At 30.6% G+C, this 144179-nt stretch overlaps 1 protein-coding gene across 4 annotated transcripts; it reads left to right on the forward strand.

Annotated features, from left to right (window-relative positions):
• Positions 1–23473: 23473 nt before the first annotated feature.
• Positions 23474–105790, forward strand: LOC132930789 (zinc finger protein basonuclin-2-like). Of its 4 annotated transcripts, none has more exons than XM_060996840.1 (6): positions 23474–24251; positions 33758–33849; positions 47764–47913; positions 64811–64913; positions 100273–100511; positions 101292–105790. In XM_060996840.1, exons 1-6 carry the CDS (start codon positions 24176–24178, stop codon positions 104349–104351), a joined length of 3720 nt encoding a protein of 1239 aa, XP_060852823.1. In that variant the 5' UTR covers positions 23474–24175; the 3' UTR covers positions 104352–105790. The 4 variants fall into 4 exon arrangements, with proteins under 4 accessions (XP_060852823.1, XP_060852824.1, XP_060852821.1 ...); XM_060996841.1 differs by having other exon boundaries at positions 33758–33846; XM_060996838.1 differs by lacking the exon at positions 23474–24251 and adding an exon at positions 27075–27636.
• Positions 105791–144179: the final 38389 nt, after the last annotated feature.

Genomic DNA, 144179 nt, shown 5'->3' on the forward strand with positions numbered 1-144179 from the left:
TTATAATTAATTTCACAACGTCATTCAATAACGCTTAATGAAAGGTATATTATATTTTGTTAATTTTAACAACTTTTTATACTTATTTTTTAGATTTTGAGTGGATTAACGAATGTATTAATTTTGTATAATGATATGTATGTGTGTGTGTTTTTTTTTTTGTATATCTGTTCGCTTTTAAAGTGGAAAGAATGCTTAGATTTTAAATTTTAAATCAGTTTTGGTAATAAAGTGAATCTATTTATAGTATTTTAGAAGGTCAAAGTAAAAAATTCTCAATAATTGTTATTAATAATTAAAATAACAATAAAAAAAATTATGCAAATTGGTACCGCTCTTTGGTACAGTATAGGGCCAGTAGGGGTCGAGTGTGTCACTGTGATGAATGAGTTAAATATAAATTCAACGATTTATAATTGTATACGAAAAAAGATTCTAAGAATATACAGACTGTCAGAACCTAACATAACCTGATAACCTATATATCATCAAGTATAATTTAAATTATATTTTTTGATATTGCTATAGGTAAAGAAATGTATTTTATTATTATAGTATTTAATACAGTAGTTTGAATTATTTTTTGCCGAAAACGTTGCATTTGAAAATATCATTGTATGTATAAAATATAATAATAATATGATATATAAAAGTTTTATGTCCCCATAAATAATGTTTTTGAACTAAAACATAATAAAGTAATGAATATAATATTGTTATTTATATTTAAAAGATGTAATTTCGTACAATTTTAACATAAAATACCTATAGAAAAAATGATGCATAAATTTATTAAAGATTTTTTGCTTTCAATATGAAGTACTAAATATACCAAAAATAAGGAATTTTATGTATTGAATTATTTTCAAACCTTAGTTATATAAATTATATATTTGATATATTATCTTTAACATTTTAACTGCAACAATATATTAATTTTAATAATTTTGACGAATTTCATAAAAGTTTAACTTAAAATATATAATAAAAATAAAACTGTGCCTATGTGCCTATGTAGTTTTAATAATTTCATATGCAGATACTCGTACAAGAAAAATGTATTTGGGATCTTGTATTAAATTTTCAAGGATTTTGATCTATAATTTTAAGAAATAAAACAAAACAAATTAAAATTAAAAATCATTTTATAATAGATTATAAATGATCATTATAAACATTTGGTGAGAATTAAAAGTATTTACAATTATTCGTTTTATAATTACATCAACACATCAAAAATGAAATAGGATAAATAGTTTTTTCATGATTTAATGATGAAATGTCGTAAAAATTTGAAAAATTTTAGTAAAAATTTTTTGTATAACGAGTTTTCAGGCGATTCAAAAAAAAAATATTTTTTATTATCGTATTTTGATTAAAATAATATCTCTAAGCCTAACGCTCAATACTAATAAATTAGTAGTTATGTGTATACACAGAATATATCAGCTTATTATGTATTTATTTATGCAGTTTTATAGTCATACATGTTTATACATTGTAAATAGTTTTCGGTTTCAGAGAAAAAAAACATTTTTCATTTTTAAAATAAATAAACATGTAAACACAATAACATTGGTGGTATACTTGTATACCGTACCTACATGATCAGAAACAGATATTTACACAGTTTTGTATTAATTTAATACACATTATACTACATATTATATTATACTTGAAGTCGTTTTGTTTCAATGCATTATGAAAGCACAAGCTGCACGGTTAAAAAATAATAATAACCCAATACTGAATTCAAATTACTCAGAATAACTTTGTTTCGTAACTTTTTCAAAACTATTATTAATTTCTAAAATATTTTTATAATTGACAGTTTTATATAGAATGGCATATTAAATTATATAATAAATTAGCAACGTAATATAATGAAAATATAAACACGTGAATCAATATTACTAACTCAAAAATAAGTAAAATATATCATAATCTTTACCTAATAATAATAATATAAGCAAAGATTGGCCGTCAATTTGTACTCTTTATATTGTACAGTAGTATGTTAAATTAAAACATGAAACAAAAAATTATGAATTATAACAAAAGAAATTTCTTTAAAATCATATAATTTTAATTTTATATAAATATTTCATACATTTTAGTAACATGGTATGCATTTCTAAAATACATTAATATTTTATTTTCTATAAATATCCCCACAAAACTAATTATGATTTTTAATGAATTAATAGTATTGGTAGCTTACAAAATAATAGTGAAAAATGATTAGGCTTCCTAAACTGGGAAGTATGGTATGATTTTAATATGTACCTTGTACTGTTAAAATTGACACACATAATTAATTATAAGGAACACTCAATGATGATTCTCAATTTGTACATTTGTATATTTTTTTGAAACATTTATACAAATATATATTTTATATATATATAAAACCTTAATGACAGGTATCATTGTATACTAAAACGATTCTGAACGGAGATGATTTGTCAGTCTAGGATAATTAGTAGGATATATTATTATTATATTATTGCATTATTGTAATATATCGTTATTTTACTCGATTTCGTAGAAGAATAAATTTCATAGGCTCGTAAATTTTTTTCTATATTGACGCTGGAGTGTTTTTTTACAGTTATTTGGAAAAAAAGTTATGGAGAACCTTTTTTGGGGTTTTTAACCTTACAGATAAATTATAAAAATGTTGTGAATTTTCAACTTCAAAATTCCTTTCAAATTTTCGCGATTTTGACATATTTTGTAAACATTTGAACTTTTAATGCTTATAAACAAAAATTGTTACTAACGAATTTTGATTTTTTTTTACTACAAAAAGAACAACTTATAATTCACCTTGTATTAAATTTAAAAAAAATTTTTTATCGGCATTTCAAGAAAAAAAATTTAGAAAAATCAAAAATTTCAATGGTCTAAATTCTAAATATTTTGAAAATTTAATCGTAAATAGATAACGCTAATATAAACATTTTGTAAAAATTTCAAGTATTTACAATGATTCGTTTTTGAGTTACAACAAAATAAAAAAATCGATTTTGTCGAAAAGTGGTTATGCGTAAAAATTCCCGTTTTTCCGTTATGTTTTCAGGGTTTTCCCTGACGCTTTTGAAAACTACTGGAAATTTTTTACTTTTGACCCCCCAAAGTACCAACTAGATTTAATTTCCTTTTCAAAGAAGGGCTGAAGTCAAAAATCAAAGTATTATTATTACTCCAAAACGTGATGACAGACAAAAAAAAATTTCCAAAGTATTACATTCTGAAAATGAATCGGGCCGACAGAAGTGTCCGCTGCTACTACAATCACATGGATGACAACGCCCAGTACATGATATTCTATTGTTCACAATTAGAATTTCATCGCGAGAAGATAATACCCTTCCTCAATGAGCAGGTAACCTCACCTGATGAAGTTTTGGACCTCCTCTGCGGTCTGTTTGGCTAGGTTAGGGTAGGTAATCTAAGATGATAGATATAATCTGGGATGTCTTCATCTGGGCAAGGATCACATATTCAAAGCCATGATAAATCAAATTTTTAAACAGAAGGAGTAGGTCACAAAACAGATAGGCAAATTGACAAAATATGAGTACTACTGCTATAAAACCCTTCATAGAGTTAAAAGATGAAGAACGTACGACACACGTTGTTATCGATATCGCAACACGTTGGAGGTGTCACCGACCCCACATTTTTTATCTCAATAATTTATAACATCAAGAGCGGGATGACAATCACAGCACTGTAGGACATGAACGAGATTCATAGGTTATGAACTTAGATCAGACCGCGAAAATGAGATGAACATGAACACACACGAGATTTTTATTTATTATAATAATCATAATAACTGTAAAGAGGCAAGGCGAGACATGTTCTCTGTATCTGTTTAAGGGTGCAACGTTGTATTATGTAAATACTTTAACTTACAATAAAAAATGACAGCGTTGTAGATTCAAAAAGAACAAAAGGTAAATTAATATTATCATATCAACCTAACCTAATATTCTATATAAACATTTTCCGAGTATGATACTAATTAGACTACTAATTAGATTTAATATAACATAAATTCTATATTTTGTACGTTCACTTTAAGGACTATTACCTTTAGATTATATATATTTTAATTACTAAGAAACTACTTATTTAAATTTTGATTTAAATACATCAACATTTTTAACAAAATTATCTATTGAATAACTTCGCTTAAGTGTATACAACGAATCTCAATTATTCCAAAAAAAAATTCAAAAATTCAAAAATTGAATAACTATATTATTTAAGGAAAAAAGGGCGGGTGAGCCTGGTGAATCACTCTATAATATAAGACCAAATAGCAGTAATATAGTATACGTTTATTTTTAATTTTAGCAAGTATCGTACAACTACCGCTGAAGAGTCAACGCGAAATAGTGTATGTTTGATCGGCGTCTCCTACAGCAGAATAAAACCAAACAATAAGTAGTATCGTTGATGTTGCTGCATCTCTACATAATGTTTTAAAAGAAAAAAATGTGATTTACTATAATTTCAAATGTTTATGTAACAGTTGAAATAATGTGCATAACATTAGTACTATTAATATTAGGTGCGTGTTATAAATTACAACGAAATTAGGACATCTGATGTTAAATAAAAAAATCTATAAATGCATAAAATAATGGCAAACAGAGGCCAATTATTTTATGCGTTGTCACTTCATATACCTATTTACTCTGTTACATTAATCAAACAATCAGTCAGTTTAATTATTATAAATACGAAATGGAAAAAAACCTATAAGCCATAGTAGCTATACTACTATATACTGCAACTGTAACGCGCTGTATATACTAGGTTATTTCATTAAACCAAAAATCACAATAATTCTTTATTCAATATGTCATCTGTAGAATGTATAAGTAATAAGTGTAATCAACGACTTGCATTTGATAAGTACATTTTCATAAAAAAAATCTACTACTTTCACCCATTACAACATGATCAAAAATATTAAATTATTCATGTGTTTGTGTTGCGGGTAATTATTTCTCTTTTCCATAAAATTTAATTTAAAAAAAAAACTCCAGTGTTAACTATTTATAAATTCCTCATAAATTTCGTATAGAAGTCAAGCAATATCATTTAAAATGTTACAAGAAATATGAGCTGTATCAATAATAAGAATATGTCGATTAAAACGATTCTATACGGATCGCGGCACACTAATAATTGAAAATATAAAGCATTCACATGTATTTTAGTATTCATATGGTACCCTGTCATTTTATTAACACTAAGAGTACCGTAAAAAAAAATTGGTTGAAAATCACAATTAAATCTAAATTATAGTTTAAACAGAGCAAAATTAAAAATGTCTACTCATTTTTTTATTATCAGAAAAAAAATAAAATAAACGAGAATTTTTACAAAAACCCAGTATTATTATTCAAATAATTGCTTTATTACCATCGTTACTACATAGTAAAACTTATTAAATTTAATTTTTACCTAATTCAATGCAGTTCGTAATAGCCAAAGTTTTTGAAGCATAAAAACAGCTATAGAGTAAGTCATGTATAGACATTAGGCGTATTTACAACCGTTTTACTCAATATACCTACTTTGCAACACATGCATGAGTATCGCATTAATTTAATATTTAAAAAGTGTGAAGATGCCAACAACTTTCTAATAATTGTTTTATCCTAAATTTTATTATTATTCATAGAAAACTATTAAATATTTTAATTAATTACTAACGAACTAATAAGTTACACCAAAAAAATCATATTATGAAATATACACAGTGATGCAGGCTGATAGACCATGTTTTCGTTCAGAATTATTTTCGTATACACTATACAATGATATATCATTGAATTTAAATTAAAAACACCCACAACAGTGAACTACTCGATACTTAATATAAACAACTTATTAGGAACCTTGTATTAAATGTACAAGCATTTGTATCCATTTTTAATTTTTTAACGGCACTTATAAAAGAAAATTGCTTATGCGTATAAAAAGCATAAATTCAGTCAACATATTTTGAAAACTATATCATATATTATATGGAAAATATAATATAAAAATTTGGTGAAAATTTCAGGTATCTACGGTTATTCGTTTTCAAGTTACATCAAAAGAATAAAATCGATTTTATAAAAAATTGTATTTGTGTAAAAATCCCAGTTTTTTCTTCAATTTATTTTGTTTTTCATGATTATTTAAAAAAAATACAAGACATTTTTAATTTTGACTTCTTTAAACCTCTAAAACTAGATATAATTTTTTGTCCAAAACTACCCTGAAAGTTTCAAATCAAAATATTTTATCGACCACTTATCTTGTACACAAACACACACAAAAAAAAAAACCATTCATCATTGTAAAATCAATACATAGGTACCTATACTATATTACCTATACCTATATTATACATGTATAATGACGTATATATTATATTTGCGGTGTGAGCACGATGAAATTCCATATTCCGCAGAGAAACGAATTCGAAATACTGACTTAGCATAATCAGCGGTCAATCGACCGGGACCGAACTATAGGTACCTCCTTACGCGAACAAATGCATGAATACACACACGCACCGGGATTTACCGATAATGAGTGTATGGACCGTGGACAAACGGCATGCCTATTGCCGATTCATACGTGCGTTACACTTGTGTGCTGATCGCAGTTACACGTGCAATGTACGAACATATTATTATATATAAATATAGCATACATAACCTAAACATAATAAATATAAATATATACATTTAGGTAATATATATACATAGGTAGGTATGGTGTTTATCCTATAAATCGTTTACAACGTACCTAAATATAATATATTATAAGCATTTTTTTTTTCACACGAAAACTGTTGCGGTACTATATTGTATATACTTATATACTTTGTAGCATCATACATTTTTTTAATTCAAATATTATATGCAACCTACTCGCATCCAAAAAATTGTTCGTATGCATTGAAAAAAGTCTGTAACCAGCATCATGTACCTACGTATTATATTATTATGTATAATCAGTGGGGCGACAGTCAAAAACGTACTACTTCATACCATAACGTACCAACATTTCAGTTGTTCATAAATACTGAAAAAACGATTCTGAATAAGATGTATAAAAGCGTGTATTCTATCTTTTAAAGTAAAAAAATATAATTTTTGAGTTTAAAATTTCAAAGATTTATATTGTCCTTCGAATTTGATGTAAAATGCAATATTACCTGGAATTTTCACATGTTGACATAAACAAAAAATAAAAATAAATATTACCTATACGTAAATTATATCATAACATACTATTTCTTATTAACTGTATCACAGGAGTAATTTTTACACTTTATATATGTCTTTATTCTTCAAATATCAACATTATTTTTTTTAATATCTCATAAACGTAGAATAAATGATAATAATACATCTTCCATATATTATTATTTATTTAATTTTATACATATATTTTATATTTAATTTTGATCAAAGATCACCAAGGAAATATAATGTTTTGAAAAAGCTGTTGCTCGACTTTTCATATATAATTTTTGATTGGTACAGGTACTGTGATTCTGTGATATTTATTTAAATATCGCATTCCTTTTAAAATATAATATATTCATATTGTACACTTGTATTATTGAAGTACGCTAAAGAGGCTATACAATATCTATACATATATATGTTATATTATGTATTTATGTCTATGACTTAAGTTTATTAAGGCATGACTATTCAAAATTTCGAATGACATTAATTCTATAATAATATTATGATAAGTTAACATTAATTTAATTAGTGTAAATCAAATGCCTATATCAAAATCTGTAAGAATAATATCTATAAACATCATTCCTTGAATGTTAATTATTACCAAATATTGATACAAGTATATTTTAATAGAGCATGATGTAGTTTTAATTTATCATGCTATTCTATCCGACTTCACAGTTAAAACAATTTCTTATCAAGAAATATTATTATAATACAGGTACAGATACGTCATGCTTATATTTATGAAAGAAACGACTAATTATTAATTTTATACTTTTTATTTTTAAACCATAAACCTTTTTTTTCCATTTTTATTTTTTATTTATTTTTTTTTTTTTGTAAAATGCTTGAAAATGTAATATTTACTTAACCTCATAAGTTTTTTATATATAAATTAAAAATATATATATATACCTAGTCACAATATTTTTTTATAAACGTTTAAATTTGAAAATTATTTTCCAGTATATAATGTCACATTCTAAGGGGATCAATGAATTGATTTTACAATGATGTATATTTATAATTTTTATTTTTGGATGTTTCTAGTTAAATTTTATAGTCACAATATTATTTAACAAGCATAATTCAAATCTTAAAAATTACAAATTATTTTTTGTTAGAAATGCATAAAACAATTTTGATTATAGAGTTATACCTAAGATTTGAAAATGTAATATAATAAAGTTCTTATAAGTTTTTAAACTTCTATTAAAAAGAAAATTTTACGTGAAAGTCAAATTAATTATTTATGAACGTTTATTTAAGGTTAAGCTTTTTACAGCAATGGATATTCTCCCATATAATAATTATTTTTTCATAAACGTTTTTTGTTTTTTGTTATAATTCAAAAATGACTAACCATAATAAAATATTTCAACTTTTTTTTAAATATATGAGAAATAGTTTACGTTTTATTCTATAAATGTCGATAAAATATAAAACCTAACTCAACCCGATGAAAATTCAAAAATTGTAATACAAGATTCCATATAGAAGTTGTTTTCATATGTCTCTATAAAATTATTAAAAATACGTTTAGGTACTATTTTATTTTGTAAGAATTTGAAGTTAAAATTTTTACAAAATTCGTCGTAATTACGAAAATGTATAAACTACAAATATTTTGTACAGTAAACAATTAATAAAACCTTAAATTTGTATGATTGAGTAACAATGTAATAAAAAGTTTTTTATAGGACATAGATAGTTTTTACTGGAACTAAAAATCTAAAAAATATACAAACACAATTATTTTTTTTCTATTTATTTGTGTTTTAATTTTGAACGAAATTACGCATTTTAACGATAAATATTGATCTTAATTATTTTTTTATAATTTATAATTTTTATGTACCTATATTTTATTGTGAATTTTATTATAGATATCATAATAGAATAAAAGTAATGTATGTATGTTATTAAAAGTAATCATAGATACTTGAAACATTTTATTGATTTATAAATAATTATAGTTTTCTGTACTCAATAAAATCTCAAAATATTTATATTACATTAAATTTATTTCATTTAAAAATTTGTATTTGTTTTAGTTTTTATTATAAAAAATGTGTTTATAAAAATTATTCGATTCAATGTTCAGTCAAAGATCTTGAATATCTAATATTTTATATATTTTGTATTTATTTAGTATTTCACATAAGTTGTTCTGATTCCAATTGAAAAATATTAAAAATAAATTGACACAATGTTTGTATTTTGTTTTAAACACACAATGACATTTTTTAAATATTTAGATAAATTTTCAACTATTAACTAATAATTACACAATAAACCTATTTACAGCACCGGTCTGTTATAAGTCAATGTTTACTTAAAAGTCAATATCAATAATCTATATACTTTATACATAGTATATACTATATATAAATATATAATATATTATATAATGTGACGACTATAGGAGTCCAGTGGTAGTGGCAGATATTTTTTATTTGGCAATACCGGGCGAAAATGTTTTCTGATGGTGCATTTATGTACCTATAGGCTATAGCTACTCGATCACCCATTAATTTGTTTATACCACATTTTCAGGGAAGTATTGCTAAAAATGTTTTGGGTATACTAAATACATTTTTTCTAAATAAATAATCAAAAAATATACCTAGTTTATTATTATCACAAATGTACTACAGTAAAACTTCAAATTTCCTCAGTTTTTTTTATTTATATGTAACAATACACAACGTGTTTTAACGTATGTAATTTTAGAAAGTGTGCCGTTAGTATTAACTCTATTAAGTATATTTATTTCTAAATGTGCAAAAAAGCATATTTAATTTGAATATAACAGTCAAACTTAAAATAATATAACTTAAGTCTAAAAACTCTTTAAAGTAATCAATACTATTTTATATATTAACAATGATTTACAATTTCTTTATTTACTTACATATTTTTTAAATTAAATTATAGTGGGGCACTTGCCCACCCTAGCCCCCGTTTAGCGCCCTAGGACCGATTGACTTCACTTTTTTAAATGTTTATAATAATGTGGTCGGTATGATGTGTTTAGTGGTTACGGAAAGAAACATTAGAAAATTTGTCCAAAAAATTAAAAAAATTGTGAAAAACTGAAACAACGTTTGTCTTGTTAACGAGTATAATATGATATAAACATTAAAGATACCTACAATACTATAATAATTAAACATTAATAAATAATAATATAATAAATACAATGTTTATATCTTTTGGTTTCATTAGTACATTTTTTTAGTTTTTTTTAGAATCATTTATCATTGAATTCAAATTTAACACTTCTATTACAGTGACCTAGTCAATAACGAAGTACACTTAACACCTATTATACATCAGACCGGTTGTAATGTTTTGACCACTTTTTAATTTTTAATTATTGTGTATTGCACGCATTATGTTTTCATTATGGAATACATGTACCTACAACCCTATAGATTTTATAATACTACAGGAAATTAAAACTTCAAATTCGTTGTTTGAAATATGTTTGGGAATGTATCAATGGTTATATCTTTATAATATTAGACACCCTATATCATGAACTATAATTATTATTTTAATTTCCAAGATGACGCAGTTATGATTTTTTGTTGTGACTTTATTATGATTGATAAGATCAATCCTTGACTGCCCAAGGTTATGTAATACGTTCACATTATATTCATATATATATATATATATATAGAGAGAGAGAGAGAGAGAGAGAGAGAGAGAGAGAAATAAATAAACAACATATTTTTAGTTAATAACCACATACTTTGGACTTTTTTTTTAATTTATAACTTTTAGAACATGATCATATTCGAGAAATGTATATATTTGCTGACTGGTACAATATTGTGAGCGATCAATCGATGCAAGATTAAATAGTTATTACTTATTATATGATATTGTACTTGAGTACTTCTACTCTATAATTCTGTCGAACCAATAAAGGTATTTGCTAAAAAGCTAGTATTTACGGTTTTTACCTAAGCTTAGCCTTAAATTTAAAAATAGCAATATAACAATATAACTATAGCACATTATTAATAATATACATAATAAGACTGAGAAATTCACTAGAATTAAAAACGGTTTTATGAATCACCGCATGACAATAGTTTATCGATAGACGATAATAACCTTATTATTTATTTACTTAATTTTTCAAAATGGATTATGATATAATAAATTATGATCATTAAAATAAAAATTTAACAAAATCCGAGCTACTGTATTTATAATGTATAAGTATTAATAATTAACGTTCCTATATATATATATATATATATATATATAAAAACATTTTTAACATATGATATTAATATACCTGTGACTTAAAATATAACGATTATATATTTTACACCATTTTATCAAATCATTTCATATAAAAAGAAAAAAAATGTACCTATTATTATTTTTAACAAAATTATTAAAAAATTGGAATCTATTTTTAGTTAGAAATTTACAAAAAAATTTCGTTTTATATCCACATTTTGAAAATGTGAAACAAAATTCCTTATAAGTATTTCATACTGAAACCATAAAATCTAAAAAAATATTAAGACAATTAATTATAGATATTTTAGATTCTAATTTGGACGAAATTACTTATTTTAACGACGAATAACAATATTAATTATTTTGTTATAAATCGAAAAAATTATTCGTAGGGATTTAGAACTTTTACATATATTATAAATTTTACTATACGAAATGACATTTTTGATTTATGAAAATAATATTATCTATTTATATTTATATTTTTACAGTTTTGTGGTATTTACAGAAAGGTTTTATTATTGAGTTATATAATTTGATATAATATAAATAATATAAAATAAATGCAATACATATTATTATAATAATTAAATACTAATAATATAATAAATAATGTAATATTTTCGAAAAAAACTATATCAACCTATACCTTAATACTTAAAGTAAAACAAATAACAAACTTTAATATAGCTATTAAAAAGTATGTCATAAAATATATTTAGTGATATAAGCTGACGAGCTGTCTCCGCTTAGAATCGATATCTGTGTAGGTACAATGATGTATCATTGAATTCAAATTTATAGCACCCATAATAGAAACCCACTCGAAACCTAATGTAGAGCAAAACTGTATCCACTAACCTACCGTCCTTTTAAATCTAAATGTTTTATTGCTACTCTTTTTTACTAAATTATTCTTTAGATTCTTAAGTCTAAATATAGTCAACTGATAGTATGAAATTCGGTTTTTGTGTATCAACATTTTTAGAAAAATATTCTGCTTCAGGATATGAAATTAAAAATTTATAATATGTAATGTCAAAAGAGAAAAAAAATATTTTCAAAACTAATAATTTTCGAGATAATAGCAACGAATTTTCTCTGTTAAAATAATCACTCTATATAATATATGTAAGTATATACTAATTCGTTACATTCTATGTATATGAGACATATATACGAAATATTTATATAGTTATATCACCTCACAACTAATATGTGAAGTCCAATGTACATTTAACTATTTTATAACTTCTCTATAAAAACGATAATAAGATGTCAGTCTTCAATTGTATTTTCATTAAAAACTAATCAGTAAGTGTATATAATTTAGGTTAACAGTATAACATATAATATTTTAATAAATGATTTGATTTAAATTACATTATTACTGTCTATATATCATGGAGGTCACAATAAAAAATGACTTAAAACAATTTTTCGATTTTAACTACCTATTTAAGATAATTTAAATTATATTATTCCAATATTAAATTTATATAATATATTTATTTAGTTATAGTTGTAATTGTATAGTAACAATATAAATTTTAATGCGTAAACGGTTTACGGTAAACCTTATATTATAATACATACAATATCAACATGAAACTCTTTTCGTCACAACTCGTAAAATATAATTATAACTTTGTCCTGGCATCACATTTCAGTTATGATAGATATAAATGCATATAACAAATAACATACACATACTATTAAATATATGTAATCGAAACAATGTTAAAATTGTTTCCTTTTTATAAATATAGTTATTTATTGTTTTCTGAAAAGCATAAATAATTATTAATTATATGAGTTTTTAAAATAATTTAGTGATTTTCTCAAAAACAAAATGTACCTACTTATCTACACTTACAAAATTAGTATAAACACTAGGTAGGTACATAATAGATTTACATATTATTTTATTTGAATTTAAATTGAAAATATATTTAATTTATGGTTTCAAAAACAACTATACTTTTGTATTTATTGTATTATATATTTAATACATCTCATTATAATATAACACAATAAATAAATGTTTACCTAAAAAATGTATTGTATAATAGTATAATAATATTAATATTGGTTTATTATTTTACTTTGATGATAAAAACAGAAAATATTTTTTTTTTTTAAAGTCGATAATATATAATCATAGATATAAAATATTAAAACTATGATGCAGGTCATGAAAGAAGCATAACAATATAATTTCAACGCTACCACATAAGGATCGGCAATGATGATTCTTATACAATAATTTAAAAATGTTAATACTAACCATTTTTTAAATCAACTTAAATAGGTTATCGTTATATTATATAATATCAACATAAGAATAACTTTAGAATATATATTTTTTTGTACATGCGTAACAGTTTATAACTTTCAATTATTTTTATATAGGTAAAGCTATTATATGTATATTATATTCATGTACGAAAATCTTAATAAAATGATGTAACATTATTATTTTTAAAATTTAATTATAAGTAATTAGATTTAATTTAAAATAGACATATGTTTATTCATTATAATTAATATTAATCGGTGATTAATTGTCTATATATTATTTAATCAAAATATTATAGTTATATATTATATCGACTATCATTGGTAAAAATCAACAATTCTAATAAACACTGTACCTACCTATATAACTTAGGTATATACAACGACAAATCAGTTTTTGCAGTTATATAAATTAAACAATTAAAAAAATAATTTTAATTTTAATTTAATTTAAACATTATAAAATTGTAATAGAGGATTATAAGATACGTAACATTAAAGTTTGTATTTAATTGTATTGTTGATTTGTACAGTAATATAATTTAAGAATAATGTTTTATTATTATTTATTTTGTAATTAATCAAAATAAATACATAATTATAAAAGAAAATACTAATATACATTTTAAATATAACAATAGTCAACAAATTACAGGTTAGGTGAAGTTCCGACAAGTAGTGCGTTTAACATATATAATTTTAATGATAAATTGTTAATTGATTATATTATTATACATAGCACATTTCTATAGTTAGGTACTACTAATACTAACTACTTAGTAATACTACTATATAATGCATCTATATTTATACACATTTATTATTGTAAACCTGTATATATATATATATTATGTTAATACTCGTAACACAAAATAATTCTTCTGAAAATAAACATTTAATATTTTAAAGTATATTTTTAATATAAGTATTATTATATATTTTTTTAAATTAAATAAAAGGTAGGTAAATAGATGTAAACGACTGCATACATTGAAATTTCCAACTAAATATACTTCAGCAATTTGGCATGCCGCAGAAATTGGTCAATTTAATAAAAACAAGTATTTTGCACACAGAAATTAAAATTAAAGTAGACAACTTTTTATCCAATGGTACACAGGTAACAACTGGCTTAAGGCAGGAGGACACGCTATAATCTCTTATCCTATTTGATCTATAGTTTTTGAAAAAGCTTTTTGATATCATTATACCTATGTGGATGATTTAGTGCTTCTAGCGGAAAGTTATGAGAATATATTATCATTGAGCAAACTATAGTTATTATTAAGGACAGCACAGGAAATAAGACTAGAAGTAAACGAAAAAAAACAGATAATATACGATTATCCGAAGAAGAGAACTAATAGGTGTTCACACTCATCTATCCATATTATATGAATGAATTTATATTAAATTAAAAAGAGTAGGTTAGGTTAGGTTATAGAGGATTAGATAAGAGTACCTATAGAGGATTTAATTTACCTGGTGTCACACATCACGCATGAGAACGAGATTTAAGACGAAATAAGAGCCAGGATATAAACAGGAAAAAGATGATTTTATGATTTGAATAAGGTATAAGTTCAGAATATTATCCATAGATTTGAAAAATGAAAATACAACTTTATCATTATAAGACCTGTATTAATTGTAGTGATTTATGGAAGCGATACGTGGGAAATGCACAAAATACAGTCAATACAGATAAATAACCTTATAGTTTTTAAGAAAAATGTCTTAAAAAAAATATTCGGCCTTTGAATGTACATCAGTGCCAGAGAAAGGAGAATTCGAAACAACGAAGAAATGAAGGAATTCTATTGATACCCTGTAGGGCATAGGCTATATAGTATAGTATAAAGTCAAATAAAAAAAAATAAGATTAAGGTGGCCCACCTTGCCCCCAACCCTGACATGTTTGGCGCATAGAAGAATATTTTATACATTTGGTACTACTCAATAATCTAAAGATATTATTTAGATTTATCTGTAAAAAATTGTATCCAAAATGTACACACTTGAAATGACTTACTTTTCAAATTTCAAACTTCGAACCACCGCGCGTAATTTTTAAAATAAAATAAATATTATATGTTTAAAATATTTACGAATAATTGAGGTAATTGGGAACTTTTTAATGGATAGTTATGCATTCTGTGTAGTATCGCACTATTTTTGTGAGCACTGTTAGGTTATATAGGTACACTGTGTATGTGCTATTGGGTCATGTTTGTGCGTTAACAGAAAGCGCCACGCCATTAATTAAAATTAAAATAATGATTAAATTCAATATGTGCTAGGCCCCTGCTAATTCGTATGATATAGGTCGTGGACAAATTCCTACAATGTTCTTGCGTAAATAGGGCCTGTACTGGGTAATATATTTTAGATTCTGAGTAATCTGAGTGGGGCAATTTAATGTATTAAATTTAAAATGATGTAGTGTTTATTTTAATTTTTTAATTTTTTGTCAATATACATGATAAGTAGTCGATAAAATACTTCGATTTTCAACTTTGAAAGTGCACTTTCATTGTTTTAGATAGAAAATTGTGTCTACTTTGAACTATAAAGAGGAAGAAATTAGGTTATGTTATATAAGCTATGAATATAGGTATAACTAATATACTTATAACCTAAAGTAGTTATCAATTACATACGAGGTATGATGGATTTACATATAAATATAATATATAAACATCTTTAAGGTTTAATTAACGATTTATCCACGAAAATGTCCTATACCTACATAATATAATAGATGAGTCATGAGCCGGTATAAACAGGTAGAACACGATTGCGTTTGTTTATAAATAGATTAACAATAATACCTTTAACTTTTAAGAAAAAAAAATAAACATGTTGCGCATGAAATATTATGAAATTTTATACAACGTTGTCAAATTTATTAATTTTACCATATATGTATACCTAATAAATATCCAGTACAATATGTACACTTCTATAAGAATCGATATAAAATAATAAAATATACCTAATGAGAATAACTAATTAATATTAAAATAATTAGTAAATAAATAAAATCGTGAGTTTTTAATGTATTATAGTAATATAATTAATAACTAAATAGTAATAAAATAATTTATAAATAAATAAAATCGTCAATAAATTATTTTAAAATACCTAAATTTGAATTCACTCTGACATCTATAACCTATATACTACTTTCAAATATTATATTACATTTTTATGGATTTTATATACTCACCATAATATTTTGAATTCTATTAGTCTTTTTTTTTGCCAATTTTTTTATTTTAATTTGGTTCATGTTTATGTTCACCAATAATACTTACAAAGTTACAACTGAAGTTTTATGAGCGTCATCAGTAACTATGCTTACGTAACACGTTTTTATTGTATAAAGCCATTTATGCATTCCGTCTTTAAGTGTTCTTACATGCCTATATTTATTATTATTTAAAAGAACTAAAAGTTTCCCTTTTTCGGATTCGATAAGTTTTATTTTATTTTTCCATATTACTATGCATTACACACATGTAAAGATCAACGATGAACTGAAAGTCAGAAATACCCTATATATCGAAAATAACGAGATGTTGTTATGTCTAATATATTTGAAATCGTACATCTGATATCATCAACAATAAGCGTAGGTAATAAAATGTAAATGATTATAAAAAAACGCAGTGCCTATAAATTATTTTTAGTTCACTCGTGTAGTCGTATGGTGTATATAGTATATACTGATATGAAAATTGGCAACAACGCTTAATACTTCATACACAGTTGTGCAGTAGTTAAAAATTAGGTAAAATCGTACGCGATAGACAATATAGTGTAGCTTAAATAAGTATCACCGATAACGAACGTACGTAATCGTGTTTTAACCGTATAATATATATACGTATATACATTATACACGTATATATTATACAGTATATATAATATATATATACTGTACCTTTTTAACTAGAATTTTGCATTGATAATACTTAAATTAATTGTAAAAATCTAACTTTTAATACTTAGATTTTAGAATTAGGAAGTTTAATTGATATTTTAATTACGTTCACTTTTGAATGTCTTTTAAATCGCAGTATACAAACGATATGTTTGGCCACGTGTTACATATTTATATGTGTATCTATTTACTATAATTTCTATAATATTGGTGGGGCCAAGTTATTATTTATTATATAATAATTAATTATTTATAATACATTTATATTATATAATAGTTTAAAATGTTTTAATATAAAATAAAGGTTGCTGTCGTCACTGCAGCCACTACCTGTACACTGCTAGTTCCACAGCCGTTTTTTTCTCACTCTTATGCCTATTCAGTGCGGATAGTAGACAGCGGGGGCATGTAGAACACCATCACTCTGTTCTCTCTGTTCGTCAACGGCTTAGGCGTATTTATATATATATATATATGATATGTCTCATAACAGTGACGTATAATATATGTTATATTTACGTGTGTGATGTGTGTTAGAGTGTATAGCGATGATGCTCCAGATGAATTCATCTCGCGAGCCGCGTCCTTCACGACGTTACTACCTATACATCCGAGGGTTGTGCATTGTTGTCGGATTTAGACGCGCATAATAAGTGTTGGATTGAAATGTTCTTCTTATGTTATGTATAATAGAGTTGTGTGTTTTGTTCGGATCCCGTGCGTAGGAGTTTCGTCTATACTTATACATCAAAACATAGATACACGTTATAATAATAATGTGAAAACAGATTTATACAATATATACACATAAATATATGTTTGTATATTGTATATATATATGTTTATATCTCATGTTAAATGTGTATCTAACTACTATATATATATAAATATATATAATATATTTTACACAAGGTAACGTATTCCTTCTATAGCTGTTTCCATTTTGATAAAATCTCGGGCCTAGGTAAATTGAGTCCACGATAATTTGTGTACATTTTGTAAGTGGTAAGTTGAATCCCGGCTATAAACCCACACTTACCTACCTAGCTGTTCGGCTCACATAAAAGTTTAAACACAGCAAAAAGCAGTTTTTTAAAATATTTTTTTTATTTGCCATTTTTAAGACTTGAAGAAGTTGACGAATGTTTTGTAGAAAATAGTATGGTCATACAGCCAAATTACAAGAAAATACAGTTATTTCACAATTATATACTTGTCACTTATATCTCACCTAAAACTATATTTCCCCCAAATATTTGGTCTAAACTTGGAGCTACCACCGTGCGTACATCATATAGTTATGATTTTATAAATTATATATTCTGTATTAAACCGACGCATAAATCCTCGTGGGACACCCTGTATTGTATAACTGATGGATAATCATTTTGATGTGTTATTATTTATTCATTAAAATCGATATATAAATAAAAATATAAATATAATATATATAATATACATAATAACAATTATAATAATATAAATTATATTATTATATTATATACAGAGTGTAACAGGACTATTTAACAAATATAGTAACATTTGTAATGGAAGTTTGTCTAATAGTCTTATTGTTACACCTTATATATATATAATATAACTTAGGTACTTATAGTGCCTAGCTACATGTAACCTGCTATCTATGTATAATGTTTGCGCCGGATATAATCGTTTAAAAATCAATTATTTAATTGTAGGTATACATTCCTATTTATACTTCATTATTCTTTCTTCAAACACAAAATAATGATGATTTTTTTTATAATATTATAAGTATACGTACATGTTATTATATTAATATAATTTGTATTTTACATTATGCCTTATTGGTTACAATAGAATATGATATTGTAATATAATCTATACAATGGCGTACCTGTGGGGGGAAGGGCGTATAAACATGTCTACATTGCATTATAAATATACATTATACTATATTTAAATAAATAAAAATTTCTTATTTTATGTATTACAATCTTATATTCTTCAAGTATAAAATAACCCAATTCCCATGTCTATTAATACAATTATTGTAGCTGTGACGCTACTTTTTAAAGTAATTTTCAATTTCAAGAGTGGGTGAAAATATATTTCGCCCCCCCCCCCCCTAAGAAAGACATAGGACATAGGTTATACCTATGCCATTTAATCTATAAACCTGTTATAATGACATAAATGATAAATACGAGTACATCATTATTTAGTATTTACATATTATTATATAATGCTATATATTTAAGAACTCTATAAATATATTAAAAATTAAGCAATAATTAAACATTCCTAGGTATTTATAATATTATAAATTATCTTAAATATATTCAAGGCCGTAACTGAAAAAGAAATTCGGGGGGGCCAAAATTTTTTTCATTTTAAACGTTGAAAATATATAGTCAATAAACTATATTCATCACTAGTATATTTCTACTTTTAAAAATTTCGAGCGGTCAGGGGGGGGACCGGACCCCTGGACTCTCCCCCCAGTTACGGCCTTGAATATACCTATTGTCTATATTAAATATATATATATTAACATTATACATAGGTATATATTATTATAATAATCTTAAATATTGTATACCTATAACTGAAGTATTGAATAAAATTAGTTTATTATTATAATTTAAAATAACTCTATAGATTATAAATAAAACAGTAGCTGCGATGGTTTAGGAGTTTTATAAACTGTATTGCTTATATTATGATGGCTTATTTATTATGCAGTAATAATAATAATAAATATTATAATGATAATGAATCTAAATAGCTATAATTGGTATAGGGCATATAGATATATACTATATATTTTACCTATATGGCTATACGTTATACCTACTATAATAGATGTGATACAGCATTGCATCAAAAATATGATATGTTTAGTATACCTAATAAGTCGTAAAGTAAAGTGAATACTTCTTTAACACGTGTCGAAATTAAATACATATAATATTAAGTTATTAGTCAAAAAACTGTATGGGTTATTATACGACCTAAATAATATACATGACTAAAAGTAGTACTATACGGTATTTCTAAAAATAAAAATATTAAATAATAAAATATACTTTAAGATTTTTATCAATCGACTATTAAAATAGTGTAAAATATTTGCTTGTTGATTCCTATATACATGTATACAAGTTGTATGATACAACATATATTTATATAGGTACATCATAGACCACATAGCTATTGTCTAATAGTGAGAAATATACAAAAATAGTAACTTGAAACAAGTTATTAAAATCAGTTATTAATTTATTATATTATTAGAACTGGACGGAGGTTAAACTCTAAAACTCTTTTTTCATTGTATTATAATAAATATTATAATATATAATATATACCTATAGGTACACACAATACACATATATTATTATATTATATATTATTTCTACTTCCAGCGTGTGTCAGTATGCATATATACCTAATGGCATATGCAATGTTGTGCATCATGATTATTGTTAATTTTAATGAAACACGTGTATATATATTAGTGAGTTAACAACAATATACCTACATTTCGAATCATAATTAATATAATTTAATTTTTTTTCTACAATCTTTGAGGAAGATCAGCTATAACATATAATGCACCGTTGCTTGCCTGCAGTACCGATATTTTAATACACCTAATGTGTTAGTATGTTACTATTATATAGTTATATGGAGTACCTATATATAAGATTGACAATATATATACCCATTACTCATACTTTATTTCATAATTTTAAACCAGTAGGTTAGGTTAGGTAGCTGTTTTCTTTTGAAACGTGAACCGATGTCAGCAATAGTAATATTCTATAACTATTGAACGAGTTTTGCAGGATTTGTAAATATACACTTACTGACTGCATTAGAACACTCACAATACCTATTTTAGCCATAGTATAGCCAATATATAATGTTTTGTATTACTATTATCATATTATTATATTATTATTGTTGTTAATAATATGATTATTATCATTATTAATACCTAACCTAACAATCAGGCGCGTGCTCGTAACGGGATTTCATTTTCACGGAAAAACGGTTTAATGACCGCTGCAGTATGCTGCAGTATAGATACTCGCTAAATTAAAAACGGTTAAATAATAATTATAACTAAAAAAACAATCTATGTTGTTGCTGTATTTACAGTGCAATAGTCCCTTTAATATAGGTCCATTATATATTATTTTCGCAACAAACAAATTGCCAAAACCAGTGAAAAACCTTTTTCATACGAATTGTGTCCCGATAATATTTAACGACTACACTATAATTGCGTCCAATGTAAATTGTAAATATATTATTTTAATTCCCATTTAAGACAGACTTATCCTACTGTGCAATGGGAGTTGCACAACATTGTTGTGATGTTGAATTTATATCATAAAAAACACAACCAATTGAACTTCAATGCGATGTTCTATAATAATTGTTTCATACAGAAGCGATATATTCCATTGTGGCTAAATTACAATGTTTCATTTTTACTATAAAAATACAAAATAGCTAATAATATATATTTATATATATAAGATGTTGCATTATACGACTCGCATTGCAATGTTGAATGTTATATGTTACAATAAAACATCGCTACAACATCGAAGCGTAGATTAATTACACAGTGGGTTAGGAGTGTTATATAGGACTGTCAATAGCAACATTAAAAATTATACTGCTAGTGGTATATAAATCAAAAATATTATTTTCATTGTTAGTTCTTTAAACTAATAGAAAAAATTAAGTAAAGTTAGGTTACTCTATTATTATATTAAAATGTTATTATAATATTATTTGTGGATTGGTGAAAATTTGAATGATACAGTCTTGATATACAATCAAAACGTGTTATTTCATTCACGTCATTAATATTATTTTTTAATTTTTTCTACATTATCTGCATTCAGGGATGCAATTAGTACAAGTCGTACAGGAAACCTGGAATGCATTTATAGTATGTCACTGATCGCACTTGTTATACCGGGAGTCAGCTACTACGCAATTCGTGTATGCAGCCATGGTATATTTTATAATATCGTCCTAGACCGGAGCTGTACACAGTGTTTTAGTATTTTACGTCACTATCAGTGGCGGTTCCAGGATTTTTTCCTGCAGGTAGGGCCAATGGGAGGCCAACAATTATAAGGTAAGCCCAAAAAAAAATTAAAAATGAGTATTCTTATTATGTCTATAAGGTTAGGCCAGTAGTAGGGCCACTGGTAGAGCCATGATCTTACCTTACCCGTTCCTGGCGCCGCCACTGGTCACTAATATGACCCCTCCTAGTTAACAAAGTTAAATTTCAGCGTCCATCCGGTAAAACGCAAGCTCGCCAGCGTCTATATCCTCGCGTATCATTTCTGTCGTGTATGTTGTGTATATTACTTACTTTGGATGAAAAACGCTGTGTATATATTAATAATGCACGGCATACGTAGTAGGTATTAGTATTATAATAATAATATTATATGCTAAAGGTACTACCTCTTACCCATTACTTGACCGACGACGACAATATTATTATTATTATTTCTGGGCGTCGTCGTGAACTGTGTGACGGCGCGGTGACACACGACGCCCCGCCCATCCGGCATCCAGCGACAAATGACATCGGTCGTACGGGGCCGTCCGGCCGCTATGTGGGGACGCCGCCGTCGCAGCAGCAGCAGCGACACCACGGCGGCACTGACACACCGGCCGCCGCCGCCGCATCGCATCGTCTCGTTGCTCTCCGCACGGCCCACACGACGTCACCGCTGCCGTCGTTGTCGTCCGCGTTTCTGTGTGTTCGTTTGCGCGCGCGTCCTTGTGTGTGTGAGTGTCAGCAACTAGCCGCCACTGTGAACCGCGCGCAGCAGTCACACACCGCTTCAGTACGCGGTCCGCCGTCTGTTGTGTTCGGCCGCACGTCGTTACAACGCGTCGTCGTTACCGCCGCCTACGCCGCCACCGCTTGTTTTTCCGTTGTCACGCATTATTTTTCCACTGTGCGTTTCCTCCTCCGTCTTCTCAAAGCAAACAATAATATTCGCGTCCGTCATTGTGTATAATAATATTATATTAATTCGTTATTTATATATCATACGACAGTTATTATTGTGCGAAGAAAATACAATTTTTGAATCTACCTATATAGTTAATTTGTTACGTTAAAAAAAAATTGTTCGTGTTTCGGTCAGAAGTGTGTTTTATTCCGACGCCGTGTCACTTGTTGTATTAATACCTAAGCCCACCTATCCACACTAATGCAAATCGTCCGACATCGACCACCCTCGCTAATGTCGCGAAACGTTTAATAGATAAAAAAAAAAAATTAGGTCCAATTTTGAGTTTTTGCCAGTGATATTCCATTCGAATTCCGCGCGCGTGTTTTGATTTCGACTGTTTGATGGTTATACACGGAGCCGCCACGGGAATCGCTCCAGCCGACATTCATCGGACCACTGAATCGTTATTCAATACCAGTTAGTATAAAATATTTACATAAAAGCCATACCTGATACCTATATTCTATAATACATTTATTAGTGCGAATGATGTGATAAATACGATTATATACTGCAGGTCTGTAAGAACACCTATGTATAACCTAGTGTATAATAGATTAGAATACTAGCTATATATAATATCTATAGTGCATCGTATAGATCTAATGTTATTTATTAGCTGATATAGGTACGCATTTTTATATATTATATTATAAAATTAATTTATTATGATATTATTATTTTGATTTATTAAAATTTTACTATATACCTCGACTATATACGGTGTACCTACTTCATTGTAACAGTATAAGTAGGTATATATGTGTTTATATTTTGACAAAGTACGCCCGTTGGCTAATTGGGCTAATTTTAATACCTGCAGTATATCGGTTTAATACCTATAACTATCGGACACCGGTAATTATTAATTACTTTGTATAATATACCTGCACACGTTTGCAATATATATATTATAAAACAAAGTAATTTATTTATACAATATCAATATTATATGTAGACAGCACGGAATTTCAACTTCTCGCGGTACCTATATAAATACATAATATTAATATAATATTATAATCACTAAAAACTAAATAGTGCCTACATTTCCTTATATTTACTTAAAAGATAAATTTATACAGATTTTTTTTTTCGTGTTTGAACCGACAGATTTATATAGATTTAGGATTTACAATAATAAGTATAATATAATATATTATAATAAGAGATGTATTGACATATTGGTTGTTGACCTGTGTGTTTTTTTTTTTACTTCCTCGTATTTCAAACACTTCTGTTCCCCCTTTATTTATACTTATAATATATAATATATTATACTAAAAGAATTATAGTTGAATCTGTAACAAAAATAAATATATCACTTACAATGTCCAACAAAATTCTCACAAAATTCGCCACACAACATTTTAAACATATTGAAGTAAAATAATATTTATTTTTATTTATTAATAATATTAAGTATCAGCTATATACCAGAAATAATTAATGAAATAAAATATTATGTGTTCTGCACTTATTTACTATATAATATAAATTAATATGTTATATAATTATAATAATTATTAAATATATTATACCCTATTGGCTGTTTATATGTGTAATAATTTTACATATTTTGTATTTGAAATCATTCCCATGATATACACAAAAATGTATTTAAATATTAAATATAATAATCGATAGATTTTTAATGTCAATATATTATTACGTACACTTTTATCAGCAATATAAAGAAGTATACCTATACTGACTAAAATTTATTTTTAAATTAGGATTCGCATTATCATTTTAATTTATCAATTTATTTATAACATCACATTTTGAAATCTATTCAATTTTATGTTTGAAGTTCCTTAATAAGTACCTTATTTCCTTATAGATAGTTAACTATAACTAGAACCAACAAAAAAATTGAATTATATTATATAATGTTTCTATTATAAATACTAATACAATTTAAAGATGGATCTTATAGTTACCTATATAGTTAACAATTTAACATTGTTGTCAAAATATTTATATATATTATATATATGAATATTGTATATAAATTGAATATTATAATATAATATGGTTATTATGTAAATACAAATTTTTTTTTATTATTTTATTTTTAAAAATGTATTGATTACAACATACATAGGTACTATGATAAATATAATAGCTTTATACTAACAGTTAATTCGTTAAAAACATTTTGGTTTAAATTTATCTTTATACCTGTATACTCGTAAATCGTAATGTATGAGTTTAGGTACACCTATAAATGTCTCATATTTACGATATTATTACAATACTCTTTAATGGATTATTATTAATAATTGTACAAAAAAAAAATATTAAATAAGTCACTTATTGTCGGTGCTTATATATTATTGTTATATATAAAATATTGGGTTATTTTGTGTTAGAAATATATGAGTATTGAGTAGTTATCAGGAAAATCTTATTAAATTTTGTAAACGAATATAATATATATATATAAATAAGTTTTTCCAATGATCATCTACCTATATTTTATTTTATAATAAATATTGAGAGATTAAATTCTGATAAAATCATCATAAAATGTTCAAACTTGCAAATTCAAATGGAAATTTCTTACTATACTTTCTATACAATATGAACTTACTATAATAAAATGGAGAAAGACAGTTAGGTTAGGTTAACCTAACCATTCAAGGATAAAAACGGATAATTTGGAAAAAATTTAGAGACCTTTTAAGTAAAGTATATAACAATATATCTACAATTATACATTAATCATAAGATGCGAGTAATTTCATCTTTATCTCATAATAAAAAAACCATTTCTGCTGGCTTAAACATTATCCAAATTCAACGGAGAGCATTTATTTTATAGAAGAATATATAATATCATATATTATCGTTGAATACAAGAATATAAAAAAGGGGAGGCCGGCGTTGTCGCGCGCACAATGACAGCGAGGCCGATGCGCGCGCGTCTCTACCTCCGCCACCGTTGGTGTCGCACAATTGTCACGCGACTATAATACGACTGTGGGCGGATCCCGCCGGCGTGGTCCGGATGCGCCGCATGCGTCCCCCATCAGACGGGCGGGTCCGGTGTCGCGTTGTCGCGGCGTCCGGGGGAGACGTCGAACGAGCGGTCCGGGACGTGACGAGCGCAAGCGGGGGCCGGACGCCTGCAAGCGACGAGAGCGCGCGCGCATGCGAATCGCTCGCGGGGACGCAGCGGCGGCGTCGGAGACATACCTGGCGCGCGCGGACAGTATCCCGGTCGGGCGACACTTCGGTAACCGTCTTGTCGCGTGACGCTCGTGTGCAGGAGAACAGCGCCGCCGTCGCAGCCGACGACAACGAACAAAACGCCGCCACACGCAACGCGCACGCCGCGAACACGAATCGCGCCGCCACCGCTTTCCACGCGCAGCTGCTCCGTGTCGCTCTGTCTTCGCCGCCACTGCGACAACCGCCCTCTACACAATATTATTATATTTGTAAACGCACGCGCGCGCCCGCATATTTATATATAAATATATATATTCACCTATAGCGCGGACCTGTTCTCTATCAACGTTACGCTATAGCGCCGCCGCCCGGGGTTCGATCGATTGACCCACTTTGCCGGACAACGCCTCCGCCGTCGTCGCCGTATTATAGTCGTCACCACCACCATCCCCCTTTTACGGACACACAGCTATCAATCCGGGGGGGCATAACAAGCGGGGGACGGGGGTGGGGCGCACGCCCTGCGCCGCCCGTTTCATGGACCAACTGCAGCAGTGGCACCAGCAGCAGCAGCAGCAGCAGCAGCAGCGGCGGCGGCCACGGCCGTCGTACCACTTTGGTGGTGGTGAGTATGGATTTTTCAACGCCATCATTGCCGTCACGTCATCTCGCTTGCTGCGTGATGGACGGGGATGACAATTAATATTGTCATCCCCCCACCCTACCTATCTCACATAATTTATCAAAACCTACACGTATTATTACTACTATAGCCTGCAGTTCACATCACACATATGTTGTTTATAATATACGTAGGTTAGGGCACCCATAAGTATAGGTACGCATCAGCCACAACCGTAGACGACGAATCCAAAATTTTTGTTTACATTGTTTTTAATTTGATATAATATTTTTTACCCTGGACCCACTAATATAGTTTAGGTATCTATCTGGGGAATGACTACGGGCAACCGGGGCCGGTTATTACAACAATGGTATGTACGTGCATTGTTTACGAAAGACGACAGCTGTCCCGTTGAAATTAAGAGGGTTATATCATAGGTACATACTTAATATGTATTGTTATTACTTATTATATATACTTAAATATATATATAATATATAGGTATGAATTGTATTAGGTATATATGCTTTGAAAACTATAGACATTGTTTAATATTGACACGGTGATTTTTCTATATAGGTATACCTATGAATCCAAATGCGAAGATCGCGTTCGTTTTTAACGTCGTTTTTCATTATTAATTTCGATCATATACTCGTACATATATATATGTATAGATTATACATTATGTATAGGTATATATTTGTATAGATATATGTGCATAAGTATAATATATTTATAGTATTTTTGATACATATGTACCTACCTATAGAAGGAACCTACTATGTGATAACTAATAATCTTAAACGCGCTTCCGAAGTTAAGTATTTAAATATTATTATATATATATAGGGTAATATCCCCTTGCGTCGCATCACCGAAACCCATGTGTATTCATTTATAAAATTAAATACGTGTCGATTATTTGCGTTTATCGTAATTTATAATAAACAAGCGGGACGTGTTATTCAATGGTCGCACACCGTAACGTCCGTAACATATTATTATAATTTATATTATATTTAGGACATGTGGGTAATTAACACTGTTGATACATAAAATACAATTTAAATTTGAAAACAATATTATATTATCAGTTCTTATATTACTATTAATTGCATATATATTTTTAATCATTTATTATATCTCATTTTATTTAATATAAAATATTATTTAAACGAACACATTTATCTATATGACTACATCCTTTATAAGTAGATAACTTCAAATATAAACTACAAGTTATATTATAACTTATATATATATAACATATTTTTAACCTAACCTAACGGTACACACATATGTATATACATAATATGTATTACATATTATATTTTAATTTTGATCTTGTAGGATATATACATAGATAGTATAGCTAGTATATGCCTTGTATAATTAGCATAATATACTTATAAAGCTCATCATAGTTTTATATAAATAAAACAGTAACCATTTATTATAAGTTTTTATCTATATTATATATAACAGTCATAAACCAACTTTATAATATACCTATAATAAATCTAATATGTATAATAACACGTATCTGTTATATAGGTACAATATTAAGTAAGTATACATGAAATATACTTCGTAAATTGATGAATGTTATTGAAAATAGAAGTGAAAAAAAATATTTCAGTGATTATTAACTGCAGCGCACATGCGAATAATGTACTGTTATATTATATTATTTATTACTGTATTTTGAATGACTACAAAATGTTATTATTTCCACGGTTGATTGCACTTACATCTATTACGGATAGATATGACTATACAAGTACGATTTGCAAATCTCATCTGAAATTTTGATTTTCTATACGATATGAAAAAATAACGGATTAAATAAAAATTTATATGAAATATAACATTATTATAAGACCTTATATTTATATGCCAAATACTTTTATATATTTTCGTATATACATGTATATAATCCTTTTTGTATATTTTAATATTATTCATAAAAATTTTTTTTAACTTTTTTGTAATTATATAGAATATGGATAGGTACCTTAAAAGTCATAATTTATAACAAAAAACACAGAAATTTCTTTTCAATATAACATTATATATTTATATAATTATTCATATCTACTCATCAATATAGTTTATATTATACAATATATTATGTACATTAATATATATTGCTAATATTTTTACCTGGACTACATATTTCTTAAATGAAAAATTACGTGATTGATGATCTTTAAGATACATCCTATATAAACTAATTGTAAAGGTAGTTTATATAGGTACTTTATCTTTACTTCCTATTAACTTTATTGTATGTAAGTACATAATAAATACCATATTGTTAAAAATTGTATGTGTATATATTTATATATATCTAATGTTCTAATATGTTGCGTAACATTATATTATAATCAATTAAAATATAGGTTATTTATCACTTCAAGGTGGCTTATTTTTTTTAAAAAAAATTATCAAATATCAGCTACAGCAAATTCAACTTATTGAGTAGGTATATTATAATGTATATAAATATATAACGTATGTTTAATATATCAACAATTATTATGGGCTGATTAGGACGCGAATATTACTTATAGTTATAATTTAACTTTAAATTGCATCTTTATATATTTTTTTTATTTAGAAAGAAATGTATTAATGAATTAACATAATAATATACAAAGTATCTATTAATTAAAAAAACAAAAATTACCTACAACTTTAATCTGAGCTTATGATGTAGGGAGCTATAGTGCACGTAAGATTATACCTATACATATAGTATAAGTATAGATGTAATAATATAGACTTATAGAACTACAAAATTATGAAAATTAACTAATTCACTATAAACAAAACATCATTTATACATTTCTTGATATTATTGTTATCATTAAGAATTTTTTTTACATATACCTAACAGTCGGCAAAGAGTTAAAATTAACAGGACCAAGATAATTTATGGACTTTTGGCTAAAAATGTGTTAGTATAAATCACTTTAATATCAAATAATCTATCTTCACTCAAGGACTTTTCATTCTGTTAAATAAAAAAAAATTAGATTTTTGTGTACAAACATTATAGCTTTTTTTTAACAGCAATTCAAGCGGAAGCTCGTTTAATTCCTTATAGTTTAAATAAGTGGATCTTATGAGATTGTTCTTCTTTAAGCATAAACGAATTATATTATTTTGCAATACTTTTAAAGGTTTTTAGAAGCACCACCCCAAATTACTATACCACATTGCAGTATATATAAGTATAAAGAAAGAAAACTATTCTCAAAGTATGATACGAAATTATATGTTTTAAAATATTAAATTAAAATATTATAGAACGTAATTTAACTATCAGATACTTATATAAATATTCCATTTAATAAGGTTAAAATCAAGTAAAATTCCTAAATATTTAATTCTTTTGACTATATTAATTGTTTAACAGTTACGCAGTTTGATGTGTTTGTTAACGTATATGTAAAGTGATTTCATCAAAAGGTGGGACAATGTTATTTATTGGAAAAAAAACTCAAACATGGTTTTGTTAAAGTTTAAAGATAGCTTTTTAATATTTAACCACTTTATTACTTAATTAAAGTTCAATCCCCCATTAATATATATATAATATATTATTCAATGTAAGTTATATATTTTATTATTTATTGGTCACCGTGCAATATGTGACTAAAAATATATCAAAACTATAATCCAATAGAGTGAACTGCATTTACTGTATAATAAAAAAAATAGGAAAATAAATCGGTGCAGATGTTATACGTGGTCGACCGCCGCGTACGATAATAATAGCGATAATAGAACTGCGCGTGTCGATTAATTGAAAAACGATCTAATTTAAGAAAGACAACAGGCGTTGTAAACAGCAGAACTTACAAATAATAATTATTATAATAATCTGTTTTGCTACAATGGTTCGGTTAAAATAAGCTCGGCGATTTTGTGGATGAGATGATTATGATAAAACTGTATACACATATATATAGCTATAATATGTGTTATACATTTTGATAGGTTTACAAATAAAATATAATATAATGCATCATAAAAATGCCTTTAAAATAAATAATAATAAACGTACCAAGTACCTTTATATTTTAATCATAAATAATACTTATTATAAATTATATATGCCATATATCATTAGTCATTTTTTATATATATTATAAATGTAAAATTAGGTCTATAATATGTAAATTAATTATCATTCATATAGGTACTTTGTATACTTACAAAGATAATATATATATGAATGTTTTATGGGTATTTGAAAGTTATAAGTCATATAGTAGTAGATAATATGCATAATAAGCAACGAGAATTATGTCATCATCGGGATCGCGTCTTTGTATAATTAAAATGATACAAATTATGTTTAATTTAATTAAGTTAATAATTAACTTGTGACTTTCGCGGAACAGTTGTAAAAAAAAATTTAAAAATATAAAGCATATAATGAGGTATAGCTACACAATTAAGTCTATATCTATGTTAAGTAGGTATATATTAGTATAAGTTACACCAATCATCGATCGACGATCGCATTATCTATAGTATTCTATATAATATATATAACAATTATACAACTTAAGTTATCGTCCGATGTCTTTACACATATTTTGTGGTGTATGATCGCGTTTGCCACTGCAGTGTATAATATCATAATATAGTATAATATATTATACTCTGTCATTAAGTTTATTAGATAAGATAAAATATATAATATATATAGAGCTCGTTAATTGAGACGAGACATCAATGCGTGCACAGGTATAATATAAATGTATATTCTATAGGTGCACGTAAATATTAAGTCATTTTTATATCTACCATATTATATCATAATATATATATACATAGCTACTTAAATACCATGTTATATAGTTATATATTAAGTAAGTGGTGTATAAATAATAGCAACTGATGCGACTCCGGGGGTTCTAAAATTCAGGTTATTTCGGTATAGTGGTGGATCGAATGGAGCACTGAAAGCAGTGAAAGCTTTGGAAATTCCTTTATAATTTCATCTTCATATATTTAATAATATCTATAAAAGATTTATTTCACTAACTGCAGCTAAACAAAAAATGTACTTGTATTTTATTTATTAGGTATAGGTATATATATCATTTATATCTATATATTCTATAATGTGCAATAAGCCGCATATATATATATATATATATAATTAGGCATTATTAAATATATATATTTAATAAATTTACACTATTACGCAAGGAATGAGCCACCTTATTATTACCATTTGATTTATATTCCAGCATTATAATCGTAATGAAAATCTTTAAAATGTCCCCAAGATTCTTAAAATTAGAATCGTTTTACAGTGTTATTACTTATAATCACATTTCTTTTTTTAGAATATTGCGAGGCCAATTTACCTATAATCAGTGTTTATTTTAGACTTTCTAATCGTAGGGGATGATTTTAAATTTTCAAGAGATATAACTTTCCTATATTATAGGAGTAATTAATAAAAGGAAGTAAAAATCGTATACATTTTTCTCTGTGGGTATTTCTCCTCTCCGGACCCCCTAAAATAAATATTGCAGCCTATAAGAACAAATTATTGTATCAATTATACAAACATGTATACATAATATACATTTATATGATAAATGGCTATACCTACTATACGTTTATTATTTAAAATAGTTAGGTACGTTATATACAAATATTTATTATCATTATTATTATGTAATTTCAAAATTTCATTGTTCATTTTCTAAATTAAAAACCACACAATTCAAATAAAAAATGATCTATTATTTATATTGTTAAACAATTACTAGGTACTAATGGTATGTTACAAATATACACGTTTGCAGTTTTTCTTTAAATTATATTACCATATTATAATGTTTATTATTAGTAACTATACAGTTTTAATACAGTATATTATAAAAATCTTTTAAATATATATCAAGTATGTGTGTATATGTGATTTTTAATAAAAATGACCAAAACATAGGTACCTATACCTTGACACTCACGTGACACGCCTATATCATAATATATGATTTCATTGTTATGGTATGGGGATATGTATTTGTGTGTGTGTTTTTATTTATTTATTTTTTTAACTCACCGTTGTCGTTTTTGTACACAGGTAATGGCAGAGTGATCGGCGCCCCGCTACGCATGCGCCGTCCAGAAGACCAATCGCCGAGCGCTGCTAGTGCCGGACTCATGATGGAGGTGGTAAGACATTCTATATAGATTCGCTTGTAGTACATATATGTGTAATATATATATGTATTTCGGGGACCCCCTCTCACCACCAACATACTCGACCCCATCGTACCGTAAAAAAATATAAACGCGCGAGTACCTTTAATATAAAATACAATATAAATATAGATACCACACCGCACACACCATAAGCATTTTAATAGATTAAAAAGTTTGTGATGATTAGACGATAGCTAAGCAAGGATTTTTATCACGGTTGACATTAACTTATACTTATGTATGATATTTATACTAACGGGAAAGCTCTGATGGTGAGGGGGGTTACTGCACATTATACTCAACAAAGTATCAGAAAAAACTGAATAAACCCAACTTTGCCTATCTAAATATAATAACTAAATAACTCATAGAGAAATTAAAGTTTTTTCTAATTTTATATATAAATTTTAAATTTATATGCGTCTAAAAAGACCCTTATTTCTTCACGTATTTTTTTTTCCATAACATGTATAGCATGGAAAAATATGTACATAGGTATAATATAAAATATTATTGTATAGTGCAGGATGCATATCAAAATTGTACATAACCTATAAGGCAGCATATATATTGCTTTGTATTGCTTTGTATATATATACAAAGTAAAATACATAATTTTCGGAAAACTTTACTCACTATACGATTATTATATAAGTACCACTATTATATATATTTATATCAAAATAACCTCCACAAAAAAATTTAACGGTTACTCTTCAACTTGTCTCGTAAACAATAATGTAAAAATTTAGACTATTAATTTCGACTTGAAGTGCAATTTGAGAATCTTGATAAGTACTAAAAAATCATAATCAAATATACTATTGTGGTTTATACAGTAAATGTGCCTAACAAAGTTGTACACATGTGTACACATAGTGCACTTATGCAACAATTCACTAATTACGGTAATAACGCAAAATCTTTCATATTTTTATACATAAATAGTGTGATCCACTGACCACTAAGCATGCTTACCCCCATTTTTTTAATTTATAAGTATCAAATTATAATAAAATTTTGATTTTCGGAATTAAATAGTTTCTTTGTTATCGAAATGTTTATACAAAGAATAATTTTTCCTTAAAAATAGTGTTATAAAAACAAAAAATATAATATTTCATATTAGATCTAATATTTATTATAGACCATTTTTATATTAATTATATCTATCAACAAATTAATATAAATAATAAAATATGTTCAAATTATTATAGCCTCCAGATCCCATGAACAAAAAAGAGTGATTAGTCATTTGGAAAACAAAAGTTTTTTACTTTCATTGGACACAAAGGTATTAAATATAAATACTCTCCTTAAGTAATAATACAAACAAATCTCGAGAATTGTAAAATATGGTCTTTATAAGTGAGTATAGATATAGGTATAGGTATCTACTCGTATCTATAAATTCCAAAATTCAAATTTTGAATAATTGCAATATTGAAGAAGAAAAAAGAGCTATGCATGCTTGATGTATTCCTCATAAAAATATACACATAGATTAGGTTAGGCCATACAATGACCTTATATAATAATATGTATATGAACATATTATATGGTATATACCCGTTAGATTATATAATTATATGCATACCTTTATCGTTTTATCATCTTTCCCGGTGGAAAATAATATAATAATATAAAATATAAACGTCGTTTTTATAAACCAATGTGTATTTCAGGACCAACACTATATTATGTCTACATATAAGCTCAGGGGATGAAATTTGTCATGTATTAATGGGCTCTACTCGAAGGGGGATGCAATTCTCCGTATTATATATTAATGGACTCTATATCCGGTGTCATGGGCGTCGTCTTCGTCACTTTACCAGTACATAATAAATATATATATGCGTAGTCGTATACGTAATACCAATATGTATATAATAATATTATATACCTATTATAGTAGTTAACCGCCGTGCGACGATCGATGCGCTTCGGTCTGCTATTCAGCGCGGAGCGGCGTCAACGACGATGGTAATGGGCGCCGGTCACGACATCGCATCCGCACGACAACCCATCTAAACGCGTGTACTCACCACTACAGCGCTTTGCTGTATATTATATATTTATATGATATATCTAACGTCGTGTTAGAAAAAAACAGTCTAACACACACACACACACACTTCAGCGGTGTCGTCGACGAGTCACGAATACATCCATGTTCCTCTATATGTTTAATACCTATATAGCCGGTAAAAACAAATTCCCAAATCCTTTACACGCCGTGCGAGAAGATTACACCGCAGCCGTACGTCGGCTGTTCAACGGGGGAGGCGAATTGTACAGTAGACACGTACATGAAAAACCGGTCGTCCGTCCTCTGTGTCACGATTTTTTTTGATTTTTTTTTGTACAAATTAAACGTTTCTTCTAGCGACGGTGTAATTACACGTGAGGGAGAAGGCGGTCTCTCGAGGGGTATGTCCGTAAATGTTTTTTTTTTTATAAACTCCTAAAATTATCTTGGTTTCTATTATTATTATCATTATAATTTTCCAGCCAAGGTCCCCCAACCGCTTTTGCCGCAATATATACGTAATAATGTAATATAGTGTGTCGTGTTCAAAACGACGACGACGACGCCGCCACCGCCTGACAGTCTAAAGAATTAGTTTTTATATTGTATAATTATAATATATATAGAGAGAAAGAGACACGCTCACGCACCCAACAACCGTATAATTTCGCCACCTCCCACTAATCAAATCAATGCAATTTAAATGTATACGATGACGGTCCTTAGGTTATTATTGTACACTTGTAGGTACATAGATATATAATTCACTATACTCATGTATCTATTTCTCCCGTATAATTCGTTAAACTGCATTTATGGGGTAGTACTTTTATATAAGATTTGTGAGTCCTCTGCGTGTTAAACGGTTTATTTTTATTTTTTGATTCTCTTAAATTATAGTGCGCGCAAACGACGTTGTCTTTTCATAACCTATGCATTCTATTGCCAGACAGTTTTTGTGTGTATACGCTGCGATATATATGTAGGACCTGGGTACCTAATAAAATAAATACTAGCTATCTTATGGCATGTAACCATCATAAAGCGACGACTGCATCATCGTCAGTGATGGTGGTGGTGTACATAATAGCTATACATATAAACTAATAAATAATAATATAATAACCCTCTTTTTCACGGATCTACACAAAATAATAATAAAAAATAAATCTAAAAAGCCTTTATTGTCTTTTTATATAAGTATATATTAAAATAATAATAATAATCATACAATGAACGATTTAATTTCGTTTTTTTTTCTTAAATTATAGGCGCGCGTTATATTTTTTTCTTCTCTTCAAGTGAGTCTACCTACAATTTATTTCGTATTATATATGTACACAATGAGCATATACACTTATACGTAATTTAAAAAAAAAATAATATAACATACGAAAACGACCGCTTTCTTTTAAACTGTGAGTTGCGACCCTTTATTATGCTTATGATGACCGTTTAAAACAAAATCGCGGTATACAATAATATATCAGCTATACATATAAAGATAGCCACAACCTTACAGTCAACTACTATATTGCTGCCAACGCCGCTGTTATGTATTATATTATTATTAAATAATATATTATAACCGCCGCCACCACGTTGTCGTGTTTACACGCGTCCTCGTAGAATACCCGCTGCGTTAACGTGGTGTTATCCTTTCTTTCCGCAGGTATTTTATTTATTTATTTATTATTTTTTTTCTTCGAACAATAGATATATGATAACGAATTGTCAGTATTACATTGTGTGTGTGTGTGTGACAGAATCTTACATGCATGTACAATATACATGTACATTGTAATAATATATATAGACATCATCGTCATCGTTATTCCAACGCACATTAACAGTAGTTTTATAGTTGTTGTTTTCACACTTATATTATATATAGAAGTACACATTTGACGTGTATATATGATGTAAATTGTAGTATTGTACACATCATCGCACGGAGGCCGAAAAATCGATGCGTATAAAACCGATGACAGATTATTTTTTTCTTACCATAGAAATATTATTAATTTGGTCACATGGTTGACCTTGCTATATTTTTATTTTTTCCTTCTTTATGACACTTGTGAGTCTCGATTATACCTGCAGTAGTAGCATAACTATGTATAAACTTAAAAAAATTTTAATAAAAATATCATGACCAAGGTCTAGTTTTATTTTTTTTATACAAAATGCGCTTGCCGGATGTCGAATTTCCCTTTGGACGCATTTTTAAAACACTTATCTAAACATTTATCTAATTATGTATAAATATACATAGATACTACTATAGTAGATGAGTGCGAATTATCTTCTACCGTAAACAAAAAAAAGCGAAATATACAATATTATAATATTATATTGTTATTATATATTATACTTACCTATACGAGCAGCGTGCGTTTTCACGGCAATTACACTGTCAAATCGCCGAAATAGTCTGTCAGACATCTCTGTAGAAGAGTGCAAGACGTTATTAGAATGAACTCGCGTGCTGACATTTATGTAATTAAAAAATTGTTATTCTAATATTCTGTATTACGACCGCTATTTGCCGTTTGTCGTACACTCGTACACGAATAATTATAATATATATAAATATGCATAGTTATAACACTGGTGTATGCGTGTACACTATTAATTCAATGTAACTAGTGAGTTTCGACTACATAATATAACATGTTATATGCTGTGGATACGAGTAGGTATACTTACACGTTTTTTATGCGTGACGATTGATTATTATACATATATAATATGATATAATAAATATCAATATATAGGTACATCGCGACAATTATCGTACGCTGCGTCTAAAAAAACTGATTGGTTATTAGTTTTTAATGAGTAACTCAAAGCAAATTCTTAAATTATCACATATATTTTTTTGTAATTTATGCAGCTCAGCAGAAAACCATTTAAACGATTTGTGGATTACTAAATTCGTAGATCACATATTTTTATTTTATATATTTATTATAATAATTGAGTATTTTTGCGGACAATTTAACTTATTTTTCATATTTTAAAATATTATATTGTATTAATACATTACATATGTATTGTATGTATACAAAATTAATAATGATTATTAACTTCCTAAATTTGAATTAATTTTTTTAATATAAAATAAAATCATTATGCATATTAAAATCGTTCAATTACTTGTTTAAAAATTTAAAATATCCATATTAATTATTGTTTATATATTTCGATAATTTGTAGTTTTATTAAATTGATAATCTAAACAATCACAATGTGGGTACCAAAATTAAAAAAAAAACTGTATGAATTAGGTCCTGGCATAATTATTTACTTTGGGAAAATTCAAGTAGATATAGGTAGTCCATTAGCATTATCTAGGAGATACCACATGGAGGTTGACTAGAAAGTCCCGAAAACTTGATCTTTACTTTTGTCTGTTAGGTAGTTTCACTCATGTATAAAATTCTTATAAAATAATTTTACTTACAATTATTACATTTTTTTTTTATAAAGCTTACATTGGCACTTGTCATAGATTAAATAAAACAAAGTATCGTCTGTCTTAAAAAATATTTCTTTTACGACTGTTCTTATGATAGTCTGTGTTGACCTCTGAAATGATATGTAAATTTTAATTATGTTTCCGACCGCATACAGCCGTGGTGTCGACAAATGCCCGATATTACGTCATCGTTACTGTTATCGATAACATTGTGAGATAAAATCATACATTACTGTGGACCAAATAATTTCAATATTTAATGAAATAGGTAGGTACACCGCGGACCTAATTTATGATTAATTTAAGTGGAAAAATATCTCGGAACCTAACTACCGATAAACTTTGTCACTCATGACGTTTCGCGGGTGTCTGTGATATTGATATCTGACAATAGGTATGTATAATGTACCTGATGACAGCCGTCTTCCTAGTACTTGTTGCGGTGTCAATATAAAATAAAACAGAAGTTTTCAAAATATCATTTTTGGATCATTTTTCTATCCACAATCCTTCATATATTGTGGTGACAGCCGTTGTCTAGAAAAACTGTACATGCGTATCATAATATATTATATGTTAATAATTTTTGCATCATCTTAAAATATATTTTTCTTCGCGCGTATAATGGGTATACGTGGTATATATAATGTTTTAATTTTTGTTTGTTTGATTTAGTTTTTTCGTTTTTATGATCAAGATATTTTTAGCGTGTACAGCAATATACTTTACAAGATCATCCTACACTTTAATTCAATCGTCTTATTAAACAAATATACACGTATATACTTAGAAATACATAACGTCCATACGGTAATATCATTATACGCGCGCATAGGTACATGGTGCTGCACGTGCACATAGATCCGTTTTCGCGCATTGTTTGATCGTCAGATTAATTCAACGACGCCGCGCTGACATGTATACAATATTATATACATACAGACATACAGTGTGCCTCGGTTTTAATGAAATCACGCGTGCGTTATGTTTTAACAAGTTTAATAATAATAATGTAGTCGTCGTCCTACAGCACTGCACACGCGAACGATTTAATTAATAGAGTTCCCCATGTTCAATTTGCAATATCCTTTAATATATACGTATATATTCAGTGTTTATGCGTAATCCCAACTTTCGGTCCGTCCCACTTTTTTTTATTATCATTATTATTATTATTTAGCGTTTAAATCACCCACTCCCCGCGTGCTGAACATCGACCTGGATGAGGGAGGGACACACGCTGTTCAAATGTCGTTGTCGGTCGGCCAATTAGAATCGATGATGCTCCGACCCCACTGGGGTACAGCCTCCTTTTGTGTTGATTTTGGAGTGAAAAAAGGGGTTAAAGTACCGCCGTCGGGGCGTTATGATCTTTTTGTTCCCCGGACTCCGGGCTTCCCGTGCATTTTCCGATATTAGCATTTTGAAGAATTTTACGCTTGGTTGACGCGTGTACACTGTACACACGAAAAAAATAAATAAAAAACACTCGGAACCGTGCGCAGCTGCTGCTGGTGGTGGAAAGGGTGCACAATTTTTTATATCAACGAGCAATATAATATACGTCGTCGTGCGTAAATATAAACGACGCCCCCTCTTTTCTCGATCATTTATAACGCGTCCCACCTCGGTTCGTTATTTTTTATTTTTCTTCATTTTTAGTTAACACAGTGTGTTTTGTATACCAGTATACATATATATGTATTTATATATATATAAGAGATACAGCAGCGCAGAGAGAACTCGCAAAGTATCGATTTCGCGTGCATATAATATTATATTATAATGTTATATATAGTACGAAAGGTACGATGACGAGACGGCTCTCTTTTGAATAATAATAATAATTGAGACTTCGTCGCCACCGCCGTCGTCACTGTGGTGGAGCTCACCCCATCCGGACAAGAAGAAAGATACGGAGAAGAAGATGTGGCGGTAGCTCGTTATAATAAATATTCATGAAGAGTGAAGTAAAACGATAGGGTTGAGATCCGCTAATTAGTTTCCTAGGTAACAGATTGTTCCCCTCCAACAACGTCGGAGGCCGTTTGCCCATCATTTTTCGAATAAATATTCACATATTGTACATGCGCGTGCTTCATTATAAATATACGCATATTATAACAACATTTGGAACTGTATAATATAATATCGTAAACATTATAATCGATGTACCTACACATATCATATTGTGTTATTATACGAATTATTGGTACATAAAATGTTATTGTAATATCCGTGAAATAATAATTATTATTTTGTATACTATTATAAATTACAAGATATAATAAAAATAAACATATATTATTTGTTTATTACCAAGTATTAAAATATATATAGTGATTATTTTAGTGATTGTATATTGAATAGAATAATATATATATATATATACATATATATTATTTATCATGTGGCTATTGCGTCTCCTAGGTGAGGTCTCTACGTGTAGGGGGGAACCGGTTGTCACTGATCGACTGCATGCGGACCGAGTAACAAGTATTGAAAATAATAATAATAACCACACAAAGCTATGACAAGACGACTTAAGTAGGAGCCTCCTCAGGGTACGGTTGACCTCAAGAGCCTTGCAGAGTGCGCGCGGAGGTATCACAGGCCATTAGCAGCGTCGGAGGCCCATCGTTATATCTAAACGTGCATATATTAATATTATATCATATTATACATATTATAACGCATAGATACATACTCATATTATTCGGTATATAGTAGTATAGTACTTGCTTCCGAGATTATTATCAGTAAGTTGTATTCCGCTAAAAAAAACTTCAAAAAAGGTCATAGCCTATTTCGCCGTCTAATAGTATTTTTTTAGACAACCAAGTAGCGTCCCAAGTTTTTATAACATAAATTATATATTTACAGACTACTGTGACAATACAGATTAATTATTTGATTCCATTGCATATGCATGTAATTATATTATATTATATCATCACATTTAAATATTAATACAAATTATTTAGATAAACATATTAAAAAAATTATATATAATACGTATTTTTATAATTTTTACGTAATTAATATAATATATCTAATATTACTTTAAAATCGTCAGTTATCAAATATATTACTATGGTGGCAAACTATTAAAATAAAAACTTAATGCATTTTTAACTAAACAAAATAAAATGAGTAAACTAAAAAATAATCAAAAATATATTTTATAAGCTTAAAATGTTTAAAATAACAATACAGAAAATCATAAATTACTTATTTAAATTGATGTGGACTATTTGAGTGAAATATTTTTTTAAATATGTTAAAGCGGAATTTGTTTTTCTCAATTTCTTTATTTAAATTACCAATGTTTTTGTTTTTATTTTTTTTGTTCTATAATTCTATTTTGGGAGTATTTATGCTATTTATTTACATATTATATAAGTATTAATTTGAAAAAATTTTAATACGTTTATAAATGTACGTATATATATTTGGGTGATAGACATAACTTACAATTTATAATATAATCAATATTATTGAAACATAATTTAATATCTATAACGCAACTCATTTATGACTAGTATAGCAGATAGGAAAAAATATAACATAGTTGAGTTGCGTCTCCAAAATGGGACGTTATATTTACCTATTTAATTTATTATTTACAAAATATAACTTATTTTTGGACGCAAGTAGTATATTGTACCATATTATAAAGATCTCATTAACAGATCAACGCGCTCGCCAAGACAACAAAAAAATATATAATTATAGCGACGATATTTAGCATGATAGACATGTAATATATTATTGTTATACACATAACATAATGTACCAGCACTTTTGTATTGTGAAGGTGTATTATAAGTATGATTTTATTGTTTTTTTTTTTCGTTGAAAAGTCATTTCAGAAGATTCATTTGTTGCAGGCTCCTAAACAAATATAATCGATAATTTCGTATATGGATAATATTATTATTTATTATACATATAGATATCTATTACAGCACCGTATAGCTCATAATTTTTGGCCGCAAGTATATTATAAAATATTTGTATTCCTTCATATTAATATAATATACTTATATAGGTACATTACAATACACCTAATTTATATTATGTGTGATTATGTGAACTCATGACAACTATATTAAAAGATTGAAATGAGTAATAATAAATGTTTCAAATTTGCATAGGATCTCGTTTATCATATACATTCATTTATTTTATTTCATTAGACATGGTTTAAATCGTCATAACAGTTGTTATTGTATTATTTTCCCATAATATATATTATAATAATAACATTAAACTTATATTTATGCATACGCGTACCACCTGATATAAGAACACTGTTATGCAAAAAATATATATAAATATTATATAATACCATTAAATGTGTAAATGACTTTGTATGTGTAATGTGTATATCCTAAAGGTCATCTTAAAAATATAAGATTATACTATCAGCTTGCCCTTCCATTTCAAACGTATATATGTATATTGTCTATAAGTATATTTTATCGCACAGTCATATCGATAAATTAATCCATATCTGGAGACTGGCAACGGTTAAACGGTTTTTAACAATATGTGTGCGTATATATTTATGATGTACCAAATATATATAATATACATTTGGGATAGTAGAACCCCTCCACGGGTAGTAATAACTACTTTCACGTTTCTTCTTTAAATTTAAAACCTTTTTCTGTTGTAGGTATAATCGCGCCCACTATAACCCCCTAAAACTATATATTATAATTACTTTGATTTCAAAATAGTTTCACGTCGTACGGGTAACTTACTATATAATAATATATTGTAATGGAATTCGAGTAACCCCAACCTCTACTGCGGTGCCGTTTGTCACTTGGAAAAAATTAATTAATATTGTTATTATTACTCCGGGTATCGCGGGTACGATTTAATACCGTTTGTGAGCACATTTATTTAATTTTGGTCGGTGTTTTATAAGACTATCAGCTGTACACATATTATGTGTGTTTTGACTTCAGGGCGTCAATAAATTATAACGTGGGACGAATGTGTTGAACATGTACAACGACGGTATCATAATGTATGATATAGGTACCTAGGTAATAATAAAACGGTTCACACAAAAGTATATAATAATTTTCAATTAAATCTAAAATAATATCATATTATATAGTCAATGGGACTGCGTACATGCAATAGTCATCTCTCGTTTGGGGTTTGTTTCATAAATCGCACTGCAGATTACCGGATGGTGTAGAATATTAATTAATGTATATAATATAAGCCACATCGATTTATCCGCGCTGATACGAACACTGCAACGAAATAATAAATACATATTATATACGTGCTATCAGAACGTTTATCGGTCATAAATTGTCGTATATATATAACATAATATATAATGATAATAATAATATGGAGCGCGCGCAGGGTCGTGACAGCATTGGCGGCATAGTTGTCGTTATTTTTCTCGCTCATTAATTCGGAACTGTTTTTTTCCGGCCGCTGTCATACGTCAGACTCGAGGTTTAGGACGAGGTTAGGGGGCAGGAAGAAGCTTTTAGCCAGATGAACTCTTACACACATATACAATATACATACATACTCACACAATATAGTATATTATATATATATACACTGCCCCTTTGGACGCGCATACACACACCCAAACACACGGATGGATGACCTCGTCGATTATTATATATACAGCGTGTGTGTACATTATTTTATATATCTATAGTAGTTATAATAATAATAATATAATCGTATATAGATTTGAACATGCTGCTGTATATATACCGCCATGTGGTCGTCGTCGTTGCCGCAAACTTTTATGGGTGTCGTAAAACCGCAATTTCTCTGGTCCCGAGAGATTATAAATAGACGAAAAACCACCGCTGCTCTCTCGCGGAAAACAGTGCAGCAACCAGGGATTAGTATATCTATACATTTATATATGTGTGTATTACATACAGCGACTCTGCTACACGTACGCGGAATATCCATGTGCCATAGCCGTGTTTTCCGCTGTAACGATAAACGGTTTTTGATATTATAGAATATTATATAGATATGTGTTATTTTGAACTAGGGCCAAAACACCACACGGCGTCGCCATCGGCTTCGTTTTATTATTATTTTTATTTACAAGGGATATTATATAACGCCGACAAATTAAATAATATTACATGCTTTATACAGCTGTAAAGTACCCACATATTATAGACCTACTTGTATTATATATTGTAGGTACCTACTACCTATATATAGTATGTATGTATGTGTGTACACCGGAGGAGGTATACGTTACAGTAATATAAGTAATACGTTTTAATTTTTATCATATTATCGAGACGCAACGTATTTGGTATATACGAAATTTTTAGGAAGTCACGCGATTCTCTATTATATACAATAATATTATTATAATGTATACTCGCTCGTTTTATTATCTCCATCCCCTTTCCGCGTACCTAAATATATTATTTACATAGACTTGACATTTTAAGGACACACTCTTTAAAAAATAAATCAATCAAAACAAAATAAATGCTTGCAGATTTTTTTCTTCATACACCATACGTATTGTTTTAATATAATATAATATTTTATTATATTCATGTTATTCATATTGAATTATTGACTTCCACGTGACAAAAATTAAAGCCTAGATTTTATAGACGCATACCTACTCTGTATATAGATAGAATATCCTATACACGTGCTGTGCGCTATCGCCGGAACCACTATATATAATAGCATAAATAGCAGTAGCAATGATGTAGACACTATACAGCGAAATTTACTCCAAGTTTTTCGCGTGTCCAGCGTGTATATAATATAATATACTTTCCTCTTTATTTTTATTTTTTTTTTCCCTTTTTATTGCTGTCATTATTTTGTTACTATCGTGCCGCTCTTGCTAGGTTGCCGCGACTTTGACCTTTTTGGCCCCTACGAGTATACTGGACACGCGACATTTTATATGCGCATGGTACTTATATATTATATAGTGTATTAAATTATTATATTATTTTATATACTTGTTTCGCGCGACCGTTTCGGCTCGTCTCTCGCCCTATCCTTTCGCTACCACTAAACACTGGGTAAATTGCCATTGCCACGTTGCCGTTGTTATTGATGTACAATATTGTACATGTACACAGTAAACGAACACACACACGCACACATATAAGAAAATCACTTGTAAATATCTAAAAATACTATTAAACTCACTCGAGTTAAATAAACGTGGCTTATTTTAATTATATACTTATATACAGGGAATACATATTGAAACAGTATGTTACAGTTATAGGTTAGTCAATTTAAAAAATATTAAAAAATACTTAAACTTATAACCTAAACCCTTAAACTACTGGTATGAATTTTGTTTTGTATGTACCTTTGTACCTATCAAAGTACCTTAAAATTTTTTTTTCAAATATAAGATTGCAAAAAAGTATATAGGTTCCTATTTGAGTTTCTTAAGTTGACCCCTACTCCCTAAAATATTGTAAAATCCGTAGAGCGTAGATACTAATATCAAAGGGCTTGAAAAGACGATAATACCAAAATCAATGTACCAGCAATGTTAAAAGTGCTGTTTAAATCTCGATATGCACACGGAAAAGTAGGTGTTAGAGAAAAAAATCATAACATAGATAATATCTATTATTCTGCTATACTACTATAGCAAATTAGCAACGACAAACATTATACACATCGCACAATAATATTCTAGCTATACATTCGCTGTTCTTATTATATACATCTATATCATGTATACAATTTCTCTTTATGTTTCCTTTCGAGCAAGTGCCTCTGTTATTAAGAAAAAATTCTATATCAGCTGCGCCGATGATTATAATATATTACATTAATATAGTATGCCATACATACTATATTATTGTCGACGATCTTGGCCGAGTTGATCGAATTTTATGTATAAAAATTATACTTTAGGTCTGTAATGTATAATATTATAAAATATGAATAACAAGTTATCGAGTGTCCTTCATCCGCCTTGCTAATTTACCGACGTTTGTATCAAGTCGTTTTAACAGCCGGAAAGTTGTTAGTGAATATTGTATATACTATATAATATACATATATTATATTCTCTATAAAGATAAATATTATATCTTAACACAGTGGCCGGTTCAGTGTAATGTTTGACGTGTCCTATGCTTGAAAAAAAAACAACAATTACAATAACACTATAAATATATATGTACATTGTACATAAATAGGTATACCACTAGCATCTTGTTCTGGTATGATACGTATATAATGTGTGCAAAAAATCACATTTATGAATTGTCACCTTGTTACTCATAATTTTACTGTGATTATCATTCTTTGTAAACATCAACTTATGTACGGTCTTTTTGTTTGTTTTTTCCAGTGGGCTTCAGTAGCATCGTGGTTCCTGCGGCCTGAGATGGCCGGAGCCAGCGTGCCGCCGATCGTCCCGCAACCACCCCCCATGCCCATCCGACCTTCACGGACGTCTACTGATCCCCCGCAAATGGCTATGCCTCCAACCATATGCACCGTAAGTACAGCATGTATTACACGTCTGTTTTTATTCTATATGATCTTATGCACGTTCGATTCTCATAAAACATTATTTTACAATATACACACGCACACACAATAAAATACAACTTATTGATTTATTTATTTACGTCTATCTTCGCGAAAGACATTTATGTGCAAAATATATATTATATAATAACGTACGATTTAAAACAATAACTCGTCAGTATACTATGCGTATATAATATGATATAGGTGCAACGATATGTTCACCACCGTCCTGCACGACGGCACACGATATGATAAAAATATACTTTATAGCATACCTACAATATAATATCCATATCGTCGTTTTCATATTATATAATATACGACCCATCGTACGACCAACACGCCCAATATACGAAATTAATTTTGTTATTATTCGCATTATATAATATTATATACTTTTCCGTGCGAAAAAATCGTGTTGCTTGCCGTGTTTTACACCGCTTGCTGCAGTAGCGTACTTATATATAGGATACAGCTATAGAGTCACTGCATTATCGTCGTCGCTGACATTATATACTTATATTATATGCCTACTCGTATCATGTGCAGGGTCGGAATTCTATATTATAATTTAAATATATTATGTGCCTAAAGTGTAAACGAATAATAACAATAAATAAATAATTGCCATCAGTTTTCCTATAAGTATACATGCAAGATGTGTATATACATTATATATATATATATATATATGTATAGCTTCTGCTAGAGGATTTTTTTTATGAAATGTGGACCTATTAGAGTGGAACGCTCGTCCCGCCACGGTAATAGAGTATAGTCGTCATCGTCGTAATAGTAGTAAAGTCGTCGTTGACGGGTACCGCGCCCTACCTCCTTTAGATTGCTGCTCATCCATCAATACCAACGTCGGATTTTGTGATTTGCATTTGAAGTGAAGATAGACTGATGTGCACGTATACATAATATAATAATAAATAATAATATATATGGTGTAGTGTCAGTGTGTACGGTAAACGGCAATATACCCATCGATCTGCCGGTCGATATTGACAGCCTCCGCCGAGCGATAGCTGCTCAACGTCGGTTATAATATTATAATATAGGTACCCGTTTTATTTTACATAATTTCCATTTCGCTCTATATATATAATACTACTGCCTTGTCGTGTAGTTACGTATATTATATTATATTATGCATCCAATTGTGATATATTCTATATACCCTAAAATATATTATAATATATATTATATAATAGTAGCATATATGTACACTGTACAGGTCGTTGCAATAGCGTAAAAAGATAGGCAAAACAAAATTCAACGATGTTTTCGCAAATTCACAGTGTAAAACTTAAAAAAAACTAAATACATTTACAGACACCATATCCTTACATTTACGTTTATACATTACACGCCCGCCTTTTACACTGCAATATAATATAGCGTACTTGTGCGCACACTTTTGCTATATTATAAATGTATAATAATAATATATTACACAACAATGCGATAACGACCACTAGAAATACACACACACTTTCACGATATATAATAATACCCTATTGACTGCGTACATGTGTTTGTGTCCCGTGTGTCATGTGTATATAGTGTCGTTTTCCCTCGCTATACTTATACATATATTATATTATCTATATATATTCACTCTTGTTTTTAATGGGCCGTGACAGGCGTCGCGCCCGATCGGCTCGATCAATTTCAATTACACAGCGTCGCGACGTCGTCGTCGTTGTCGTGCCTAGCACCGCGCAACGCCACGATTTTGTAATTTTTAAGGGAGTTGCATGTTTTGTGTATAAGTGTGTCTGTGGACGCGCGCGCGCGAGTTGGGCAAGTGTGTATGTTATTATTTTTACGAGGGGACACGTCGATAGAATAGAAAAACGGTATCGAGTTTGGTTTTAATGGTATAAGTGACGCGCGACAATATTAAGTTTAATAACATACGACGGAAGCACTTGACATTTTTAACGTCTGCTGTGGAATACATCGTGTAAATAAATATATCATACAATATTATAATGTGACAGTCTTGAGTTTGATGGGTACCGTGTGTATGTACTGCAATGGCTATGACATACATAATATATACATTATACATATTTTACTGTACAGATGCGTCCTTCTCGTCACCATCGCACTTGACGACCTTGCGGTTACTCTACTAACTATATACTTAGGACCTTATTGTCGTATAGTTAATAATTATACTCGCGTCTATAGCATACGACAATCGTTCACGATACATACGTAGTACCTATATAATATACTACTAATAATAAAATTCGATTCACGAACGTTGCGGTTATGATATTTTTTCGATTTACCTTCAGTGAGAGAGAGAGGCGCTGGCCGAGCACAGTGGGTAGAAATTATATACATACGAAATTGACATTATGACATCGTATATATATATACACACGCACGGGTGTGTGTGTGTGTATATGTGTGTGTGCGAGTGGGTATGCCAATGACAGTAACAATTTTGAGTGGCCCGGACATTACATTATGATTAGAGGTACCGGTAGGCCTGTGGGCGTTATTTTTTTCTTTTTTTTTACTTCTATATGAGCTCCGTGCTCAGACCGGTTGAACGACGAACGACGACGACGACGACTATGATGACGACTAAAGCACTCGGTATGTGCACACGACGTATATTATTATTATATATATACCTATGCACTAGAGGACATCGATCGACGAGTATAATATATATGTGTGTAAATGTGTAGTGGTAGTAGAAGTAGTACTATATTATTATGGAGATGAGATGCACACATATATAAAAGGTACGTGACTGTCATCTCGGGGCTGATTACAGGGTGTCTGTCACTGGGGCCGCCGCAGATTGCCTCTCATATAACTGCCGGGCAATATATAGGCACTGGTATAGGCAGGTACAAGAGGAGGAGAAAAAAGCGGTGTGTGTGTAGTAATAATAAAAATGATGAAACACCTGCAACCAATTTTGTATAAATAATGTAATATATTTCTTTGGCCCGCGGTCTCTCGGAGATCATTATCTTTAGGCGGACACCGCTGCCACATCGACTCTTCTATCGCCGCCAAAATATGACGTTACACCCTCTATTTTCCTTTGTCTCCTTTTCTCATTGCTAAAACCGATGCTACATCACGGTAACGACTATAATATCACAACTAAAACGTGCATGAGCGTATATTAATATATAAATATATATATATAGAGTAATATACTAAATAATCTATATGAATACTTTACGACCATAACAACGGAAATATTTTTATGCGATGTTAGCTACGTGTAATATCACTACTATTAATTACTACTACTACCACCGTTGCTATACTATTATTACTATTAATACTACTACTACTATAATAATAATAATAATAATAATACTATTACTATCACTACACAATAACAACCCTTAACCGTCAAACTGATCTAATATGAGAGAAAATTAAAATCTGAATAAATTTACCATGTATTTACCGTATAAAGTTAAAGATATAATATGTATATATGCTTCTCGTTTATGTATCTACATAGAGTGAACGTAATGTGCATTATAATAATATATTAGTAGTATGGGCTACTATATACCCTAAACTCGTGACGCTATGTGTGCACTGCGCAGTGGGTATGGAGACCCTTCTTCCGGCACAGAAACTGAAGGGATTATAATTTGCTTGTTGTCCCCTCCCCTTACTTACTCCTACCCATTACCACAAACAGCACAGTAAAATTGAACTCGCGCATGTAGAACGGCACATGATGGCCACTACAGCTTGTATCTGTGTGTGTATATATAACTACAGTGTGTGTGTGTGTTTTGTATTATATATATATATATATATACATATTTATAGGTACGTGTGCAAAAGGGTTCAGCATTAATTCCATCCGGTCCCCGTTGACAGGTCAATATCCCCCAACCACCTCCTGCACCACCAATCTATCGCCTGCGATGTATAACCGTCCATCTTGCATCATTCCAGTTTATCCTGCTTCAGTCATTCTGCGCAGTCGTATCTCTCTCTCTCTCTCTCTCTTTCTCTCTCTCCTCTCTTTTAGCATCTCCCTCTCTCTGTATTACCAAATCCCTCTCCCTTGTGCCACACGTTATCGGTTTTAATATACGCTCTTTCCATGCACGCCTATAACAATAACGGATAATATAATAATACAAATTACAATATAGGTTGACCGACCTACCTACCAGTATCAGCAGAGGGGGCAACGTCATCCGCAACCCTTTGCGTATATGGAAATTACATTTTGCGGTGCACATAATATTTATATCTATAATAGACGTGCAAGTGAGCATATTATAATATACAGTATATTGTTGTTTATGTATACTATAAATTGTACATAGGTACACCGCAATCATATTATATTATATCGTAGCGGAAATGCATGGCGACTATATTTTCAGAAGGAATATATAACTATATAATATAGTAGAGTCTCGATAACTCGAATTTTAAGGAAGATAAAATTTAACTCGACTTATGTATTTTTAAGTTACATAACTCGAATTGTTTTTTAAATAAGAACAAATTCGAGTTACCTATTATTATGTATATATTTATTAACTAGAAGATTATATTTTAAAATTAATTTCTTGTATATTATGATAACTAATAATTTAATAATTTATTTATATATATATTATTTCTGCACTTAACTCGAGTTGATGGGTCACGTTTATAATATGGGAGGTACCTGTATTATAACTAAATAAATAAATAATATTACCTATACCGTTCCTGCTGTAACTGTGAAGTGAGCGGAGCTTTTTATATGTTAAAGACGCGATTATGTTCATGGTGACTGCAATATAGAAAGAATCCATATAAAAATAAAATAGATTTCGGTCAATTTACGTCATTGCCGCACATTGCACGGTCACCATGTGATTGATTTGTGCGGTGTCCGCCGCCCCACACCCGGTTCTTGAACGCTGCGGGCGTATTGCATATGCGTTGTATGATACACGCGATATATTATTAAATTAATTGTCGTCTCATATTTTCGAGAGAAAAAAACAATTCGAAACTAATTGGAAAATCGGCAAGCACGGCGACGTAGAGTAATATTCATAAAATTATTATATATTATATTATACTTATACATGGATTCCGAACGCGTGTACATAATACAAATCGATCGTCATAAGCTACAGAGATGGTTGTCTCACGACGAGTCCTTGATACGATCACGACCAAAAGACCAGTCAGCCGAGCGGGATACAATGGTGAACGCGTGTGTCAGTGTCTGTATGTATGTATGTATGTATGTATGTATGTATGTATGTATGTATGTATGTATGTATGTGTGCGGGCGCGTGTAAATCCGGACATCGCCACACAACAATATTATAAGTGAAGAAATTATCGAGTACCTAAAACCCGATGTTAGGCCAACAGAAAACCCACACATTGCATCTTTCAGAATTTTGGTTAACTATAACGTAACGACAGCGGGAACAATTCAAATTATATGCTAATCATTTCACTCATTATCCGTATAACAATCGCTACTCAAAATCCTCCAAATATGTTGAGTTTTCACCTTTCCAAAAAAAAAAAATAATAATAATAATAATAACTTATAGTTTTAAATAAATTATATCTGTAGGCCGTATGTATATAATTTTATATGGATACGGCTTAAAGTAGGTGCACTGAATATTATGCTGTACGATTTTCACTGTGTATGCCCATCAACAAACGGCGCGTTCTTTCCACCACCCCCCCTCACCGCCAACAGTAACAACGCTCTTATACGAATTTGTTCACAATATCATTGCATATAAATCTGACTCGCCTAAATGTACACCGTATCCACTTGAACTCTCCGCTGGCGAACATCATTGTTGTTATTATTTTTTTTTAATTAATACAGTGCACAGCAAATGCGAAGGTTCTTCGTGAATCTGTATACATATATATATTTTATATATAAAAAGTATACTCCTTTTGCTGGGCATGCTCCCGTGGCTCATTATTTTCGAATATGTATGTGCATATAGACTGGGACTGGAATTTTCCAGAGATTAATTACGAATATTATAACTGCTATTAAAATACTGCAGCCATACATATTTCCTTCCATCTCAATCCCCACTTTCCCTACCTAAAAAGTCCGGACGGAAAACTTATTCTCTACAAGGGTCTTTGCTGCACCCGTGGTACTTACTCGGCATTGCTGTTTATTATTTGCCAAGCGAAAAAAATATTTATACGCACCGAGAATACTTCGTCGTGTGTACCGCAGTTCTTATACACATAATATATATATATTACAATTATTCTACGTGGGATATCAATATATATATATATATTATACATAGGTATATAAATACAATATCATATCTTCGTTTACACACCCGCGTGAGCTTTAATACGAAAATAGTATATAACATTATACATTATACATACATACTTAGTACCTACTTGTGTATGTAATATACGCCTCGAACCTACCGAAACAATATTCCTACGTAATAAAATAATGTGCATATGTATTACACAACATGTATTAGTGACGAAGATGAGGCTGTTCTTATATAGTTTCACGTTTGGTAGTCACGCGATGTGAAAATAACTCGTATATGTGTGTCAGTGTGTGTGTGTGTGTGTAGGCCTATACATACATATATATATATATATAATGTGACATACCCAATGTGCGTACGACGAAAGTTATGTTGATACCGTGAAAAAATGATGAAAACGGTCACAAATCAATCCTACACAGCAATATTCCGCAGTATGCACATGCGAGAAAAAGATAGATCGTAAAAACCCCAAAGTCCTAGATAATTAACGACGAGTCGTCGACGAATTCGTAAGAACATTACATTCATTAATATACGTATAATATTTAGGAGTATATGTACTAAATTATGTAGAAATGCGTAGAATATGACGGGCGGAGAGGAAACTATAATCGCTCTTAAAAATATATCAAAATACATACGTCATATATACAGTGATAAAAATAAAATATTTAGGTGTGGTTGTTTTTTTCCTTCTATTTTTATTTTTTATTTTTGCTTCGGAGACCGTGCTCATCATTTTTTAACAACACTCAATTTTCCACCTACATTGTTATATTGACGTTATTATGCTATTTCATTTCGATATATTATATTATGTAAAATCGATCATTGAAAATCACCGCGTCATTTAAGATTATCCAAAATATTCGCGCACGTAGACCGCTCGGACTCAAGCATATGATATACTATATTATAATCTATAGGTATACATATGGTTTAGTATAAACTATAATATTATTATATTATTGTGAGTTCAAGTTTCTATTACAAAGCGCGTGTTATTATCGTTAATTGACCAACGCGTGATCGGGATTATGATAATGTTATTATATTATATAATAAACACGGGTGTAGTTATACCTCTATATAATATGCACGAATAATATAATAATAATAATAAAAAATATATTAATTTGTTCATTCTGCGCGAAGCGCATTCTTACGCGTTCGTAATATCTAATCGTGTTCGACTGCGATGATTTTTTCAACGGGTTTCTCGTCGGACGCTTTTTGAATATATATATAATATTACTCCCAATGCAAAACCAGCAACTTAACGATTTCGTGCATCCACCCTACCCTTTAACCACCGCCATACACCACCAACTTGTCCGTTTGTTCACTGTAATAGGTATACGTATTTTACCACGAAACGCGTGTTTTCATAATCTCGGTCTTCTTATCGGCCCACCGACCGTTTTGTAACAACACGTTCAGCAACAACCCGCAAACAACAGACCCTCTCGCCCCACATCGAGGCGCAGGACAAGGCGTCGGATACCGTGTCGTGTCGACGTGTAATACATGGAAATCGCGTGGCGACGTACGTATTATACACCGGTGCAGTTAACGCCTACACACACACACACACACACACACACACACACACACACACACACACACACACACACACACACACACACACACACACATACACACAATCTGCTACAATATAAATATATAGAATGGGGCGGGTTGACCGCCCTACCGTGTCATGCGTCCTTTATACCTGCATATACATACACTCGCATTTATAATGTATAATGTATATACGACGCAGATAACTGCGACGGTAGAGAGAGTGAGTTGTGTGTCAAGCGCGGCAATCGACCATATCGCGTATAGGCCACTCGTACCCCTTTATAAACCTATAACCAGCTACAGTATATTTTATACATAATGAACTATATATAATATAGTACGGATATAACTGCACCAGGACACGCCATCTCTGGAGCGAGGGGAGGGATAGGAAAATCTTTATTTTAATTTATCGCTCTGTCCCGCCCACTACCTTACGCAAAAACCCTCCTCCACCCTTTAAAAAAATCCTTCCACCGGGCCGGCTCGGAAAACAAACAGATACGTTAATTCCGGTGTGTGTGTTCGTCGCGCGTGTCGTGCATGGCGATGGAAAATGTTTTCCGTTAGGAACGTGGGTGGACGTATGTAATAGTAATAATAGTATTATATTATAGCTGGCTGAAAGTGTATATTATAATATATACATATATATACCTAATCGAATATGATGGAGAACGACGTGTCGTGCGGTGTTCGCGTTACACGCGTATACAATAACATAATAATGATACAATAATGTACGTATAAACGACTAAACCGCTATACGCATACCGTGATATATATATCATTATATTATTTCTCATGCGCACAACGATTCTTGCGCACGTGGTTAATACATATTATATAATACAATTTTCCTTTGCAAATATAATTTAAATTATAAAAATCTATTTTCCCTTTTCTCCGGTCTCTATACCATTTATCATTGATGCATATTGCCAAAATATAGTGCTCTATGATCGAAAAAACTGTCGTGAGAGGGTAATTTAAATTGAGAAGTTCACACAAACAAGCAAACGATGGTCAATTGCGTACACACGCATAATAATACCTGTACTTTATTAAAATAGTTTACGCTCAGTCATCGTATTTCTGTTATACAGTTACTATCGCCGTAGCTACATAGGTATATAATATACAGGTATATACTACAGTATTACGATTATTTATATATTATGCTCTTTCATGAGCGAGTGTGTCGTGCATATTTCGGCAAACACTCTCTCTCATACCTATATGTATTGCGAGCGCATAGTGTATACTGTATATACTTTAGATCCATCGTCGTGCAAAGAGCTTCGTCATGTGCCCCGTAATTGTATAGGGGCTAGATGTGGTTTTCAGACTGCAACACATTCAAAAAGGCGGTATATTATAATTATTACACTATATTTACACTCTGCATGTACACTGTACTTTCCTCCTATCATTCCGTATCTGTATATTCAATATATTGTATAATACATTTATAAACGTACAAGTAATATTCTAATATACTACAGTCTACAAGTATTAACAATAACTGAGGGCAGCTATTACAACTTATACAAGCTCCACGCGTTAACATAATATATATTATATATTACGTAGGTACCTACTCGTAGGAAAATATTATGAATTATTATAATATATTAATATACGATATACCTATACAGTAGGTATACATTCGTTAATTATCGTCATTGACATCTTAGACCACTCTTGCATCCCTTTATCGTCGTACCGGCATTCGACGTCACTCTCTCGGTGTATATATAGGATACAGAAGTGCTCCTGAACCTGAAAGCGCATTTAAGCTAGATACCTCACCGTTTTCATTATTATATATATATATATGTATATATGATTACCATCTATGCCACCCCGGTGCAAGAGATTTCCGCTAATGCGATGATGACGACTCAAGTAATTCGATTTCCCCTTTGCAGGGCCTCCAGTCCGTTGGCACGAGTACATAATATTAATATATATATACACACTATATAATATACTGCACCGTCGCACAATAGGTGTGACACAAAGAAATGTGCCAATCACTCGACTCTATTGGTCTCTGTGCCGCAATTTCGATCGTCACACGGACGCACTTGAACGAAGAATTCTATTACCGTTGCCACCTCGTGTAGTACGGTCGAACGGTCGAATGGAGTGGCTCTTGGTCGGTCACCGATACCCTATAATAACAAATCGTTACGTCTTAAAACATATGCCGTTTGTGTTAGGTTATAGGTGTTCGCTGCGTGCAGACGCCGATAATAATAATAATACAATATTCCTATTATGATTGCGAGTACTACCTGTGATAATATCGAACGACAGTCAGCTCTTTTTGTGTGTGTATATATAAATACAATTATATTATAACAATATGATTCCCTCCAACCTATCCCCTTCACCTTTAATTCGTCGCCGTCGCACGGTAGCCGTGTCCGATCGTCTTGCATTCTTCTACACATTGAATTTCGATTTTTCTAAAAATCATCAAACCGTCATATGTATATATTTTGTTCATATCATTGTCGTCTTAATATTATATAAACTTATTATTTGTTTCTCTTTTAAAACATTTTTTTCGATTTTGAGTTAAAAAAGTCATCCAATGAGGTCGATATTATTATTTAATCCAAAATTGCGTATATACGGCTACCAAATAAATTATGCTATAATATGACGGCTATTATATATATATATAGCTAATTATTAATAATAATAACAATTATTATTATTATTATATATTATAATCCGTATTAAATTTAGTTATGATCCACCGAAGATCAGTGTTAAATTGTAAACAAAGAAAAATTACGTCGAATTTATGTAATTAAATATTAACAAATAACAAACACCATTAAATTTGAAAATTAAAACAAATTTGTTATATATTCGTATGTGTTGGTGACATCACGACGTTATCAAGTATAGCCGTATAGCATATACATATAGATATAATATAATAACGTCACACCTGGATTTCCTTGGCCACAGATGACATTGTTCCGTTCACAAGGTAAACTATTTTGTTTTGTACTTGTGTACTAAGTGTTACGTGCGCAATCTCATCCCCCACCACAAAATCATTTGACAAAATAAATCACAGTAAAAAAAAAAAAAATAATAAATAGTAATTACACAATACTCTGCACGCTGCAGACCGACCAATTTCCAGTTACATTTATTATATATATTTATGGTTTGGGGTTAGGCCAACGATCATAAACTAATCGTGTTTGTAAAAGTTGTCTCCGTGGGAATAAAATGAGATTTTATTACGGATGGGTTGACATCGCCGATGCAATTATAATATCGCGACAACTACGTTCCTGGAACTGAATGTTTTATTATACTCTTAACTTGCTCATAACATATTTATAAATTATTCAGTGAATTTATACTACCTATCGGAAATGATTATCTATCATCGTATATTATAAATGCTAATATAATATCTTAAATCTTCTATCAGCGATAGCGGCAGTAATCACGCCGTATCCACCAATTTAAGAATTACATATAACTATTATATTATTTTTATTATTTTTAACTTGCGTCTGCCGCCTAAAGGTATACGGTGGCTAAGTACACATTATAAACATATACACTAATCCGAAGGCAATATATGCATTAAATATGTTGGGAAAGTAAGAAATCCGTTACGTTCTCCAAACATATACGTCTTAAATACGTTAAGGTTAAAAATAAAATAAACAACCGTCATTATAATATTAAATAGCTACCTAGTCTGTTTGTATGATCGTAGATTTTCCGTCACGTTGAAAGGGTTAAAAAGTATATTTCCAGATTGGAGGTGGTTGTAGTGGTGAGAAAGGGGACGCGTCACGTGGGGGGAGAATATGGCAAAAGTCAAAATGGCGCAATTACATTGTTGATCGAAGGGTTGAACTACCGAGGCCGATAAAACGAGTAGTAGAGATGAAGTGTTCAGTAAACAACGGGTGGCTCTGTATAATATAATATATATATATATAGTGCAGCTTATAGCTTTATACGCCCGCCAATTCAAGTAGTCCCCGGGAAAATTCAGATCATGAGAAAATATAATAACGTGCCCCCACGTTAATGCGCTACAAGACGTGATAGGGACCGACGATGGCTTTTTGTTTCGCCACTCAAAAACGGCTGCAAAAAAAATATATATATATATTTATTTATACACATACCAACACGGCAACACAATGGTAACATATATGATATTCCTAACCGTATATAATTTCAATTATGTATCTATCTTTATATTATATGCTTATTTCTATACACCATGTTGTACATTGGAAAAAAGTGAACTTGTCGTTATAATAAAGTATAAGGTTTAGCTGCATACCTACAGAAAGGGGCGAAGTATGAAGAATATGATTTAATAATATTATGTTAGTTTTGATATTCGGTGTTCCGAGTCATAATAATTATATAATAAATAGTAGGTATAGTAGCAGTCCTACTTTAAGACAACTAATGTACACAGTCATTACTTTATATGTTGATACCTAACTTTACCTATCTTTATGTTCTCCTAAAAATGTATATGTATACCGTATAGGTACCTTTAACTACTAAACACCTTAGATTATTATTATTATGCGTAAAGATGTATTATGACGGGGAATTGCAAATTGCAATTATTATAATAATTAGTTATATATTATTATATTTAAAGCCATCTACTAGTTTGCTATAAAAAAATTCCTATATGTAAACACTGAGCGTACCTATACTTATATAAATATAATACGAGGTATATAAGATGTAACAAGACTATTTAACAAACTTCCATTACAAATATTACTATATTTGTTAAATAGTCCTAGTACGCTCTGTATATTGTATACGCACACACACACACACACACACACACACACACATGCGGTAAAAACGTTTTGAAGCCAATTGTCGCAAATTCTCGAATAATCCCTCTCGGAAATATAAATTGAAAAACTACACGCGCGCGAGTGTTATACGTATGATGTATGTATATATTATATATATATATATATACATTATACATATGTCTGCCGTCTCGACGTTTATAGATTTCGCGGGAGCTGTAGGATAAGGCATGCATATACTCGGCAACCTCTACACATATATAGCCGCGTAATATATACTTGCATAAATCATAGCAGCCGAATCTCCGGGGAACGTACGCGCCAGGGGTCGGCGGCGGTGGAAGAGACATCATTTACTTGACACTGACCTCATATATATAAACGTATTTACACCGCGCGCTCTCGTTTCTCCAACATTGGCTGCTTCTGTTGTTACTACGCTGTCACGGTCGCCCCACGAGGGTAATTTTAATCTGTCAAATATAAAAGTATAGTCGGAGGACGAGGAAATATGTGGGGAGCAGGACAGAAACGACGAGTCTGCAGCAGTATATACTATAATACAATATAGTATAATATAATATTATACGTCACCTACCCTGGAAATAAACGAGTCTAAACCGAGCAAGCAACGTGTCTCATTCTCGCAAAACACAATAATAATAATATATTATAGCTACGATAAAAACGCGTCCCTTTGAACTGCGTATAAAATAGCTGTAGCCGGAGGTGCTGATGAACCGACTCGTCAGTGTATCTTTCTCCCTCTGTAGCGTGTGTATGAGACGATTATACTTTTTCGTAGCCGTCATCAACGTCGTTAGAAGAGAGAGATAGAGAGGAGAGACAAAAATAAAAAATGTGTATTTGAATTTATTACTTTTGCATAACACCACAACTTTACTAATGCCTATATATTCCTCGGCCCTCTGTCGACAGCGGGGTTAAGGATGTGCGAGAGAGTAAAGAAAAACGGAATTTAATTTACCGACTTTGTTCCCTTGACTTACGTCTGCGCCGACTTTATACATAATAATAATACGCTAATATCTCGTATGTACCTATATACAATTTAAATTTATAATAAAAATAATAATAATACATTATACGAAAAATAAAATATATACCCATCTCCGTACTGCACATTTTATTATTATTATTTTTCTGTATTCAATAAATTTCACTTACCACTACTGTCGTATAACGATATACTAAATATATATTATATTATACATAGCCGTTTTTCTTATAACTAAATTTTATCAAAAATAAATATATTGTATATGAAAACATAAAAAATATGTATATTAATCTGTTTCAATGTATTTTATCTTATTTAAAACTCAATGTTGATGAAACAAGTTCTGAGGTGACATCTATTAAAAGAGCTACAAATATATCTGCAAATATTTCGACTTTAAATTCTGAGCGAAACGATATGTATGTTTTATTTTTATTATTATTTTTGTATGTTTACACGACAAGTAGTGGATAACGTTTTTTGATTTTCAACTTTGAGAGTAGTTTTGGATAGCAAGTTGGAATAAATTCGACAAAATCTCTAAAATTACAAATTATTTTGTAGATATAATTTCATAAAATCATTTAATTTTATACCTAAGAATTAAAAATTGCAATGCAATGTTCTTTATACGTTTTACAAATTATATTAAATCATTTTCAACCATAAACCAAATAAATGTTTTATGAACTTTTGAATTTAATATTTTTACCCGTTTAATAACGGGTTTTTTTTCCAAATGACTTTTACGGGTTTCAAATAGAAATAATTTATTTGAACGATAAATGACGGTGGTAATTTATTTTGATATAATTTTAAATCACAATCGTGGAATTTTAAGATGTTAACGTATATATATATTATAGTACGTAATATGAATTTTACTAAACGCATTGACTTTTAAAGTTAATTAAAGGTAATATCTATTTATATTATGTATACATTTTTGCTGTTTTACAGAATTTACATAAAGATGTTATTAAATTTTATATAGTTACATTTTGTATATACATAGGTATATATTATTATAGTAGTTAAATACTCATAATATAATAAATTTAATATTTTTGGAAAAATGTATCAACCTACTAATAATACTATAGCTAAAATATATGACTTTAATATTGATATGTGTCAAAAATACAAATCATGAAATATACTTGTGTTATAAACTGACAGCTCAGGTGTCTCCGCTCAGAGTTGTTTTTCATAAATATATTGATATATCATTGAATTTAAATTTAACATACCCATTATAATGATCTACTTATACCTATTGCACAGCAGAGTAGTTACTGACTTGGTTAGGTTAGGACCTAACCTATCCTTTTTTTCGTTTTTGATTCCTCGCACATGACTTTTATAATATATATCGTTAATCGTGTTTTTCGTATTTCTTATCTGAATTTTCGAATTTATTATGCGCATCATTTTATGTACCAATAAAATATAAATATAGTTATAGTACATAATATATATATATATATATCGACGAAAACTGGCTTTATAACTTCATCCAAGTCTCTTCTCGCCCCGAGGGTAGCGCGCCAACACTCCACGTCTTCCACAGACTCCCCTGCGCAGGGCTCTCGTATACTCTTTAGACTATAATTTTCAACCCTTTGTGCATAATATTCCCGTCATATATCAGCTGCATAGTTCCACATATTTAACCAGAAAACTCTATATTATATAAATTTACTAATACAACATAACAACTTTTACCAACGCCATTTACGTTTTTGTTGTCTTAAGAAAAATTTTGTAAAACTCATATAAAATCTATATTATTTTCCACCACTCTATATGATGAAAACTAAATACGAACGATGGTATTACAGTTTAATATTATATGATATCATTGATATTGTTAATTATACTGTCACCTTGAATACACACACACACCGTTCGTTATATCTAGATGTTTAGCAAGGGAATTATACTAAACACGGTAATAAACCAGGAAATTCCTATTCGCTAATATACCATTGTCACTTTTTTCAGTATATAGAGTAGAGACACATAATAATATTATAAATTGTAACAATATATAGGTTGATTAGTCGTAATGCATAAAACATTTGGATAATTTTATGGCGTCGGTCATCGATGAAATATTGAAATATTACCTATTCTACATCTATATTTGATAAGACTATTAATACCTTATACTATAACATAAATAATTATTTCCTTAAATTATATAATAAAGGAGTATGTATAATTTAAAACAAATATCATAAGCGTGTAAGTTGGAGTCAACGTCGACAGCCTGTTTACTATGGGTATATTATATATTATTAAATATACTTAGGTATAAGCTATTGTTTGCACGTCTTCTGCAGGACGATCGTTGTGTCTTGGCCTCCTAAATATGCTTATAGTATGTGTATGTGTGTGTGTGTGTGACAGGTGATACTCGTGATGTCGAATTATTATTATTTAACGATGATGATTTTCGAAAACGAATAATCGTATTGAATAGTAACGGCGACGGAACAGTCCCTATATATAATATAGAGGTGGATAGGTACACATGGAAAAAGGGGCACACAATAGATTCCCCACACACATACCAAATGACAATGACCCATCATCTTAGTCTCGGTCTGTTATTACGACATTAAGGGCCGGTATAAGAGGGCCGTTTCGTCATTATGATTATTATTTTTCACACCTATTCCAAAACCGATCCACCGTGTACACACATATATATCTATCTATAGCCATATGTGTGTATGTACTACAATGACTTTGGGAGACTTCATTAAACGACAGATTGACGTTTGGAACAATAAGGGCGAATCGGAAAGAAAAAAAATAATATAACGATAATATGCCAGTGGAGAAACTCAGTTTGTTTTTCGATTCTTTTGTTATTCCGGTGGTGGTATAGCTTAGTGTATATATAATATATAAATAGTTATACATATAGATGTTATATAAAAAAGGAATCTCCGCGCCTAATACACTTGCTCTCACGGTATATGAGCGTGTGTGCCAGAGATATAACACATAATATAATCTTTCGTGTTTGTGCGTGTGTGTATATGTGTGTTGTTTTTATTGCTACAAAAAAATTATCAATTTACTTTTCTGCAGGCCATCAGATGTACGGTACCGGGATGCGTGTGCGATTGTTTTACGCCCGGCAAACTTCACATACGATTCTGCGACGCATGTGGTCATGGATGGGTCCCACACGGTAAGTGAACCATTTAGTTTATTTTTAAGAAATCTCATTATAATATATAAGGTTCTTTTATAATATTACTCATATAACCTCTTTCAAACACCACGTTGTACAAATTACCATGGTGCAGACTTAGGTCAAACCGATAATGGTGGTTATGAACTTATGTATTATATATATATAGACACTTTTCCTCCTACATATCACATACCTCTTTTCGTAGGTCTAAGACCCCTTTTGTTATTATTATTATTTTTTAGGGTTTCGGAAGTCTCCGCGGGGCTGGTAATATATTTCCGGACACCCTTTGCACTCGTTGTTCTCTTCTTTTTCTTTTTGCTTTTTTTTACTTTACGGCTAAAGCCGTGTACGCTTCTGTTTAATAAAACATGCAGTTTATACGGCAGGCGGTGAGGGCAGGCCGAGTTCCCTGGAGACGAAGCGAAAATCGATTTGGCCAAAGTCGACCCACCCGCCGGCCCTCCAAAATTTTACTCTCGGCATAATCATTTACAGCCTATATACCGGTATAAACGTACGGTGGTGAAGAGAGAGAGAGAGAGAGAGAGAGAATGGAAGTGACCTGAATCCAAAATCAATTGTTTTTTTTTTATGGTATTTTTTTCGTTCACTTATTTACTATGTATGCAAAATATACGACGTTTCTATCATGTTTTATATGCGTATTATGTATATTATATACCCCGTTGCTCCGCAGTGGTGTGTCAAAGATACGTCGGCGGCGACGATTGCGAGAGAAATGGCTTAAGGGTGCACGCAATTAACCAAATGGAAAACTATAATACGAACAGTCGATTCCCCACAGTGCAATATTATCTATCACTATCGGGCAGTCCGGTACCAGTATGGAAATGAGCACATCGTCGGTCGGTCCGCGTATAGTACCGTTGTTAGCATAACGTTTTCTTGGGTCCGCATAAAAACCACATAAATATACTTAGTGTTTTTTTTGTTGTCCAGACCCACCATCTCGTAGATATGCACATAGACCTTTACATATTATATGTACAACAAACGTCTAAAGGCTGCAAAAGGCGTAGAAAATATACGGAAAAAAGGGAAATAAAAAAAAAAATATATATATATATATATATAGAGCTACATACCGTTATACATATGTAAATGTAAATGAGTTGTACCTGTGTTCGCTATGTGTAACATATAAACGTGCGCGTACATTGTACATATTATACAAGGTAACGCACATGCAACTATATAGGTACCTACATATATAATATATACGTTTATATGTGTGATGTGTAATAAATAAATCGCCATCCAAGGGGCTATTATAAATATATCATATACAGTGTTTGAGTATAAGTCGTATAGGCTTTCCACGCCAATTGAATACGTAACACATACTCCGGCAAACAAATGTCGGTCGGCTTGGGCGCAGCGGTATCTGCGCATATTAAACGAACTACGATGTTAGGTTATATATATATATACAGTCGAACGACGTTCCGCGCAATCGGCAGAGATTGATTACACGCGATTGAACACATATACGTGTTTATATTATTGTAAAGGGGACATCCGCCACCACCGCCGAGGGAATGACATTTTGAAAATTTAATACGGTATACCTATCCGTCAAGTCGAAATAGGATTGACAATATAATATAGTCGGTGTGTATATAATATAGTTTCGACGGATTAAAAACGCGTTTACAGTATACGCTGGTGTTCCGGATGATGTTTATATATAAATATTATTCGGACGGCTGTCAGCCGTTATATTATTTTATATGACGCGTAATATAAAATACTATATAACGGCACATAATAAGCTTCTTGAGAAATTTTCACAGATTTACCGTGGGTCAGATAGTTATTTTTTTCGAAACAACAATTTCGCACAGTCCAATTATCTATATTGTTGTACCGTATATACATATAGACCCATATATAATATATATATATATATTAGTTTATTTAATTCTCATATTATTATATTCTGTTCTCGCCACGTATATCTTACCTATATATATATATATATATATATATATATAATATTTAACAATTTTAACATTATAACATTGTCACGTGCGGAAGACTTTTAGCTGTCGTAGGTGTGGCCAACTCCCGTAAACTGCATATACGATGGACAACGTAGGTACCTCCTATATTACCTAAATTACTCTCTCCGCTCGTGGAGTTTCGCGTTTTGTTTTCGTGGTAGTGAAGTTGACTGACTTGGTGTCGTCGCTTAACCATGACGACGACGAATCTCATCCGAACAAAAGAAATTGGCCACACGCGTACCATGGCGTTGTATAATTATTACATTATTGTTGTGTATACGACCGCAGTCGCAGCTATGAGAAAATCGCTTCATATTTCGTTTTTTTCCCTATTAATTAAAACTCCCGCCCGCCCGTGTAAAAGAATAAAATGTGAAAAACTTAAGGCTGACCGCAGCTACTATTGAGTGTACTAAACCCAATGACAACGAATTATTAACTAAATATTATATTATATATTCCTTGTTTCCTTGTGTATATTATATTCTATAAGATACATTTTTATAGTATATTTGTGTATATACGCGTGGCCAATATATTACATTATATAATTTATGGAGAAACAATAATAATAATAATAATAATAATAATAATAATACTATAATAATAACACTATGATATTCAACCGTAGTACATCGAGAAACCTGAGAGAGCAGCAGCGCCATCGATATTTAATAAACGCATATGTAAAACTGTCAAAGACGCCATCAAAATCTCCTTGTTTATCAGGACTTGAATACCAAAATGTGCGTAAATGCTTATAATTATATTTTGCGCTCACAACCCTTGCTATAGCAGTGTATTACACACTACAGCACGTTCGAATGACAAAGTGATTTCCACGCCCTTCGATTTATATTTTAAATACGACGTCGGTAGCGTATTATAAACCGTATATATATATATTTACACACATATACACACATATGCATTGCACGCACAACTACGCACCTCATCGTAATCGTATACATATATATATATATAGCCCAGCCCTGTCGATGACGTACCTCTAGAAGCCCCATGATTAATGGTAGGTTACCCCGTTCTCTGTATATACATATATATAACCCTTTAGATTTCTCTCACTCCCTCTCACACTGTCTGCATTTCCTTGTCTCCTCCGCTCTACCTCTCTGTGCCAAATGCCGATTCTGTCGATTAATTATATACGTTCCTAACTGGACGCACACAACCATAATGTATTACGAAAAGCTGCCGCCGCCGTGGTATACAATACGCGATATATAATATATATATATATTATAGCTGCTACGCGGCAATGACCCCGTGGAAGAGAAGGGTTGCAGCGGATGTGGGAAGTGGTGAGTGAAAAAAGATTCAATTAACGTCCGGCTGGGGTGGTGGCTGACGGGACGGTTAGAGAGAGCACGGTAAATCTGGCCAAAAAGAACGCCACGTATAGAAAAGGCCTTGTTTGCTTCTGTGCTTGCATGTATACGTTACAACTTATGATGATATATTATACATCGCAATATTATTTATTTCCTATTACGGTATTACAGTGTTTTGTATCTAATTTATAAAATATTATATTTTAATAACTCAATTATATTCACGTCGACTATAACATATTATAAATATATTCGTCGTCGTCGTCGTCGTCATCGTCAAATATTAGCTTTGCCCATAATAAGTCTCGGCAGATATTATTATTATAAGCGACTTGCGCTCTCTGAACTAACCGTCTATATACATAACAAACATACCGAGCCGGGAGGACGACGCGTTCTCTGTTTATTTTACGTCAGCGTCTCGTCTCTCGTTGTGTTTACGTTATAATTGCACGGCTTTTGTTGTTAAACATTTTCCCCGCCGTCACCGCCGACTTTTGCTGTTTGAAACTTTCGAGTACTCGTCCCGTTGCAGATTCACACTACCGCCACCCCATCTCCACCATTACTAAAGCAAAACGCTATTTGCAGCAAATTACTGCATTCGCATAAATATAATATTATATATTATAACGTATAAAATGCAATATATACGGATTTCCTGTTTTTTCTTGATCTTTTCTACAAGCGTGTTTTTACTCCCTTATTCTCGTCGTATTCGCCGTTTATATTTGGTATATATACTATATACGTCAATATTAATAACAATAATTACGAAATACACAAAAGTAAACATTAGCTTCATAGATCGTATCCGGTTAATATTATATTGTTATTATTTTATTAATATTTCAACGACGATGGCGACGACCTTTGTATTATGATATTGAGCTACCGCGGCGCAATTTTAATATTATCATATACGAAAGTCCGACAGTCCGTATTTCACATAATATACATCATCGGTGTCAAAGTTATTGACACACAACGCAGAAATCGATAATCCACGAGAGCGACTTAAGCGTGGTGTGGTAACTATAATATATATTATATTACTATATATAGGTTACCTTCGCTATAATACGATTGACGTAACTGTCAATATTATATATATATATATAAACCGTATGCACTTTGGCTTTGTTTTAGCCACGCGCGTTATTTAGAATAAAAATCCAATTTATTTTCCTCGAATATTAGGCACTATCTACATTCTACACATACTATATTGGTATTTGTAAATGTCATACATTTTGTTATAATATTATAATAATAATTAATAAGTAAAGCAATTCCAGATATAATAGTAAACATAACTATACTGTTTAATTCCTACAATGAAGTAATTTTATTAAAATTGCAACTAAATATAAAGTCGAAATAGCTAAATATTTTTAACTAAACCAATTTAGTATTTATAACTACTCTTATAGATTGCGATTATCCGTATGTTAACCTGAAAATACGATTAAAATTTAAAATAACAATTAAAACCTTTTCCTATTTTTTTCCGTATACATAATATTCCGACCAAAAATGGTCAGCGCAGCTGCATGGTTTGAGTGGTTTACGAGCAGATCAATTTATGTATATCAAAATGTGCATTAATATGCGTATAATTGTACAAATAAACATATATATTAATAAGCTATATTGTATATATTACAATAATTTGTAACGACGTACAATTTGATCGCACTGAATCCCTATCAAATAAATATATAATATATTATATAATAATAGGTACCAGAAATATATGATAGAATTATTTTATATATGTATAACTGTCTTTTTTATTTTATCGATTTCAATGCCCCCCTCCCCTATACTGCAACATTCGAACCGTTGACATGATGAATTCGTCAGTATAATGTGCAAAAACTCAATCGTCACGACTACATATTATGTTTTATAATAATATTGGCATAATATTGCTATTATAATTTATATTTTAAATTAAAGTAATAATAATAAAATTCAAGAAAAATAATGCGCAATCGATTCACTTAGTGATTTTACCACTATAAGCCAACAATTCGAAATATATAAGAGAAAGCTATAATAATGCTTTTTTTCAAATGTTGAGTTATCAAAGTTTGAGTTTTTGCATATAAACTATATAAAAACTAATAAGTATATATTATACAGTATAATACAGTGATGATGTATTTTTTGGCACGTCATAATGGCTTATTTTATTATAAGTATCATATGCGCTTTTGACTGCAACGTATATATAAATTGCAATTGCCACTCACTATAGGAATTGCATGTAGTCTGTAGTATAACATTATTTTACAATATAGAATACTAGTCGCCGATCGCGCAGAAACTCAGAATATAAGTTGAAATAGCCGAGGTATAATATATTAGTATTAGATACCTATGTAAAATAATATTACAATATTTCCTCGACAATTTTCATTCATCATGAGATTTTATCGACCGCAAAATGCGGCTCGCTGACGATCTAATTTCCGACACCAAACGTATCATTTTTCGGTTAAGTGAAAATTGCACGTATATACACATAATATATTATAATAACATATTTAATATAATATATAACGCCCGATTGTTATAATAAGGTGTGGTATAGTGGATATATATAACTATATAGTTATAACAACGAATGCTGTTATTTTGGCCGCAAAATCATGAACGTCACAATATATTATATACCTACCGTTAATACCTGTAATATATTATATGAAATCTCTGAAGGTTTTTCAAAAATTAATGTTCACATGTAGTGATGGTTATAAGTTTCCATTTATATGTATGCGGCACGGCTATCATTGCGGAGGAAAAATAACGTTGGTCAGCGGTTTACACGACGTGTATCATCATCATCGTCGTCGTCTTGTACTCTTCGTGTAAGTCCTCCTAGTGCACAATGATCGGACGCATGGTCGTCTCATCTCCGGTATTTCGATCACGTACGGCCACGGGTTTCGTGCGTGTGTACATGTGTGTAATATATCGGTCGTACACTTTGCGGCGTAAAAAAAACTGAAAAAAAAAACAAGCAACGGTTACATATTATATATGTATGATGCGAGGAGCTACCCGACGGAAATAATAATAATATGAACACGAGTCCTGACGGTCAAATCTGCATGATTGGGAAAAATATAGAAAAGAAGGAGCGAGTACAGGGGTGGCCAGTCGGACGATCGATGGGTCCTCCGGGAAATGGTTCTTATCTTTTGCCACCGCTCGTATATATAATAATAATAATAATAATAATATATAACACGTCTTTTTCTCTCGCCATTGCCCCTTTTTCACATTATATAATATTATACCGTTACATTAGTTGTGTGTATATGTGTGCGGGCGCGCTCACGATATTATATACGACCCTTACATGCGTATATATGCGTGTGCGAGCAAGATTCTGTATGCCAGTGCGTATATATATGTATAGTGTTAAATGACGTGTCACAACACGGGTTGTATATAATATTCGCAGAGCCACCACACTGCCGCTTTACCGATATATTGTATATTAATATAATAAAACGCCACCTTATTCGCCCTCATTCGTCACAGTCCGTCAGAACGGTGTGCGCTACCAAGACGGATCAAAATGAATCAAAAGTTCTCGAAAAGATTACGTCGAGTTATAAAACGTATATACCATGATGTATATATTATTATCATTATTATTATCAACATGGTCCTTATCAGCATCACATTGTACGTGATGTGATTTTGTCTTTTATTTCAACCGTAAACCACTGACAGCTGAAAGTTTGAGAGAAACTATTTACAGTCCATCGTACTTAACGATCAATCCTATGGAAAAGTTATGACATGCATATTAATTAAAAACTTTACTGCAGACAAAACAATTGTGCGCGTGATGTTTGGCGTCCGTAATATAAGGTATAATAAGCATTATGTACGCGCGCCATCACGCTTTAAACGAATAAAAAAAAAATATTTTCAAATCATTTTCCATCCTAATATAATTGCATTTATTACGTACGTATAATATTGTTGCGTTATGTACATATACTAAAGCTGACGATGATCTTGCAACTATATGTCTGTATATTATATATATTTACGATTTTATTATTGCTTTTAATTTTGGTCCATTGTTCAGCAGCAGTGTGTGGGCGCGCCATGATTTCTTTTGAAACATCAAATGCCCTGTTGTTTTGACGATTTAATCGGATCGCTTTGCTTTTCGAAGGGGATCGCGCGACTATACATAGTATAGTACAATGAGTGGAAAAGAGGTAAACACGCACAAAAGGCCTAACAAAAGGGTTAATCGTCGGAAGAGAGAAAAACGGTTCCTTATGAAATTAGCCCCGGGCGGCGGAATCTCTTTTTTCCTCCGGTTCTCCGTCGTTCCATTCATGTAGATTTTTTTTCGTTGTTCATTATTAGCAAAGACTTCCGCAATTAAGATTTCAGTATGCTGCAGGAAAATGAATCCATCAAAAAAAAAAAAAAATAGAAAAAGTGAGAAGGCATTATGCCATCAATTTCGATTATCGGACACGACGCCATGCGAGAATCTAAAAATATAGAAATTAATTGATTTGGATCATCTCCCAAGTGTGATTTTATCACAAGTGGGTCCCCGCAGAAGGAAACACAAACCAGACGCATGAGCACCGCCACTCGTAAATGGTGTGTATGTGTATATTTTTAGAGACAAATTTTGGCCACACGACCGACAAAACAGACATTAGAATAACTTATTAGAGTTCATCTTTTACAAAAAATCCAATGAATCCGAACAAATATTATGTGTACATATTTAGGTATCACGATATATAATATATTACATGCATACATAAATAAAATACTTGCTTTATTTAAAATAAAAAGTAAAGTTATTTATATATTTAAATGGTTTCGGTGTGCATTATTTAATTTTTGGACAGACACCGCTATAATAAAATATATTTATATATCAATGTGTTAGCGTAAAACATTTAAACATAACGTTAACGTCGGATCGATATCGAACCCCGCGGGGCCCGTTCCGGTCATTATCGGATCTACTCGCGCAGTGTATCGTCGTGACAGGTTAGCGTGCAGTGCTCACTCCTGCGGGACACGTCAAATATATACGTGTGCGGTACATACGCTACTATACCACTATAATATATATTATCATTATACAGTCTTTGACGATGACATTCACCTGCCCGTCTCTTCGAGACCCTTTTTTTAAAAGCTTGACGCACAATAACTAAAGTAAAAAAACAATAAAAACTTTTTCTTTAATGTCATTCCTACCATCGTCGACGATTATCTTGATCGCACGTCAGTGGTTTTCATGTGTGCCAAGAGTGCCCTTAATTTAGCCCGTAGGTAGTGGCTAGCACGTTATTATGTCACACACACACACGTACTCACGCAAACACATACATGTATAATATATACATAAATATATTATATTTATATATATATACACGTGTTGGCGGTGAGTATAATATATATCATACAATTGCACGCGCGCGCACACATACCCCCCTTGACCGCCGCAGTTATAATTTCCAAAATAATAATTTGTTGTGGTTTTCAGGACACGGTCGAAAAAAACGAGTATATGTGTTTCATTATGATTTTAATTATAACCGCGTAATTTTGTTCGTCGCTGCCACCGCCCCCTTTTCGGTTGAGCGCGGCATCCATTAACAGATAAAATAATAATTATACAATCCAACGGATCTCGCGCTGTTGTGCTACAGGTACCTGCTATATAAACGAGTATGTGGATAGAAAAATATATTATTATTATTATTATTATTATTATTAATCCGTAGTCCCCTCTACCCCGTGCGGTTTTCCAATTCGAATATAAAACAACAACGACCATGTAATAAATTGTCGTAATGTAATATTCGTTCGTTCAGTTTTTATTTATTTTTTTTATACGGATAAACCGGTTTTGTTTTTTGTACAATCTGCCAGTACCGTCACCCCAACTGGCGCGTGCACGCTTTTAGTTATAGACGCGCTGTACACAACTTTGAAATTTTAATGAAAATGTGAGGAACTTTTGTCGGCAGAGACGGAATTGTTTTATGTTTACTAATCAGCTGCGAAAGGGTGCGCGGAGAACGGCATATAATATAATATGTATAAGCGAGCATAGTGTGCGGTGCTGCAGTATGCAGTCCGGACATAACTCAAAACTTTTCTCCAACGGACGACGATAATAATTAAAGTCTTGAGGGGAAAATCGTATATTATACGAGACGCGCTCTTTTTGCGCGCGATATTATTATATAATGTATATATACGACTCGTTGCGCGCGACGGAAAACACCGCCACTACCGCCCAATTACACGAGATATTTTTAATTAACTCGCGCCTGGAAAAGGGAAAAATAATATATTAAAACATCGTTTTTTTATATCTCTCTCTATCTATGTATCTATATTTATCTCACTCATTTCGACAGTCACCATCATGATGATGCGATACGGGGAAGTAAAGTGGACGAAGAAAAGGACAAGTGTTTATAATCGAATCGTCGAGAACGTCTTTGGCTACAGGAGACTGACATTCCTGGCTGCGCGCATTGTTTTATGTGTCAGCACCGCCCCCCTCATTATGGCCCCGCGTACCTTTTTACTCCGTTTCACTTTACCCGAGAGCGGACGCGCGCGCTCGTATATGCCACTTAATAACGACACACGCGCGTCTGTCGGCTGGTCGTTCGGTATTTTCGACGCGCTGTATATACGGACGGTGCCCAAGACGACGATAAAGAAAAAGAAGAAGAAGAAAAAGAATATATGATAATATAATAAAATACGACCATGGATGACCTGAGGCGAACGCCATCACCATAGTCCAAAATGTGTTTATAACGTACACACATGTTGTTCTTGTTCTTGCGTCGGTTGGATATACGCCGCGCACTTTATTCATATGAGAAAAAATCAATACGATTACGATGATAATATTAATAATATAATATACGCCCTCCCCATTATATAAAATAATATTGTATGCGTAGGTATATATTAAAATATATGTATAAAATTATGGGTGATTCCATACGATCATGTCTGTGCACACATATTTTCATGGTGAATTCGCATTTTTCGATACAAATTTCTGTCGGAAAAAAACAGACAGCAGTTTATCGCGGGGACGATTAGATACGTCGCAAACAGAAAAATATGTTACGTTAAGTTTTAGTGAAAGCCACTAAACAAAAAACAAAATTCGGTTGACTCGACGAGATACGATAATAATATAAGTCGTTCAAGTCAAGTCTATTTTCGAGCAACAGTATTTTTTTTTTTTTTTTGGTTCTCTTTTAAGCCGACTGGCCGACCAGACACGTACGCATGAGATTGATTAATACAACGACGCGCTCGCGTTTGCGTTCTATGAAATCGTTTTAACGGTCACTGTGCGGTTAAGAGCAGAGCGTAGACGAAAAAAAAATAAAGGAAAAAACGAATACGATATAATTTACGAGGAAGCGATGCATCATTAACTCTATGATAGCAGTAAAGACGGCAGCGACCCGTTGAACCAAGGGGCGACGTTGGAGACCCCATCTTCGTCGTTCTCGTCGTCAAGTGTCGACTATATATACTTAATACAACATAAAAGCGACGAGTTAACGAAAAATTACAATTGAAATACGACTACATACTATTCACAGTATAATAATGATAATAATATTGTATAGACGACTAGGAGATTTATTTTAAGTAAAAATAAAATCGTGTACAATGGTGCCACTAGTGTTTTCGTTTGATAATATTATATAATATATAAATGAATAGGTCAAAATGTTAATTAAGCGTTATTATATTATTTATTATACATTTATGATGTACCTATGAACCGAAGGTTTATGTATACGACTTTTGGGAGGTTTTTATTTTCCGTGACGTTTATTACACGCGCATATAAGTAGTCCATTATGTCCGAAATGATAAATCGATGTTTTCTTTTGAATCAGTGGTAGCGGTAGTACGTCGTCGTCATCGCGTTTGTCGTTGTCGTCGGCGTCGTTATCAATGCTACCGTCGCCGCCAAAGAAAATATACTATACCTACACTCTTTGCAGGCTTTTTCGTCCGCGTTCTAATTAAAAACTGTTGCGTAATCACGCGTGTGTCGCTCTACATCACATCACTATCTCTGTACGTCTGATCATTTATAATATTATAATACATTAATGCTTTATTATAGTAATATTAACATTTTTAAGTAATAACTATATACGCGTTTGCTCAGTATGGGTATTATTTATTTTGATATTAATCGTCTTCATCAAACACCGATAGCCAATCACCGCATCCGTACCTTGGATTGAAAAAAAATATTTCTCCTAACTAGCCAAAGGTTATCCGCATGCCGATACCACGTCGTCAGTGAATGATGATTAGAATTATTATAACACTATATCACCACATCCGTTTAATGTGCACTTTTTTCCGAAATTAACACTTATTAGTCAATACATATTATATATATATATATATATATGTATATTATAGATAGGTACTTACGCGTCAGTCTTATCTACCGAGTTCTATGTCGTGTTCGATGATGATATCATTATAATATTATATTGTATTTATCAGTTTGTGCTGTCATAAACAACTTCAATGTCGACCCGTATTCGATTTTTCTCCGATATGAATATTATAAATAATAAATGTATTATAATAATGTATTTTTATTTTACACGTTTAATTGGCGGTTGACCTCTCTCTATGTAGTCTTGACACGCACTCTCTGACTGCTGTATTTTTTGTGTCGAAAAAAAACGTATTTAATATACGACGTAATGATATTTCGACCTCATTAGTGACAGGAAGCTTTATTGACGGTATGGTAGTACGGGCGGTGGTGGTGGCAATAGTGTGAAAAAGCCAATAATATCGCATCGAATGTGTGCGATAACGACAGAATAATACTACAATATAGTGCACGTGTTTTTATTATATAATGCGTATATTATATTATAATAAGCCATAGTCGAATGTTTCAATAATTACAAGATGAAATTTTTGTATAGAGTATTTTTTTTTTTTTTTTTTTTTTTTTTTTTTTTTTTTTTTTTTTTTTTTTTTATAATTATATACATATATCATATATATATTATATAAATTAGTACTTATGGGGGACGGGGTGGCCGAGCGGTCTAATTCGTCGGCTGCGGAGCAGCTGGATCCGGTTCGATCCTCGGCCACTGGGCGGCATTTTTCTCCGGGTAAGTCACGGTGTCCGGAGAACAAGTGCTGCCATCCCCCCACCCCGGGGCATGGCAGAAACCTACGGGTGCCCCATTAAAAATTCTGCCAATCAGGCGCCGGGCTTACTTACTCCCGAACTACATACGCCATACGAAAAAAAAAAAAAAAAAATTAGTACTTATACGTTATACATAGATTTTATGTACACGGTGTATCATCGATGTATAACAATTTTACATTAAAATTACATTTGAAATCAAAAGTCAGCCTCAAAAGTATATACGTACGTATTCCATAATATACCTAAAACTAATTTTGTCAGCTCGTCACACCACTAGCGTACTGTACACGTGGGAGGTATTCGTTTACGGTGCGCGGAATAATAATTATTATAAAGGAAATCGAGATGGCATATTTCCGGAGCATTCTTCTCCTTCGATGATCGTATAGAAATTACGCGATTTTTTGGCGCGTTTTGTGAGGTCTCGATATATGCACTTGACGGTGCAGCGCGCACGAAGATAATAGGACCTTATTTTCGTTCCGAATTATGATTTCGTATTTATTCTTAATCGATATTTGTGTGTGATGCAACGGTTGGAATAGGGTACCACCATATTCATATATATATATATATATAATATATATGGTACCTATTCATCATTTTTATTTTTTATCGATTACGTCTTTCAATTCGTCGTTGTCGTCCTTTTTACAAATACATGATGTATGTTCGTGTGTGTGTGTGTGTGTGTATAAATATATAGAAAAGGATCAATGTGTGTAATTATAACATCGGTGCACAACAAAAGAAACCACCCTGATGATATATCGGCGGCGGACAGGTATAATAGTATTATTATACGAGTTGTAGTAGTATTAGTTGTGTATAGTATTATAAAGTAGTAGTACACAAGGAGGCAACCCGCCGTCAAGTCGACTCTTGTCGGGACCGCATTTTATGTTGTCCGCGATTGGGTCAATGCAGGCGTGTTCATAACCGCGGAAAATGCGAAATTGCGACGGCCACTAGACCCGAATATATATATTATTATGCTATATACGATTTAATTAATTATTTTTACCCTCGTCCGTTGTCAATCTCCAATAGGCCGTGTATACACGGGCTTATGGTGACTGAACACACCACACACGCTCATCGACGTTATTGTATATTATATAATATAATATATATTTATTGGAATTATATTTCAAACAAAAACCCTTATATATATATATATATATATAATGTATGTATACGTTGTCATTGCGGGTTGTACCAACCTCCATACACACACACATTCGTTATGTGCATAGTGCAGGGAATGTATGTATAGAAGAAACGTTTTATAGCAGTGCCGAGCGAATAAAAGTTGAAACTCGTTATCCACCGCCTCGCATATAATATATAAACACGATTATGACATCCAACGTAGTTTAATTTATTATTATTACTGCACATCACGTGCGGCAGACGATGACAACGGACGATAGTTATTATATTATTATTACTGTTGAAATTGCCATGCCATTCAATCGATAAATTGAGATTAGACGCAAACCGGCTCTGTATATTATTATATTAACCAATTTAAACTTTTGTGAAATCAAAATTAAAAGAAGGAAAAAAGTTCTGGATTACAAAAAAATTGAGATAACGACGTTAGACTTATTAAGTCTCCACTGCAATATTATTATTATAATAGACATAACAAGAGAATATAGTATTTTAAGAAGTGAAAAATAAAATTTTGCAACTCAACCCGTGCGACTGGCGGATCTCGACGACGACGATTTTTTGAAGTGAACGGTACGAACCACCTCGCCCCCGCACATAATAAATAATAATAATAATATTATTAAAATCATAATAATATTATAGTCGATTATAATAGTCGTTGACGACGATATATATAGTGCTTTTTCTCATGAATAATAATTTGACATGCCGTCGTCTGTCACGCATGCTCGGCCGCAGGTATACACAACTATATAATACGCGTGTGAGTGAGTGTGTGTGTGTGTGCGCGCGCCTTTTTTTCATCATCTTAGTCTTCATCGTGGTCGTGGTCGTGTACACGGTGACAAGGATTTTGACGCGTATCACGACAAAACCACCGGCCCAAGGGGACAAACAATTGCCTCGCCGATCATCGTCGCCGTCGTCGTCGACACTGCCACTGCCGTCACCTCCACGATATAATATTATACACACGCTCGCGCTCGCGTATACGCATCATGCCGAATTATTGTTATTATATATCGTTGTAACGCGGTATATACAATATATGTATATACGTACCAGCCACGGTGTATTTTTTATTTTTCAATTTTTTTTTCTTCTATCATTTTCGTGCGGTCTGTGTCGGCACGACCGGTTTCTGTGGGAAACTACTCGGTCATATCAGTCACGTTGCCGCTGTTATACGATGACGTTATAATATAGCATATACGTAAATACGCGTACATATTATACGTATTGTATTGACAACATGATTTTTCCCGAAAGAAAATCGGATTATCTGCGCAAACTAAGAGGAGACCGAGTGCGTTGCAGGAGAAGAAAAACTGATGAAACTATTTTTTTTTTATTTAATAAATTCAAATATACCAACAATCATATCCATGAATAGAATCACAATACATTCTAGTTAATTTACCCCTAAATTCTTTATGATGGTAGCGGGGTAAATTAATTATTATTAAATTAAATTATAATTTATATTATACAGAGTTAAATGTTTAACAATAAATCTAAAATTCTATAAATACATTAATTACTATTAATATATATATAACAAATTGTTCCAATAGAAATGTATCAATCATATTTGATAAATGATTATTTTTTATAATTTAAATTATTAAAAAAAGATTTTTTTATATAAGTCAGTGATGGGAATTGAATTAAAATATATTGGATCCAAATAATTCAATAACTTTTTCCCTTAACTTTTGTTAACTTCATTTTTGTTTACCTTATATGTGAATTTCATATGCACCATTACACGATCATTATGTTTATTTGCTTGCACAAGGACAAGACTAATTTTACTAATTTTAAAAATGGCCATCTTTATTACAGGTATTTTATTGGTGGAACATAAGTTTTTTGTATAGTTTGGACATAATTTTATTGAAAGATATTTTTGTATCTCAGATGATTTTAGAGCATTTTTTGACACCCACTCCACAATATATTATACCATATTTGAAATTGATTTACACAGAGCATTGTATAAAGTAAACATAACTTATGTAGGTAAGAAACTGTTAAACTTAAACAATTTAAAAATAATTGATCTTAATCCCATATTAATTAGATTAATTATAATAAAATATGTATCGTGCTGCACAACACAATCGATAGGTATATTGGGTTTTTACGAAATATTATACTTATTTATATGCTAATTATAAACTTTATACTATATTTAAATACTATAATAATATATATTTCTAAAGATGTATGCACCGAACCGTACGAATAGTCTCGTATACATAATATAATATTATTATTATTTTTATAATATATATAATACTATTATATTATAATAATATGATAACGTCGGCTGTGGTGTATAAAAATATGTTTCCAGTCGGTTTGTCGGTCACCCCCAAACTTTGACGTCGTCGCCGATGTTTTTGAGTATTATTATTACTTTTTCCGAAGAATTTGCTCAAGTCAAAGAAACTACAAGGGAGCAAAAAACAAGCAATAACAAAAAACCTTAAATCCAAAATGAGACTTTAATTCCGCTTAAAACTCGCAGTATTTGTGTATATGTGTATAATGTACGCATAAACACAACAAATTAATTATATATACATAAACGGGCAAAAGTCCGGCGCCACGTGTCTCTCATCGGCGGAATGTTAATATTATCGTTTGGAGCGGGTGCCCGCGTTTACAGGTCGTCGATCAAAGGCTTTTCGAAACTTTCAACATCAGCCACCCCGCACTTATGGAGTATTTAATTTTTTCGTCAACATATACATTACGCGAGTATGAACACATTATGTCTAGATTGCATTCCGCAACCAACGACTATTATAGTTGTCACTGTAGTCGTGATTATATGTTTTTATAAATCTTTTTCATCGTTACATACACACACTTCATAATAATAATAATAATAATAATATATTACGCTGCTCAAATCCAGCACAGTTGTATCGACGTTATAATAATATATTATACTTATTTATAACATTCCGTTGTCCGGCGGGCTGCTGCAGCACACGAATATCGGCCTCGGGCGTTGTCGTTAACCGAGAAATGTGGTCGGGACGAGCTTATAATAATAATAAAACAAACCGGTGTTACGGCGGTGTCACACTTCTACCGCGACGAGAAAACAGGTGACTGTAGGGTGTATAATATAATATAAGTATTATAATTATAGAGGTATACGATTCATTTTTAAAAAATAAAGTATTTCAATGTATTTTGACCATAACATTCAAAGTATGTTTTTAGCGCACTTTTTTTAAGTATCATTCATTTAAACACGCCAATTACACATTTTGAAATAAAAAATTCAAAAATATCACTTAGGGTTTAAACTGCATTTAAAGCATTTATGCTCGATCGATATCTATGTACACAGCATAATCGTACTATTTTAGTTTATATGGTCGTGACGACGGTCGATCAAAATTCACGCGGGAAAAGTAAAAGTGAACAATTCGCGTGGCGGGCGTGTAAAAATTGAAGACTGCGTGTCTATTCTTTTTTAATAGGTATACCTATATAATATGATATACAAATTACAATATCATTATACTCGTCTATATTTTTTTTAGAATTTACGGTATTAAAATAATATCAGAGATGAGTAGGGAAACGCCGTGATGGTCGTGTCGCACCTTTAGTCGTGCAGCGGCGACGTTCCGTCATCAAAAACACCCCGCGGGGCAATTATTATTATTATAATACTAGTATCGTCGTCATTATTGTAAAACGTGTATAATAATAATAATAATATATAAACATATAAATGTATATTATATACCTATGTTGTAAGTTTACGACGACGGTTCGTGTAGTATAATAATAATAACGTCGCCGTCGTCGTTTTCGTTTCCCTGAAGGACAAACCGGTTTGCGGTCACGAAATCTATTTCTGATCGACGACGGATACTGATGATCATCGCCGAAGGGACTTTGTGTGAAGGGGGGGGGCTAAATGAAAAAAGTCCTCCGTGAACTAGAGGCTTTTCGGCTCGATTTGTCACCGCCGCCGCGTACGGTCATTAGATGACGTTGTAATAAGTATTTATATTATTATTATTATTATTATTATTATTTTATTGTACACATCAAGACGGGGCCAAGTCATACTAGTAATTTAAAATATTTTTTTAAACGCGGTGTATATACGCGTATAAAGTATTATAACACGAGCAAGCTGGAAGACGAGGAAAGAAAGAACGATAAAAAAATATCAAATATTATTAATGAAGTGTCATTCCTCAAGGTCTCCTTGTGTACTCGTGTGTGTTTGTGTGTGTGTGTTTACCTTACGACAGAGACGCGTATTATATTATATATGCAGATAGATAGAGTGAGACACAGTCACGCCGGAGACGCTGCGATGGCGGGTGGGTGCATCACATCATAAAAGCGCACAATATTTTCGTTTGTCGTGTGGACTCCAACTACGCATTTATCCTACCTACATGTAATATTTTATATGCTGTATGTCGTCGAAACAATATAGCTATAGTATATATATATTACAATTATAACGTGCAGGATATAATATTATATATATTTTTTAATTAAGCGCCCGGCGCCAACGGACAAATGCAACGAAGACGACGACGACTTATACACCGCGGGTCATATTATCATTGTACCTCTATGTATTATGAACTATTATTATTATCATCATTATAATATATAACTATATGGCAGTCGTCGTATTTTAACGGCCCCTGAGATCTATTGTTTCATTATTAATGGCTATTCGGTCTTGGGGTTGACAACTCGTTTACTGCATCGTACCTATACATACTGCACGTTATATTATTATGTGCATGCCGCCACGATTCATGCTCGACGCGTAAAACGTAATTTTACGCACTTAAAATTAAACATTTTATTCAAAGGCAAACGATGAAACGAGGACGACACGTCAGTCGAATTAACAGTTTATACACATAACAATATAATGTAAATATTATTATTTCCATATTTTGTATATATAACGACCTATACGGTTAATGTGAATCTGTTTATTTACAACGGTATAGTATATATGTACATATATAAATAATATTATATGTTCACTTCGTTTTTTATAATATGCGTACCTAGATTATTTGTCACACAATAACGTGCGCTCGGGTGTCGGCGTGGTTTGAATAAATATTCGCGTCTAATATAATATATTGTTATATAATGCGATGGTTAGGCTTTTTTCGTTTTTGTCGAAATTCCCAAACGTCTAAGCGATGTGTCTTTTTTACGGCTGGTGAGGGAAACGAACTTATCGCGAAACAAAACCAAAAAAACAACTAACCTATATGGAAGTAAAGAAAATTGGTCGAACGAGCGCAAATTGCAGATTGCAACGGATTATCTTGTATGATGATCACCCATGTGTAGATTGTATACGCGGTGCACACGTAAAATATATATACGATTATATATCCAATATATATGTATATACGCATACCGTGTAATTTGCCGAAGCGAATATTATACACCAACGTTCTGACGATAAGATGATTAGAAGAGGACTACTTTTGTCGGTCTACTTGTCTGCCCCCGCTGTTGCTGTCAAATTGAGCCGCGCGGTGTATAAGGTTTTGTCAATGATCTTTCGACGTGCTTGTTAAACCGTTTGTTTCGGTCCTGAAGTGAAAATGTTCATAGTGTTATACACATTATAATATTATAATGTGACTAAAATAGGTATTATATTATACGTATAAAATATATAATATAGAAAAACATTCATCATAATCCGGTTTTTTTGCATGTACGACTTTGGGATTATTTTTTTTTTCAAACCATTTCGTATACGTAATATCTGTGTGTATATCACACGAAATATAAAACGATAACGCTTCAATCTGACGCATCATCCTCAGTCGTGTCCGAATCATCGGTCTCGTCACACCACTGGCGGACGTAATTTGATTGCATCCGCAGCTTCGATTCCAAAAGTCGGTCCCTTTCCGCCCGTAATTCGTCAATTCTTGTCCTCAGGTCTTCAATCTTCTGATGGTACGATTGAATTTCTATCAAGTCTTCGTTGTCCGGTAGCATACGCACGCGGATGAACCTATAATATATATTATAAATTTATAAATTATAGTGAATAACAAATTATAATTTTTAATTTATATAAAGGTCCACCGATTGTGTGTTTAATGTAATGACTGTAAAGCAGAGTGCGAAAAAAGTCAATAAGCGAAAAGATTAAATTTGAAGTGAATTTTTTTAATGTCTGTATTTTTATTATACTCTTGTATGTAGGTATTAGGTGTAGGTATTAGGTTTAGGTATAGAGATACTCTATCGGGTCGGCCGGTCTTTTTTCAGCACGGCAGAGTTCAAGAATGGCTTTAGCTAGTGCCGCCGACACGCAGTTTTCTGTTAAGAAATCTCCAAACTCGTGACGTTTCCATTTATCACGCCGCTTTCCACAGTCCTAACAAAAAATTATCAAATAACTACCGTAACCGATGATCGCGCGTTATTTTTTTTATTAATTTTTCGTGTACCTCATCCGCCATTGTCACCAAATAATCGTCGTTAGCACTCATCTCGATACGTATTAATTTTATACTATTACATATTATATTTACATTTTTTTTATTATAATACTTCAATAGTATATATTGCAATAATATTGTACACCGTTGTTATTTTCGGGTATTAAACATGATGAAACCAAGGTGATTTACGTGTAGATTGAAGTTTCACCATGCCGATTAATATATAATATAAAGGGATATAATAATTGTTTATAAAATTAAAATTATTAATATTTACACTGCTAGAATTAAATGCTTCGTAGAGGTTAGATTCATACAGAAGGGAAATTATACCTTTAGCATAGTTCAACATTGTGGTATGACATCGTATACCGGTGAACATAAGTGTAGGTACCTACGTATATCAAAATTGTATTATGATTACAAATTTGAAATAAAAATTAAAATTAAGACACAAGAAAATATTAAACATTTTTAATTTTTTAACTTTTTTTCTTAGAGATTATCGTAAAACCAATATTTCATTTGTTTATGCATATTTAAAAATGTTAAGTGCAACTTCATAAAAAAAATCATAATATTATATTTGATGAAAATATCGAACGTGTTTAAAGTGTATAGACTATATAGGGTAATCGTTATCGTGTAATATACGCGTGATACGATGATAACTATGATAATAATTGTAATAATCGCGTGATCGTCAGTAATCAACCGCGGGCAGAAGGTGGCAAATACATGAAATTGATGTTGCGGTGATGGTGGTATGGGTGCCGGTAAAACGTAATCACAACAATAATAATAACATAACACAAGTATAGCAATATAACGACTGAACCGCACAGAAAATTGTCCGATCGTGACACAGCCTCCGCCGCCGACGTATGTATACTGCCTCGACTGTTGTATATATGATAGCATGATATTATTACGTTTGCCGTCTCGCCTTCGCCGCGAACTATCGCGTCTTCTCGCGTCGCCTCCGTCGCGCGCCCCGTCCGGTCCGCGGGTCCGATCGTGATGATGACCGCTGGCCCGACAGCCATCATCATCATCATCGTCATCGTCGTTGTCGTCGTCGCACCGCACATATATATTTTAATACCACCGCTGGCACTGTAGTCTGTATACCTATAATAATACACACACATCATACGACGACCGGGGTACCTATACATAAACATAATATTATATACGTGTGCGTGCGTTTGCGTACGACCCCGGAGGCGAGTCGTCGTGTAATTAACGTTATGACTTTGACAAATAATAATAATGGTCTCGCGTTACTCGGAATGCGGCGGCCGCAGGTCCCGGCAGCATTACACACACACACACGCGCGTGCGAGCGCGTGTGACCACGTATCTACTATCTATATATAATACATATATATATATAAGGAGTCGTTTTTTATTTTTTTACGATCCGGACACATCAAAATCACACACACGCGGCCGTGATTGTGACCGTCATCATTACTCGCGTACACATATAAGAAAAAATCACTATATATCTTATAATAATATATAATATAATACCTACGCCTGCACTGTGAGCGGGACACATATACACATATATAATATATATATTATATTATATAGATTAAGAAAAACTAGTCGTGTCGTTCTCTTTCTCTCTCAGCGCGTCTCCCCGTTTACTCACCGCCTTTGCGACGGTAATTACTGCGTGCATATACGTACCTATGTCTCGTCGCGGCCTGCTACTAAAGGCGCGTTTTAATTGCGCGCGCGCACACGAGTAAAAAAACCAATCACGCACACAAACGTGGGTTTTATTACACACGGTCGGGCCGCCGAGCGTTGTATTGCACACGTTTACGCCGTTTGACGTGTATACGGTGTACCTTGTGTACCAACGAGTATAATAATAATATAATATTTATGTATTGATTTACGTTTCGTCGTATAATAATAATTGTTGGCGGCGACGGGTCGCGAAATAAACATTTAAAAATAAAACGTCTGTGCATATATATATATGTATACATCATACACACATATTATTATAATATATAGGTACGACGCATCTTTGCACGGGTCTCTCACGGTCGATGCGGCGACAAACTTGTCACACACTGATGTAGTAGAAAGGGTGTGCGGGGGCGACGACTACGACGACGAGAGGACTTCCCGCGGCGAACAGCGCGACACACCACCCTGCGGGGGGCGCCCGTTGGTCGCCGACGCCGCCGCCGTCAAAGAGACCGCACCTATTTTCTTTTTAAATTGGAATCATGTCATTCCCGCTGTTTATTTATTGTTTCGAAACCGCATTAATAGGACTCGGCGCGAGTATACCTACCTACCTATATAATATTTATGTATGTGCGTGTGCGTGCGTGTGCAGTTGTTGTTGTTGCGGGGGATTGCGCGCGGAGGGACCATGGGAGAGATGAGAGACGATGGAAAATAAAAAATAAAATAATATTAATAATATTGTGTCGTTTCGGTCTGCGGGCGCGCACGTATAGCTGGGCGTTACCTGTTCGCTGCAGACGGTCGCCGCGTCTTGTATAATATAATATAGTGGCGGCGGCAGTGGTGTCACTATACGCGCGTACACAATACACGCCGCCGCTCGTCGGGCTATTAAAAAAAAAACCCAACGAAATAGCCTCTCTGCATCCTTGCCCGGTAGAGGTTGATTAAAAAATAAACGATTTTTAATCTATAAGTGGTTTTTTTTCTTACATACGAAATTTACGTACTCATATATATATATCGATGTCGGCGGTATAAATATAATAATAATTTAATATATACATTATAAAATGTTATGTACTACATGGCGCGCGAGGATAATCTAACCTAACCTTATAATGTAACAGTGGTGTGAAGAACAAATCGATTTCGCATCGACCTGCGTGGCCGCGTAATACTAATATATACATTTATATAGTATATATATACTACTTATACCTTTATGACTGGATAATATATACGATATTATATATACTTTATTACTTTAATGGTACACGGTATAAGCATATATATATATCCAACAAAAAATAAACATACATATTATTTATTATGAGATATATTATTATAAACAGGGGCTTTCGGGGAAATGGGAAAGTTTGAAAGTAGTGGGTGCACTGTAGTCTGTATAGCTGATAAAATGAAGGTGAGCAAAATTATTTTTATAAAAATTAAGTACTTTCGATCATATATAATGATCTAAGCTAAGTAGGTACTTATACTGTCATTTGGTAATCATAGATCATGGAGCAGGGTCGCATTTCAATGATACGTTTTACATAGATTGTCTGAGAGATGTGTTATAATATGATAAAGGCATCCCGTGTATTAAATCAACGTTGGTGGGAACGCATACGTTTGAACGGACATTATCCAAAAAACGGAAAATGTCTTAAGCCCTTAAGGGCATATTACTTACTTTTTATTTTCAATAATAATACTTGGAAAAAAATTGTTTTTTATTTTTGTAGAGTTTATCATTTCTTTCGGTTGTCCCTTTAAGTACATTGCTAGCCTACATACATGGCAAACATGGTAACTAAAGTATCTCTTCGTCGTCGTTGTCGCTCGTCAAATTTTGGAACACTTATAGAGAGTATACGTATATTACTTACAAATATGCTATGGTTAGAGGTTTTTTACAGTTTCGTTGAATGATTACCAATAAACGCATTACTGTGGAGTGTGGACAAAACCTTAAGGTGGGGAAACACTAGTATAATATAATTCTATTATTATAACCAACCTTTTTATAATGACAACTCACAAATTTACTGTTTGTTGGATATGCAACCTCACTGGCCCCACTACAAAAAAAAATTTGCCTAGATTTTTTAAATATATTATTATCAATATAGTTGCCTAATTAGCTTACAAACATCACGTGTTGTCATCAAAAATATTTTGCGACCCATTGTTGGGTCACGATTCATAGGTTGGGAAACACTATATTAAACAATTAATGGTCTTTTATGGTCGACATCGAAGACTAATTTACACCACGTCCCTATACAATAGTAAACAATTGCGCAATAATTATTGCCGTTGTTTTTTTATACTAAAATGGTGTATCAACAAGTGTTTTTCAAATGTGTGAGTATATCTATAAACTTATATATATATATGTATAGAAAGAGAGAGATCGACATATAGTTGTGAATGGTAAAAGTGCCCCATTGTGTGTGGCAATGTCAACCACTTTATTTCCCCTCGTACATATACAAGCGTCAACCACCACGCGATACAAAAAAGTCAATAAAAAAACATAAAAAAGAGGGTAAATCCGTCCGAGGGAAACGTTTACGACGCGCGATTTTCCCCTAGGCCGATAAAAGAAGATTTCCTTTTCCTTTTCTTTTTTTTTTATTATTTTGACACTTACACGACTAATCTTCCGCCAGTCTTTTTTCCCTCCGTCGACTTTATTGTTTCCGCTCTTATAATATATAATGTTATACCTACGACAGCGCAGAGATGACGAAGGTCTTGTTTTAGTGTTATAATATTATGTATTTGTGCGCAAACGCAACGAAATAAACGAATCATATTATTATTATTATGAGTTATTAACTGAAAACCTTTACAATAGCGTACCTACGTATGTAGTACTTACATATTATAGTATAATAATATATTTAGTATACCTAGTGATAAATAACTGTGGAAAATTATAAACAAATATAGAATAGGTACGGTACCTACATATTGTTATTTATATACATATTAGTGACTGGTTCAAAAAAAAAAAAAATTGACAAATGCTTCTCATCAGTATGTTCACGGCGGCTTGGAGGTACCTACTGCCTATATATTATACTTTTCATAAACGACCTTACATAAACCATGGTCGCAGTAATGCGTTATTGACATACACGAGTGTGTGTATATATATATAATAATAACGCGAGCGTATCTGTTCCTTCTATACATATACTATTCCCGCGCGCACGCTGGACCCCCCTCGGGTTTAAGTGATCAATGGCGCTTACATACAACACATATAATAATATATAATATATAGACTCATAATATGCGCGTACACAATATATAGTTGGTACGACGTGTGTGTATAAGTTTTTCAGCGCTTTAGACGTACACCGCCAAGTGATGTGTAGTTCTTGGTGTGTGTGTGTGTATATATATATATATGTCGCATATACCGTATATATTACACGATATATCTTTCTCGTTAAAGTTACATTAAGGGCCAAAACCATAAAGTAGGATCCAAAAATAATAACTCTACAACTGTATAGTATACGCGCGTCTCTGACCTCATCAGCTTCTGACATTGTATTTGAGTTTTATCAGAAACGATTTCTTGAGTACCTATATATATTATATATACGTACTCACAGCGCGTAATGTATCTACGTTTATATACATATTATAATATATATTACATCGTAACATAGTGGAACGTTTATTATTCGAATTTAAGGCACCGTACTTACAAGCTGGGGGTCTATTCTCGAAAATGATCGACAAGAAGTTGATATTTGTCATGATCGACTACAAAACATTATTCTCCAATATCATTCGACGAAATTTCGTTGCATGCCTATCTACTGCAAGTACTACTTAATACGTTTGTCGTATGAACCACAATAATATATAACCTATAATAAGATTGATTTTTTATTAGAATTAATTATTATTCACGCAAAATATTTTATTTATAATATTAATCTTATAAAAGTGCAATTGTATTTATAATAGTGAAGTTACAAGACATTTTATTTTTGTTAAATTCAATTTCGTCTGTTATTTTTTTAACTTTGTAGAACGCTATACTTTCAGGGACACCCAATTTATAATACCTAATTGGCTTATCATAATCTGTTTGCGGTGTATAATAATGATGTCTAGGCATGGACGCATGGTTCATATTATACGTTAAATTGAGTAAAAAAATAATTAATAATATTATGTTTATAAGTTCCTAACTCCCTTTTTTCGTTTTTGTCAATTGTCGGCGTGAGTTTAAATTTATTTTTTTTCATTACACTAAACAATTCTTGTATACGTTTTAGGTATATATATATTATTGCGTTTGCTGATAGCTGTTTTTCTTTGCGAACGTAGGCGTGTGTGTTTGATGTACAAATATATATATGTGTATAATATATATACAGATACGTTTTGAGACGGGCGTGAAAAATTCCGCTTCAGTTTAACGATGTCGCGCCGCGGCCGTCGTTGGGTAAACAGCTAGTCTACATCATCTTTAAAAAAACATCAAATTAAAATAAAGCTGTGAAAAATACTACACGACGCTTGCCCATATACATTTAATATATGCCTAAACGAAAAAATCAACAAAAAATATCTGAACAACGGGACTGGACTCATCATACGCGGCAGCAGCGGGAGGATAGGTAAATAATAATAATAATATAGAAAAACAGACTATTTCAGTACGTTATTATTATTATTATTATATCGTCGCCGGTGCGGCGGCGTATAGTTCGTCAATCGATTAATTGATCGCTTTTAGACGGCCATTTGAAGGTTCATTTGTTTACGAAATCGTGCGGAACCGCTGCTGGTCACGGTTTATTAGGCGACCGCGTCCACCGCCGCTCGATGACCGCGCCGCACACATTTACACGTTCTTATAAACACATAATGATAATATCCTATACCTATGTATAATAGTCGTATATATATGATGACTATTATATACAGTGCACACAATCCGCCGCACAGAATGTCAGAATGAGCCATATAAAAGATACGAGTGAGATGGATAAACGGTATATTATATATATACGTGTGTGTAGTATATAATTTATATATTTACACGCGGAACACAAACCAGTCACCGTCTCTTTCTCTGTCTCTGTTACTGTTGCGGACACAATGCATATTCTTATTACAAACGCAGTTTTTATTTTTTTTTTTGTTTACCCTCCCGGCTAACCGATTTTTATTTGTGTATAATTTCGTGTTGCTAATTGCTGCAGTCGTCGTTGGTCGTTGCTACACAGCCGAGATACGAAATCGTTCTCACGCCGGCCATCAACCATCTGTGCAGCGTTATAATATATATATTTATATAACTTCGGCCATCTAATCGGGAACGACAAAAAAAGAAAAAAAAGAACGAATTTGATATTCTTCGCGCGCGAATAACCGGAAGTGTATATAATATGTAAAACGTCGTGGCGTAAACGTTTGCGCGTACCTATATTGTATAGTTATTCGCATCTCAAGGGCGACGACGCTCGATTTATTCATAGAGCGGGGATTACGCGTCCTTGGCCCGTCACGACGGCAATTCCCAAAAGATCTTTTTCCTGCGTGTATTATTATAACAAAAATTTATCTACACATACACTTATATTATACGTGGAAAATTTAAAATATTCCTTTTGCACTAAAAAAGCATTACTTATATACGTGCAGTATATTGTGTGGGTTGGATAAAATATTATAGGTTTCAGTGCTCTCTCGACGATTATAATATGTACAACGGCTAGTGCACAAAACGCTCGTTTTTGCCCCTTTGATGTGGCTGGCAATACAACCCCCGCGGGGCGACAACGACAAGCTCCCAGTCTGGAAACGTCGATGAGCAACGGACGCGAAGGGGTGTCATTTTAAATTACCTCAATTGCCTTCGGGCCAGCATTGTCATCAGCAAAGGGACCTTTGTTATGGAGCTCATCGTCGCCGCCGCCACGTTTATATAATGCCCTTTGGAATTTACATTTTCAATTATTATTAACGAACCAAAGACGCCACTCTTCATGTACCTACCATAATAGATACACATTATACATATATATATATATCAATACAAAATAAATGCGAACCGCAGCTATTACGTTTTTGATTATTATATTATACTTTTGTGTTAAGTTTTTTTTTTGTCATTTACCCTCGTCGACCCTCGCAAACCAATTTTGTCAGAGGCCCACCAGCCAATGAAAACCAATTAACCCTTGCACTTTAGTATAAATTGTATATAATAGTATAAATTTAGTACAATTGTATATTATGTTATTATAATATATAACATACTGCCACAACACATGCGCAAGGTTACATCAGGTTAGGTATAAGTTAGTGCTGCAGTTTATTAAATCGACAATAAGCTTTAAGCACATGATGACCGTTGGATGAAAATAACTACGAATTTTTTTGCTATATATTATGTTTCGTTGATATTGTGCGTAATATATTAGATTACAATTCCATTTATGTAAATGTAGTGTACTTTGTTGCAATAAATGTATAAATATTATAATTTAAATAACGACAAGTGAATACCTCAAGGTATGTTATGGTATACCTAATATTATATAGGTATGTGATACCTATATAATGTTCGCTATATAGTTAATAATAATATATATAAAACGACTAGTATATAATATGTATATTGTACATAATATATATTATTATTTTATGACCGGCAGCTGATGTGTGTCGAGTGATGGATAAAAAAAACACGGCGAGTGCTTATACTTACTCAATACTCATATTATATTTGCATTTTTTCAAAATCGCAACATTACTTTATCGTCGCCAAGAGATGGTATATATTATTTTAATCTTTATTCGACCTTGGCGATATATAGGTGTACCTATACTACTTGACCGTTGACCGACACCATGTATAGTTAATAAACATACATCGTAATTATATATACATGCACATACGTTCGAAACAGTAATTTTTATTTTTTTTTATAACACAGATGTATATTCAACTATACTTATACACCTCCTATACGGCTACACCTATGTGTATATGCGACTCGTTATTATTATTGTTTCGGTTGTATTTCAATTATTTTCGCTCGCGTACGGTCTTCGACGATTTATCTGATACATACTTCTATAACAACGTGTGCAGTCCACACATGTACCTCATATAATTATACGCATACGGTTTAGATATATCCATACATATCTGCTCATCATAATATATGGTCATATAGGTATTATATATTATATATACCTAACGAGGACGCGTTTATCGGCTGTTTTCCCGTTTTGACCGCGTTGTGCATCGTGTAGTTCATAATAGATATAATAGATAGGTTTGGTTACCTATAATATGTAAGACATCATAATAAATATATAACCAACAGTTTGGTAATTTACCTAGCTTCAGCGGTGACGGTGTATATGCAATATATATTTATTATTTTACTTGCGCGCGCACACACACGCACATAGAATCAAGACCGCTAAATTTGCATAAATTATCCATCGTTGCCGTAGGGTAACGATGATCGTTTTACGCGTCTGATGCAGTGATGATGCCTGCAGGTCATGTGCATTGACATTCTGTGTCCGACGTAAAATAATAATAATTTTTTGCTCAGTCATGACGCAGCAGCATCGCATATAATATAATAATAATCATCTGAATAATATTCCGGAGACTCGCATTACCATTAGGTTAGCCATAATAATACTTTTTGACTTAAAATTGCGATTCCCTGACGTTTTAATAAATATTACAATAATTTGAGAACTTATATAAAAGTTGCGAAAACGTGTATAAAAGATATAATAAGTATACGCATGAATATACCTAGCTGTAACTCTATCAGTATGATGTAAATGCAGCAGAAACTATCTAGATGACTAGATGGTAAGATGGAACATTCTAGTTTGGCGCAGTATACAACGTATTTGAGACTTATAGATCATATTACATACCTCAGCTAGAGATTATAGAAGTATCTATATAATATATTTTATTTATTTCGATTATATATTCTGCCAATATGATATACTGTACCTTTAGTCTTTACCTATATTATATATTTAACAAATTCGACAAGAAAAAAAATATATATTATAATGTGTATAGATTGGTACTTCAAAAATAAAACGCGAATTGGGCGTCACTCCGTGCATGATGGGAAAAACGCTGCTTCCACCATACTGAAGCACGCAGCTCATTTGCGGTTCTCTTGCGGTCCGCAATCGGACCGCATCATTGATCAGACTCTCAGTCGTATATTACAGCGCGTAATGTCGTAATTGTAATAATACGTCGTGTGTGTAATTTTTGTCCGTGAGAAAACGAGGCGTATAAATAGGTACTATCATATAATACGTATATGTGCCCGGTTTTATAATTTAGAACTATATTATATATATACTCGCGGGTTGTGCATAGAACACACGATCGTCGTTTCTTGCATATATACCATATCTAATACAACCTATATATACATAATAATGATAATATCAGGTGTTGCGGTCACAAAAATATATATTAGGTACATTTGTGTACCAAGGATGGGTACGTTTCACTTATATATCTATAGGTATATCTATTTTATATACACTTAAATGTATAATATAGTTCCTAATCGCACAAGCAAACATGACTGCAGCTATATAATACATATATGTATAATAAGTACATAATATGCAGTCTGCAACTAGAAAATTCAAATAATGAGTATCGCAACATTCCTAAACCCAATTAATATCGTCATTATCATAAATACTATTTTATTATAATATATAATATGAACATAACACCATCATACTGACATATAATACGCAATCACCAAAAATCGCATCAATTTTTTAAATAATATTGTCTTTAATACCTTCCAATGATAAACCTATAGTAAATAGAATATACAGGGATTATAGTATAAATAGATATATATACCTATTAGGTATATATAGTAAAGATCGTCCTCGTTCATGCAATACACACCAAGTCCAAAACGTTATTGTTAAGAATAAGCTTTGGAAATTTGTTCAGACTTTAAATGTATACTAAATTAAACTTAATTTTATTGTTGCTATTTTTAATTTATTTTCTTTTAAGAAAAGTAATTAGTTATGAATGGTTGTAAATAACATGGCAATGTGAAATTTACATTTATTTATTATAGTTAAAATACAAATAACTAAGATGGACTTTATAGTATCTTTTGCATATAGTTTACATGGATTTAATGTCTTTTTCATGTATATGTAATTGTTGACCTTGCGCAACCTAAATTTATCAAAATCACGGGGACTTAATGTATTCTGCGTATTTAGGAAAGTATCGAATGGACTTAGTTGAGATTTTTAATTATTTATTTAATATTTTAAAATAATATTATAGGACTTCGTTGAATATAGCATATTGTAGATATTTTTAAACTGAATTTTGTCTATAATAATAATAAACCAGAAAAACCGATTTTTTGGACTTATAGTGTGCTTTGCATGAACGGGGACGATATATTTATATTCAGGTATAATATACCTATGCGCATATATGTGTGCGTTTGATGAAGTATAAGTATATCTGAAGGTATATATAATTGCTCTGCATATCGTTATATCATTAGGTTAAGTTAGGTTAGGCTATATTATATTGCATGTTAGGTTTAGGGTATATTGGAATTTTAAAATTATACCTTGCAACTTTCAATCCTATTTTGAATATTATAGGTTAAGTTAGGTTACCTATATAAAAGTTAAAATATATCACAATAATATATATACTATTTGAATACCTACTATGTATTATACAACCTATAATATATAAATGTAATACAATAGTAATTTGTATACCTATATATTTATTTATGCATAAAAATATTAAAGAGAATAATCTAAATATATAATAATATAATAAAAAATAATTGCAATGACACATAAGGTATAGGTACCTAGATATATATTTAATATACGAGTAAACGTAGGTTATGTATATATATGGACTATATGGATTATATATATATTATTTAAGTTCTGAAAGATCTACACTCTACACACCACGCTCCAGCTACAATAAATATTAAATATACCCATATACTCGCATGCCGATACCTATATGTATAAAAATATTGTAAACATATATGTACTATAATATAACTAAAGTAATAGTGATGTATATATTAAAGTCCCTATAGGTATATACCTTTATATACCTTTTCCTACATAGCTGGGAATACGGAGTATATTAGTGTATAAACCGACGCTATTAAAAAACGGTCGTCGTAATAATAACGTAATTTTTCTTTTATGAAATATCGTTCGCGGCGTCTTTTTTTGTTGTATGACAGCAGCAGCAGATGTTTGGCGCGTCCTCTTATATATTATCGCCGCCGTTCGTACCGATGGGAAAAACGATGATCGTTTGCAGTTGTGTGTATAAAGAACAATACAATTTTTTTTTAAATCGTAGGTAATACGCTCGTCATAATATAATCTCATCTCTATATACTTCATATATACATATATATACGCAATATCAGGTAATGGGTTTGTTATAAAATATTTGTAAATTATTTACTTTTTTCTTATATATAAATATATGTATATAACGCAATAAAACGCCATTTTTTTGACACAACCAATGTTGGCAGTTTATTCTTTGTACCACCACGTGTATTTCTCAGAATGTATTTGTATAATATGTAGTCGTCTGGCAACGACGGTATAGTGGTGCGATGCGTCACATGTGTCACTGTCGTCGTCAATGGGAGGAGGTTTGTCGCAGTTCGGTGGGCGGAGCGCCGATCGGTGGTTGACACGGTGTATGACACAGCCGGCCGACCAATGGGACGCACCGCCGCTGACGGTCGAGTATTGTGCCCGGGGAGACCGTCCGGAGACAAACAGCGCACGACAATAATAATAATAATAATAAAATAAAATAAAATATTATTATATAGCCGATATCAAGGACCCCACGGCCAACCAATAACAGTACGGCGGTGGCACAGTCCTCGTCGTAGAGAACGTTGTACTGCAGCTGCGTGCTTTTTTTTATTATCCGACGTTCATATTATTATATTATCATGGTCCTCGCGCCACGGATTATTATTTATATTTTATAATAATAATACGAAAATGGATCATCGTCGTATGTATTATATATATTATAATAATATAGAGAACGTGTTTTTATTATTATTTCCAAAAGGGGTCGCTTGTTAAATGCATGTGATGTGCGTGCCAGTGTACTTGTGCATGGCGCGTATTATGTTCCAGTCCCTTCGCGATCGCGAGATATATAATACATCGTGTATTCGTACCTACATAATATAAGCGCTCCCTTCGGCCGTCAAACCACCTCTCACCCCTCGATCACCGCTTGGTCGCCATTAGCGAATTGTGAACTTAAAGTATATACATAGGTATAGTACATATATACATGTGTATTATATATGTATAAACGAGTATATATTTGTATATGTGTGCGGTGTAGTCGTCGCGTCATTGCCCGTGCATCGTAGACGACCTTAAAGTGCATATTATATATGTGTATATATATACGATATGCTTACATATTATATCATTATATGTATATATAATATATATGCAGCCACTCGGTAGATTATTATATACGTTTTCAACAATGACGAGACGAATATAATGACTACACCCCTCGTTCCACCCCTCCCGACCACTAGAGGACTCACTACTGCAGTATACGTGTATTACGCCGCAATCGCGACTGACGAGCACAATGCTCGCTATTAATATATAATAATATACGCGCCGGGCACCGGCCCAGAAGTTTTCAATCTCATCACTGTGCTTGGGTATATAATATAATATAAATGTATATATGTATACGATAGATATGAGCCGCGCGCGTATACGGTTGACAGGTTTCATAATATCAGAAAAATACGCATTTAATCACTTCTGCTGCTGGCAGTCCGTTGCACTCGATCAACGACTGCGACGACGAGTAGACGAGTAGTCCGTTTTTAAATTATATAGATATATATATGTAGGTACATCATCGTCGTATGTTACTTATAATAAAGGTTATATTTGTATATAGGTATGTATAGGAAGTATATAAGCAAGAGATATATAGGTACATATATAATAAGTATATATTATATAGGTACTCGCGGCAAGCAATCGTTATCAATCATGTGCCACCCGATCATCGTTTTTTAGTACACACATATTTTAAGCTCTGTAGGTTTATATAATATAATATGTTTAAATTATAGGTGCCTAATAGGTATAACTACGACATTGGATTTGACGAAATTATAAATGACTTTGTATAGGTACTTATATTTATTGTTTCTTGACAATACTGCTAAAATGATCACAGCATATGTTATTAATTATTATATATCGTATATAACTCGATCATGGATTCATGTCTTGTTGTTCGTACCTAAAATGTATATGATATATTATATTGTAGTCATGACGACAGCCATTTTGAAATCAAATAATATAATTCGGAACACATATGCTGACATGGTGGGGGATTATGTTGTGGTGCAGTATACGAAAGAAAATGTATTATGTAACAATACGATATAAAAATTGCGAGGCTTGTACATTATCTTTTTGTGTTTTAACAATAATAGTAGGTACCTTATATTATATTTATAAAAAAAAATCAACAACAGGAAATACGATCAGAATATTTCAATTGATAAGTTTTTTCTCATTATTATTAGTTAACTGAGACTGCGGCGCTTCATTCCAGTTGGATTGATTTTGGGACCAAACGCAATCTAACGGTCGAACGAATCGAAATACGCAATACGTATAATATGATCGGTTGTCAAATTAAAAAAAAAACTATTGTTAGCGTTCGTTGGAACGCCACCGCGCCGCTGAAAATGTATTATTTGTATAATATTATATTATTATATTTAATAATTGGAGCCCATTGTGGATGCGGTGAATAGGTCAGGTAGAAAATTATGTCTAGTCCCTTTTTATAAAAATATAAGCCATGTGCACGTAAGTGTATATCTGTACTGCACTGAACCACGCTCGTCATCATCAATCCCACGGGTGTTTCATTTATTATTTTATTGTGTGTGGGTTCTGCAGGGTAATGACCGTAAGATATCTATATAGAGGGATCCTTACCGTCGTCATCATCGCCGTCGTATAACTATTAAATATCGATGAAATCCAAATATGTTTATATGGTGCAGAACAACTTCCTCTTTGCTAATATAATGTAATAGCTTTACTTACATAGTTTAGCTATTATAATTGAAAAAAAACGAAACGTATTTAAATAAATATCCTTAATAAGTATATTTATTTTTTGTTTAACAGCTCTCGACAAGCTGGGATTCGGTGGAGCTTCCTTGGGAAACGGCGCTGTGGAGCCTATCCAACCAAACGTAGCTTTCGACATCGCCAGTCTAGTACTATACGGCTGTCAAGCCCTACCGATAAGACTCAAGATCTTGTTAGACCGATTGTTCAGCGTTCTCCGTCAAGACGAAGTGTCAGCCGTGCTCAGAGGGTTCGGTTGGACGCATGAAGACTATGCCAGGGGTTATATACTTCAGGTAATATTTTGGTCATAATAATATATACATATACATATAGTCGTAATTTATAAATAAAACAGCATGTAGTGGAAGGTGTGTATATGTGTATGTGCAATATGTTTATATAAGCTAGTGTGTGTGCTCCGGACGATAAACGGGTTAAACACACAAAAACGCATCGATAGATTCCTAATGAACGACTAAAACGACCTTATATCGATGTTTGTTTTTGGGGTCGTCCGTGGCGTTGGTGGATACGTGACGTGAACGTCGTGTGAAGGGCTTGGGTAAAACAAACCAACCTGAAAGGGTTGTAGTAATTTTGTGTAATACACGACTCGTGTCCGTAAGTTGACTTTCTCTCCCTCTCTTTATATATATATATATACATGTTACTTATAGTAATGGATGATTGAATTACACACACACATAGGCGCGTACATTTAAAAGTCCCTAGGGCTAGCTGTCTTGCGAATATACGTAGCCGAGCACGTTATTTCGTTAACTATTGTTTTCATTGCATGACCACCGTCGGTCATTACGCTATGTGTGCCTCAGGCAGGCGTTAAATTTAAGAGTTGGACTCTTGGGATTGACAATTGGCACGAAAAATAAAAACAACTACACGTTTTACACGATATATATATGACATTAGTAATTTGATCAATTATTTCTTAATGTATAATATGTAAATATTGTAAATATGTTATATTTAATTTTTTAAATATCAATTTTTTGCTATTTAACAAGGTAATAAACTGCAGTTGCTTATTATATTTTTTGATTTTATCTTTATAGGAACCACTCGGTGGTGGAATTTTGGAACGTTGGAACATATGTAGCCCAGAAGAAGAGCCGCTTGTGCTGCAACAGTTTTTGAGATTCGGAGAAACCCGAGCAGTTACACAACAATTGCTGTTGCACGGCTTAGGAGCTGATTTTCGGGCTTTACCTGCCCTGGAGACTGACATGAAACGGCTAATGGAACGCCAGAAACAGCAATTGAACAATGACCATAAGTCCGGATTTGACATCAATAAATTCCGGACACGGACACCTCCTCCGCAATCAATACCGTTGTTGCCGCTGCCACTACCCCAACTTACACCACGACTTCAACTAGGCAGTTCCCCACCTTCACCACCAAAACCAGTGTTTGGGTTCGCCAAGCCACCCGGTGGACTTCCTATGCTACAGCCACCGCCAGTTGGTAATAATGCTTGTAATGGAGCAGGTTCGCCACCGGCCGGTAGTCCTACCAGCAGTGTATCGCCACTCAACAAGTTACAAAACATGCAGCCGTTTGACTTTCGAAAGATGCAGTCAGCTGCATCTGGGTTTGGTGGTGGCAAGCCATTGCAAGTCCCATCGGGCCGACGGTCAAATAACTCATCAACTGACTTACTACCGCCACCCCCGCGCCCAAGCCAACAGCAACAGCAGCAACAGCAACAACAACAGCAACAACAGCAACAACAACAGCAGCAGCAACAACAAAACGACTTCAACAACAAGTACGGTCCACCCGACAGCTTAGCCGGCAGTAGTGATTTCGGTTCCGATGATGGTGATGAAGAGGAAGAAAACTCACAGAGCGCGTTGAACCTCAGCAAAGACAGTGCTCCAAAAGCGTTACGCCCGCACCGGGGTCACGTTCGCAAGACTCCGCAGCCGTTAAAAAGACAGTGGGGATCGGCTGGGTTACCTTTGAATTTAGGTACTCAACTCATTAACCCAGCTACAGGAAAAAAACGCGTGCAATGCAACGTTTGCCTGAAGACATTTTGTGATAAAGGGGCGCTGAAAATTCACTTTTCTGCCGTCCATTTACGTGAGATGCATAAATGCACCGTAGAAGGGTGCAACATGATGTTTAGTTCTAGACGTTCTCGAAACCGGCATAGTGCCAACCCTAATCCTAAACTTCACTCGCCACATTTACGTCGAAAAATCTCACCACATGATGGGCGTAGCTCACAAGCCCACCACCCGATGGTTATAACTCCATTACAGGCTTCTGCTATGAACCAACTAGCGTTTGGAGCGTTTCCGTTATTGACTGGTGGCACTGACTTGAGAGCTACTGGATCTAAACACAGTTCCGCGTCAGGCCTACACCTGGCCGAAGAACTACGTCGCTCGGCAGAATTTTCATCGGACAACATGGACGAGTACATGGACGATGAGGAAGACGGCATCGTTGTGGATGGTAACGCAGTGGACGATGATGAAGATGACTCAGAGCACCGGAGCGATCGGAGCTGCAAGCGAATGTCGGAAGATTCTGAAGACGACGGTGGTAGCACCGCCGCCGAACCACAGAACAACCATCACCATCTCAACAACAATAACAACATAAATAATGACAATAACAACGATCGACCACCAATAGTAGCTATCAAGAATGTGCACAAGCGGAAGAGCATGAACCCGACGAGATTTGCAGCTGCAGCTGACCTCAGCGATGAAGGAATGTCCTGTGCGGACGATTACGGTTCGGTAGCGTCACCCAAAGATAACAACAACGAAGTAGCTCCCACCGTCTGCAAATTGGAACCCAATTTAACTGACGAAGATGACGGTTGCTTAAACCTTAGCAGGAAACGGTTGTCACCCAGTCCCGTAACGGTGGGTGGCGGTGGTGACGGTGACGGTGACGGAAGTGGTAGGCAGTCTGTGGCGGAAGGAGTAGGTGGTGGTTCAAGAGATTCGTTACTGTCCGAAGAAGATGACGGACTGCTAGAAGAAGACGAGGACTTGGATGACGACGTGGACGATGACTTGGACTTGGACGACGACTTGGATGAGGATGCGGACGACTTGGACGAGTGCGACTCTGAGAGTGACGGTAATCATCGCGTATATGGCGTGTTTGAGAACGGCCGGTTCGTGGCCACAGACGACGTGCCTGTGGACAAAGACAATCCGTGTGCCTGCATGGCGTGCGGCAAGATGTTTCCTAACCACTTCGGTGTCAAGTCCCATTACCAGCGCGTGCACCTGAAACTAATGCATAAGTGCATAGTGGACGGCTGCAACGCGACATTCCCGTCCAAGCGGAGTCGGGACCGACACAGTTCCAACCTAAATCTGCACCGGAAACTGTTGTCTACGTCATCGCCGTCGTCATCAACGACGGAACTACCTCGGCAACAGCCTCATCACCGCCAGTCATCATTGCTGCAGTCATCGCAGCAATCGGTCCAGAAGCAACTCCAACAGCCTTCGGCCTCGCTGCCACCACCTACACCATCGTCGCAGCAACATCCGCACCAGACCCATCCAGTGCCCGCGCCTGTAGCCAACAGTGCCGCCGCCACCGCAGCCAACATCATGGCGGCTGCCGCTGACAACCCGTATGGAATGCATGCCGAGTTCCTGGCTCGCTTGTATGCCGATTCGCAGCAACAGTTCCAGGCGTTCGCAGGTGGCAATGGACTGATGCAGGTTCCACCGCAGTTCGCCAGCGGTACGTCAATCGGCTCACCGTTTAGACACTTACCCGCAGCCGCAGCGGCTATGGCGATGGCGGCTGCGTCCGCGGCCAATGGATGTGGCAACGTGACATCACCACCGTCCACCGCTCGGCTGGTGTACTCGGCCGATGAGGACCTGCCAGCCACACCCGATAAGGAGAATGGCAGCATGTACGCGTGCCGGTTCTGCAGCAAATCGTTCCCAGACAAGAACGGTATGCGTGAGCATTACGAACAGCTGCACATGCACGAAATGCACCGATGTAAGATGCCCGGGTGCGGTATGGTGTTCAGCTCTCGAACCAGGCGGAACGCTCACGCGGAGAACAGCCATCAGCAGCAGCCGGCCTTGTCGGCAGGCGCGCAGGCCGCCACGTCGTGACCTCGACCCGTGCCTCACCACCAGCGATTTCCCGTGCCACCGCCCTGGTGGTGGTAGATGCCGCACGAACGTGGTATAAACTATATAATATTATTATAATATCATATCGGTTGATGTGGTATGATACGTTTTCATTACGATACTCTTATAATCAGTCCCCACCTATCGCTCGTCTTCCCCTTTCACTCACCATCTATTACTATATATGTTATTCTCGATCACCTGTTGTAAAGTGTTTAAGAATTTAATTGTTAAGTCTACGCAGCAATCTTTTTACTTTTGTTCTGGTGCTCAAGTCAAACGTTTAACCTCATCATCATCGTTTGTGTGTACAATAAAATAATTAATTAACAATAAGCGTCGTGTATTTCATATACTCAATTATTATACTACTCGTATATGTGATTTGACTTACGATTATATAACGTATTCCCATCACCCTCAACCCCTACAGTTTTACGAAGCGAATTTTTATTATATAAACTTTATTATAACTATTACATATACGTATACGATGTATGAAAATATGTGATTCATTTTTGTTAATATATATTTATTATAATATTTACTATTATTATTATTATTATTACGATTTATATATATTATTATAAACGATTAATATTATATCGTCATGGCTGTTCTACTTAAGAACATTATTATTATTTTTTTTTTATCGTAGCATACATTAATTACTATGTATAATATTATTTAGAAATGAGTAGAGACAAGTGCGCGCAAACAATATATACGACTATTAATTTTAATATATACCTATGCTATGTGTACATTGTTTTTACATATTAAAGGTTGTGTTGAATATATTATGTATATATATTTATATAAATATATATATATATACATCATATTAATCTAGTGAAATATCTTTTTGTAAATAGGTATGAGTAGTTTATTTTAGATAGATACGTTTATTATCTTGTACTACGCAATATAACAACAATTTATAGTGAGTTTTTAATAATTATTATATTATTATTATTGTATATAAAATATGTTTCGTTTAACACGTGATACGCGTTATTCATTATTGCAGTCATTGCCGTGCATATATAATAATATGTGTAAATATTATATTATATATAATACGTCATAGGCATATTATATAAACATTGTAAGTTATATTATATATACACGCGCGTGTGTGTGCGTGTAAAATAATGATACGCGTAAGAATTTCTCTCTCGACTTAATCAAAAACAAAAAATAAAAAATGCAAAAAAAATATCTGATATAAGAAATTTGATAATATTTACTAGTCCTTATCTTTTAGAGTGTATTTTGTAGGTACGGCAATATCATTGTAATAATAATAACTTTGTACGCCTTACAATGTATTATTTATTATATATTATATTGTGTGGACGTACGTTTTTGTGCAGTATAATCGACAAAAATATATATTATTATTATTATTATTACTATTATATAAGTGTTAATTTTTTTTCCTAAAAATTTCTATACAACAATAAATATTATATTGGTTGTATATTATAATATATCTATTAATATTATAATGACCAATAAGACAATATATCATAAATAAATATATATATATATATATTATATTATGAAATCATATGTGTGTACATATTGATATTATTGATATGTGACAACTATATACTATATTATTATACTTGGAAATTACTTAATTGTAATTCACGTATTTCAAGTGCACATACTATACATAATAATATAACACCCGATACAAACATTAAGTTTCGTAATATGTAGGTATATACACGTAATAACCGGTAGATATGTAGCTTAAATATTATAAATTATACCACAGCTATTATTTCTGCAAAAACTCGACGGACGTTTAGGGATATTTTTTTAAATTAAAAATATAGGTATCCAGAGCCTATGTACGACATTGGTTGCACAGGAATTTAAACATACAGGTACCTATAAAATATACAATATATATAACAAATATACTACATATTGTGTGCAGACGAATGATGGTACCTACATTTATATATGACTACAGTATCGTCAGTATCAACCGACTAACTACAGAAAACCCATTAAAATTTAAAACTGATTCGGCGAATGCGAATTACTTATACAAATTACCTATACCTCTTTATACCATGGCGGCTGACCGTCGCGTGTCGTAAACACAGAATACCGATGGCTGCATGTTACTTCGTTACTTTCGTCCCCAAAAAGATATATTTTTCAGGTAATACATTTTACTGGTAACTTGCGTAGTTGCGTCCCATTTTAGGGACGTAAGTAGGCTGTATAATTAGTATAGATATCATCTACTAAAATCACTAAAATTGATAGTTCATAAACTATACTGTATATTAAACCTCACTATTTTTGGGGTGGGGATAGTTCAGTTAGTGGATATAATTTATCTATACAAATCATGGTATATCATAATAATTAGGTATATTATTTAACTAATAGCATTAATACCAACAACAAAAAAGATAACAGAAAAAAATCATTTAAAATTAGAATACTTAAAAAAAACAAATCAAAAGTTAAAAAAAAACCCTTTTAAATTTTATAATAAACGTTTCATTTAAATTTGTACTATGTATTTGAAATGAACTATATTATTATCATCTTGTCAAAATGTAAAACACATGCATTTTATATATTGATATGAATGATATGATGACAATATGATGTTTTGAAACTTTTACATTATAAATTAAAATAAACATGAAATATGAATATGTTTTTTTATTGACATATTGATTTTGATTATATTGATATTTTCTGGACGCAATTGACACAGGTACTGATAATAATTTCGGATGTAAGTAGTATATACCAAAACTTACCTATAAATAAGGAGAGTTGTAAGTTTCTACATCAAAGTAGCAAATAAAAATTTACATACGTTAATTTCTATTAAAAACATTAACAATATTTATTGAACCAATTATGGGCCACTAAATTATGTTTAAAGAACTATTATTCATTAATTATTTAGTCATTGTATATTACTTGTACATATAAATATATAATACAATCACTAAACCATCATATAATCCAGTAAATCAACACAATCTATGGTGGGTTCATATTGTTTCTGTTTTATACGGTATAGTACATATGGGTATAATAGGTCGCTACGTTGCTGTATTTTGAAAAATAGGCTTAAATATTAATCTTATAATATCACTTATAAATTATAATGATATATAGTAAAAGATGTTTTTAATTTTTCTTATCCAGTCATCGATAAACATATTATTTAAAAATTCAAGTATCAAATAATACTCGATGATAAAATAAATAATAGAAATAATTCATTAAAATAACAGTTTCTGCTGTTAAAAGTCTTATACAACAAGTTTTTATAAGTACACAGGTGCTAATAAAATAATAAATCAGCACATTATAAATTAAATACATACGTTTTATAACAAAATAAGTAAACGAATGATAAACAGAAACATATAAATCAAATTTAAATTATACGTAATTAAATAACATTTAACGCGTAAGCATATATATATTAGATATACCTAAATATATATGAACATATTTCTTATGCCTGTACTATAAAAAGTTACTGCGTGCAATTGTTTTTCACGTGTCATATCTTTTCACATAAATGTTTAAAATATTTAAATATAGTATTATAATATTTATACTTAACCTATAGATGTCATAATTGTTAAAATGTTTGGCAAATAATTTTAATACTTGAGATATATAAAACTTATCAATGGAAAATGATTGATTTAGAATCAGTGCTTGAATTGGAGGTGGAGGTGAGGGGACGGAGTCCACCTTCTTTTTTTTTTTATTATTTAGCATACCCCTTCTATTTATTTGAAACGGAACGCTGGAAACGAAACATTTGTTGTGGTGAATTTGTAAATCATCAGTTTTTTCTGTTGCAAAATATACCTATAACCTATAACCTATAGCCATAATATTTGTATATTTGTATAGACTATGAAAAAAAAAGTGGTTAATAATAATGAGTAATTAATAAAATCAATCGTTAGGCTGCGGCGACCACACCTAGACCTTTTTTCTATGCGACCGCTGCGATCCTAGATATTGTGGACGTTACTATTTTTCACTTTATTATAATAATATGTAAAAGAAGAAGATGTCTAATCTATGAGTGTTTTTTCAACAAATTTTACACTAATTCACTTTTAACATCGATATTCCACAGTTGAGTTAATTGCTCATATTTTATAGGAAATCTATAAAAAAAAATATTTATAACTAGGTGTTTATAAATAATAAACTTAACTAAATGAACGTGGATATAAGTATTACTAAAAAAAATCTTGTAAACACTACCAAAAAAAATATTTATGTTTTCGTAATGTGTACAATGTTTCGAACAGATTCGTATGTCATTCAACGACATCACAGCCACCGAATAATCGGATCAGAATCGAATCGCACGCCTTGTCAGATCATTACAGCGGCACACGAGACGGGCAGCTCAAACGAGAGCGATACACCCGTAACGCGGAACTCTGACGAGTCACTGGAACTGTGCCATATGCTCACTAGATCCGACGTACGCGCGACTTATCATTTCTGCGGAACGTAACCTGCCGTAGCTCTGCGCGTGTCGACAATGTCGATAACACACAGGGAAACGGGATTTTTACGAATATACGTTCTGTTTGGGAAACATACTTGAACACTTACGAACAACGTATTCCTACAAATGACCGTTTATCGCGTAATAAGGGAATATAAAAAGAAAAATACACAAATATTTAATACAGACGAGACGTGAACGATCAGTATTCCCGCAACCGCAACTCACCAAAAACTGGCAGTCATGCGCCCGAACTTTGCCAGACTTATATAAGCCACGGAACAAAGCCAAGGTCGAATTTTGTTTGTGCATATCAGAGCTTGAGCTAAGGAAATGTTAGAGCTACGAATAGGTATGAATAAAATCACTATTTAATAATTCGAGTAAAAACGATATAATGTGCAGGCAACATAAAATATGCTAAAAATCAAAAAATCTCTGACAAAAAATATAGACATCAGATGCCTTCCTTAATCGCGCAAGTCTGCCCGGGTGGGTCTTGCTACGACGGAGGAAAGACAGTGAATGCCAATGCTGGTCGTTTCACAGGGCCTTTTATACCTGGTTCATTAGCGATAACACAGGACCGGTCCGGTATTCTGTGGCAGATAACAAGAAACCGTCGAAACCCTAGTAGTGCAATAGCCGATATAATCGAACAATATAAAAAAGTTGTTTTAAGAATAAAATAATTATAATAATAATAAGAAAAAAAATTGATTAACGATAGTAATTATTATTAGTTAATAATTCACGTTTTATTATATAAGAAGAAAATGTCAAATCTATGAGCGTTTTTTCAAACAATTTTACAATTCACTTTTGTAACAGCGATTGGCCACGGTTGAGTTAATTGCTCAGCTTCCATAGGATATCTAAAAAAAAATGTGTATAATGGATAATTACTAAAAGTTAAAATTTTACAAACATTAAAAAAAAAATTAACGTTTTCGTAATGTGTACAAAGTTTCGAACAGATTCGTATGTCATTCAACAGCATCGCAGCCACCGAATAATCGGATCAGAATCGAATCGCACGCGTTGTCAGATCATTATAGCGGCACACGAGACGGGCAGCTCAAACGAGAGCGATACACCCGTAACGCGGAACTCTGACGAGTCACTGGAACTATGCCATCTGCTCACTAGATCCGACGTACGCGCGAATCGTCATTTCTGCGGAACGTAACCTGCCGTAGCTCTGCGCGTGTCGACAATGTCGATAACGCACAGGGAAACGGGGTTTTTACGAATATACGTTCTGTTTGGGAAACATACTTGAACACTTACGAATAACGTATTCCTACAAATGACTGTTTATCGCATAACACGGAAACAGAAAAAATAAAATATGCATTAACGCAAATATTTAATACAGATGTTACGATCAGTGTTCGCGCAAACGCAACTCACCAAAAACTGGCAGTCATGCGCCCGAACTTTGCCAGACTTATATAAGCCACGGAACAAAGCCAAGGTCGAATTTTGTTTGTGCATATCAGAGCATGAGCTAAGGAAATGTTAGAGCTACGAATAGGTATGAATAAAATCACTATTTAATAATTCGAGTAAAAGCGATATAATGTGCAGGCAACATAAAATATGCTAAAAATCAAAATATCTCTGACAAAAAATATAGACATCAGATGCCTTCCTTAATCGCGCAAGTCTGCCCGGGTGGGTCTTGCTACGACGGAGGAAAGACAGTGAATGTCAATGCTGGTCGTTTCACAGGGCCTTTTATACCTGGTGTTCTGTGACAGATAACAAGAAACTGTAGAAACCCCAATAGTGCAATTGCCGATAAACGCACAATTTAAATAAAAGTTATTATAAGAATAAAATAATTATAATAATAATACAAATAGTAATATTAATAATAATAATAAGATTAGGAATAAGAATAATAAAAATTATAATAACAAAAAGGAAAAGAATAATCTAGAACCTTATATAAATTAAAAGTTAAAATATTAAACAATTATTTAGTATGTACAAAATTTTCACGGGATTTTAAAACTTTTCCAGAGTTTTTTTCAACCCGTTCTTTTCGTATTCGCGTAGTTTGCCGTTCGTATGTACGATTTTTTCGCCGTTTGCGTTAATAGCGGTTGCGATCGCAATAACGAGTATGACCGCCGACGACAGTCCCCCGGACGTTTTTCTTCGATCATTTTATTTTTGCACATAGGATCGCGGACATAGGATGTACATGATATTTATTCTATTGTTATTGCTTAAATGTACACATATATAATATACGTTTGATTCGAAGCCTATTTTTCGATGTACAATACTGTTTTTCTTTTATTCAATAAATTATTGCGACAATTGCGTTATATATTTATATTATTTTTGTTGTTCTTGGTAGCTAAACTTTTACGTCATACTTATATCTTCAACCACGGGTTGTGCTGTATACCATAAAAGCGTTTATCGACGACGTTTGTGTCGCACAATACTGTATGTACATGTACAATCTTAGTATCGTACTGTATCCACAAACTCAATTCAGCAATCATCGATCGAGTAAGTTTACATATGATTCACATTTTATGATTCACTTTCTCAATTCTCACTAATTCAATCACCCGGCATTAGAAAATCATTAACAATGCACCGGTATATTTTTGGTCATTTTTCAAGCCATTAATAGAGTGTGTCTAAAGTGACTTATTTTCAAAAAAGCTAATGCCCATATGTATTTAATTCTCAAACCATTCTTTAGGCAAGGATTGTCATTTCATCATATCATACTAACTAAACAATAGAATATATTAAAGACTCATCACCAGATTCACTACATATATTCATAAAAATTACAAATTCTATTTAAAATTAACAATACTACTTAGCCACTTTTTTTGATGACATAGCTATACTGTCGACTTAAACATTGGAATACTCAACCAACGTATAACGTTATAAAAAGATTAACAAGTTATTACAACAGTAATCCTACATTCCAAACGTTTTCATCCAAATTAATCTCCAATATTTATCGCGTCTTTAGTGCGAAAAATAAAACTTTCCTTTATATTCCTGATAAGTGATAATTTTTTCTGGAAACGCAACTATAATCGCGATTTATTAACCTAATAAATAAATAATTAAATAAGTTATTATCATTTACCACTGGCTAACTACTAACTTCCTCTTCTCGCCACTCACGTCTCTTATAATATTGATCATCATAATAACTTATTGTATCATATTTTATATAAAAAAAAATAATAATAAAAATAAAGGTATGCATCTCATTTCATTAATTGTTTTAAATTACTGTATTTTACCTCTCCGTATTCAATTAAAGACTAAATAAATATCCTTTTTTTATGTACATGTACATTCAGTAGTGTAAATGTGTAATTGGGGTGTAGCAAGTGTAACATGTTAGTATTTAATTTTTTTCAAAAGTATGTTAAAAAAGTCTCGCATCACTGAAAATATTCAAATTCATAGTTTCTATATACCTAAATTATATTAATTTAAAAAAAAATAATAAGTTGACTCATCTATATTATTTTACAAACATATCAATTATAACCATAATTAACCAATTAAACATTTTGTTCATCAATATTTTATTGAACATTTTTTTTTTTAATGTATGCCTCTTATTAGAGAATTGAGACCATTGGGGAAGAGAAATGGGGATTGAATATTGATTCTAAAATTTAATAGTTCACAACACTAAAAATATAAACCAAATTACGCAACGATTTACATTAATATCAAGTCAGAATGTTATCATCTTATTTATTTTTTATTATAATAAATACGCAACCTATTTTTTTAAGAGCATACCTGAATATTAAATTTAAAATTTTCCATACATTCCTTGTACACCTTTTAACTATTATATAAATGCTCACATCTCTAAAAGCTATAGAAATAAAAATCTTAAAATATTATTGTAATATTAAATATTAAGCCTTTAGGTCCCTAAATATCATTATATTATTTTAAAGTATGGCGTGGTGCGATAAACAATTAAACATATGTTAATTGTATACAAAATCCTTCTGTTTTTAGATAATAAATAATGTAATTTCTAAATACACAGAATTGTTATTATTAGCATTATTTAATAATAATGCTCCTATAGTCTAAATATTTTTCATTCCGATTAGGTATATAATAAATTGTAACCATAATAATATTTAGAAAAAGCACCCCGGTAGTTGGTACCACAATATATAGGTACCACGTAATATATATTTATATAAATTATTATAATATACGCTCAGTGGATAAACGGGCCAAAAGCTTTATACATGTATATAATATATTTACTATCTGAGTGGCGCACTTATTCCTCGGGGCTTAATTTAAAAGTCTGCAAATATTTGTCAATACCCGTTTTTTTCTTTTCGAACATAACATTATACATACAATAATCGCCTACACAAACTTATGCATACGTCACGTTCATCGTTATTCTACATTTTTTTCCACATGACAATATTATAATATATGCTGCAGTATAATATAAGCATTTTATTAAGTAATCATAGTATATGTATGTAATCAATAGTTATAGTCATAAATAAAACACGTTTCACATATATAGATAATTACGTGTATCTATATACGATACAATATAATATTATAACAGGTATACTTTTTATAACTTATAAAAAAACGACTGAAGTCTTTTACCAAACTGTCTAGTTAAATAAACAATAAGACTAAATTGTTATACTAAAATAATTATATTTAATGGTAATGATATATTTTTAAAAGTGTGTATTTGAATTTAGTTGAGCCAAGTAATGTTTTTTTAACAATATGTAATTTCTGAAATAATCTTCAGCGTGAATCACTTGCTAACGTTTGTGTTCTTACAATATAACATACTAGAATATATGAATTACTACATTACTAAGTATATATTATAAAGATTGGTAGATATTGTATAACTGAAACTGCAAAGTAATTTTTAAATTAAAAAATTAATATAATGTAGCGGAATTAAAATATGCACCTATTCAATTTGAATAAACCCCTTCCTATAAACAGTTATGCTACTATTAAATTTCAAACATAAAAATTAATCATGAAAATATTAATGTAATTGTACCAATAATTATTATAATGAATATTTGGTCGATAAAAGATGCTTGAATCGTGCAATAATGTTTTGTATAAATCTAAAAACTTAAAGGTATAAATCTTATCGTTTCATAAATTACCATACATTTAAACATTATAATTATAAGGATAATTTAATCACAACTTTGTTAATCATATATTATTTTATTTTATTTATAACAATGTAAATAATATACTATCATTCTGTATCTCGGGTTTTAATTTACTGTAATTTGTCTATACTTATTTATTTACTTTTAGTTATTTTTATGAAATTGTATTAATTATTAATTTTTTATTTTTTATATTCAAATTTAATATTTAATTTAAAAACTCAACACATTAAATACTACAAACAGCAGCTACTTCCGTATTTGTTTGCAAAATGTCAATGATCAAAATAAAATTATACCTATGTATAGGTATACTATTTGTGTGACGTTTAAAAATTATAATATTTACAATACTGCATGGGAAATATTTTTTTTTAAATATCGTTTATAAAACAAAATATATATTATATTACTATAAATAATAATATAAAAATAGCCGAGTATTGGCTTTCTGAGTTTTGATTAATATATTACATTATCAGTCATTCATTATGCACCATCATAAATTTATATTTTTGTTAAGTACTCCATCCTAGAATTAAAACTGAAATAGTCCTACAATACTGTTGTACTACTAGTCTATGAAGCATCCGTGCAATACAATATCCACCTATTATACATAGATACCTACGATGTTTAGCTTTCAGAAGCAGATAATTAATTTGAACGACATCACACAAGTACGAGTTAGATTTCAGTTGCGTCTATGTTCGTCGCACTACAAGATCAAGTTTATAAAAAAATAAATATTGGCATACGTAAAAACTAAAAACCATGTGCAGATAAATCATACAATATACCATTATCGCTGTTGCTGCTACAGAGTCGTCTGAAGTAATTGATATTTTAACGGTTTAACGATATTTAATTCATATAGATATATTACTATAATAATATAGCTTTATATGTATGCATGAAAATTATATTATTATTCTATAATATTTTCACTCCAATGATCAAAGCCGAACTAGTATCTAACTATTATTTATACATATATATAAGGTATATCTATGTTATACATGAATATAAATACTATATAGGTATATATACTAGTACTATATAGCCATAGGTTAGGTTATAGGCATACTATGCAGTACCTATATACCTATTTGAGCCTTGTGTCTCTAAGGACAAAACGGCAATTTGCAAGTGAATCGCATATATAGGTAGGTATATTTATACAGTAATTTTCATGATTTCACAACAGTATATTGCACGTGATATAGCTGCAGTCCGGTCGATGGCTAGTAATATACAATATTATTATATATAATATATATGTAATTATGTACAACTTCTTTACTCTGACGAAAAGTATAATATTACGATTTTTATATTTATGTATGTGTTTGTAAATAGAGATGTGTAGTACTGTAGTTATTAATTTATTATATTGTTATCATTATAATTTGTATTATTAAACGTAACCTGTTTGTGTATAGGTAAGTTGGTAAATATATATTATACAAATAGAGTTAAACAATTCGAATCGTATTCTTTTATTTATTTAATTTTTTAAGGCATTTTTAAAAAAAAAATATGCATGGATAAGGTTAATTAATATAATTATCTACCCCCATTGCAGTTATTACTTTTATATTCGCTCGTTATTCAACATTTTTATTTTCAGATACACAATGTAAAAGAACTGAATGACTAAATTATAAATGTGCAATATATAGAACGTAACTAAAAATAATGACAAAATGTTAGCCTAATATTTATTTTTTATTTTTATGCATAATGTAATCTGGCATATATATAATTGGCACTTATTTAATTATATGAAATATAAATAAACACAGATAGAATATTGTTTCTTTACTGTTTACGACGTCAACAGATTATTGTATAATGTATATATATACAACTATATATACACAGGTTAGGTACTATATTATATCTACTCGTATTATATTTGTGTAAGACAAAATAGAAAATTTAACTTATTTAAAACTTCACTTTAATGAATAAACTTAAACTAAAATTAACATAAAATTTAATCTAAGAATAATTAAAACAGTAAAATATTTGTTAAATTACGTAATTTTACCATATTCTTCTTCGATAGTCAATCATCGTTATTTATATTTATTATAATATCAAATATACCTAATTATATAATATATTTATAAAATTTAACTGTATATATCAACCAAAACGTTATTTAAATTATATGTATTGTACAATGTTTAGTATACATAATATTATCACAGTAGTTCTTAAGTGTATACAATTAATATATAGGGTCATGCCAGAAAAAAACATTGATATCTCCAGGACACTAGGTATCGTTTATAAAAATACCATATTATCATTTTTCTGAATAACCCTGTAAAAATAAGCTGATATAGAATAACACGTGTTGTATTCAGTTTTCACTTCTCAGGGTTATGATACAATATAGTTATATAGTTTTGCGATCATTCGGTTGATGAAATAATCACGACAGATCTTGAAACGAAACGAACGCTTATATATTTTAATATTATAAGTCATAATGATTAAAATGTTATCATAATAATTAATAATTATATTACATTTAAAATAATCAAATATAAAGAGCCCAAACTATATCTACTTAATACAGGTAATTAAATGATAATATAAACATTTTGAAATATTTTCAAACCTTAATAAAAAAATATTAATACTATAAATAAACCAAAACAATAAAAAACAAACAAACAGTACAAATTTTAATGATCACTGTATAAAAAGTAACCTATTATATAATTAAAATAAATACATAATTCAATAATATAATTTATTATTTAATATTTTCGGTTGAGGATTGAGCCATTATAGTATATGACTGATGATACATACAATAGTTTTCGAGTGCAAAATATTAATATAATACATCATTATCATTCCTCGATAAAGTTTTCTTTAAAATAGTTTTATTTAATACAAATTAAATTGTATATATTTTTATATTTAAATTTTATTTGCATGTATAAGTAATAGTTTATCGAGAAACAATATATAGTTATTAAACGGCTAGTATGGATTTAATCATAAATTTGCTCCTGTAAATAAATAATTTATAAAAAAAACTACTCTGATTAAATTTTGCCTAATAATAAATCAGTATTTTCGAATGATAATATGTGTAAGTGACTGACTCAAATTGACACCGTATTGTGAAACGCATTTGAAGTATATTCTTTTTTGAAGTTTTATTAGACGGTTTTGGAATAGAGGTAAGTAAGTTACTTCAAGCTAAAGTATGTAATATGATCACTGTTAAGATTAGTTTATAATTTATAATAAATAGTGATCAATGAACTTAGTAATGTATTATATATATAATAATATGTATCAAAATATTTAATATTAGTATTAAATACTAACACACTACCTACGAAGATGGTAAAAGTTAAACTAATACACGAACAACGCCTGGCTGGGGCTAGTTGTATTATAATTTATAACATGCGTAGGTAAGCTAGTTTTGTCTGTTAAATGGATATAAACATTGCACATACTATAATATACATATTATGATTTATATTATTATATGTTTATCTGTGTCTTATGTGTAGTAGGTATTTTATACCAATAGGTGTTTTATTCTTCACTTGATTAGTTTTGTTACACTTGATTACGTTATCGCAGAAGACGTTTTGAAATAAAATCACTTGTGCTGTATGCCTGTATTAAACAAAATAATTTAATATTATATTTAATAATATAATATCGGATGGAATGGGTGAAGCGTCTACAATATATATATTTTAACGAAGTCATATCGACATTTAGTGATCTATTATGTGTCCATAGTCTATCTCTCTAAATTAAAATATCCCAAACGCATCATTTTGAGCATTATTTACGTCTTTTTAATGCACAATAGGCATAGTTTTTAGTACTATTTAGCTATATTTTTTTTATTATTAGAAAAATAAATTAATGTATCATTTCTGCATTTATAGTTTAGACGTATTACGTATAAATTAATATTACAGTAGGTACCTACCTATATCTAAGATATGTCGATATAATATATTATGTGTACTATTCTTTCTATGTATAATTCATAATTTGTAACATGGACATAAATTATATAATATTATATTCTAATAATAAAGGATCACGACAAAGCGCGCTAGACCTTCACTGTCAATGTCATTAAGGACCCGCTCACGAAAATGCATTTCACGCGGGTCAACGTACTCTTTTTCGGGTGTCAATCTCATAATAAACATACAATAATATTGTATAACTAAATATATAATAATATAATACTTGCACCACATCGCCGAAGCCTATAAATATACATTGTAGATCGTACTATTTGATATAAAAGTAAACTATATAAAAAAACACAGCAGCACACAATAATTTATAAAAATACCATACACTATAATAATCATAATTCACTTGTATATTGTATATATTACCTAAATTGAGTTGAATGATAGTACAACGAATTTAAAAAAATACTAATAAATACGTACAATGTCGCGGTCATACCTAATACCTACCAGGTAATTATATCAATTGAATTACGATGTCAAAGTGGACAGTGGTTAATTTTTTTTGTTTTTACTAAATAATTTAATAGTTTATTGTACTCATTGTACACGATGTGTGTCTATATTATAATATTTTAATATATAATTGTACACAGTATATACTATAGATAACTCGAAACTCGATGGCAATTGAAACGTTATCAATTTATAAACATCCAAAGTATCATGTCGCTTATACTATCCATAAAAACAATATATCGAATTATTTTAAATATTTTAAATAAACTATACATCTATTTGTTTTATACTATAATATAAAAGTAAATTTAAACATAATAAAATAATAATTATTCAAAAACATTTATTTTTATATTTTAGCTGAATTGTAGAGTGGAACCGTTTTTTGATCATTCTGGAATGTCCGTTTTCAGCCAGTACACTATTTTGGTCACCAATTTAAAATATTTTTAACGATTTTTTCTGTTAAGAAGACGTTTTACCCGCATGGCACAAGTGTTGTCTCTGTTTTACTAATGTAGATTTTAGCAAATTTGCGTTCAGCAGAACACATTTTGTGATGTTAGTTTTAATATTAGAGTAAATTTACCTATTATCAAATTTAAAGGTAAGAATATTATTTAGACAATGACATATGATTTTATTGATATTATCATTTTTAAGTGAGTTATAGCTATGTAAAAAAAATTATATGTTAAGTAAAAAATACAAAGTTACATTATATTATCAATTTAAAAAAAATAAAATAAAATTATAGGTAGGGATATTTAATTTGAAAAGTATCCCGCCCAAATTGCAGTATACCACTAATGAAACTGTGGTATTCATCATTATGATTTATGAGTTAATTGTATTATTATTATCCCTTACCTGTATGTAAACGAGGGTAAAAAATACCAATAAATATTTAATATAAATTCATTTTTTTTTTTTCATTATATCTTTTTAAATTAACAAAATAAACACTATATTATAAAGTATAATTAAATATAAAATTACAATAATTCAAATTTAAGTAGCGTTATAATGGCCAAGTTGTTGATGTTAGATAAATATGAATTGGGTAAAAAAATATTATAATGATAATTAAATGAATATTTTTTTATTTATTAAACATATAAATACACTTATCTTTTACAATTTTTTACGAGATATTAATTTTTAATTTTGATTAGATACATATTTTGCTTTATTTTTTCGTGTTAGATCGCTAGATAATTAATATAATATAATATGCGTGGATATCAGACATTATTGAAAATGGCTAGTCAAATAATATAATGCCTGGATAATGTATGTTAGTCTTTATCTATTGATAACATGTATTTCTAACATTGACTATACTGACTTGATAAATCAGACGATGTTAAACTTACTGATACATACTAACACTAACTAGTAATTTTAAAATTTCAATTGCTGTACAAACAATTTTATCTGTTACTGCAGCGTATTAAATTAAGATTACTAAAATTATTTAGAAATACAAGGATTGCTTAAACAGGTTAAAAATACTGATATGAGCCTGTAATCCAACGATGTTATTGTAAAACTAAATGTAAATTTAATAAATCAACTTTGTATATTAGAATGCCTTAATAATATATCGAGCGATAATAAATTTACCTATTTAGTATGTATAAATAAATTGTAATATAAAACATTGGTTATACATTCTTTTAAAATTTAAAATTATATTAATATATTTCCAATAAACAGTTAATTATCTTTTAATCATTATGTGTAATGAATTTTTTGTTGAAGGCAACTAATTCATAATCATACATTTGTACAGCTATATTAATTTTGTTTATGTCTGCATAATCAAATCTTAGTTTTAGTCTGCAGTAATGATTAGTCAATCACAAAAATATTATTTCTAACAAAGTGTTAATGACATTTGCGTTAGGTAGGTATTCGCTAAAATGACTAACAACTAATATCAATATCCAATAAAAAAAAAAAAAAACAGAATTAACGTATTTTAGCCATTTTTATTTAATTTTGTATTCATCATCTTGTACTTAAATGAAAATAGTTAATTTTATCTATTGTCATATTTTATGTAATAAACACAATATCTCTAAAAAAATAATAAAAGTTAAATTATTCATGTTTAGGTATTTGTGGATTTATTTTTTTCACTATAGATTTCAAACTACCAATCATGTTAAAAAATTTAAAACTCATAACAACATATAAATACAATACCTAATACATACATATGAAATAAAAATGAACTTTTAGTATGTTTTAAAAAAATCTACTAATTGCCTATCTTCAATTTTTGAATAATGCGATAAGCAGTTAAAATTTGCAAATAATAAAAATCCAAAAATGGAAAAACAATTAGTTATATATTTTGAATAACCAATACCAACTCAAATACAGAAATCTTTTAAAAAAAAAAGTGGAAAAATATATTTACATAGGTATACTGAATATAGTCTGTATAACTACGGACTGAGTTTTTTGTTAAAATACTTTTACAATTATACTTTGTTTATTGACTTATAATAAAATTATGATAAATAAAAATCTTAGTTGTAACTTCCGTTATCTTTTATTGCAAAAATTTTGCAGTAATATAATTGGAGTAATATTTCATTGTAATCAAACAATATTCGACCAACTTTTTTATTGTGTTTTTTAATATACATATTATTAGTTATTAAAGGTTTATCTATTGAATATTGCATTATATTTTCGTGATCTTGAAATCTTGCTGAATCAATTTAAGATAATTAATTTATTTAACATCTATTTGATATAAAATAATGTATTAAATTTCACACGGCCGTTCATAAACCCTATATTTATTAGTTATTGAAAATACATAGGTAAATATTATAATTAGGGCTCGGGATTTCTATAAAAGTTTGCATGTTTTTAAATAATCATTAAAAACATAGCTAAGTAATATAGAAATTTGTTTGATAGTAATACGAGTTTATATTTAAAATTTAAAGTTGCATATTTTTCATATTTGACTATTTTTCATTTTATAAGTGCATATTTGACAATTATTTATATGAATGTGTTAAAATTCCCAACTTTAGAAAATATCTAATAGTTCAATATAATTAATACTATATTAAAAATATACAAATATATTCAATTTAAGTTGTTTTTTGAAAAAATTAAAAAAATTTTGTTTTAGACTAAAAATCCAATGTAATATGAAAACAAATCTGAAAAAAAGAAAACAATTATCTCAAATAATTAATCAAATTTATCTATTTATGTATCATATCTACAAAAATATTGTTATTATTTATTACAAATATACTTTTTTAAATGCATATTTTAATAGCATATTTAGTGATTCTTTAGGGCATAAATACATGGATATTTTAAGAATTCTTAGGGCATGAAGTCCCTAGCCCTAATTATAATATATACACGCAAGTATTAATTACTCGTATTTAGGCTACTACTATTTCTACTAATATAGGTATTATTAGCTAGTATAGCTTTACAGGTAATATTCTTCTGTACACCGTGTTCTAAAATCTTTAGTATCATAAAATTATTTTCAATATACCAGAAATTCATTAGATGATAATAAATTATATATAACTATAATGCGAATATACTTATAGATTGTTAATACCAAGATAAATGCAGATCAATAATTATTATACAGGATTGTGAATTTGTAGAAAAATGCGTCAAATTTTTAACTTACTGTAAAAACCATTTAGGTTCTTCGCCGCAACCACCACTTCTCTCCATCTGTCTCTGACTGTGACTAGCGCTTCACCATTCAGGATTCCTATAGTCTTTATGACCCCTGTCTATCCTTTATATTAAGTTATTTGATCATATTATATAATATTGAAAAAGTTTATAACAACCTGAAACTAGTGTGCTAAATAATAAGCTTAACGATGTTATATGATTTTAATGGACTTACTTGAAACAATTAATACATTTCAATATTTTATTATTATTATGTATTTGACTATTTTTAAAAATCCCTTATTTTATTTTCAACAATATTAATTTATGGTTCCTAAATTCACTGTTATTTTTTCACTATTTTGGTTGGATATCACCGAAACTTTATCGGTAGTGAAAAACTTCGCACGAAACCACAGTGATACAATTATAATATACAAGTGGTAATTGCTGCGAGGAAAGTCAATAAATGCACCTATACAACACGAATTATTACCAGAGGGTTCATAATAGGTAAAATATTATAATATTATGTAGGTATTATTTGGTGAAAATAATTATTTTTAATTCGTTTGGCATAAATGCCATGTTCCCACTAAGACCGACGGCATTTTCGTTGTTATTTTAACACGCATGCGTTATAGGTATCCGCAAATTATAGTATATATACGGACTTGCGCTGGTAAATTACGTGATACGATTTACGGTAGGCGAATTTTATAATAGGTTGTTTTACAAAACACGTTTTGCGTATATCCGGCCATTTTATCGCATAAGACAAAATATATATTCGTTTATGTATAATAATATTACTTTATGCATCTATAATAAGTTAATAACGCTCTACACGTTAAAAACATATACGTAGAGGGTGCAGGTATACATAAATAATATTATAATCTACACCTATTGGCTATTATACATATTATTTAGGTACCTATGTATTATTTTTATAAAATAGGTAAAACACCGGAGTCATGACTATCAAATGTGCCTATCATCAGATTTAATTGATGTTCTATTCTGGTGTTTTATATATACGTAAAACTTACAGTGTGCTAGTTTATTTATATGTATATAGTATATATATATATAGTGTGTAACTACATATATTATTATTTAATACGAAAAACGGATGTTCTATGACGGGAAATAATACGGATATTATAGGTACGTGCCCAGTCACGGATTGAGCTGCATATAAAAAAAGTTCTAAATATTGTATACAGATTTTTACGTACCTATATTTTCAAACACACAATTCACATAGCTTAAACTATATAGCTCAGTGCTTAAAGTGCATATTGCTTATGTATATAAAATATAAATACATTTTCAATTTTAAGCTAACTCGTTTTCTACACTTCTATAGTACCCTATAAGATAAATGATAAACTTAGATTTCTTCAATTATAGAAACTACAGTATAGTAATTGTAATATTATTGATGTTCAGAAGTGTTAATATATTGTAGTATTACAATCCATAAAACAACAGTAAAAAATAAACAAAAATATATGCGGTAGGGTAGGCAATTTAACACCTAGCAGACACACTGAATAAAAAAATTTTTTAAATCCGTAGCTCCGCATGCACCATATTTCCGCACGGTCGAAAAAATGAACACACCGTAGCTCCACATTATAAAAATATTTTTAACACCAAATGTTTGCATCTATTAAATAAATTATGATATTGCACCTATATCAATGTAAAACCAAGTTGAAATTAAACTATTATATCTGCAAAGCTATGTCTAATCATTATTGTGTACCAATTAATTTCCCATGTTTTTGTGATTCAACGAATCGACATTGATCACTAATCAGTTCTCTAACTAGTATAGTTGCTTAAAATATTATTATTTAAAATAATAAGTTATTATAAATCTATTTAATTGAGTGAGTCTTTTCATGCCGAATTTGGTGATTTATTTACTTCAGCGCATTCAAGTATTGTAGTTTTTATTAAAAATGTATTGGCTACGCAGATGGATTCTTACATACGAATGAATTCTGCCAGTAATAATGAAAGTAAGATAATTAAAACTCAACAAAAAACTAATATGCAATTTATAAATAAAAAAATAGAAGTATATAAAGACTACCAAATTGATAGATATAATTTTTGTATAAAGTTTAGCTTCATAATTGTATTAAATTTAATTTTATACTGACAACGACGATGTTTATTTCATTTATTGATTATAATAATTATTATTAGATAATTATTTTTAGTTATAATTACCTATAGATTTAAAATAGTTAATATTATTGTTAGTGATACATTGTTTAGATTGTGCTGTTTCTGTTATTTAATTTTAATAACATATAATATATTTTACTCAAATATTAAAAAATTAAAAAACTTATGTGCGGAATTACAGTGTTAAAAACAAAAACGTATGTGCGTGCAGAGTTAAGGTGTTAATAAAAAATCTTGTATGTAGATAGTTAAGGTGATAGATTATAAAATAGTTACGATGCATACGTAGTTACGGTGCACCTTTGCCAGCACCCCCGCACCCCCTACCTAAATCCATCACTTTAATCTATATATATATATATCCGCTCAAAATCCACGTTAGAGTTAGACTTTTGTTCATCATATTCGTTATGTCATTTTATTTTTGTAGGTAATTATTGTCGATTTTTTCCATATCGAAAAACATATTTTTTAATTTGTTTTTTAGTAAATATCGTTTAATGTAACAGCTACCTATAACAGCCTTTATTATTATATTATTTCTACAGTGTTGGCCCTAAACTCTAGGGTATGTGTATTATACCTAGCACCAATTATGATTACATGATTTCCTGTGTTCAGCTTATAATATTATTTAACTGTAGATTGTTTCAGTCAATTGTTCATCAGTTGGAGGTGACTGGCTTATTATACTATTTTTTGTTATTTGTATTCTTATATTTTATCTATTTATCCCGGCGCGAGTCACGTGAGATGAAATCTGACACTTAATAGCTTCATACTTATCAGTATTGGTCAGCTATTTGTGATTATTTAGTAGACGGGCTTTATTATTTAAATTATATATAATTCATTATTGCCAATAGGCAATTATTTATTATATGTATTATACAACATTTTATTATCAACTTACTATTTTTATTCTGAATTAATTTATTGTCATCCTATTTCTACATATTGTTACAACATCTTGAAGGTATTCTGAGCACCCAAGTTGTCAAGTGTCGTGCATGTACAATGGCAATATTGTTTTTCTCTCGAATGTACAGTATCACACTATACAGGATGCCACGCGAGGATTAACCCATTACGATATTTTTTGAAATAATGGAGACATCATAATTACGTTTTTATTTAGACGAGTTTTTTTACTGAACATTTTGACGTTTCAGCATTTAATTTTCATTAATCTCATAATTTTTAATATTTTTTTCTAGTTTTGAGAAGAATTGTGAATTATTTAATACCATATAAGTAACAGTGTTATCAAATATGTGACTCGCGGGCTCGTGTCCGTAAAATAATACAAAATATTCTCAAAATTAAAAGCCATGAGATTTTATTATGTTGAAACGTCATCATTTTCAAAAAAATAAACTCTACAAAATAGCTATATTCAGTTTTTTTTTTAAATAATTAAATAAAAAATTATTTTACCAAAACATTAAATTAAGTTAAAATATGAAATACTTTAAGTCCTTGTCCTTGTGAGTCTTTAAAAAAAAAAAATGTTTTCCATTATTCAGATGATATCGCAATGCGTAAATCCTAACATGACAACCAGCTGTATGTAATGAGCTAGTCATATAATTTAAAAATTACAAATAATGAAAATAAAAAAATTAAGACACTTGAATTGAAATTATTATGAAATTGAATTTTATTCATCTTGATATTGATAGCGATTGGCCGATGAGATATCATATGCGATATACAAGCTCAAATTGACAAAGTTAATGAAGAATGATCTACGGTTTGGTCGTAACACAGATTTGTATCGACTAGAGAAGTGCTCGACTTCAACAGAGGTAATGGATGCAAATTTCATATTTGCAATGTCCAAAGGAGTGAGCTCAGCCTGCAATATTACCCCATTAATTCTGCAATATAATCTCCAATTAGTTTTAGGCAGTTTTAACCAGGATTTATATTTAATACACTGTAAATGCGTAGAAAAAAAATGAAATGATATTATTGTGAAATATGTAAAACACGTAAAATAAAATATAGTTTATTTTATTGAAAATCGCTTGAACCGAATTTATCACTTACCTAACTTAATTCATCAATAAGTCACAATAAACGTATGTATTTACATAATATAATTCCGAGCCCTAGTAATAGTTTTTATATATAAAATAATGTGCATAACGGTGCTATTACACATATACCTATATAAAATTGTAGAAGAAAAAAGCAAGTGAAAAAAAGATAATACAATTTATAATAATAATATAATACGTAGATGAGAGGGTGAGGAAACAATAAAAATATATAAGAAAACCGGTTTGATCGTTTGCGTATTTTTTTCTCGTCTTTTTTATAATTATTTTATGACCCACCGACTAAAAAAAGATACTTATTCTTTGTCTCATACAATTTTGCGATAACAAGCTTTATCAATGTATCATTATCCCTAGGCCTCTAGCGCTTAAACGCACACTATCAGCTAGATATTATAGCATTTATAGGCATAAAGTTGTAATATAAGCAGCATGCGACGACTATGCGTTATTATTTCCGACAATCTGTTGCTACAAAAGCTTCTGTATACAATAGCACATAGTGTATATTATATAACTTAGTGGTTCTAATTTTATTTTACACAAAATACATATTTATGTTCGTTTAAAAAATTATATATTTATATCTTCAATAATTACATAATATCCCTTATTTAAATGACTACTTTAAGTAAATTTACTAAAAGTCATTAAACTAAACTTAAATAATAAATTCTAATCAGATATTAACAGTAATGATAGGCATAATCAAATGATTTCGATAATCGAATGATTAGTAATCAAGACATTTTCATAATCGAGAGAATCTCTCGCAAAATCACTCGAAATTAAAATCGTTTGCCTATTAATTTGATAAAAGTAATTGAATATTTTTACTAATTCAGAGAATCAAAAAAAAATACTCGAAATATAATTATAGTAAATAAATAATTTAATTTTACTTTATTATTTGTCGGTGTACTAGTAATACTATTAAATTATTATTTAATTAAATTAACTTTAGGAATTATAATAACCGTATTATATTAATAGTTAATATCTGCCTACGTATAATTATTAATATTAATATTAATTTGAAGTTTCAAAAACAATTTATTAAATATTCTACAAATAAAAATTATTCGATTATTTTACTCATATTTAAATTATTCGATTACTTGATTAATTTTTTTCATAATCGAGATATCTCGATTATGCCCATCACTAATTAACGGTATTATACGATTGAGAACGTTTTATTTTTTTAGTACCTAACACAATTGAGAATGATTGTCGGCAAATCAAAGAAATAATATTTTGTACCTAACCTTGAGCGACATTGTCGTTTATCTAAATTTTTAGCAAGTATCTTCCTACACGTGTAGTGATTTCTGTTTTGAAAGAAACTCAAACATAATCTGTGATAATAATGAAATCAATCATGTTAAATATATGGTCGATAAGTATTCTACCCAATATTAATATTGACAATATTGTTAATTGGTATATCGTCTTTCAGGTGATACATCTGACATCCAGTTACATGTATCTAATATCTATATCTAAATATTAGAACCAATAAATACTACTTAAAAATGGGTTTTCATTGTTCGCACAAACGTGTTAACACAAAACTTGTAAAAATATTACTTTGCGTGTAAATGATTTTCCACCATCTAAAATACGAAGCATGCCGAATTTGAGAATCATTGTTAGAAATAATAGTAAAACATCAACACTAACAAACTACAATTATAAAATAAATCCTCAAAACTTTATTTACAGACACGATGTCTATAATATAAAAATAAATAATATAATATATGGTTTATGACGTACAGGTTGTTTAATATTATGTAAAATTAAGTATTATTAATGTTAATAAATATATAGATAGTTAATACTAAATAAAACACTTTGGTATAGGTATTATCATAACAATATGGCCTCTGTGACTCTGTTTCAGAGGTGTCATAATATCATAATAATTATTCCATAGTATTAGGTATTTTTTTTTTTAGGTGAAGTAATACATCGGCGAATTAAATATATTTTAAATCTTGCAAAATAGTCTGCTACAACAATTAACACAATTATAAATAATTGTAGAAAAAAATAAAAACAATATTATATTCAATAAATTGTATAAAATTGAATATCAATCAAATGTTAAAAGAAATTAATTTAAATAATATAATATTATTTATACTTTAACCGTCAGTTGTTGTCGTATGTACATTGTACAATGATAGATATTATACCTTTCTAATGGGAAATCAAACCTTCTAAGGCAATGGGTTGTCACAAGGGGCATGGACCAATTGCGCCTAAAACAAAATTTTTATACTAGAGTCAATATACCAATTGCGCTGCATATATTTTAGGGGTCAGTGTACCAATTGCGCTTCTTATATTTTTCGGTTAGTGTACCAATTGCGCTCTTTATATTTTACGGTCAATATATCAATTGCATTTGTATTCAAATTATATTATTCTAATTGCCATGCTCAAATTATTATTTAAAAAATTATTATTATTCTTAAAACGTGCAAAATACAAACATCATGATTACCTTGAGTAAAATCGTATTATTATTATTATATATTTATGATTTAACCACCTAGTCTCTTATTATTATTAATATTATTTTATTTTAATTTTCATTAACTAAACTGTATAAAGCCTTTACGTTTCACCGACTTGGAAGACTTTTACTTTTAACTCGCAAAAAAATCGGTTATTAAGTTTTCCTTAGGTAATGTAAAATGTATTGAGCGCAATTGGTCTATCGACCCTAACATTTTTAGAGCGCAATTGGTATATCGACCCTAAAATGTTTCGAGCGCAATTGGTATATGAAAAGGTAATTTTAAGCGCAATTGGTAAACTCCCGTCACAAGTTAGATTATCTGTTGATGCTATTACAATAATAATAATAATAATACTATATAGTTTTTTTTTTTTAATAGTTACCTGCTTACTAAAACTATCTATCTACATCCGTCATGGGACGCCGCAAAGCAAAAGCAATACACTATACAACGTATATGTCCGCGAGTGCGTTACATATGCCGCGCCGCATCCTTTTTGTGTGTATTATCAATATTCAATATTATATTTATTTGCAGTGTTGGGTAGTAAGGTAACAGAAGTAACACATTACTGCAATGGTATTACTTTATTAGTAGCGCGTTACGTAATTTCGTTAGAATTCTTCCCAAAAAACTAAAATGTAATGGAATTCACTTTTGATAAATATAATTTCTATAATATGACACGTAACCATTCCGATTTGGCTGTAGTTACAATTATTATATGAAAATTAAAAATTAAAATAATCAAATAAATAATACTTTAAAATAATACGTCTATAATGCGGTTACTGGGTATGTCAAAACCAAATATGAAATGTAAGTATATTAATTGTAACTCTCCACAAAACACTCAGTTTTTAATGGTTTTGACATGTCAATTTGTTCTGCAATTACAATAAAAGTTAATTACATTTATTAATTATCTTCTATATCTAAGTACACAGAACAACGTTTCCTATAAGGCTATAAATAGCTCACGTGGATTGGTGTTATTAAGTATTTATATGTATTAATACAATTAATTAAACATTAACAGTATTAACTATTAGATATAATAATTGTGTAAACATTGTAAACACTATTTGTTCTATAGAAATAATAAAAAAAGTTATGAATGTTCAAAAAAATTGTTTCAATTTTCATTTAAAATATATGTTGTCATTTAATAATATATACCTAATACCTATATACAATAATTAATAATGACCATTAAAACAATTAATATTAATTATTATTTAGTACTTATTTTCCTTTTTTCAGATTTGTTTTCATTTTATACATTTGAGTTTTAGTCTAAAACAAATATTTTTAAATTTTTTTTAAAAACAACTTAAATTGAATAGATTTCTATATTTTTAATGTATTACTAATTACCTTGAGCATTACATTGAACTATTAGATATTTTCGTTGGGAATTAAAAACTTACCCATTCATATAAATAATTGTCAAATATCCAACTATACATTTTAAATATAAACTCGTATTACTATAAAACAAATCTCTATATTACTTAGCTATATTTTTAATGATTATTTAAAAACATGCAAACTCTTAAAAGTCCCAAGCCCTAATAATAAGTTATAATAATGCAAAAACTCTAATTCACATACACATGAATTAAATCCATAAATATTATTAATGGTTTAAAAAAAAAATTTATTATTATTATTCATATTATTTATTCAAAGTATTGAAAAAAAGTTGTGTCTCTTAATCTATCAACTTAGATGATAACTTCCTAGCCACCTATCTGACTTACCTTATATTACTAATTCTCAGTTGGTTTTATTTAGTAACATATATTTTTATATTTTACGACCCGAATGAACTATTCGGACGTACAGTTAGAAAATATAGTTTTTGTATGATTTTAGTGATAATATTGTTAATTTCCATAGAGCTACTAGTTTGTCGGCTGCATCTACGATATTATTATTATAAAAACAGACTTGAACGTTTTTACAATAATAAAATAATACATTTTTAACAGTCTAAAGTGTTTAAATTAAATATCAGAATAGATAAAGTATGATAAGTAAAATACTTTCTGATACAATACGACGTAGGGTCACATAAATACATAATTAAATAACTTTTTATCATCATTTCATAATTATCAGCATACGTACACAATTAAATACAAGTAACAAGTTATAATTAAAACTAAATAAAATATGACAATGTTTATAAATTTTAGCTTAAATTTATATAAAGAAAAAATGTATAAATTGCTTCTGTGTGTTATTCATTTAATGTATTTCACTGTGTGACAGTGTGGCTGGGTTATAATGAAATACCTACTCGTATTTTATGATTTATGAAATTTTTTAAATACATAAAAATAAATCTACACAACAACGTTATTGTTCCAAATTAAAAATGATTTAATTATTACTTATTAGACAATTTGATAAAATTTAAATTACATTACAATATTTTAATATTTTTTTTTTTTTATTTTTTTTTTTTATTTATATTTTTAATATTTTTTTATTATTAACAGTTTATTAATGCCTAAACGACCTAAACAGGTAATTTTTACATATAAAACATTGGTAGAAAATTATGTACGTAGCAATATAAAAAACAACGATAAATAAATAAATCTACCATTAAGTTAGAGACTAGGAACTAATTAAAAAAAATTAATTCGTAAAATTAGCATGTTATAGCATTCTGTGTATAGGCCTAATTGTGGCTATGTAGGGGGGATCGTTAAAAAAGAAATTATTTCTCGGGTAGTATGTAAGAACATATAATATGGATATACACACAAGACAGAAGGTTCGGAACACATATAATGAGCTATTAAGAAGAAGAAAAGTATTTTAGGTCAGTGTCCGAGTACCGAGAAGTAAGAATGAGCATTTTCAAATTATTTCATCAGAGTAGTTATGACGAAGATATTCAATCTTAGTGATATAGGCAACGTAGATGAAAGATTTGTATTGAATACGTTAAATAAGCAACTAGTCTTTAGCCTGCAAGTTAGGGTTTGAAATAACCACTTAATAGTTCGTAATCTAAGATAGAGCAAACAAAAGCTAAATAAAGCACATGGAAGTAATTGACAGAACTTAATATTTTAGTGTTACGCTTTGAGAAACCCAAAACTTTGAAAGCTTTACCGATAGTAATATTAATATGATGATCGAAGTAGAACTAAGCTAAATTCTAACAATATATGTGTATATTATATATACGTAAAATACGTCACAAGAAATTACTAAGTATAAATTAAAACCAAAATAATTTCTGTATGGCTTAAGCCGAATATCGTTCAAATAAAATATAATAAAGTAAATTAAAGACAATTAATAATTGTATTCTTCACAGACTCTTTCTGTACATTCTCCAATTACTTATATAGTTATATCATACATTAGTTTGTGGAGGTACCATGATATATATTAATGGTTACATTTTTTCAGTTTATTTACTATTTATACAATATAATCGTGTACGCGTATATTAATATACCTACATTAATATTGTTCCTGTACATTTTAAACAGCTAATATTTTAAAAATTGCCCAACATTAAATTTTGTTCCGTCAAAGTGCATTCGTTTTCGCAATTAAAAATAACAGCTATTCCTATATTATTAATAACGTTATGTCTTAACTATAATTTCTAATAATTCATTTTATCTTTTTAACAATTATTAAACAGTAAACATTGTAATTCCCACAGTGGAATGCATAAATAACACATTTTAAAATAACATATTATGTGGATATAAACATGAATATAGAGAGCCTGATTTGTCTCATTACGCGCGTGCGCGATGTCCGATGTTTTATATTACCTATATATACAAATACTCACAAACTTTATGACTTAATAAATATTTAGTCGTAAAATACGATAAAAACTATGAAAAATAAAAAAATTAAGAAAACTGGTTTTATTAACACCGAGACCATTCATAATATTATATAATAGGCGGTTAATAGATATCCATCGTTTCTTTTTATTTCAATACATGTACATTTTAATGCAACGAACAATAAAAGCTTAGGGTCACGGTAGTTTTACGGGTTCGGGCAGATGTATTATACAATAATTAACGATCGTATTTAATGTCTATCATGTATATAGTTTATGTATATTATTATTATTATTATTATTATAGTGATGACTACTGGTTGATTTCATTGCCACCGTCTGAGTACCCGCAAAGTTCTATTTCATGTTGTCATTTGAATATATTTTGGTTTTTATTACTCAGTGTTATTTGATGAGATTTAACTATAATTGGAAGACAAAACTGTATAAGAATATACATTATCTGTATCATGGAGCTTTACAAAGCGTTAATAGCTAGAATACGAACGACTTTCTTTTTATACCTTTATGTGCGTATTTGCCAATAATTAAAAAAATTGATAACTTGATTGCTAAATAACTTATACAAATAAAAATGAAAATAAATGTACTTAAAACCTTCTCCACCCGAACGAACACACAGTACTACATTGTTGTATTTCAATTTTAGTGTACTTATCAGTTCACTGACAAATCGTTAATTTTTTTAATAGATTTTTATAATAATTATATTTTAAAATTGACTAAACAATTTAAATTATAACAATATTGACAATTCTGCTATAGTTGTGTTAATAAGCTCGACTTAGCCAATGAAAAAATTTCAATATGTTTGTATTAAATTTAAATTTTATTTTCCTGGACAAATGGTATCACCACTATTATATATTCATATTTTATCACTCAATATTCTATGGATGTAGTTGTGTGGGGTTAATAAAATTATTCATAATACCTGCTTCGTATTTTGTTCTTTTATTTAAAAAAAAAGTATGATGATCGGATAAGTGGTTTCCGAAATGATTGGCATTTAAGATACTCACATATTGTGTTATTTAATAAATATGCAGTATCACGTCAAAACCGTGAATCTAAAAAAGCGAATGTCAAAATAGCGACGGCAAAATAGCTAAGCATAAAATAGCTAAATGACATAACCGCGAATGTTCAAAACATTTTATGCTTAACTATTTTGACATTCGCTTTTTTGGTTTCGTGGTTATGACGTTGACTCAGACATATCCATGTCGACATGTATCCTAATAGAACCCGATTTTAGCGCTCCTTACCAGATCCAACTGTGAATTTAAACCATCCAAAAACCCTCTCAATCACGCCCAAACATTTTATCAAAATTGGTTTTGCTGTTTAAGAGGAATTCAGTGACATACACACGTACATTAATATTAATATACTATATTTTACAACAAGTTTTTAAATTAGTGCATGTTGTTCGTAAAATCAATAACGCATCCGCTTTTATATACTTATCAGCGGGGCTAGGATTTGTATGCAATAACAAATTGTAAAATATGCATTTTATTTACCAAAATATGCAAAAATATGCATTTAAATTTTTATAAGATAAACACTAAAATATAGTTAGAAATAAAATATTGATTTATTGAAATGCATCAGTGATAGGCTGTTTGTCTTAATATAATATAATAGAGAAATAAAATTTATAATTCACATTCAATAGTGGAAATACTTTGAATTTTATGTTTAAAAAATTGGAAAATTTATGTTTAACATAAAAAAACTAAGTTGTATACTTTAATCAGTAGGGCTAGAATTAAATATGAAATATAATATTAAATTATAAATATACTATAAAACATGCATTTTTCGCATTTTTTTAATCGAAATATGCAATAATATTAATTTTATCCAAAATATGCAAAAACATGCAAAATAAAAATACCATAATTTATGTCATCTAGCGGTGATTCGTGGACATCACTGACAAAATCAATAATCAGAAGTCGCAAAAAAAACATTCTAGCATATATATTTTAAGCATATAAATCCTAGCCCTGCTTATCAGTTATCTATGGCAGTAGGTTACAATATTTATAGGCATACATATACACTATACTGAAGGTATTAAAATAAAACAATATTGAAATAATTGTTTATATTATAGGCATCGTTAAAAAAAAATTAAAATAATTATACAACTTGTGTGCGTGCCGATGAAACACAATTGTCCTCGAGCCTAATATAGATATTGCCCTTATTGACATTATAAACATTTGTCTTATTTTTTTTCATTAATGCATTTTCTCAATATGTAAAAATAAATACTTATAAACTAAGTAATTTTAATATTTATTTTATAAATAATAAGAAAATACGTTTATGAAAAAAACATAACAAATGCTTATTATACCAAATGCCAATAAGGGCAACAAGGGTAATACCTATATATATAGACTCAAGCACATTCGTGGTGTGTTTTTTATAGGTAAAAAGGTAAAACAGGTTCAATCGTCCTAATTACTAGAGCGTATTCGTGTTGCGTTTTTTGGATGTAAAAAAGAAGGGTGGGCGCAATCGTATTAAAATCATGCGTACAATTCTTTATGATTTATATTTTATAACTATATGTAGGCTTTCCGGTATTGAATCTTGCTTCAGTCGCAGGTACTAAACATAATATATTATGTAATTCATAAAAATTACGAGTATGTGTACAAAACACCCCAAACGATATAATATAGGTAAATAAACATAATAATAGCATACCAACCTACGACTCATCGATTTATTTACGAATTCTAAAAAATTACACACCACACTTGCACTACTTAATCATTAGATAATACGACGCGCGTTGATAATCTGTTCTGCAGTCATCTGCGTATGTTTTTATGATCGTAATTATAATACTATGCAATACTTTATTACTATGTGTCCAATTCTATGAATAATATAAAAAAAAAAAAAATATAAAGTTCGAATTGCACTCGGTCCGATCATTAAATTAAATTCCAATTATATAGCCTATCTATGTAAAAGAATATCACCTCATATGGCATATGGCATATCAATTAACAGTTGTGAAATAAAATAATTTATATTATTAGTGCGTATATAGTTTTAAAGATTATTATAATATTCAACACACCTATAATTTAAAATATTTATTATATTCATTTTTCAAAATTAAATTTACAATAATATAAAAATTAAGATTTTCGGATAGAAAGCTATTCAAACATTTTTGGTATAGTGATGTCGTATTACTCGTTAATTCATTACAACTCATGAGCAACACGCACTAAAACCCACAACATCATGGCATCATGCGCTTGTAAACTTAACTAAAATTAATGATCCATATCCAAAAATTAATTTGACCGATGCTATTAACTTATAAGTTAAGATGGCATACGCTTATCGCTTTTATATTCGTTATCTTTTAGACCTCGAAAAGTCAAAAATTATATGGTTTATAATTTGTATATCCAGGTTAGGTTCAGTCCTTTGAAAAAAACGCCATCAATGACTCATTGGTATAAATACCCTAGTCTGGACCAACTGGACCAGCCTTCAAAGCTTAAACGAAAAACAGTTGCAAGAAAAAGTATATGTAACACATTACACAATTGTTATGGTCAGAAACACATTTATTGCATTAAAATATTGTACTGGGGTTTGTGTGACAGCTGTTCGGCTCTCCGCATATGACTGTGATACACATATCATATTTCTGTTGAACTACGACAGCAATGGGAATTTTACCGCGCACACGACTGCGGCGGCATTTAATAACATAATAATGTGCTGTTACCTTAGCACAATTTGCCTCTTTAGCTCCACCTATGCTAGTGACTTTTATACAATTACACTAAACATATATTAAGTATATCTATATGACTATGCTATATTTCTATATTATAATGTTAAAAGTATACGACAGTGCAGTGTTGTATTAAACGTTTAAGAAAAACATAAATTAAAATAGTTAATAATAAGAAATGCTAACAAGGTTAATAAAACAATTGCGTAACAATATAATATCTAGTATAATCATTTTTAAGCATATTGTAACTAGGATAAGGTAACAATAATATTACAATAAGTATAATTTTATGCATAGTCAATAAAATAACTAGGCCAAACATTAAATCAACAATATAATTAATATATAAGGATAATGAGATGACCAAAAGGTGGTCAGTGGTGGTGATCGTGTGACTCGGTCACCACTATAGGCACCGCATGTTAATAAAGTATTTTACGATATTTTTGGTTATTCATTTATGGTGTGCGTTCGAGTAATCGGCGTATACGACAGCAGTTTCACATTTCCCGACTGTATATTATATTATTCTATTTCAATTTACAACACAGTGACACCTGCAATAGTTGTATGTTTAATGATAAATTGACATGGAGTGTACAGATATTAACTTAATAATATACTGTTTGAAAACCACTGATATAAACTGCAAAATATATTTATAGACATTGAAATCGGATAAAATGATAAATAAAAATGAACACCTTCTAAACATCCCATAGGTATATGAAGGATAACACAGAAATAAAATAAAATGATATAGGTATTCGTGACAGGGGAGGAGGAAGTCAGATATGAAGAATTCCCGCGGGAGAGGGAGAGTATAACCGCGACCAAACGGTTGATCAAGTGTCAACTTTCTACCATCAAATCAACCCTTCAGATATATTTCAAATATATACATTATATAATAGTATACATAAAATAAAAGGGGAAACGTCATCGAGGTAATATTTAAATTATAATAGACATTTTGCGTGTATCTCTCTTTTATAAAAACGTATAATATATTTGTCTATTTATATTTTATACTATAAAATTGTAGAAATATCTCCAAACATATTCATATGTAATTTCTGTCAAATTATTATTTTCGTTACAATAGATTAGATAGAATATATAAGTCACTAAACTATGTTATACATACTCATGAAGGATGTATATAATTTTGCATACGTGGTGTATATACTATTATATTATTTAAATAAAATGCTGCAATATTAAACTTAGTACTTACTAAATAAAAAGCGTATGTAAATTTTGTGAACCCGTGGTACATTTACCGCTTCGTAGTCGTATTTCGTTAAAATTATTATAAAGAACCACAAAAAATGGTTTTCACCCGGAAAACAGTAAACGTGTGTCGTCATCATGTGCGACTTAAAAATGTTATCGAATCGCTTGACAGCCACGTGGTTTTCCCGGGAAAAACATCTGACTACAGATCCGATGTAGAATTTTCGTAAAATATATCAGCCATCACTGCAGACGAGTTATATATATATATATCACGGTGGAGGGAGAAAATTTCATTTTTGTTATCTATATGTATGGTCGCCGAGATGAAATATATTACAATATGTGTGTGTGTATATAATCACATATATCAGCTGATATTGTTAATAATAATGATGATAATAATAATAATAATAATAATAACAACAACGGGGACCGAGGACTATACAAGATGCAGACGGCGACAAGGAGAGGTAGACTGAAATAGACTGAATTAAGGCGGATGACGACGAGGAAAAGACGGAGAGGGTGTACTGCGAGGTCATCCGTTTGTCCGCGGCGGGTGCGTTCGGCATTATGGATGACCTCCATAAATCATATAGCATAATATAATATATATATATATATATATACGTGCGTAAAGCGTCCGGACCAAAAGACTGAACTCTCTCACACTCGCCTTCTCTTTCCCTCTCTCTCTCTCTCTCTCTCTCAAGGGACTGCCGCCACATAATCTCGTTTATGAAATACACGCTATCACACACGCACACATCACATACCACATCTATTCTCGGGACCCGCGCGCGATTAAAAATTGACAAATCCTGAAGACGGCAATAACTCACCGACGGCAGTGGGCCCTATAATAACCATCGTCGTCATTAGAGAAAGAAAGATAGAGAGAGAGACGAAAAACTGTGTGTAGAAAAACTCAAATCCTATTAACTCGATATTCGTATACCGTATACACCCTCAACACCCTTCCCACCCTTCAATCTACGCACACACAATAACAGAATCGAAAATTATATATAATAATAATAATTTGTTTCCGCCAAGTCACGACGGAGATATCGTCGTCGTCGTCGTCCATAGTCCGTATAGTCCGCGTGGTTTAATTTAATTACGTTAAGTGTGTACACGCTTTAATACGCACGCCCGCGCACACACCAAGTACCGACACACACACGCCACAGTGAGTTTTAAACGTTTTAATATGAATAAACGACCTGACGTCATGTTGTCGTTGTCGTCATCGTCGTCGACGTCGTCGTTGTTGTTGTTAGCGGAAAGGGGCGAAAGGAAAACACGAAAAATAGTGAAAATAAACTGTCAAACACACTACGTATAACTACGTTTTTTTCGTTGCTTTTTTAGGGTGCGCGCCTTAAGCGCGTTCGCACTCCATTTACTTTGTCAAAATCGCGCGCGCGTATACATAATAATTTATGCGCAAACAAAGCGACCGCGTCGTCGTCGGCGGCGGCGGCGGCGCCGCTAGTGGTTAAACGACACACGATTAATGGAAACTTTTAGACTGTGAGGCAAAGAGAAAAAAATCCAGCGAAAGTTTTTTCCTCTGCAGTAAAGTCTCCCACCACTGTGATGTTTCTGCAAAACTGAGTTATCGTTGCTTTTAAAATCTTTCATTTTAAATGAGTCAATCTGTATAATAATACCTACGCACCCGCCATACCTTCATCGCCGCGTATCTAATGTTGTTTAAACCTCCCCCGATTGGACGTTTAATCGCAAAACACTACCTATTAAACTGCCACGCGCTCACCCCTATTATATACTATATGCATAATACTTGTAAACACAATGTACATTTACCACCGCACGCGTACTTGTTAACTTATTAACATTCCGTATAAACTGCAACCGTTATAATAATTGTATGAACAATATAGATATAATATTGTTTATGTTCACCATTCACGGTCGTACAGGGGCATGCTCACTTTGACTTACACGTCATTTATATTGTTAAAATAAGAGTTCATGTTTTCAATACTTTTTTCTGTGTGGTTTTTAATTTTCATTTTAGTCGAGCTGATTGATAACAATATACAATATAGTATAATAAAGTCATGAAATAATTTGACTGCTATCATCATGAAGTGATTTATGCCAAGATGTTATTAATATAAATAATAACATACATAATAGTCAATACTCAATGCCTATACAAATATTCGGATTTCTTTACACGTGATTAATAATAAATTATTATTATTAAATACGATATCAATTTTGTATAAAAAATATATTTATTGTGGCTTATAAAATGGGAAAACATCCATATTAAAACTACATTCTATATATACTTATTGTTTTCTGTACTGTCAAATTCTTTTTTTTTGTACATTGTACAATGCTAATTTTTAATCTCTACTCCATAACAAGCATAGACTTAAAGGAATATTTTTTATCTATAGTATACATATTATGTAATGAATTTATAAGAACATTTATAAATAATAAAAAAAAGTAACTAAAGGTAAATACTGGAATAAATATAGTTTTTTGTTTTAACATGGTCTGAAAATAGTAAAAATTGATATTCTCCTCCCATTTATATAAGCTGAGCCCGATGAATAATATGATAATCATTTAATTATTTTTATTATATAGACATAATTATATATCAAACAGGTGGCTTTAGCTTGCGCGAATTGACCAACATCACAACTCATCACCTCACATTTTTATGACTCGTTGAGTAAAGATATAATTAAATTGTAAATAATATAAATTATCATTATTAAAATTACTGTTGAAAGGTTCAGCTATTACGATCATTATTCTTGATTGTTCGTAATTAGGTTCGTAATTTTCCAGCCCACAAGTTTGAATCAGTTAAAAAATATGATACAACATAATCAGACAATATTATAATCCATCAGATGGAGGAATAACTATCAAATTTGCAAAATATGATATCTTCGTTTCTTAGAAAGCAAATCAAAATAATATAAAAGCCATTTACCTACTTTGGAATTATTGTTTTTATACTCCCGTAAAATAAACTGTTTTTTTATAGTTAACGAACATAGATTATGTTAAATTAATTGTACACCATACAATTTTACATTGAGAAAAAATTTTTAAAATTATAAGCCATATTTTTTAAAGTCGATTTTTTTCCATAATAAGTTGACGATTGAGAGTATGAGTACACCAATTTTGGAGCAGTATTTTCCACATCGTTTGTGTAATGTACATTAACGTGTATTTATCTTTTAAAACATAAAATACTACTGGTACGTGAAAATAATTTTTGTAAACATAAACGGTATACAGCCGAGTAAATAATTACGGGCAATAGGAAAATATATAGTATATTATTGCGCTAAGTGATTACTTCTATAATATTTTGTGCACCAACGAGTTCCAGATTTTTAAACAAAAAAGTACGCAAACTACTTGTAGCCTGTCAGACAACAGACGTCACGTATAAGTTCGGTGGTACACTAACATAATGCATAATACAAAATTACAAACGTATATTACGTGTTAAAACAAATAATAATAATAATTTTTTTATTATTTGATAAGTAAAAATTGCGATAAATAGATAACTTTAGTTAGTTTATTAATACTAGGCGAACATATAGTTTCAATATACAATAAAATAAATATACAGATACAACCAATATATGCAGATCTATTAGACTACTAAGATCTATTAGATACTTTTAGACTTCATCGCCCAGACTGAGTGATTTAGATTAGCACATATATATTATTGAGGTCCTACCTGACTACCTAACTGTGTAATAAAAAAATATTGTTTATCTTGATAGTGAATACAGAATACATCCAAGTCTTCATTAATTATTCTAAATATTTAAAGACAAATTCATAACTAAAAGTTTAGTTTATTGATTCCTATCAAATAAAACGACAAAAAACTTTTTTTTTAATTACATTAATTATTATAGTGTTACAAGTTATGACTTAAAAAATTTAATATAATATATAAATTATATAAAATTATAACACTTCATTTAAATCTATAAAAGGTATATAGTATATTATATACTGTACCAATAGTTATGTTAATTTTAAAAAAAATCATACTACATAATTACATTGCAGCATCACTCAGTAGCGTGCGCTGAAGTAAATATATTCGTCAAACAAAAACAATCAATTAAACAAATTATTTACCGGTCTACCCATCATCACAACCACAAAAAATATTATTTCAACTATATGTATAGCATAATAGCTATAACAAACATAATTCGTCATCATTTATGCTAATAACTAATCAGTACAAGCAATAAAGTTAATTGATCCTAAATCTAGCCACGATTTTTCAGGTTCAACTAAACCAGCTATACATATAGCTTACAGCATATCTGATTACATTTAAGTAGGGATTAAAAACGCAAATATTAAGACTATATTATCTGATTAAGTATCTAGATATATAGATATAAATACCTATATATGTTTAACTAAACATTTTGTCAAAATCAATTGCGCGGATCAAATCATTCGCATACTTTAGCACATATATCTATAGCAATAAGTAATTTTAAACGACAATGTAAAATACCCAATTACCCAAATACGACTTTCCGAAACTTGTATGGCGGTAAAGTCAGATTTTCTGACATAATATGGTCATCATAGTGTTATAGTGTAACCAATAGTTTAAATAGTTGTAGTTGCGATTTAGCACTTAAATATGACAGACCTCTATTTATTTTTAAGAAAATATGTGTTTTCATTGCTACTCTAAAGTTCCTTAACACAATACACACCCCTTTGAAATTTTTAACAGTCAATTCTTGATCATAATGGTCGTCTCATTTTCATTTGCAATACATGTTTTGTTTTTTACTGTGCCATTATAGGATTATTATACATTCGTTATAACGTTGTATATAAATAGAAAGAGTTAAATATTATGTAAATAATTGTTACAAAATATTTATTTATTGCGACTAGTTTGTCAATATGTTAAACGATTGGCGAAAACAGTTGAAGTTCAAAATAAACAAACAATAGGTAAAATAGGTTCCTTCAGGCTCTGACTATGTACATTTTCGTATCACTCATTATAACTTTTGAGTAACACGCAGTAAAGACAATAACATATTGCCCTCGTACACACTAATTTAATAACCCAAATTCAAAAATTAATTTAGCCACTATTAACTTATAGTAAGGTACGATGGCATAGTTAATCACTTTTATGTTCATCGCTTTTAGACCTCAACTCCTCAAATAGTTTTTATACCCTAACCTGATTTAGTTCTCTCAAAAAGGACATAATACACAATTCAAATGATACTTATATATTATACTCTAGCCTGAATCAATCCTCAAAGGTTGGAAGTAAAAAGGTTGCAAAGAAAAACATAACATAGCTGTTATAGTCGGAAACACATTTATTACATTAAAACAACATGAGACAGTACAATTTGCTCTCAGCCTCTACCTTTTTAGTGATGTGCATGCTAAAACATATCATGCATTTATCTTATATCTATATTATAATATTGTATCCTATATTACATATATTATATTATGTATATTATATTATAATGTTTATAGTCATCTGTAGTATACAACAATATATTATATAATATCAATGATAATATTATAATTTATATGTATCATATATAAATCTTATACTGAGTTGTATTTATACATGTATATAGACTACATACTCTACAGTCTACACTATAATACGTTGTATAACACTTGATTATGTAAATATAATTTATAATTATATTTAAAGTAAGATGCAATAACAATAGTTTTGGCTCATAATTTAAAATAGAACTTGTATCATCCCTCTTACCTAGTACCGTTGGTTAGATTAGGTATTATTAAATATGGAGTTACCTAATTTTCCATCTAAATGTAAAAATAAATTATTGGTTGTAAAAAACAATTTTTATAATAAAATCAACTTAGAACGTGTTAAAAAAAATGTTTAAATGTCTTCTTAATTCCTATAGATTCTGATCTGAAATAATAAAGATTATAAATCACTTTCGATCTTCAATACGGCCACAACGTAAATCTTTAAAATAAAAATAACATTAAAAATTATGGCACTAAATTAAAAAATATAAAAATATAATATTAATTGTAGAAAATAAGTGAAGTGTATGAAAAGATTAAAACAATGAACATTAAAATAAAAAATAATAGCCCGTCAAAATAATCCACCTGAGACAAT

The sequence above is a fragment of the Rhopalosiphum padi genome, chromosome 4, assembly GCF_020882245.1.
Source record: "Rhopalosiphum padi isolate XX-2018 chromosome 4, ASM2088224v1, whole genome shotgun sequence".
Lineage (NCBI taxonomy): Eukaryota > Metazoa > Arthropoda > Insecta > Hemiptera > Aphididae > Rhopalosiphum > Rhopalosiphum padi.

Coding starts and splice junctions, on each gene's coding strand:
- LOC132930789 (XM_060996838.1), top strand. CDS start 27,549: ATGGACCAACTGCAGCAGTGGCACCAGCAGCAGCAGCAGCAGCAGCAG. Junction 33,850..47,763: donor CCGGACTCATGATGGAGGTG/GTAAGACATTCT, acceptor TGTTTTTTCCAG/TGGGCTTCAGTAGCATCGTG. Junction 100,512..101,291: donor CCAGGGGTTATATACTTCAG/GTAATATTTTGG, acceptor TTATCTTTATAG/GAACCACTCGGTGGTGGAAT.